Source organism: Leucopleurus acutus (genome assembly GCF_964270905.1).
Source record: "Leucopleurus acutus genome assembly, chromosome: 5".
NCBI lineage: Eukaryota > Metazoa > Chordata > Mammalia > Artiodactyla > Delphinidae > Leucopleurus > Leucopleurus acutus.
The window spans coordinates 80,451,850-80,583,606 of record NC_139147.1 but is presented as its reverse complement, the minus strand read 5'-3'; the positions used below and the strand labels follow the sequence as shown (position 1 = coordinate 80,583,606).

General features: G+C 44.7%; 2 protein-coding genes and 1 pseudogene across 7 annotated transcripts; 1 reads left to right on the top strand and 2 right to left on the bottom strand.

Annotated features, from left to right (window-relative positions):
* Positions 1-32,403: 32,403 nt before the first annotated feature.
* On the top strand, positions 32,404-35,005 carry RTP1 (receptor transporter protein 1; the record flags this gene model as incomplete). The annotated part of the gene is given in 3 exon segments (XM_082839520.1): positions 32,404-32,421; positions 32,425-32,675; positions 34,486-35,005. Coding segments are annotated over 3 exon segments (789 nt in total).
* Positions 35,006-39,228: 4,223 nt separating this feature from the next.
* On the bottom strand, positions 39,229-40,648 carry LOC309961929 (elongation factor 1-alpha 1-like; annotated as a pseudogene). The gene has a single exon. The product of its transcript is annotated as an elongation factor 1-alpha 1-like (transcript).
* Positions 40,649-43,272: 2,624 nt separating this feature from the next.
* On the bottom strand, positions 43,273-110,262 carry MASP1 (MBL associated serine protease 1). Of its 5 annotated transcripts, XM_082839996.1 has the most exons (17): positions 110,082-110,262; positions 103,985-104,216; positions 84,473-84,650; positions 82,708-82,839; positions 80,333-80,529; positions 77,807-77,954; positions 76,350-76,468; positions 75,303-75,381; positions 68,773-68,910; positions 67,906-67,980; positions 58,568-58,705; positions 55,305-55,418; positions 54,249-54,434; positions 52,374-52,441; positions 50,278-50,377; positions 46,553-46,634; positions 43,273-43,319 (listed from the first exon to the last, which is right to left on the bottom strand). In XM_082839996.1, the coding sequence occupies exons 1-16, from the start codon at positions 110,084-110,086 to the stop codon at positions 46,600-46,602; spliced, it is 1,944 nt and encodes a 647-aa protein (XP_082696122.1). In that variant the 5' UTR covers positions 110,087-110,262; the 3' UTR covers positions 43,273-43,319; positions 46,553-46,599. The 5 variants fall into 5 exon arrangements, with proteins under 5 accessions (XP_082696122.1, XP_082696121.1, XP_082696124.1 ...); XM_082839995.1 differs by lacking the exons at positions 43,273-43,319; positions 46,553-46,634 and adding an exon at positions 48,676-49,815; XM_082839998.1 differs by lacking the exons at positions 43,273-43,319; positions 46,553-46,634; positions 50,278-50,377; positions 52,374-52,441 and adding an exon at positions 63,504-64,383 and having other exon boundaries at positions 54,301-54,434.
* Positions 110,263-131,757: the final 21,495 nt, after the last annotated feature.

Below are 131,757 nucleotides of genomic sequence, written 5' to 3'. Positions count from 1 at the left end.
ACCGCTGTGGCCTCTCCCACTGTGGAGCACAGGCTCTGGATGCGCAGGCTCAGCGGGCATGGCTTATGGGCCCAGCCGCTCTGCGGCACGTGGGATCTTCCTGGACCGGGCCATGAATCCGTGTCCCCTGCATCGGCAGGCAGACTCTCAACCACTGCGCCCCCAGGGAAGCCCTCTAAGAACGATTTTTGATTTGAGTACTCTTTTTAGAGTTTTCTGTTCTTGTTTCATGTATGCAATATCTCTTTTTTTTTTTTCCAGAGGGCAATGATGATAGTTTTGAGTCATTTTTCTCTGCTTCTTGCATTGTCTTTCTTTCTTCAGTTCCATTTTTTTTCCTTTGGTCTACTTTTGTGGCTTTCACATTATATTCTTCCTTCAAATGTCTTGTGACCTTTGGCTGCCTTTTCAATTTAAGAGAGGCACTAAATGCTGATTGGAAGTGTATTGGTGGGGCTTGTAGGCTGGTGGGACTCACTGTAGGGTAGCTGGATAGCAAAAGAAGCAGCCTTTTTTTTGTGGGGGGGGATTACCCCCATCATGTCAGTATTTGTAGGCTACTCAGTCTACCTACAGAGGAGACCTCCCAAGTCCTGCCTGGGGAGGGAGATAACAACACACTTGATTTTCAACATTTTGGAGGCCAAGAGAGAAAAGAAGGCACTTTAACAAGTAGGTTTTTCTCTAATCTTCCTGTTTTGAGTGTGTTGACTCATTTTTACTCTTAGCCATTTCTGGTCCTTCTGCCTCAGTCTACCCACTTCATCATTTTCTGAAAGTAAACTTCTTGTTTGTATGGCTATCTGGCTGCTTGAAGTGAAAGAGGAAATCTGGGATTCTAACTACTCTTCAAACAAGCTTTCAGCCAATTCTTTTGAGGTTTAGCCTCACCCAGAACCCCTGTCCTCAAAGATACCAGAGGCTTATAATTCCCCAAATTCTGGGTTTTGACACCTTATTTATTGCAGTGCTTTTCAAACTTAGCATGTATAAAAATCACCTGAAGAGGCGGTTGAACCACAGATATCTGGACACCCCCTCCCAGAGATTGTTATTCACTAGGTCTGTGGTGGGCCAGAGTATCTGCAGTACTAGCAAGCTTCCAGGTGATGCTGATGCCTCAGGTGAGTGATGCATTCTGCTTTTACCTGCAGTCACTTCACTTCCAGTTTTCTGACTACTAATGATTTACTTTGTTAAAATACTCATACAACCAATTCTATTTTCCAAAATTGTTTTAAATTCTCCTGATGTCTGTAGTCTCACTTTCCATTCTGTCTGTCCTAATTAATTTGAATTAAAAAATTCTTTAATCTTGTCTTTATGTGGTGTGGGAAGGGAGTGGAAATAAAGGCAAGCATTTAGGTTGCTGCCATTTCTAACCAGAAGTCTAATTTGATTAAATGTAAGTTTGGGGCAAATCCTGAGAGTGACCTTATTTTTAAGGTTGGAAATAGTATAATTGTAATATAAACTTGTCCAGCACTGGCTTAAATAAAATGGAGTTTATTTTCCTCACATAAGTCAGAAATGTCAGTATAAGCAACCATCGAATGCTTTTGACCTTTTTCTCCTGATTGCAAGTTGGCTGCTAGTTCCTGACCAATACAGAGGGTGGATCTCAAGGAATGAGAACCAGAGACTGTTAGGTTCAACGGTGTCTCCTGAAGAGGAGATTCTTCCCCCCCCGACAGTTTGGGGGGACTGCAGTATCAGTTTAATAAAGGAACCACTTCTCCAACAATCATCTTTGGGAGTTATCAGGGCAGCTGTGGTTTACCTGCTTCTGTCCTGGCACTCTACTGCGGGGCATTGCTCTATCTGCCAACCACAGGCTCTGCTGAAACTCGTTCTGTTCATTTCACTGAATTCTGCTGTTCACGATTCTGCATTGTCACTTTTCAGCTGCATACCGTCCTCATTGCTGGACCCTTTTGCTACTTGCTTTCTTTTGGACACTACTATCTTTTCTCAGGAACCACCATCTCCCATAAGGTACCACCTTGTCCCACTGGGCATTGCTGATACTCTCCTGGGTACCACAGCTTCCACTTGGATTGGTGATCATGACGCAGTGCTATCCTGTGCCAAAGCTCCATGGCATTCCATGGGGGAGAACACCCTTCTTCTTTGTGTTTTATATTTGGTCACTGGGCACTGCAACCATGATGCTGTGCCTCAGTGTTCAACACAATGATTAGTGAACTGGTGCTTTTATTTTCATTCCACCTTCCACTTCATCTCCATCCCCCAAAACATATGACAAACCACTCAGCAGTGAGTTATACTCAGAATGGTCCCTCTCCATATGATATTACTGGGTAAGCAAGTCATTCTGTCCAAACTTTCCCCCCATTTTCCATGCTCACTGCTTTTAATGCGCTACTTTAGCCAATTCACCATTTATCCAGATAGATTTTGATATCAAACCCCCATTTTTAGTTCATCAAGGCAGTGGACTCCCGAGAGATCCCTTTGGAGGAAATAACGCTCAGGTGTGCAGCAGGACGGGCGTAAGGGAATTGGTTGGTTGATGCATTCATTTATCCATCCTACCTACGTCTACTGTACCTTGAGGCAAATTTCTTTATCTAATGTGATAAATACTGACCCCTCACTAACTTTTAAAATTTCAATCTGCTGAAGGTAGCCATGGGCTGAGATCGCTAGTGCCCCAGCAGTATAGTGTTATGGTTGTGACAACCAGAGTTTATTGCTTGGGAATAAGGTGCTGAAATTAGGTGAAGCTTGAAGAAGTCAGGCTGGGCTCAAGAGGGTTTTCATTAAATCCTCAAAGGTGACAGAGGGTTGTGAGCTCTTCAACCCTCAGCACGTCTCTGTGAGCCTCCTCCTGCCCCGTCACTCATTACAGCTCACATCTCATCCAGGAGCGTCAGGCTAGCAGCTCACATCCTGTGAGGTCCAAGGAATAATACAGGTCTCACTGCTGAGCAGAAGCTGTTCACCTGAGCTGCCTGGGTGTCACCAAGGTGAAGTTCTTTGCTCCTTCTTTCTCCTTCCTCTACCTTGATCCATTTCCACTATTTTTCTGTCTTTTTAAACTTATTTCTTTGCTTCTTTGTCTCTCTCTTGCCTGTATTTCTCTTTCCTTATGTCTATCTTCTTTGCTTCTAAGAATTCTGTATCTTCCCTTCTCTGCCTTTGTTCACTTCATTTGAACACATTATAAGCATGCTACGTGCCAGGGCATGTGTTAGGTGGTGGGTATAATAAAGGCGAGTAAAACAAGATCCTTGTTTTCCTGAAACTTAGTTCATTGTTGGCATTGTAACCATAACCCACAAGATAAAAAGAATCATTAAGTGCCTATGGTACTTCAGAAAACCACAAAGTGACCCTTGGGGTCGGAGGAGAGAGGAATTGTGACTGGGAGAATCAGGGAACGTTTTGGAAAAGGTGGCATTTGAATTAGGCTCTAAAAAATGGATTTTCTTTAACAGGAGGAGCTGGAGAGGAGCAATGAAATTCTGTTGATGATGACTTTAAAGCTGATCTGTAGACCCTAGGCACTGGATTTAAAAAGTCTTAGTGAATAGAAAAACTTGAGATCTCTGAAATGGAATAGGTGGACAGAATGAGGCAGGGGTGAAGTACAAGGGGGTTCTCTGGGCTTATGACTTGAAGTAAGGAATCTGCAGGTGCTTGCTGCTTCCCTTGCTGGTGAGGTCGTGGCTTGTCTATAAGCCCTCTGAGCTTCCAGCTGCCTCCTAGGCTTGAACACACAGCCCTGGGGCTGGCATGTGAATGGTGGGGCTGACCTGCAACACTCCAAGGACCATGCGAGTCCCGGGGTGGACACCTTCCAAGGGCTTTGTCACTTGATTTGCATCACATCCCTCTGCATCTTCCCTTTAACTGAGATGCCAGGGAGATGCCACAGGAGAGGGTGGAGGTTTATCTGGAATTGTTGGATGGGAGGGGGCAACAATTTTCAAGGGCACTTTTTCAACTGTACTTGCACCCTGACCCTGGAAAATACTAAGTGAGAATGAAAGGTGGTTAGAACCTAATAGCACCTGTTCACCATCATCCATCAAGTGCAAACCTTTAAAACAACAACAAAGCAATAAACCCGGAAAATATCATTCCTGAAAGAGTCTACTGGGGGTCAACTTCACAAACTGCTTGAGCTCGGATGGGTTTTAAAGAAGTGCCCTAATCACATTACACTTTCATTTTTGTGTGGGGAAAACTGAGAATAATATCACATGGTGTGTACAGTAGTTCTGAAAATACAAGTCTCCTAACACCTAATTCTCTGCTCATCTCATGAACCCCTTGGTTTTTGTCGGAATCACGTAAGAGGAAACATACTGTAATTATTAAAAGCCTGGGCTTCAGAGTCAGACCAACCTGGGTAACATTTTGGTGCTGTGTGGTTTTGGTCAAGTTCTCTTTGAGCCTAGGTTTCCTCATCCTTTAAGTGGATATAACTATGGGATCTACTACCTTGGTATTATATCAGGGTTAAATGAGATAATGCATGTGAAGAGTCTGCACATAGCTACTCAACAAAACTCATCAAGGATCATTAAGTTATACAGATTATTACATTTTTGCATTGAGTACCTTATCCCTCAAGAATTATTTTATACCTTTACATTGTTTCATAACTATGTTTACAGTGATTACCTCCACTGTGTACCACAACTTCCTTTCTATCACATCTTTCCTTTCTCCTTTGCTGGATTCCAACCAACCCCTCCCCGCCAAACCCTGCCAGGACCTGCCCTTACCCCTAGCTCTCCTGCTCCATTTGGTGGATTTTTGCAGATGCTGGCAGGGCTCTTACCCACTTTTCTCTCAGGCCCTCTTTTCACACACAACTAGTTGGGCAAGACGTTTCTCAAGCTCACCTTTTCTGCATCATTCCCTGAAAAAATGTCTTCAAGTTTCTGGTTCACTGATGATACTGTTCCTTGTGGTCCAGGGCTGTTACAGATGATTACTCAATATTTATATTCTTTGCTCTGTTTTTATGAAGTTTGGGTGGAAGGGGTACTAAGAGTATGGACTCCAGAAAGCATCTTGGCAAGGATACCTTGGCAGATCCCCAGCCCCTGTGTGTCAGCCCCAGGGGATGGAGGATGGGTTTGTTTCTCACAGTTCTGATTCCAACAGAAGCCCTACTCCCTGCTCAGGGAAGCATGTCCCCCTCACACAAAAGTCTGGATGGCCCTGGAGAGCACAGAGGCTGTATTCCTCCGGGAGCACCTATGCCGTCATTCCTTGGCCAATCTGCCCGTGCATGACTCGGGCCAAAGTTTGAATTTTAGCTAGACTAATTATTAGATTCCTCTAGGAGAAAGGTCTCTCAAAACAAATCAAAGTTGGGATTCAGATCCCCAGAGTTGTGCCTTTAGATAAATACCCTATGTGGGGAAGGTACAATTTGGCCAGGAGAAAGAGGCAGAGTTAGAGAAGAAGTAAAAATGGCATTTTTTACTGATCATTTTTACTGATAACACTTGGAATTTTTCCAAACCATAGCAACCTTTGTGGCTGAGAAAGCGAGCAGTGATAAGGTGCTGAGGAGGGTGTGAAAATTAATAATGAAGACCTTAACTAAAACCAGAGTCAGGAAGACCTGGAGAGGGAGCTCTCATGCCCTACCACTTGTCCTCAATTACAGACCCCAACAGGAAGTTACATCTTCAGCAGGAAGTGACATTACTTTACTACCCTGGCAGGAGGGAGGAAGATTTTCTTCTCACCTAGCAACAATCCCAGCCAATGGAAAACACCAGAGCTCAGCCAATGAGGAGCCACCATTACCCTGAACTCTTCCTTCCTTCCAATGAACTTTCACTTTTCTCTTGCTGATAGTTCCTTGTCCCACCTTCCTTTCTAGAAACAGTCTTTCATTTTGTATAACTCCTCAGAGTATCTCTCCACTTGCCAGATGAGATGCTGAGTCACTTAATAAGGCCATTTTAGATCTCCAAGTTTACTCAGTTGAATTTTTTTTTTTTAACAAGGGTAACTAAAGTTTCTGCTTAACTGATCAACTGACCTGCTTATGGCATAATTTTTTTTTCTAACATCTTTATTGGAGTATAATTGCTTTACAATGGTGTGTTAGTTTCTGCTTTACAACAAAGTGAATCAGCTATACATATACATATATCCCCATATCTCTTCCCTCTTGCGTCTCCCTCCTCCCATCCTCTCCATCCCACCCCTCTAGGTGGTCACAAAGCACGAAGCTGATCTCCCTGTGCTATGCGGCTGCTTCCCACTAGCTATCTATTCTAAATTTCGTAGTGTATATATGACCATGCCACTCTCCCACCCTGTCCCAGCTTACCCTTCCCCCTCCCCATGTCCTCAAGTCCATTCTCTAGTAGGTCTGCATCTCTATTCCTGTCCTGCCTCTAGGTTCTTCATGACCTTTTTTTTTTTTTTTAGATTCCATATATATGTGTTAGCACACAGTATTTGTTTTTCTCTTTCTGACTTACTTCAATCTGTATGACAGACTCTAGGTCCATCCACCTCACTACAAATAACTCAATTTCATTTCTTTTTATGGCTGAGTAATATTCCATTGTACATACGTGCCACATCTTCTTTATCCATTCATCTCTCAATGGACGCTTAGGTTGCTTTTATGGCATCATTTTGAGTGAACATCTTTCTCTGAGCAACAGGGTAGATTGTGCCCTAGACTGTCTCACCTGTTTCCCCAACATGGAGACCATGGATGTCTCTAGGGCATTAGCAGTATGTCCGGCAGGTTCACTGAAGCCCAGGATTCTTGCCAAGTAACCAGGGGTGCAGGGATGGTGGAGGAGGAGAGGAATGGAAGTTAGACTAAATCTGAAAGCTGGCAAAGAGAGAGAGAACAGGGTTTACATAAACGCCTCTCATAAGATGGGCAGTTGTGAAGTCTTGAGTCCATCCCTCTGATGGACATTGAGGATCATCATCCCTGCTTGGGCCCCAGCCCTGCCTTTCACAGCCCTGTCTGTCCACAGATCTACAGGTAAAAAATTCTCTCCTGACATCGAATGTCTCTTGGTATCTTTCTTTTCCACCATCATATTCTAGTTGCAGCCTACTACAAGACTGAGGTCTCAGGGATGACTGCCCAACTCCTCACCTGGCCAAGGGCAATTCCCCTTGTTCTTCTGGATTTGCTATTTGATATTTCTTCCCAGGAACTCTGTTTTCCTCTTTTACACTCTCTCTGTCTTCAACCCTCTTCACCTCTTTCTGTTTTTCCCTTCATCTTTTCTCCCTCCTTTCTTTTTTTTTCCCCCCTCTCCTACTGACCTTTGTTACTAGCTCTCCCTCATACTACTTCCTTTAAAAGTTTCTTTCTGGACTTTCCTGGTTCTTTTCTCTTTCTCTCTTTTTATCCCCTCTCTCAGTGTCTCTCTTCTTCTATAACTTCAAGCTTTTCTTTGCTACTTTATTTCTTAATCTGTTTCTTTCTACCTGTCTCTGTGTTTCTCTCTTCCTGCTCACATTCTTAACCTCTTTCTTTCCTTTTCCTTTTGCTGAAAAAAACCCTAATGTGCAATGTACACATAGGTACAAAGAAGGGCACAAACCATTAATGTAAAGTTTAGCAAGTAATTATATATTGGGCACCTATGTAACTTCTGCAAAGGTGAAAAATAGATTGATTCTAGGATGCATAGCCTCCAGTATGTACCGTCCTGACCATGAGCACCTGTCTTCACAAGCCTCACTGTTGTGACTATCATTTCCTTGATTTTCTTTATAGTTTGACCACCTATGTATGCCTTCTAAACAATGTAGCGTTAGTTTTGCATATTTTTGAATGTTATGCACATGGAGTCATACCATGTATATTCTTGCATGTCTTGCTTCTTTCACATTAGGTTTGTAAGATTTATCAGTGTTGCTGCTTGTAGCTACAGTTCATTCATTTTCATTGCTGCCTATTACTCATTGGATGGACATACTGAAATTTATCCAACTATCTGACATCAAATTGTAGTTATCAGGATACTTGTTTTGCCTTTAAAAATAAGAGCTGGAATTGCTGCCCTCTGGTGTCTTTCAACAACTATAACAACAACATTGCATATATCCTCTCTTACTCCTTACAAGCAAACAAAGAGCTCCAAAAACCATAAAGAGTTTCACCCGGCCAGCTTGCTCAAATTACACCTGGGGGCTGAGGAGACCACACCTTTAAGCTGCAAAGAGATCCACTGACGGAGAGGCTTTTGTTACCACCAGCACCAAGCTCAGTGCTGACTCTATTGAGGTTTGAGTCACCACGACTGAAAAGGATTTGGCATAAATAGATTGGCCAGATATCGTTGGGAGGTGCTCAGGCATCTAAAAGAATGTTTTTCAAAAAGGTATCTTTTACAGTGTTATTAACTCAGATACCAAGTCTTACTCTGAAAGCAGGCTGGGGAAATTCATTTCAACAGGTATTTTATTCTTTCATTTACCTGATGTTCACTGAGTGCCAGACATTGATCTAGGCTCTAGAATAAAAAACTAAACAAAAACAGTAAACAGGCACATAACTATGAAATAGTTATTTTATCACCAGTTAGTGATAAGTATTAAAAAGAAAACAAATTAATGGTAAAGAAATAGAGGGTAACGGGCTGATTCTTGGAAAGCCACTCAGAGAAGGTGACATGCAGAAATGTGAGGGATGTAACAGAGCAAGCCGTGTGAGGGTCCAGGGCAAGAGCGTAAGTAAAGGGAACTGTAAAGGCAAACGCGTTGAGGAGGGAAAGAACTAGTTATGCTTGCAGAATAGTGAGAAGGTCAGTTTGATGAAAGCAGAGGAGGGAGGTTGAGATTAGCAGGAGATGAGGTGGAGAGATAGGTAGGACATTGTAGGTGTAGTGGTAAGAAAATTGGATTTTACTCTGAGAGTGATGGAAATCCACTGGAGAGTTTAAGCAGGGAGTGATATGACTTAATTTACGTTTTGAAATCATCACTCTGGCTGCTGGGCAGAAAATTGATTCTAAGGGGATAAAAGTGGAAGCAGGGTGGTAAAAAAGAAAACTATTACAAAAATCCTGGCCAGAAATGGGATAGCTTTGGACTAGGTGAAATGGTGGATATTGTGAGAAGTGGTCATATTTAGGGTGTATTTTGAACGCAGACCCCACAGGACATGCTGATGAACTGGATGTGGGGAACGAGGGCAACAGGAGTTCAGGATGACTCCCAGTTTGGGCTCAGCTGGTAGTGGAGGGGTGGAGATCAGAGTGGTCATGGGGAGAGACACAACTAAAGTTCTACTGGGGTGCATTAACTTTGAGATGCTTACTACACACCCAAGGGGACATGTCCAGTAGACAGGTGGTACGTGAGTCTTGGATTGAGATTAGGGCCAGAGGTATACATGTGGGAGTCATCAATGGAATAAATGGGACTGAATGAGATTACATAAGGAGTGAGAGTAGAAGAAAAGAGCGCTGAGGACTAAACTCTGGGGCACTCAACATTTAGACAGCTGGAAGAGAGGTGAGGCCAGCAAAGGAAACTGAGCAGGAATGGGCAGTGAGGAAGAAGGGAAAGCAAGAGAGTTTAGTAATCCAGAAGCCAATTTTTAAAACTAGTTTAAAAAGGAAAGTAATACGTTGCCCTCCCCCACCCCCCAAAATGCTATTGAGATAAAACGAGAATTGAGAATTGACACCTGGTTTTTCTGAGAGGGAAGTGATTGATGACTTTGGCAAGGATGAGCTTAGTAGGGGTGATGGGCTGGAAGCTTGGTTGGGAAGAATTGACTTAAGCCCAGAAAAGGGAGATGTAGAGATTTGGAATGACGACATTCAAGATGTTCTTAAGAAATGCAATCTATGCTTATAAGAAGCGGAGCTTACTAAAGATTAATGAATATTTCAGAAGGCGTCTGTGTCTTTTGAATTTATATCTGCTACACTCTAGGTAGGCAAAGAAAAAAAAAGTTAAAAAAAAAGTCTCCATGGTTTGCTGGCAGAAAAACCACTGAAAGGTTTTAAAGAAATCTTCTCTTTTGCATCTAAGTGGCTTAAAAGTTAAGTGGAAACACAAAGTCACCCTAGATTATGCATCACTAGAAGACAGAGTACTAACCAGATATGTGACATCGTCTGCTCAGGTGATGGCTTGGCTCAGGAAGGTGTACCAACTAATGGCTGTGATTCTGCATACAATCTCCTTTAAAACACAAAATTGATAACCTTATAGATTTGTTTCATCTTATTTTTCTATTCTTAATTTTTCTTTTGACTTTGTTCTCCACAACTTTATTTTTGTGCTTTCTTAATTCCATAACACTTTTTCTCAACTTAAAAGGAACTACGTTGTGACTATCTGGAAAAATAGGGGGTTATAGCTATATCCTTAATCTCAACATTGACAAGAGAAATTTTACTGTGCCTTTATTGATCAAAGTATTTTAACATCCCGTTTCTTACTGTTAGAATCTAGCAGTAGTCTGCTTTGTAACTTTGTAACGTCATTTTCTTTTTTTTTTTGGAATTTTTGAATTCTATTTTATTTATTTTTTATACAGCAGGTTATTATTTATGCATTGTATACATATTAGTGTATATATGTCAATCCCAATCTCCCAATTCATACCACCACCACCACCCTGACACTTTTTTGACATTTTTCTTTGACCACATTTTCTCACCTACTTAATGTAATTTTTTACTGCTTAATTGTTGCATTATTTATTTTTAAAAACTGCTTTAATATTTTTTTGGAATAAGGGAAGTAATAATTTCTTAGCTGACCCATGTAGTTATTGAAATGTCTGTAGCACTTCCCTAAGGAGGGAGCGAGTAACTCTGGAACACAAGGAGAGAGGAAGGCATAACAAACCCTCTACTGACCCCACCGCTGAACTACAAACCTCAGCCCTGGGAGGAAATCTGTAGCCTGGAGAATTTTGGTCCTGCAGCCAGATGATATAAAGGCCCAACAGATATCTCTTGGGGTATATCAAAAGGAGAGGTTTTGTGGCTATGGAGCAAAGATTGGAGATAAAAGAGAAGGACTTGACTGTGGCCCAGCCAGTTGTGAAGACTGTTGTGTACATCGTCAGGTTCTTTCTAAGCATCCTTCCATTCCCTCTTCGGTAGCAGTCATGCTGTTTGAGCAGGATTGACATCTCTTATCTCCCATAGCTCCAGAGCTGGGCCATGATTGGGCCAAACAAAAGTTTACACCACTGAAATTCCCAGTGGTATAATTTCAGCCCCTTTGCAGAGTGATTGGATCATGTAGGTGACTGCCCTTAGTTGGTCTAATCAAAGTGGGGGCCAGGACCATTATTCTAAGATGGGGGAAAGAAGCTTTTTTTCTTCCACTGGATGTGAAAAAAGAAACATATATTGTCTGGTTCATGCTGGCAGGCATCTTGCAACTACCAGGGCAGCCAGACTTTTTCAGTTCCTGCCCCAAAAGATAGAACAGAAAGATGAAAGGGAAAAAGCAAAATAAAATGGATTTCAATGATTCTGTTGAGCCACTTGGTCAAGCCTTCTTGAAACTCAACCTACCCCTGGTTGAAGGTACCTAAAAGATTGACTTTTAAGTAAATTCCTTTAATTGCTTATACTATATTGAGTAATAGAATTTCTATTACTTGAAATAATGTAGAAGCCTCTATAAATCTCGCCCCCCGCCAACATTGCCCTGCCTCCAAAAGAGCAAAAGATTGATTCTAGAAGCAGAGGCAGGGCTGAATGTCCAGTTGGTGGGTAACAGGGGCCCAGCTACAGGACACAGATTGAAAGTTGCTGAGCAACTGAAGAGCAGAGGGGCCATGTCTGGAAACCATGAAAGAGGGAGTCCTCAGTGTTTGGAGGGGGAGGGAAGTTCTCAGAAAGCCTGGCTGACATCAGAAAGGGCCTGGCTGTAGTCTTTGGAAAGCAGACAGAGTCTACCCAAGCTTCTCACTCCTGTTTCCACCCTCCAGAGCCCCCAGTCCACTACAGAGGATAGGAAAGCTCTGGGTCGATTCTATGCGGGAAGATATATCAAAGCTCCAACCTCTCAACGGCCAATGACAGGTGAACTCCGGAACTGAGAATGGGAAAAAGTGGACAAGGGAGGCAACATCAGGGCGTCCAACTTAGGGAGTTGGAGTAGGCTTGTGTTACTCTTCTCTCCAACCCTCTTTCCTACTCCCTCAGGAAGCATCCCTGATCCTGACTCATGGGGAATGCTGCTGAGGCTTTTTCATAACTTGGGACTTGGCAAAATATTGGATGCCCTTTGACTCTCTCTTCAGCCTCTTTTACCTTGTTCAGCATTTCTCACCCTCCTGTCTTCATTCTCCCTCAAGCCCTCTCCTTCCAGAATCGTCTTCGTTTTGTGTAAAGAGTGCTGTGCTCAGAGTCAGGTGATCTAGGGTCTGAATCTTAGTTCTGCCTTGTAGTAGCTCTGTGACCTCGGTTAGGTGCTTGGTGCCACCAGTTTCCTCATTTAAGGAAAAATGCCAGGATGCCAGTTTCCTCACCTAAGGAAAAACTGGGGGAAGGGAAGAGCACGGTCAAAGCCATGCTGTGGATTTAGAGGTCATGTTCAGGAAGTGGAGTTTGGACCTGGCTGACCTGTCCAGCATTTCTTGGAAACATCATCAATCATCCTTAAGTAAATATACCTTTGCTTCCAAATTACTGTCATGTTTCTTAGTGACACTAATGTTTTCTCTGAGTCGAGTCTTTGTATGCACGGTGTACTTCTCCAGGTTAGTGTTCATCATGACTTTTTATTATACTTCTGTTTCAGCCACCCTGAAGGATGACTGTTTCTTCCCTTTATCACTCAGGAAACTTTGTAACTTTTATATACACCACACAGCCTCTAATTTAGATCAGACTATTTCAAATATACTATCTAAGTTTGGTGAAATTTTGTCCACTTAGATTTGAATTCTGTAGTATCTCTTAAGAGACAGGATTTTAATTGTATTTTTAAAGACAGAAAATATGGCTGGACACATTACTCTGGGTATAGATCATGTTCAACGTAAAACTGGGCTTAGTTTGGAAACCGCTGAGAAATCAATAGCTCAGAGCATGTGAGCCCTTGAGGAGGCTTCTTAATAACTTGGTCCTCATTTTTTCATTCAGAGAGTATTACGAAGGGACAACTCCCAGCTCTGCAGAGACTTCCCAAAGGGAAGATCAGAGAGCCACCCTTGGTCCAGAACATTTCAGAGAAAACAGAGTGCAAGCGTGGGTGATACGCCTACGCTGCTTCTCTGGCCTGAGCTCTAGCTGTTTCTGAGAGTCACGGTCTAACAGAACTAAGAGAGCTCGATTGTGAAGGGAAGCGTGGCCCGGGAGGTCAGTCGGCCCCAGGGAAGCCTTCCTGGGTTTGTTTTGAATGTGTTGTTGAGGACGGTGCTTTTCATGGCACTTCTCAGCGGCTCTCTAATGAAGACCCATAGGGGAGGTTTTACTTAGGACTCAGCGGCGAGGATGGTGCTCTACTGGAATATCTGGTTTGTTTTTGCTGTCTAGACACTGAGAACCTTCCCACTCTTCCTATTTCCTTTTTACATTGTTGGCTACAAACATTGAGCCAGATTTGTGGCCACACCTGTAACACGTGTGTAGGAGTACATGGAATTCATTTGTGCACCAACTCCAGTCCTGAATCCTTCTTACAGTTTATTCTCTTTTATCCCCTGTTTTGTTTTTACTGATTTGAAAATGTTTTAGTATGAAATTTCCAAACACACTTAAGAGTAGAGAGAATAGTATAATAAGCTTCCACATGTCCATCCCCCAGACTAAAGTTATCAAGATTTTGCCACATTTGCATTATTGGCTCATGCCTGGGGAATTTTGAAGCAAGACCCAAGTACCTTGTCATTTCAAGCTTAAATACTTCAGTATGCATCTCTAAAAATTTTGGATTCAATCTATAATCAAATTTCTCATGTTATCTCGAATATGTTTAATAGTCTATTTAATTCAATCAGTATCCAAAGAAGGTCCACGTATCACACTTGGTTGTACATCTCAATTCTCTTTTAATTTATAATAGTTACCCCTTCCTCACTTTTCCTTTGCCATTTATTTATTTGGGAAAAAAAAAAGCATGTGTCTTGTAAGATTTCCCACATTTTGGACTTTGCTGATAGCATCTTTTAGTAATGTTTGAGATATTCCCCCATACCCTACATTTCATCTACACTATCTCGAGGCCTGATCAGATTCAGATTTAATTTTTGACATGATTAGTGTGGCACAATTCCTCTAGCATTACATGAAGAGGCACATAACACCTGGTTGTCTTTCTTTTTGTGGCTGATTCACCCTGTTCCCTTTTTCCCTGATAGGCAAGAACTTTCTTTGGTTATTTATTATTCCATTTATTTTTAATATATGCAAATATTTATCTCTAATTCTTAGACCAAAGAGTATACCCTGGAGATTATAACAGTCTATAGAGACAATCCTAATTCCTTTGTTTAGCTCCATAGTTCTCCATCGGGTGGATGTTCCATATTTATTCACCTAGCACCCTACTAGTAAGCATTTAGTTTCTTTTCAATATTTGGCTACTAAAAATAATGTTGCAATGAATAACTTTTTGCGTATACCATTTTCTATGTTTGCCATTATATTTTAGGCCTAGATTTCTAAACTTCTGATTACTGGGTTGAAGGGAAATGCATATATTATTCTGTTATATATTTTTGGCTATTTTAAAATATAGAAAATATTGTAATATTTTGTGCATCTTTGATGCTATTTTAAACTTTTTTTCAAGAACTTGGGGGCATAAATTAATTTTTATTTTCATTATTATAATAATAGTTTTTGAGGCAATAAATAAATTTATGATTGTATGTATATCTATCATTTATAGGCATAATTTTCTGTTGTGAAAATTGATATTAACCAGGGATTATCCATATACTTCCCTCTCCCCCCCAGTCCACCAAAGCCAACACCATAACTACCAGGTCAACCTTTCCCTACTCCCCCAGATCTCCCCATCCCTTGCACTCTAAACTTGGCATTGCCAGTCCAGTTTCTATACTTTTGTGAGGATGGATCAAGAAGGATTTTATGGCAGAAAGAAATGACCTAGGGAGAAAAGTAGAGGGATGGACATAAGAAAACTGAGGCTATAGAGGCTGGAGATGGGCAATGTGGTGGAAAGATGGGGGTAGCAAACGAGAGGTGCTAGAGGACACAAAAGATTAAGTGGAAGGGACGAAATAGGAATATGAGAAGTGTTGCTAAAGTTTGTGAACTTGACCACTTTGTCTCCTTTTGGAAAAGCAAGTGAATAAAATTCTTCTATAATTTCTTGTTTGGCTCTCGTAATATGCATCTTGAACACAATGCCATGTAGAGATGGACGTTTATGGACTATAGCACCAAGCCTTCATAATGTAAACACCTAATGTGTTTACAGATAACACTAGATTGAGATTAAGGTTGGCTGTCGGTGTGAAATCAGTTATGTATGAATTAATATATATGGACCAGCTATGTACTAATTGAAACCCATCCACATACTTGCAATGTAGGTACGTCTCTTTCTAATTATGAACAGACCTATAAAGCAAGGCTGAGTCCTACCAGACACCAGATGTCCACTTACACCCTAATGCTTGAATCCAGTTTTTCTGGAATGAAACTATATGAATCACTGGTAAAATTTCTAAAAAAGAAGAAAAAACCATAGCAACAGAAAACAAAGGCTGACTCTAAGCACAGCCAGTGTATTAGCTAAACGGGATAGGCCAGGTTGTCAAAATGTTGGCAAGTGTGGCTGTCATCTAAAAAGCACCTGAAGTCAGGCTGTTCGTGATCAATGCCCGAGGAGCTGTCACATCTGCCCTGCACAGGATTCCTTCATGGAAAATAAGGCTTCTGGGCCTGTCCCTGATGGCCTTGAGGGCTGACTGGAACCCGTTCCCTGAGGGTAGCATTCTTGTAATCCTCTATTTAGTTGATCTCCATTTGTGGAAAACCTGGGGCCCGAATTCAGGATTCTTTCTTCCAGAGAGTTTAGTGTTTTGTTTTGTTTTTTGTTTTGTCTTTATTGGAGTATAATTGCTCTACAATGGTGTGTTAGTTTCTGCTGTACAACAGAGTGAATCAGCTATATGCATACATATATCCCCATATCCGCTCCCTCTTGAGCCTCCCTCCCACCCTCCTTATCCCACCCCTCTAGGTCGTCACAAAGTACCGAGCTGATCTCCCTGTGCTATGCAGCAGTTTCCCACTAGCTATCTATTTTACATTTGGTAGCGTGTATATGTCAATGTTACACTCTCACTTCGTCCCAGCTTCCCCTTCTCCCCCTGTATCCTCAAGCCCGTTCTCTATGTCTGCATCTTTATTCTTGCCCTGCCACTAGGTTCATCAGTACAGTTTTTTTTAGATTCCATATTGTGCGTTAGCATAAGGTATTTGTTTTTCTCTTTCTGACTTACTTCACTCTGTATGACAGACTCTAGGTCCATCCACCTCACTACAAATAACTCAATTTCGTTCCTTTTTATGGCTGAGTAATATTCCATTGTATATATGTGCCACATCTTCTTTATCCATTCATCTGTTGATGGATATTTAGGTTGCTTCCATGTCCTAGTTATTGTAAACAGTGCTGCAATGAACAATGAGGTACATGTATGTTTTTGAATTATGGTTTTCTCAGGGTATATGTCCAGTACTGGGATTGCTGGGTCATATGGTAGTTCTATTTTTAGTTTAAAAAAAAAAACTAAAAAAGAGAGTTTAGTTTTTAAACTACTATTTGCAGCAGGCTGGGGAAGTCACAGATCTGCGATTGCTTTAGCCTCTTCCCTTGTCCCAAGCTTCATCTGGGAACCTGGGTTCATTCTGCTTTACTTTTGCTCAAAGTTTAGCTCTGGATTATTGCACTGATTGGCATTTACCCTGAAGGCAACTCTCCCTTTTTCTGCCTACCACTAGTTTCAGCTCAATGTTTTAAAAGTGAATGTAAAATTTCCATGTATTTATCTCATTCAGGCTCCCAAGCACTCTGTGAGGTAGGAACCATTATCCCATCCCCACCTCCCGCCCTAAATCAGCCGAGTGAGGAAACAAGCTTTAGAGGATATAAACGTTTCCAAAGTTACACTCGTAGTAAGTGGCACAGCCTCGATTTCAGCCTTGTCTCTTTGACTACAAAATGCATGCTCTTAACCACTGCGCTTCGGACCAACTCCTCCTGGGGTGCACTATGACCATGGCCTTCAAACAGCCACTCTGCTGTTTCTCTTCATGTCAATCCACCCTTCATGCTGCCCACCAACTGTCCGTTTTAGAACATGGCTAAGACAGCACCAGTCTAACCATCCTTGATATGCCATCTCCATATTTCCCACCAAAGTGTACAAAAACCCACAAAAGACACAACTGCAAAAGCACTGGGAATTGAGGATGGTGATGGACTATTTGCTAGTGTCTGGGAAATTTACCACTAAGTGAGACGTGGAGGGGCTTAAAATGACAAACTTTTCACTTTGACCTGTGAAACAGTACAGCAGGACTAGCCATGATGATGCTGGAAAGCAGATTTGACACTCCCCTCCCACAGTTCCTCTCTCCAGGCCATAACAACCCTTCATCTCTAAGTCATAACATCCACTGGACAGCAATTCCCTGGGTGGGAGGGAAACAGAGGAAGTGTCTGTGTTAGTTTCTTCCTGGCACAAAATATAAAATCAACCAGATGTAGAAGCAGAGCCTCGGGGGCAGTGCACTCCGGGGCTTTGTTTCCTGAGACACCACTGCCCTGTCCCTCCCTCCCCACACATGCCTTTCTTGTGCCAATAGAAGCAATAGATGGGGAGAATTGGAAAAAAATTGGGTATAGGGCCAGGTGGGAAGGAACTCAACGGATCTAGGCAGGAGGAGGGGGGTAAGTTACCAGGTTTTGTTGAAGGAGGCACTCAAGCCAGCCAGTAAGGGACAGGCTTCTATGTTGCTTCGGAGAAGGAAAAAGAAAAAGATTTTAGAGGGATATGCTATGGGAAATGGGAAATGGATGGGTGAAAAGAAAGTTTAGGACATGTTGCTTAGTGTTATACAATGTAATTCCCCATCTGGCACCTCTGTGAGAAATGTCAATAAAAATATAAATTATTTTCCACTGCCTTTTTGGATTGTGCTTCTTTTGGTTGTAGTGCTGTTGAATGAATGACCGTTAAGGGGGTCCAAAGTTATCTCCCCTTCACAGTCAGACAAATGGGCAGTGGAAGAATTGAAAGATTCCTTCTTAGTCTGAATGAGTCACTCCTGATGCCTGTCTGTCTATAGGACAATCACCTCCCTCCAGGGTGTGACCTGAATGAGGGGAACCCAGGCAGGCATGGAAAGAGGGCATTTATGTCACCTGTTTGCTGCAAAACGTTGAGCCTTCATGGATCTTCTTTCAAATTTGAGCAAATAGGCAAACAAATGAACAAACCCCAAATCAAGCCAAATAAAAATGAAAACACAATCCAAATGGAATCTATAAACACAATTAAGCCACACAAAAGCATAGTAATACTCTACAGTTGCAAAGGAAGTACAAATTTAAGAGAAGTTACTATAGGAAGCAAAAGCATGCTTTAGAGCAATCTGCTTTCCTTCTTTTTCCTCCAACTCTGTTTCTTTCCTCCTGTGGCTCCCTTGTTTCTCCCAGTCTTTCACTGCTCCATAATCTTTCTCTTCTCTTTACCCCCCTCCACAGGTCCTCTCTCCTCTTCTTCCTCTCTGCATCTCATTTTCCCTATTTTCTGGTCATCCTTTTGAGTTTCCATAGCCCTTGCTAAGGACGACATGGTGGGCATCTTTAAATCTTCCCCTCATTCTCCATCCTGTGTCATAGGAGGCGTGTTGGGATCTGAACTTCCAGGTCCTCTCAGTCCCTGAGCCACCTGGGATGGGGGAAATCTCTCTTCCTGTGGCTCCCTCCTTGCAGAGCTTAAGTTCATGTCTTACATCAGATTCCCTTAGCTCTATGTTCACTTGTTGAGGCTTGTTAAGGAAGCCAAGATGCATCAGGTGTGTGGCAGTGATGATGCCCTATGTAGAGTCCAAGCGTGCCTTGGATTGAGTTTCCTGGAAACAGGCTCAGAGACAGAGAGTTGCGTGCAGAGTTTATTGGGAAGTGCTCTCGGGAGTTACACCTGTAGGGAGGTGAGGAAGGCAGAATTGGATAGACAAGAAAGGAACATGTGATATGGTTGCAACTGAGCCTCAGTCTACCCTATGGGGGCCTCTGGAAGTGAGATAGCCCTTTGAAGTTGTCTCAAATCAGGCCAGGGGGAGGGACAGGTCTTTGGATCCTTGAATCAGCTAGTCATTGGCCTTTGGGAGCCTACTGTGAAGGGCAATTCCCAGTAAGCCATCAGCATTTCCAGTATTCCTAGTTGAGGGACGGGAGCATCGGCAGAGAGTTGGGAATTTGGGTGGAGAGCTGGAGTGATAACCTGGGGACAGATACAATATGGCTGTTTTATCTTCACCCACCCAATACACTCCTTCTTCTGCAGCCACAGTGATGAATGAGACAGAGGGTAATCAGACGTGGGTTTGGTCTTCATTCAAGGTACAAAGTGATAATGACCAAAATAACAAAGGAGTAAGAAAAAGACCAAGAAAGGGAGATATCATCTTTGGGGGATGATGTGGGAAGGTTCCCTGGGGGAGGCAGCATTGAACTGGGCCTGAGAAATAGGCCAGATTTTGATAGGTAGAGATGAGGGGTAGGTAGCAAGAATGTAGGCAGGGAGTTATCTGGAAGCACTTTAAGTCTTTGCAGGTCTTCAAGCCCCAGATGATTGTGAATAAAGAAGACCTAATTTCTCAAAGTAAGTGTCCTTTAAAGACATTTACTTTGGATAAAGCATAGAGTGGATAGAATGGAATGGAAGAGAAGCCCACGGGACCTTGACCTGGAGATGTTTTCATATATCAACACCTCGAAGATATCAGGAAGCTACAGGTGTGGAGGTGTTCCCCAAAGACTTTTAGCATCTTGAATTTAATAGAAGTTTATTTACAGAGCCATTTTCTGAGGCTTGAGTCTTGAAGTGAGGGTTGGGAAAGCTCCAAGAATGATAACTGTTGCTGCCTTTAAATATCTGAAGGGTGCCATGAAGTGGCGGGGGAGTGGGTATCAATGCGCGTTCAGAAGGCAAACCTAAGATCACTATATGGGTGAAACAGGAAAACAGATGGTTCAGCTCATTGAAAGAAAGAGTTTAATGGAAGACAGTGCTTTTTCAAAATTAGGCAGGTTATGAAGTAGTGAGTTGACTATAGGATGAGGTATTCAAGAAGAAGATAGAAACAAGATTAGAGAGAAGATTCTTTGGAATTGGCAGTTGACCTAGATGAACTTTAAAGCCCATTCCAGCTCAGAGGTGATATAATAATGGCTAACATTTATTCAACATTTACTATGTACCAAATACTATTCCAAGCACTGTGAACATATTACCTCATTTATTCCTCACAAGTTTATAAAGTGGGCACTATTATTCTGCTCATTTTATAGACAGAAAATTGAGACTAGGGAGATCAAGTCATTTAGCCAATTGTCACACAGCTAGGAAGAGGTGATGCTGAGATTTGAATGCAGACAGGCTGACTCCAGAATCTGGTCTTCATCTCTTGTGGGACTGGGATGTCAGAACCTGTGGCATCATTGCCCAGCCCACGTGATGCAGAAACAGTCAGTAGTCAGAGCCCAGAACAACAGTGATAGACTCTGATGTGTTAGCAAATGTCCCCTCCACTTGGTGAGTTACTTAGCTCAGTAATCTATAAAATGTCTACAAATAATGTTACCCAAGGGACACATCACTGCTTCTTACCTCAGGCAGGAATGAGATAATCAAGTCCTTGACAGTCTCTAAGCGATGGGTTACTCAGCAAGTGGAGAGTAAGTTTGCAATGTGTTTCTTTGCTTCTCTTGTGAGGTTAGAAGGGGACCAAGAATGTGTGTCCTAGTTTTCCTATCGGAGTGGAGGTCCTTGAGGGCACGAAGTGTAGACATATTTCTTGGGGCCCAGCAGATCCCTTCTTGCCTCTTGCGAGTCAGCCTGGATTCCCAGACAAGAGCACTGAGCCCATGTGGTTCTGGCAGACACAGCCATGCCCTTAAGGGGCTTGTGAACTATTAGAATTGCTGTCACAGTCACAGCTCGCTCACACTCAAAATAACATGGCAAGTGTAACAGAGGTACCAGAAAGGGTCTGCAGTGGCTTAGAAGACAGCGAGCATATTCTCACAGGGAACAGTGGAGAATCTTCCCAGTGCAGGCAGGATTTTAACTCATTCATTCATTCAACACCAACTTTCTTAGATGCTGTACTTTACATGTCAGTGAAAGTCAGAGGAGGAACTTGTTCTCAGAGAGCTCCTCTTTTCTTGGGGAAGACAGATCATCCTGCCATTACCCAGCACAGCGGTTAAGAGGCTGTGATGGCGCTGCCATCAGACTCTTAAAATCTCCTCTTCACCACCTGCTGGCCAAGTGACTCAGGGCAAGATGTTGAACCATTTCAGGGCTTATTTGAGTCATCCATGAAGGGCAGAAAAACAAGAGCTTACTTTACAGGGCTGATGTGAGAGTAAAATGTAAACCTTTAGCAGGGTGCCTGCTTGGCATACAGTAAGTGCTCGGTAAATGCTAGCAATCCTTATAAATGTTGCAGTAGGGAAAATGTGGGCTGTGACGGAGAACATAGGAACGCCCGCCCCTGCCGCAGTATAGGGGAACAAGCGTACCAGGCTAGGTAAGACGGTGCTCTATGAGAACAAGGCATTTCAGACAGAAGAAACAGCAAGAACAAAAGAGGAGGGGGGATTCCAGGTCCTGTTCTGGGAAGAGAGGCATCGGCCAGGTGGGTTGAGCAGGGATAATGCGGTGGGAGCTGTGTCTGGTGAGTTAGATAGAGAGTAGGTCATGGGTGAACCTGAGTGCCACGCTGAGTAATTAACCCCGGGATGTGGCCCTCAAGTGTGAGGCGGGGGATGATTTCCATACTTGTACATCCTTCTTTTGTAGACTCTGCTGAATTTGCTTGGAATCAGAAAAAACCTGGAAGATATACCAATTCAGGTAAAGATATAACCTTGAGCTGTCTGGATGACGGGGTGCTTATTTCATAACTTTGGTTATTCAAAAATTTGAGGGGTTTTCTAAATAACCATCAGTCCTTATTTCTTCAGAAAATATTTCATAAAGAAAAATTTTGGCACAGCCCTATCCATTCATTGGGAATATAGGAAGTAGCTCCTTACATACGTTTCTGAGTATCTGGTGGGGGCGGGGATGGTATGAAGAGGGAAATCCTGCCTTTGCCAAAGCTATAGGTGCTTCATATAATTGTGGGCCCATAAACTGTTAGCACAAAGAAGAAACTTATAGACATGTGGTATAGTTCTACCAGTTTTAAGGTCACAGAAATGTAGGACCAGGAGACCAGCTTCTCTGGGTCACACAGCAAGTCAGTGACGGAATGCAGACCCCTTATTTTTCTCTGCTCTCGTTCATTCCACAGTTCTTGCTAATTCTCTCTCTCTCGTAGTTTCTGAGAGTTTATGTATGTAGACACGTACTGAGTATCATATTTACACCTAAGACAGGCCTTATAGAAATGCAGGGGTAGGTGGTACCACATAGTCAGACCAGATGCCAGTTGCTTCCAGAAGCACGGGTCACAGATGTTTAAAGTGTAATTCAGTCAAACAATGGCAAAGAGTCCAAATAAAATATATAGTAAAGGTATTACTTAAATCGAAAAGGCTATGGATGCCAAAGTCTTAACACTAGTCAGGCCCAAGTGGCCTGGGCGATGCCCAGGTCACTGTGACCCATGAGCTTACTCTGGTGCAGACTTGGCTGGTTCTGGGCTGAGTCGTTCATCTGTTTGAGTCTTCTGGACCTGTTTCCCATGGGTACTCAGAAAAGGGGCTTCAGGCTCTCTGGTCTTCTGTCTGGTGTGAAAGCCATCTTCCTTCTGGCGGGGCTTGTCAGAGCTCCTAGGGCAGGTCTTGGCTCCTGGAAGCTCACAGAGGAGAACTGCAGCTTCTGGAGCTGGTGCCCCAGAAAGCTGGCAGGAAGGCTGGCCTCACACCTGCCTTGTGGGCCAGTCTCCCAGTCCCGGTCCATTGCCTCAGGCTTCCCTTTCCTACTTCTCTTCCTATCTGTGTCTGGTACTAAACATCCTGCCACCCAACTATTCTAGATGCTGGGGATCCCTGTGGTCTTTTATTTTGATCAAGACTATAAAATTCATCTGAACACTGGTCTGAGAGAGTAAAGAATAATTTGTCTTTGTGGCCCACAGCCATGTTACATTACCTACATGCTAGAGCATCTAGCATATAAGAGTTACTCAATGGATGGATGTTGAATGAAGGGAACTTTAAATTTTATGGTTCACCAAGACTGTTTAACTCCTTTAACAGAAAAGTCTTTTGGCCTGAGAAGCTAGGCCTCTGGATAACAGAACTGCTAATTACCTGCATGTTATGTATACACCATGTATTTCAAACATAGACATTCGTTGGTGAGTGCATCTGAGGCTACAAGAGGAACATGTTTAGACTATTTTTGTACATATTAGGTTGTCATTATAGTGATAGGAAGATGTATGGAAAAATTCAGACCACAAAGGCTTAAACTAGACGCCTGCAGTTACAAGTTACAAGAAGCATGGGTTCATGGTTTCAAAGCAAAATATTTGAAGAGGACGATGAGCAAAAGAAAAAATGCTTATTTACTTTCTATTATGGAAACGTTCGACATAAGAAAGTAGAGAGAATGGTATAATAAATGCACATGTACCCACAGAGTCAAAAATGATCAACTCGTGGTTAATCATGTTTCATCTATACCGCCACCCATAATATTTTGAAGGAAATCTCAAATACTATGTTAAAGAAAATGTTTTAGAATGGCAGAAGCCTGCTGATTGTTGAAGCTGGGTGATGGGAACGTGGAGTTCCATCTTTTGTTGTTGCTGTTCACTTTTATATGTCTTGAAAGTTTCCGAGATACACCGATGGAAAACTAGGAACTGTTCTGCTTTTGCCATTACAGAAAATTATGTCAGAGAATAGAATAACTAATACTCTTTCCCCTAAAGTTGTGTTTCAGCTCCAATATAAGGTATTCTTAATAAAAGCTTTCAAGTTTAAAGAATAAAAAAAAGCAGTGGTGCTCTGACAACATAGATTTTTACAAATTATTTAAATAGAGGCTTCCAGCAGAAAAACTATAACACATTTTCCCCCCCTCTAAAAGTAGTTAATTTATCGACTGCTTACTGTGGGCTAGGACTTTGTTAAGCGCTCCTCATTGGACAATGAATTGAGGTTTCGGGGAGTGAGAGGTTGGCATACAGCCAAGAAGAGCTTTCCAACAGCCAGAGCTTAGCTAGATCTGCTGCCTCTGGAGACAGTGTGCTCCATGGCACTGGGGGTGTTCATGTCAGGCAGGGTGACTGCGTGACAGTCAATGGGCTTCTGTGATTACTCGGACTTCAGTAGTAACCCTAATCCTGGATCACTGGGTCTGTCTGAAGACAGACGGTGAATGGCCTCCTCACTCTGGGTGAAGAGTTGCCTTCACACTAAATTAAAAACTGATCATCTTATGTCTGTGTAAAGCCTCACATGTGATAAATCAGAGTAACTGGTACATCTGATCAGGGTTGGACTAGATAAACTCCCAGACCTCTTCCACTCCTTGACTCTGTTCTATATACACTTCTGTCTTTTCAGGTCATGTGGTAGAGGCTGAGCCAAAGTAATTGAAAGTAACTGTGATCCAGGATTATTCTGTGGCTGCTGTGAAATACACATTCGCTGTCCAGAGCAGTTTCCCATCGCTTCCAAAAGAGAGAACCATATTTTCTCTTTTCATGGCTTTTCTTGGAAAGGTCATGTTTGGAGGGAGGATAGTATGTGGTATGATGGAATTTTCTTTCTCCTCCATTCCCTCCATTCCTTCTTCCTTTACCTTGCTGAGTAGAGGATCTTTGATATAAGAGAATGAAGGGACAGAAACCTTGCTAGTGAATCAAAGTTATGCAATGGTAAGTAGTCACTATTAGTAGGAGGAACATTTATTTGCCTGTAGATGCTTCATGCTAAAGACTGAATCAGGGCCCTGAAGAGAAAGCAGAAGAGGAGAAGACAGATGGGAGATCAGATTCTATGGCCATACCACCCTGAAAGTGCCTGATCTCATCGGAAGGGAGATCAGGGAGAGAAGGGAAAGTTCTAGACATGCAACCTAGATGGATTTTCAGTTGACTGATGGGTAACTTCATGGAAAAGTAAAAGAAAGTTGTACCCTGTCCTCTGATAGTGCCCTGGAGGATAGTGGCACATAGGACTCACAAAATTGAGCAATAGCTTAGAAGAGAAGCTCAGTGGTGGTAGTGAGGGCAGGAGGGGAAGGAGAGGAAAGGATTCCTATACATCGTGATAGGGCAGGCAGGGGTGGGTGGTAGTAGTGGGCTGAGTATTTGCGACGGTTTCCTTTACTGGGTTTCAAGGTGAGCAGCCCTACTGTCCCCTTCTGGTTATGTTTTGAGGTTGGGCTTACTGGATTTAGTTTACTATTTGCTTTGCTTCTCTGATCTTTAGTTTCCTTTTTTGCAAAATAATGTCAACCTCTACTTACATCATAGAATTTGACATAGCTTTTTCAAGACACTAAGCTTTGGAGGATAAGAACAAATGATTGGGCACTTTGGTGGACAGTCTGCAAAGGTGGCCTCTACCAATTCCTGTCTTCCCTGTAGGTATATGCCACTTCCCCAACAAGAGGTGGAGTTTATTATAAGCTTTTGCACAGAAAAGGAAACCATAAACAAAACGAAAAGACAACCACAGAATGGGAGAAAATACTTGCAAACAGTATGACCAACAAGGGCTTAATTTTCAAAATATACGTATAGCTCATACAGCTCAGTATCAAAAAAACAAGCAACCCAATCAAAATATGGGCAGAACACCTAAATAGACATTTCTCCAAAGAAGATATACAGATAGCCAACAGGCACATGAAAAAATGCTCAACATTGCTAACTATTAGAGGAATGAAAATCAAAACTACAATGAGTTATTACCTCACACCCGTCAGAATGGCCATCATCAAAAAGTCTACAAATAATAAATGCTGGAGAGGTTATGGAGAAAAAGGAACCCTCCTACACTGTTGGTGGGAATGTAAATCGGTGCAGCCACTATGGAGAACAGTATGGAGGTTCCTTAAAAATCTAAAAATAGAGTTGCCATATGATCCAGCAATCCCACTTCTGGGCATATATCTGGAAAAAATGAAAACTCTAATTTGAAAAGATACATGCACCCCAATGTTCATAGCAGCACTATTTAGAATAGCCAAGAAATGGAAGCAACCTAAGTGTCCATCAACAGATGAATGGATAAAGAAGATGTGCTATATATATATATATATATATATATATATATATATATATATATATATATATACACAATGGAGTATTACTCAGCCATAAAAGAGAATGAAATAATGCCAGCATTATTGGCATTATTTGAAGCAACATGGATGGACCTAGAGATTATCATACTAAGTGAAGTAAATCAGAGAAAGACAAATATCATATGATATCACTTATATGTGGAATCTAAAAAAATGATACAAATGAAATTATTTACAAAACAGAAACAGACTCACAGAATAGAAAACAAATTTATGGTTACCAAAGGGAAGAGCAGGGATGGGGGAGGGATAATTTAGGAGTTTGGGATTGACAGATACACACTACTATATATAAAACAGATAAACAACAAAAACCTACTGTATAGCACAGGGAACTATATTTAATATCTTGTAATAACCTATAATGGAAAATAATCTGAAAAAGAATGTGCATATATATATGTATATATATGTATATATACATATATATACACATATATATTATATATATATAACTGAATCACTTTGCTGTACCCCTGAAATAACACAACATTGTAAATCAACTATACTTCAATTTAAAAAAAAAGGTGGAGTTTATTTTCCAGCTCCTTAACTCTGGCCCTGTGATTGCTTTGATCAATAGAACATGATGGGAGTGATGTTCCAGGATTTCTGACCCAGCCCTAAGTGGACTGATGGCTTCCATTTCCTTCCTCTTGGAATGCTCCTTCTTGGAAACCATCCACCATGCAGTGAGGCAGCCTAAGCAGTTGAGGAATACCATAATAGTGAATAAGGCGTTTTGAAAGTCCACAAATGACGGAGCATTGTGAAGAAGGAAGGGAAACCTAAATCCATAATAATTTTCTATTCCAGTGAGAACAAAGTTCTGTCCATTTCCATTTCCTTGATGGAAATGGTCCGATAAAATCAAACTGCTACCAGGTTGTTGGCTGGTTCCCCATGGAATCATGTCCCATTCAAGGGGTCACTGTTGATCTCTGCTATTGTCATTTGGACACTCAGCAGTGAACTTAGAGAATAGCTTATTTGCCACTGTGATATTCTGTGTAGCATTGCTTCTGACCAGGAACTGATTTTAAAGCAAATGAAATCTGGCAATGGGTTCATACTCATGGAATTCATTTGTTTTACTGTATCTCCCATCACTCTGAAGCAGCTGGCCCCAATGAACAGTGGGGAGCTCAGTTATGGAGCCGTCTAGGTGACAGCACCTTGCAGGGCTGGGGTATTGTTCTCCAGGATGTGGCGTATACTCTGAATTAGCAACCAAGGTTTGATGCTGTCTTCCTCAGCTCCACGAATTCAGAGGTGGAAAAGCTCCCTCAAAATCACCTCTGATGGTAGTGATTTTACTTTTTTTTTTTTATTCTTTGCTTCCTATCCCCGACAACTTTGGACTCTGCTGGTTTAGAGGTCTTGGTTCCCAAGCGAGGAATGTTTCCACCAAGGAAGAAAACAATGGTTTCATTAAATTGGAAGTTGAGACTCTACTACCTGGGCTCTTTATACCAGTAAATCAACAGATCACGGAGGGGCTTACTGTTTGGGTTCAGCAAAGGTAGGTCTTTCTGGGAAGGAAAATTCTTTGTTGTGGAACTGTCAGGTACATTTAGATCCTAGGTCTCCAGGCACTGTGTGCCAGCAGATACTTCTAGTCATTGATCCAACCCCCAAACATACCCTTCCTTCCCAAATGCCCTTTAGGGATATGGAATTGACCCTGGTTGAGAATCACTTGTCACTAGTGCATTGTTTCAACAGTGACAATGTTTATTTTTTATAACATTTTGATAAGCAATAATAGAATAATAAACTTTATAAACTATTTCTTATTGAGCCAAATAACAAATTAGAGGCATGGTTTTCTTTCTTTTCTCTCTTTTTTCCCCTATCACTCTATTTTCTAGTTGGGGATTTAGTTTTAAACCATTTTATGGATTTAAATTGTGGTCACAAACTCTAAGAAACTAGCCAAGGTGAGGTCATTGGCCTTAAAGATGTCTAGATTTGAGACAGGCTGGGACCTGGGACCCTTTGCTGTAGTGCTTGCACCTGGACAAATGTCTCCTCAAGCAACAAAATATGAAGAAACTATAAGGGACTAAAAATAACTGCGCACATGCACAGTTGGGGCAAATTATGAACAACAAGATACAAAAAGACTAAAAACCCAACTGCCACTTCTGAGGAGTCCAGAGTGAAAGCTGCGTACTGTGCATGCCCCCTGCACTCAACACCACCAAAGGGGTGGGCAAAACACCTAAGTCCCCCCTCTGGCCCGACCCCTGGACCCACCCCTACCCTTGCCCCATATAAGGGACCAGCTCGCTGCCCCCCTCAGGGAGTGAGCAAGGGAACCCGTTACTTGTTTTCACTCCCTCCTGCTGCAGCACAAGTCCCAGTAAAGCCTTGCCTGAATTTCTCATTTGTCCTCTTATCAATTTCTATTGATTAAAGAGTCTAAGAACACTGTCAATAACCAATTGGCAATCTCTAAATTGTGGATATCATGACATCAGAGTTCATTTGACTGAGAGCAAGTTGCAATACCACAGGGTTATTTGTCTTGATAGAAATAAGATTTTATTAGAGAAAACATTCTGCTATACAGAAGGATGTATTACATTGCTCTCTGCATAGTAAGCTCAGGTTCTAAATTAAACTTAATTTGTGCCAATGGGATTGCATCAGCTGGTTATGCACACACATGTGCGCACACGCAGGCGCGCACACACACACACACACACGTACCTCTGGTGATTCTTACCTTCTGTGTTCTTGTTTTTCATCATAATGTTTACTGTAGCAACGACCGCAAAATATTCCTAGAGAATCTGTTCCTGGTGTTGGGTAATACACTTTGGCTCCAGGGCAAGTTCTAAAAGCTTCTATCAGCTTTTCATACTTTCTGGAATCGTCCTCAGTTTCCATTCTCTCCTTGGCCTGTGGCTGCAATGTGAGACAGCTCCCATCACACCTCTGAGACTGGTTAAGTCAGTTTACTTCTCTGAGTATTGATTGCCTTAATTCAGAAGCAAGAATACTGACTTGAAGGATAAAAAGTTTAATGAACTTTAAAATCCCTTCTAGTGTGAACGTTCAGTGGCTCCGATTCATTTTCTGTCCTTACTGTGTCCAGTACAAAGCCAGTGGAGTGACACCTCCACAGAGGTCTTCAACTATGTAGCAGCCCCCAAGGAGACAGACCCTGACTCCAGGCACTACCTGCAGTGCCTCATTAGAAGCATCCCTCTTCCATCCAGTGGCCTCCATCTGCCCTCCTGCCCTCCAAGGATTCAGGTTTCTAAGTATAAAGCTCTTTGAATTCATATGTGGCTACAGCCAGAGGGGACCTCAGCCTTGCCATCTGGTCTAATTCTTCATCGAACAAATGAACAAACTGAGGCCAAGAGAAATGACTTGTCCATGGTCACAAAGCCAGCCAGTAGCAGGGCTGGGATGTATATTGACATATCCTGCCTTCCAGTTCAGTGTTCTCTCCACTGAACCTGGGTGCCTGTCGTCAAATGATTACGGCTTCACAGGAATGGTGCTCCTAGAGATGGCTTTCTGCACTGTATTTCCTTTGGGAAGATTTCAAGCTGAATTTCTCTTTCAGCTCTAAAATCTTTACACTGGGTATCAGGGGTCTGTGGACACTTGCTCCATGAAGCTCAGCAGAAAAGGAGGCGTGTGACAACAGGGAACCTGGGGGGTTAAATACACTCGCTTCTCTATCCAGGGTCTATGGCCTCAGGCTGGCCTACTGAACTATTTGCCGAAAGGACATGAATTTCAATTCTCTGAGTCTGGAATGACCATATCCAGTGATGAGAAGGTAGAAAGACACATTTATTTAGCAAATGTTTTGTTTTGATGTTCTGTGCTGAGCAGTGTAGTGATTAAGCTGGGGCTTTGGAAACAATCATTTAGGCTCAAATCCCAGTTCCATTCATTATTAGCTGTTGAATCTTGGGCAAGTTATCTAATCTCTCTGCTTTATCTTACGTATTTGCAAAATGGAGCTGCTGCTGATATTACCTATGTATAGAGATTATTATTAAGATGAACTCAATTAATATGTATAAAGCACTTAGAAAAATGCCTGATACATAGTAAGTGCTATACAGTGATCGCTGTTACTATGCAAATTAAAAATATATTCACATAAAACATCAACATACATTTTGAAGTGATACATATTAAATATATTAGAATAGCTACCTATGAGGATATAAGAGCATTCCAAAAAAAAAAAAAAGAAAAAAACTCATGCAAGTAATTCCAGAGGTCCTGCTTTTAACTAGAGACACTGCCTCTTTTTTTATCCCATTGCCAATCTGAATAAACTGAGGCTAAAATAAAGGATGCTAAGGCATGAAGCATTCATGCAGAGGCAGCAGGAGAACCTGGAAGACAGTCTCCAGAATCAGACGGGAGATTTAGGCCCTTCTTTTTCATCCCTAAACTTCAGAATCTGTAGGCTGTCTACGAGTTAATACTGTTTGAAGAGCCTGCTCAGGTTCCGCTAGCCGCACCAAGCTTCTGCAGGGAGTGGAGTCAAGAGTGTGTTTTCCAGCTGCAGGAAGCGTCATCTCTGATGCCTGAAATGCAGGTCCATGAGCTTCAGCAGTAAGTTTTACTCAAATAGGAAGCAAGAGTGTAACTGTGAGAGACTGAAAAAAATGAAGGCTCCCAAATAGAAGGTTGCCTAAATAAATTATGCCCAACCATACGACAGCATATAGGCAGCCTCCAAGCTGGAATAATATTAATGACCTGGACCTAGAAAATGATCTAGAAAAGTATTTGTGATATATTGTTATTTAAAAAAAAATAGATCACAGTGTACTATGTAGAATGTGTGTGTATATATACACATACATGCATACGCACATATATATATACACACATACATGTACAGAAAATAGCAGGCAGGGTGTGTACATCATAATATTAACAGTGACTATCTTGAGCATGGGTATTAAGAAGAGTCTTACTTTTGCCTTATTTTACCTATATTTTCCAAGTTTTCTATAATAAACCTGTATGACTTTTATAAAGGAAAAATAATTTAAAAATAGCTAAAGGGGCACCAGTAGTAAAGGTTGTTTTTCCTATGGATATCATGTTCCTCTTCTATAATCAAGTTGAAAATGATCTTTTCTATTCCTTCCAGGCTGATGCAATGGCTCCCACCTTTGTGCACAGGTGGCTGCTCTTATCCATGGCCGTCACAGCATGGATCCTATTGCATTCTGGTTACTGGGTACATACCCAGTTACAACCGTCCGGCATATATAGAGCCTGGCACATGGGTATGTTTGACACAAATGCATTAATGAATTGGTAGGGGCTCAATAGCTTGGATTTGGCTACAAGCTCTGCCATTTATAAGCTAGGTGAGTCCCAGTCTCCTGATCTGTACAGTGGCAATAACAATTGTGGGTCAAGAGACCTCCAGTAGTTTTCGTAAATGGCAAAGTGCTGGTCACAAGATGGGTGAGGGTGCAGAAAGAGGGTTTATTATTATTGCTGCATCTATTAACAGGTCTACATCTTCCCATCCCTTATTTCTCTTTGGCTCCCTAAGGCATCATGGTTACCATAGCAGCCAGATGATGCTGATGATACCTCCAGGGGCAGCAAGGTAAAGCTGAGCCAGTTCCCAGGTCCTCGTGCATGCCCTTGGCAGGCCAGAGTGAGACGGTCTGCAGCTCAGCCTCCTTTCAGGCCCCCCACCCTGTCTAGGGTCACTTAGATCCACAAACCCTGCCTCTTCAGCCTCAGTTTGGGGGCCCTGAAACACCCCTTCAGAGGCTCCCTCCTTCCCAACCTCTGTCTCTTGACTCCCTGCCTGGTTGCCGTGGAAACAGGTTCCACTGCGGACAAAGGAGGGAGCTGGGTCCTGCTTCCTCCCGGTCCTACTGATGAGGATTTTTAGACCGTAGAGACTGCGCTGCCCTGCCTTGCACCTGCCCTCACTTCCCGTGTTCTCACTCAAGTGGAGATTGCCCTCCCTTGCCACTGACGAGACCATGTGTAAAAGTGTGACCACAGATGAATGGAAGAAAATCTTCTACGAGAAGATGGAGGCGGCAAAGCCAGCTGACAGCTGGGACCTCATCATCGATCCCAACCTCAAGCACAATGTGCTAGCCCCAGGCTGGAAGCAGTACCTGGAGTTGCATGCCTCAGGCAGGTGAGTAGCCCAGGAAGTAGGACCCCTGCAGGCAGCCCCTGGGACACCTTCCAAGAAAAGACAGAAACATGGGGAACCCAGGTGCTAGGGGTCAGTCTCACTGTTGGCCCAGTGCAGACTGGGAGGCAGAGAAAGAGTAGCTATTGGGAGTTGGGACACCTAAGTTTGATTCCAGCTCTTCCGCTGAGCACCTGGTAACTTTCCCTCTCTGAGTCATAGTCTCCCCTTCTGGAAAAAGGGGTGGAATATATTTATTAGTTCTAAACACTGGTATTTTACATACTTTTATATTTTAATAACCTCTTAACACAATTGAAAGCCAAGAGAAGGGGGGGCTTGTGGGTCAAGAGGCCTATGTTCTGGTCCTGGAACAGTTCAGTTTCAATTGATTTGATTCAGCTTGACTTAATATAAAATATTGAACACCTGAGGTGTGCTGGAAACTAGCTCTACTCTTTATGACCTTTGAGAAATTCAGTTTCCTTCTTGGACCTCACTTTCGCCACTTGTGGAAGGAGGGGTTAGCATAGATCCTTGCCTCTTGGTTCATGGACCAGCAGCAGTAGTATCACCTGGAACTTGTTAAAGATGCAGAATCTTCGGCCCCATTCTAGACCTGCTGGATCGGAATCTGCATTTCAGCAAGGTCCCTAGGTGATTCATATGCACAATAATGTCTGAGATGACTTTCCAGCACTCTTGTCCGTGGGTGGATTATGTAAAGACTTACCTCTGGGACATAAGATTCGGAGGTTGAATGGTGCAGCCTGGGGGTCAGAAGCAAGGCCTTCCTTCCTTCCCTAGTTCAATTTATTCAATTCAAGAAACATCTACTGGGTACCTGTTAGGTGTTGGATACTGGCTCTGCCTCTAACTCACTGTGTATACAGCTTTCTTACTCTCTTTGCCTCAGAGTAAAACAAAGGGTTAATTAGGAGATTTCTAAGCTCCCTCTAGTTTTGACATTTTCCATTCCAAGTTTTGTAGTCTAGTTTGGGAGAGGGGAAACAGTCCCCAAAGGGTGTGAGTAAACGAGAAGAAATGAGAATGGAAATGTGGAGTCCCTTAACCAGCTGATGGGAGGGATGCAAAGGACCGGACACTCGCTGTCAGGGCCCAGGAGCTTCTCAGACACCTGAAAGGCTTGTGGGGCTGAGTGGGGAGGGCTTGTGCATCCTCCCGACCTGGCTGATGACCTGAGAACCCCAGCTGGCCCCAGTTAGCTCACTCTGGGCGTGAACTGCCTCCACTTCCAGGCCTTCAGACACATTAACCCTGGCACCGGCCCAGAGGCTGAGAATTGACAACGGTGTCATTTTCTCTGGATTTGGGTCTAGCCAGTTCATAGTCAGTGTTGACAGGTAAGAGTGTGTGGATGGAGCTTGTGTTTTCCCTGTGGTGCGGGCCATCCCTGCTATCAGACTCAAAGGATATTTGAGCAGGAAGGACTCTTAGTGCAACGTGCACGTTTTACAGATGAGGAAAGGTGCCCAGAGCCAAAGGCCCAAAGGCAAGGCCTGAAGGGCATTGAAATGGAGGGCACTGAGGCTTCTGCAGAGCACAGAGGGGGGCCCAGTGATGGCAGAGCGCTGCTGGATGCCAGCTGCCTCCTGAGGCGCCTACTCTGCTCCTAGCAGAGCACACAAGGGGGCGGGCTGGGAAGCCACCTGGGGAAAGCTAGTGAACCCAGGGGGCCGTAAACACAACACCTCTACCTCCAGGCTCTGCCTACTGCCCCTTACCTCGTTCCTGGATCTGTTTCCACCTCCTCCACTCCGTCCTCTCCTCCTGCCTCTCCTCGTCTCCACAGGTTCCACTGCTCCTGGTGCTGGCACACCTGGCAGTCGCCCCACGTGGTCATCCTCTTCCACATGTACCTGGACCGCGCCCAGCAGGCAGGCTCGGTGCGCATGCGCGTCTTCAAGCAGCTGTGCTACAAGTGCGGCACGGCGCGGCTGGACGAGTCGAGCATGCTGGAGGAGAACATCGAGAGCCTGGTGGACAACCTCATCACCAGCCTGCGCGAGCAGTGCTATGAGGAGAGAAACGGCCAGTACCGCATCCACATGGCCAGCCGCCAAGACAACCGGCGGCACCGCGGAGAGTTCTGCGAGGCCTGCCAGGAGGGCATCGTGCACTGGAAGCCCAGCGAGAAGCTGCTGGAGGAGGAGGCGACAACCTACACCTTCTCCCGGGCTCCCAGCCCCACCAAGCCACAGGCCGAGGCGGGTTCTGGCTGCAATTTCTGCTCCATCCCCTGGTGCTTGTTTTGGGCCACGGTCCTGTTGCTGATCATCTACCTGCAGTTCTCCTTCCACAGCTCCGTCTAAGATTCCCTTGTTGGGCCCAGGCAGATGCTAGGGGCCCAAGGCCTGAGAGGCCAGCCAACTGGTGGGAGGGGTGAAGAGAGACCTGGGTTGGGAGTGGGGATAAGTTCTAGAGCCGGTGCCACCACTGACTCAGTGGGGACCCAGGACAAATCACCCTGCTTTTCTTTCTATAAAAGTAAGGGTTTGGGCTAGATCATTGGCTTTTCAAAGTGAGGCCCAGGACCCCAACGTTCTGCATAGGTGCCTCGGGGCTTTTGGATTTGGAAGGGGTGAGTGAGTGCGTTTCCCATCATGGTCAAACCGCCCATCCCCAACTCCTACCTCCTCCTCTAGAGCGGCTCCATGTTAGATGGAGTTTATTTAAGAGTTTTGTATGAAAAAGGTCCAACTGCGTTTATAAAGTTTGAAAATTACAGGGCTAGGTGTGATCTCAAGGGGCCTTTCCACAGCAATGAGCTCCTCCTTGCGTTCTCATTAACCCCAGCCCTACCCTTCATTATTGCCCACATCCAGAGCTGCAGCCTTACATTAGCCTCTGCCTGGTGTATGGGTCTCATCCATAGCTCTATCTCCATGCACACAGCAGAGGTTCCTCTCGAAGGGAGAGAGGTGGAGGCACTAGGCTGCCCCTTTGTCCCTGGGTACGCGGGGTCCCTTGTTTCTGTTTTCCACACTCCCAGTTTCCGGCTTCCCTCCACTCAGGGTGGATTCTGGGGCCTGTCTGGTGCCCAGATGGTGCTTGGGGTGGAGTCCCATAGAGCTAGGCTTCCCACCCACTGCACGTGAACCATCAGAGAATTTAGGAGAGGTTCAGAAGGTAGGATGTTAGAAGCAAAGCACAAAATCCCTAGGAAACAGATATAATGATTCTCCATTATAATGAAGAGTCCTCAGAGTTCAGGGACCGAGTCGGACTGATTCTCAGTGGTTCTGATGGTCAGAGTACCGGAAGAGGGGCCTGGCTTCTTGAGCTATTTGCTGAAACCCTCGTTGAGAGGCTTTCTCATATGGGCCAGGCATGGGCCCACTCACCAAAGATCAGCGGTCCACCTAGAACCACAGGGATGGGGGCCCATTAGTAAGAGAGGGAGCATGAAAGATGGGAAGTGTTTTGCCCTAGAGAAGTGCATAGATAGGTGGGAGAATCCTAATCGCCTTCAAATGGGATGCCATATGGTGTAGAAAGGGAGGAGAGGAGACTTTCTGATGGGAGGGGTACAGACTGTGATTTGGGGAAGGGAGGCAGAAAGCAGGAAGTGGGACGCTACCCTGTACCTTTGAGGGTCCTCGTCCACCCCACCTTTGTTAATAACTTGACTCCTTCTCCTTCCCCCACTGCTCCCCTTTCTAATGGGAAGTCACCACCCACCATCTGTAGTGGTGGAGGGAGGAGGGCCACTTATATGAAGACAGGGTACTTTAATAAAGATGGGATTTCTTCAATCAGGCTTAGTAGTCATTACTGTGTGCTTGGGATTCACCAGTGTCCCTGATCTGTAATGGGCTGTTGGACACCCCTCCCATCCCCTCTCTCCCCTTTCTGGGGTCCCCATATAAAGCTTGATCTAGCTCCAGCTTCAAGGTCTGGGCCAACCGTGTACATAGTCAGGAGGGATTCAGGCAGCCCTTGGTCAGCCATCCAGGGGACTCAGCATAAGATAGTCTTACTCTTGCCCTTGCTCTGGTTCTAGTAACTGCCTGGTGACTTCCTTTGCTTCACATACACAAGTATTCATTCCTTTATCCAGGAGGCGTATCCTGAGTGCCTTCTCTCTGGCAAGGCCTGATTTGGGTGCTGGGATCCAGTAAGCACTAAGGGGTAGGCCGTGTCTCTCAGAGATCTCTGCTTACTGCAGATATTCTCAGCCTTGGCTGTACTTCAGAAATCCTGGGGAGCCTTTAAAGAAATATCAGTGCCCAGCCACCACCTGAGACCAGCAGAATCAGAATTGCTGGGTGTGGGGCCTGAGCATCTGAAATTAGAATAAGACCCCCAGGTGATCCACCTGAGCTGCCTGGTGTAAGGCCTCCTAACTGAGGAATAGGCTTCCTTCTGCACCCAGGCTTATAATAATGAGCCCAGAGATCTTCCTTGATGACCTGCTGTGGATTCTCTAGGACTTGGGCACAGCTTCCCCACTCACTCCCTGGGGACTTGACCCTCCCTCAAACCTCCGTGCTCCTGCCTGACCACCTGCTGCATGGCTTTATCCTGCTCTGAGAATCTCCAATTTTGAGCTCTGCCACCCTAGCCAGATGCTTATCAAGCTTGGTTGTAATTACTTGTCTATAGCTATACTCCCTGCTAGAGTGTGATCACGGCTCGGAAGCGACTTACTCCAGTCCCCACTGCCAGGTAGTGGTAGAGCAAGGGTCCAACCCTTGACTGGGTTTACTCCGGAACACTTTCCTAAATCATTAGGCCTCTTCCTGCTCTGTAGGAAGATGTCTACCATCTACAAACACCTCCTCCGTCTCCCTTATTGTCCCTCATACTTGCTAGGCTTACTCACAGCTTAGCCCTTGTCTTGGCAAAGACTTCTCTAGGGCAGTTCTTTCTTTGCACACATGGCCACATGCCACATGATGACCTTGTTAGATGTACCCTAGGTTTTATAAATAAACTCCTCAGGGACATTCCAGGATCCCAAGCCTCTCCCACTGGTGCTTCTGTGCATTGGTCTTGATGTTCGAGCCAGGAGGAGACCTACAGGCACTTGAATTGGTGTTCCAGAGGCTGCAATCCTTAGCGTAGGGTCAGCAAGAAGTGCTGCCTTGATCACTTCCTTCAAACTCAGCAGGATGGAGGAACAGCCCAATGGGAGAACGCTTCTTGGGGCTCAGGAGTCCTGCAAACCCAGAAGATCACCAACTAAGGATGATTTGCTGTGAGACAGATTAGAGACGTCTCGATTGAGTGCCCTTATTTTATGGAGAAAAAACTGAAGTACCAGAGAAAGTACGAAAGTTGAGCCGCACTGTACAGCATAGAGTAAGGCAAGATCATGAAATCTGGGGTTAAGAAAGACTTGAGTCCTAGTTCTGCTACTTACTAGCTGTATGGCCTTAGGAAAATTAGTTAAGCTCCTTGAGCCCCAGTTTTCCTCCTTGTTGAAATGGGAATAATCAATCTGCCACGGAGGGCTATTGTAAGGAATAAATAATACACTATCTGCGACATTCCAGATACAAAGCCCATATTCATTGTCTTCTTTCTGATGAGCTTGAATGCTCATCCTCTTCTTTCTTCTCCTTTTCCTTTCAATTGGCAGCCTCCCCTTTGAGACCTGAAGGGCTTTCTCTTTGTGATTTCAGTTCTGTTGGTAAATACTTTAGGAAAAACATGGAAGGCAAGGGTTAACCTCCCAGCCCAAGAGTTAGAACTAGTTTATTTTAATATATGTAGCATCGTTTCTTTTCTTCTCCTCATATATCTTGCAAAGCAATGACTTCATTTTCCCAGCAGCATGGTAGCCACTCTTCATTCTTCAAAGATAGCTATTTAAAAAATCTCCCCAAACAGAAAACATCAGTGATTTCTGGGCTCCATTCCCATTGGCTGAAATATCCCAGAAGGAATTTAGTTCTTTTCCAAGTCCCATTCTGGTTCTCTGCAGGACTCCCAGCTAAGAATTTCCTTTGGGATCACTTTCTGCATTGCGTGGGTACTGCCACGTGCATCAGGGAAGTGAAATCTGCCTGCTGTATGGCTCTTTTGTGACAGGGCCTTGTGAGGGCTGGTGGGTTGGCAGTTGTGGTATAGAAATCTCATTGGCCTGAGGGCTGGAAACCTGGGTTTCAGCCCTGGCTTAGCCAATATCCAGGCATGTAGGTTGATGATCTTGGATGATCTAGTCTTTCCCGTCCCCTGGGTCTCAGTTTCTTCATTTGTAAAGCAAAGAGGTAAGGTGAACTGAAGGCTCCCTGCTAGCTCTGACGTTGCTCAAAAACTGCTGCTTAGACTTTTTTTTTTTCTCATTAAACTTTTTTAATAGGTCTCAAATTCTGTGACATATTTTTGGTCAAGTTGTTTCCATTAAAAAGTACTGATTTTCAAAACTAATACCTTAAAACTGCCACACACAAAACAAATGGTCCACAAAACATCCTCCTTCCTTCTGAAGGTTTTGCCATGCACTGTTATCATTAACCAGTCTTTTGCTATTAAACTTAAATGGCCAATCGAGACAAACTGTCCTGAGACCATTCTTCCACCACTGATTAAGACTGGGGTGGCAGGTATTGGGGATAATATTCATTTAGCCTTCTGAGCTTTCTGGGCAGACTTGGTGACCTTGCCAGCTCCAGCTGTCTTTTGTCCACTGCTTTGATGACACTCATAGAAACCGTCTGTCTCATGTCACGAACAGCAAAATGGCCCAGAGGAGGATAGTCAGAGAAGCTCTCAACACACATGGGTTTCCCAGGAACCATATCAATAATGACAGCATCACCAGATTTCAAGAGTTTGGGGCCAACTTCCAGCTTTTTCCCAGAACGACGATCAATCTTCTCCTTCAGCTCAGCAAACTTGCAGGTAATGAGAGCTGTGTGACAATCCAGCACAGGTGCATAGCCAGCACTGCTTTGGCCTGGATGGTTCAAGATAATCACCTGAGCTGTGAAGCCAGCTGCTTCCATCGGTGGGTCATTTTTGCTGTCACCAGCCACACTGCCAAAGTGAACATCTTTGACAGACACATTCTTGACATTGAAGCCCACATTGTCCCCAGGAAGGGCTTCACTCAAAGCCTCATGGTGCATTTCAACAGACTTCACTTCAGTTATCACATTGACTGGGGCAAAGGTGACCACCATGCCAGGGTTGAGAACACCAGTCTCCACTCGACCCACAGGGACAGTGCCAATACCACCAATTTTGTAGATGTCCTGGAGGGGCAAACGCTAGGGCTTGTCAGTTGGGCGAGTTGGTGGCAGGATGCAATCCAGAGCTTCAAGCAGTGTGGTTCCTCTGCCGTTGCCATCTTTTCAGGTGACTTTCCATCCCTTGAGCCACGGCATGTTAGCACTTGGCTCCAGCACGTTTTCACTGTTCCAGCCAGAAACTGGCACAAATGCTACTGTGTCGGGGTTGTAGCCAATTTTCTTAATGGAGGCGCTGACTTCCTTAACCATTTCCTCGTATCTCTTCTGGCTGTAGGGTGGCTCAGTGGAATCCATTTTGTTAACTCCAACATTTAGTTGTTTCACACCCAGAGTGTAGACCAGAAGGGCATGCTCACAGGTCTGTCCATTCTTGGAAATACCGGCTTCAAATTCACCAACACCAGCGGCAACAATCATGACGGCACAATTAGCCTGGGATGTGCCTGTAATCATGTTTTTGATGAAGCCTCTGTGTCCTGGGGCATCAATGATGGTCACATAGTACTTGCTGGTCTCGAATTTCCATAGGGAGATATCAATGGTGATACCATGCTTGCGTTCATCTTTCAGTTTGTCCAAGACCCAGGCATACTTGAAGGAGCCCTTTCCTATCTCGGCAGCCTCCTTCTCGAACTTTTCAATGGTTCTCTTGTTGATCCCACAACATTGGTAGGTCAGATGGCCAGTAGTGGTAGACTTCCCCAAATCTACGTGTCCAATGACAACGATGTTGGTGTGGGTCTTCTCCTTTCCCATTTTTGCTTAGGTTTAGTGGTGGTTTTCACGACACCTGGGTCCTGGAGGCAAACCCATTGCGAAAAAGCTGCTAAGTCTTATTTTGTCCTTGGGCATTTGGGATAGTGCCCTGACCCTGACCCCTCTAATAGGCCATCTAGTTGTTACACCAAGATTTCAGTCTGCCTAGGTCAGCTTGGGGTTGGACCTTCTTATCTGAATGTCCATAGCATCTTCCTTTCCTTTCCTTTCTGGAGCAAATTGATTTATGCATCTTACTCTGACTCAACCTCTCTCTAAAGGTATTCACATTTTGAAAGGCAGTTACCTTGAGAGGTGTCACCTTATACAAGGACTTGGGTGGTAGTGTTGGAATATCAGTCTGTGTCTTATCCCTTCACTTCTAAGCCCAATAATTTTTCACTCCCATCTTAATAAGCTTACAGTATTATTTTGAGGACATAATAAGATATTCCCTATTTTCAAGATTTATTCACTCAACAAATGTTTATTGAGTACATATTATGTGCCAGGCATTGTTCTAGGCACTAGAGATACAGTGGAGAGCAAAGTGACTAAATCACTGACCTTATGGATAGTAGAAAAACTAGACAGCAAACAATATAAGTAAGCTGTGTGGTATACTAGATAGTGTTAAGTACTAAGGAGAAGAATAAAGTGGGCAAGGGGGACAGGAAGGGCAGGAGATGGAGTTAGTTACAATTTTAGATTAGGTAGCTAGGGAAGGTCTCACTAAGAAGGTGACATTTGAAAAAAGATGAAGGAACTGAGCAAGGCAAAGGGCATGTGCAAAAGCCCTGAGGTAGGAGCAGCCTGGAATGTTGAACCATGAGGAGGCCAACGCGGCTAGAATGCAGTTCAGGCTTACTAAGTCATTACTAAGTGGGGATGGGGGTCAGAGCATATAAGCCATGGGTCGTCAGGACATTGGTTGTTGATTTAAATGAGACAAGAAGCCATTGGAGGGTTTGAGCAGTGGGGTGATGTAATCCAATTTAGTGTCACTGTGTTGAGAATGTCCACAGAGGGACAAGAATGAAAGAGGAAAGATTAGCTAGGAGGCTCCTGCGACAATCCAGCAAAGGGGGGGATAGTGCCTGTTCCTGGGTGGGGACCTGTACCAGGGTGGTAGCAACTGGGATTGAATCTGGCTGTATTTTAAAGTAAGGCTGAGGGGGTTTGTTGATGACTCAGATGTGTGGTGTGCGAGAAAGAGGAATCAAACACGCCCCAGGATTTTTGGCCAGGTCACCTGGAAGAGTGGAGTTACCGCTTTCTGAGATGGGGTTGGCTGTGTAAGGAACAGACATGGGGGCCGTAACAGGAGCTTGGTTGTGGACACGTGAAGTCTGAGATGCTTTTTGGGCATCCTGTTAGACACTGAACACGAGAAATGCCAAGGCAGTTGAATATTCATACCTGTGGTTCAGAGGAGAGGACCAAGCTGGAGATGCAAGTGATGTCATTAGCATTTCGATGATGTTAAATGTCATGAGATTAGATGAGATTACTCAGGGAGTGAGGGTACAGAGTACAGACAGCAGGGCCAGGACTGAGCCCTGGGGCTATCCATGTATAGAGGTTGGAAAGAAGGAGAAACTCGAGGGGGACTGTGGAAACTGAGCACAGAGAGCATGATCCACTGAGCATTCAGCACCATCAGGCAGCAGAGCTGGGGCTGGAGCCCGCGTCTTCAGGGTCAGGTTTCAGAACTCTTTCCATGCACCCAAAGCACCTTCTCTCTCACGGCACCAACTTACTCCTTGAATTGGAATCCTGTCCATGTCCCCTGCGTCCCCTGTTGTTTCATCAGGTCTGGGCAGGACGTGGATTCGTATCTTGTTTGCTTTGTTTTGTTCTGTATGTTTAAAGTATTTCATAATGATGAAATACACTGAAATAAAAAGACTTAATGGGAGGCCTAGACCGCCAATATGGATTTGGGCCTTGGACAGGCAAACTCAGAGCAAAGCGAGCTGTTGTTGGAATTGTTTAAAGGAAGGATTCTGTTGTCTGGGATCCTGTTGGCAAGTCTGGGCCACATGGGAGTGGATTCAATAAGCTGGATAGTCCCAGGAGATGGGCAAGATGGAACAATGTCACAGGATAAACAGCTGAATGGGAGGTGAGAGTCCTCACTTCTAAAATAGGTGAGCATCCTCTAAGACCTTGGGTCTGGACTGCATCTACGCTGTACCCTTTGGGTCCCCGGGGCTTGCTGTGTTTGGTGCTGACCTGTTGGCATGTTACTTTGCAGAGACTTCCCCTGGGACTGGAGGATATTGGAGGGTAAGATATGTTCCCACCCACACTAATCTGTTCATCATCCTGCGCGCTCGCCCTGGGCAACATCCAGGCTCGACACATCTTCCCCTGTCTTAACACTGTCTCGTCCTAATGCCCCACTTCTCAGAGAGGCCTCCCTAGGAGCCTTTGCCTAAATATTAGCAGGGTCCCGGCTCTTTTTCCTGTGATCAGAAGCTCACTGCTGGGAATTGAGCCTGTGTTTTTTGCATACAAAAGACATTTTCCTTATCTTCTTGAAAAAAGGCCAACACATACCAGACGCAGGAGGTGGTCACAAAGGCCCTGTTTGTCTCTTTCCCTCAAGTTCAGAGAATGCCCTGGCTTCCTTTCTGGAGACAGCACCGGTGCCAGAAAGTCCAGGGACCTGAAAACAGTTACTGCCTTCAGGTTTTGGTCCCTGCCCTTTTCCCCCTCTACTCTCCACTAATTCACCCTCAAATGTGAACAGAGGTTTGAATCTCTTCAAAGTGGCTCTTCTAGGCCCAGCCCTAGGTTCTCAGAGCCCCTGGAAGCCGATTCTTACCCTCCCTCTCCTCGGGCCTGCCCTTGTTCAGGACCAGAGGGTGCCTCACTTGTTGTTGGGAAGCCATATGGAGTCTCCCTACCTTTAGGCTCTTCTCCCGCAGTTTACTCTCTGCACTAAAGCCTGATTTGAAAAGTAAAGCTCATCACGTCTCTCCTTGGTCTAAAACCCTCAAATGTCTCCCCATTCCCAAAACCACGCTGAGCATCCCAGGTCAGTACTTCCTGATGCTGTTCTTTTTTCTCCCAATTTCTCTGGCTCTCCAGGGACACCAAGTCTCTCAGTTTCCCCTAAACACCCTATCATACCCCTGCTTCCTCACATGCTATTGCCCATGCCTGGGATGCTTTCCCCTTCTTCAGTTTACCACTGCAAAGTAAAAGAGCACTGTTCTTGCCAGGAAGACACTAATGCAGAAATGGCTTAGCGACGGTGTTGCTGCTGAGTCGCAGAGAACTCCTGGATCTAGGGCTAGAGCAGCAGGGTGTCTGCCTCTCCTCCGCCTCCCACCAGAAGCATGACCTGGGTCAAAAAACCCAAGCTTGGGAAATAAAGGCTCCCAGCATTCTTCAGGGGTCTCACACGAGCAGGACAGCCTGGAAACGTGCATCTCAAACTGGGTGCACGTTAGAATCACCTGGGGGAATTTTAACTCCCACCCCCCAAGCCCCCAGGGCTCAGCCTTACTCCAGACTGATTATATCTGAGTCTCTGGAGGGTGTGAACCAGACATCAGTGTATCTTTAAGGTGGTTAAAAAATTTTAAACCGGGAGTTTCCTGTGTGCTGCCTAGTTCAAGAACCACTGGTATAGAACCAGTGGAGCGAGAGCCTGGGCTCCAGAGTCCATCAGAACTGGTTTCAAATCCCAGTGCCCCTAATCTCCTAGCTGCAAGATCTCAGGTCACATTGTTTTAAATACAAACTTTTAATTTTAGAATACTTTTAGATTTTTAGAAGAGTTGTGAAGATGATAGAGAAAGTTCCCATATACGCTTCACCAGTTTCCCCTGTTATTAACATCCCACGTTAGTATGGTGCATTTGTCACAATTAATAAACCAGTATTGATATATTATTCTTAACCGTTCAGATTTCCTTCGTTTTTACCTAATGTCCTTTCTCTGTCCCAGGATGTCATCTAAAGATGTCTTCTTAGGCTCTGTATTAGTTTCCATGAAGGGCTGCCATAACAAAGCACCTCCAACTGGGTGGCGTAAAACAACAGAAATGTGTTGGCTCACAGTTGGCAGGGCTGTGCCCTCTCTGCAGCCTGTAGGGGATACTCCTTCCTTGTCTGTTCCTAGCTTCTGCTAGAACGCCATTCCTTGGCTTGCCGCTGTGGGATTTCAATCTCAGCCCCCATCGTCACATTGTGTTCTGCCCTCATGTGTCTGTTTCTCTGTGTCTCATCTTCTCTTAAGGACACCAGTCATCACCTACTCCAGTATGACCTTGTTTTAACTAATTACATCTGCAAGGCCCCTATTTCCAAATAAGGTCCTGTTGGGAGGTACTGAGGGTTAGGACCTCAGCATATCTTTTGGGGGATACAGTTCAACCTATTACAGGCTCCTCTCGGCTGAGACAGTTTCTCAGACTTTCTTTGTTTTTGACGATCTCCAAAGTTCTGAGGAGTGTTGGTCAAGTATTGTGTAAAATATCCCACAATTGGGAGTTTTCTGATACGTTTCTCAGGATTAGAGTGGGCTTATGAGATCTGGGGAGGTGGAACACAGAGGTACAGCAACATTTTCATCACAGCATATCAAGGTCACAAACTATCAGTGTGACTCACCTCTGTTGGTATTAACTGTGCTCATGTGGCTGAGGCAATGTTTTGTCAGGTTTCTCCTCTATAAAGTGGCTCTCCCCTCACCCCATTTCCATACTGTACTCTTTAGAAAGAGGTCACTATATGCAGCCCACACTTAAGGGATGGGGAGTAATGTTCTACCTCCTTTACGGCAAAGTATTTACATAAATTATTTTTTAGTCTCCTCTATTTTTTTATTCAATTATTTATTCATATAAGTATATATTTACGGGTATTTATTTTATACTTTGAGTTATAATCGAATAATATTTTGCTGCTCAAATTATACCAGCTTTTACCACTGGAGCTCTTCCTGTCGGTTCCTGTGTCACACACGCCCATCATTGTGTGACTTACTTAATTTCTGGTACCAGATACTTTTGTATCATCTTGTATATTTCCTGCCCTGGTCCTAGAATCAGCCATGTCTTCAAGGAGCCCTTATTTCTTTTATTGCAGAACAGTATTAGAAACAAAAATCTGGACAATACGTGTGCTCATTGCTACTGGGGTGTTGTTGTGTCTAGGTAGAGCCACATTTTTAACCTCACCGTGCTTCAGTTTGCTCAGTTGTAAAATGGGGATAATAATAGTACTTTGGTCATAGGTTATTTTGAGGACTAAATTAGAGAATTGTGTAAGAGCTTAGTGTGGTCTCAATCATACGGTAAATACTCAAAAGTATTTTAGTGATTATCTCCCATAGACCTTTTTATTTTGAGCTAATTTAGTTTCCAAAGTTCTTTCCTATATGCTAATTCATCTGATTCAACAACCCTCAGACAGAGGTAAGGCAAAGATTTTTCTGCCAGTTTATAGATGGAGAACTTAAGTGGATAAAGAAGTCAACATATGCTTGCATGAGAACCTAAGTCTCTTGATTTCATGCCCCACACTAGACCCAGATTGGCCACCGTCTCTGCTGCATGAGGGGTATGGATTTTCCTTCCATGATTGTTGCCTACCTTTACTTGAAGGACTTCTTAGTGTTGCTGGTTCTTTGATTCCTGCCACCTGGGAATAAGGTTAACTCGTGGCAGAAGGAAAGTACATACTCCAATTCAGAGCAGGCCGCGCATAGACCTGGCGTCATATTTTCTGAACCAAACAATTGAACACATGATCCGAAAAAAAATGGTTTTTCTATTCTAGGTGCGGGCGACAATCCAGAAGTACAATTTGGATATTGAAAGACTGGCATCCTGGGATATTTTGATAACTTACAGGAACAATAGAACAAGGTATTTAATCAGAACTGACCTGAAAAGCCTAAGAAGTGCTTTTGTATCGATAATTTGATCTTCCCATCAATCTCCCTCTCTCTCTTCATGGTTCAGGGATCCTAATTGGATACAGAGAAATGTTGATAAACGAAAACACAACTCACCAGAACTATCAGTACATGAAAAACATACAAGCCAAACAGGATGCTTTGACTCAAAACAGATGTTTATTGGAAGGAATGTGTAGTTACAGCTACACATGTAGAGCAACAGCTTCTGTTGCTAATGAAATCGGGCATGATCATTATTGCTGATAACAACATTCATGGCACGGAATCATAGCTTTAGATATGCTAAGTATATTCCGGGAGGTGGATTTTGGTTGTATAGAAGAGACCTTTCTAAGAGCACGTTTTGAGGTTGAAATTGGCTATGTTTGGAGGTAGTGAGTTTCCCATCTTTAGATATATTCAAGAACGAGGTCATAGAGTTAGACAATATGGTCCTAACAGACACTCCAACCCTCTGCTTCTATGACTCTGTGAGACAGTTGGTTTTCTTGGACCTTAGCATCAGTGCGGGGGCTGGTACATCTGGTAAATGTTTGTAGATCAAGGGTAAGCCCAAGTCCAGCAGCACATCTAGATATCCCTTAGAATCAGGATGAAATTGCAATTGGGGGAATAAACAGGATAAACTGGGTCCAGCCAGAATTTGTACACAAATTCCGAGGCTGCTTCAAGTCTCAGAGTTGTCTGATTTTAAGGAGAAAGTTTCTTTTAGATGTTGGCTCTGGTCCTGGAGTCAGAGCACTGGTCTGCTGGACATGTCCTTTTTTTTTTTTTTTTTTTTTGCAGTATGCGGGCCTCTCACTGTTGTGGCCTCTCCCGTTGCGGAGCACAGGCTCCGGATGTGCAGCCTCAGCGGCCATGGCTCACGGGCTCAGCTGCTCCGCGGCATGTGGGATCTTCCCGGATCGGGGCACGAATCCGTGTCCCCTGCATCAGCAGGCGGAGGACATGTCCCTTTTGTGAGGGAAGAGAGTGTAATCTGAGGAAAGCCTGAGTGGACATGGACTCTTGTTGTCCTTCTACCTGGAAGGCCTCCCTCTGTCTTACCTGTGGAAATGCCCACCCTCTTCAAGGCTCAGCTCCAACACCATCTCCTCTGGGATGTCTTCCTGACGCCCCCTCCTCCAACGTCTCCATACTAGAATGGCCTTTCTTTCACCTCTGTGCTATTCTGACACATAGCACTTGGTGGGGTTCATTCTGTTCATGATAGACACTTGTGTATGTGTCAGCTCTTCCTGTAGGAGCTCCTGGAAGGTATGAATCATGTTCCCCTCATCTTGGTGGTCCGCATAGCAGTCAGCATAACCTGGCACGTGGGGGCACCCAGGCAGCGCTGTGAAATTGGAAGGCATGGTGTTTGGAATGCCTTAGGGTAGTTCCAAAACTTTGCATTGCAATTCTTCTCTGGTGTCTGAAGTAGAGCTCCAGTTTGCTTGACAAATGTCTGGTGAGATTGAGTATGATTGCCATCTTCCATTTACAGAATAAACAGCAGGGCACAGAGAGGTAGAATGACTTGCTCAGAGAATCAAAAGCAGGCTGTGAGCTTAGGGCTTAGTGTCCATAAGTTCTCATTCCTCAGTATCATCTTCTTTCAGCAAGAGACCGTGAACTACTCCAGCAGCTGCAGTGCAGGTTGAGAAACGAAATCTCCCATGAAGACCAAATTTGATAGAACAGAAGCCAGGGACTTGGGGCTTCTGATCCCTTGAAGGGCTTAAATCTCAGAGCTCTGGAGGGAAGGAGGTCCCTGGAAGCTTCCTGAGAGAGGAGGTGGCTCTTGGAGAGGAGAGGCATCCTGCTTGGGAAGCACTTATGACCCTGCAGGGCTGGGGTGTTCAGGGTGAAGAACAGGGGTGAGGAATCAGGGGAATGGTGGCTTGGGGTCAGCTGTGGACACAGAGAGGGAGACTGCAGGGGCCTGAGTCTAGCCTCCCAGGGCCTACCTTGTGCAACTCAGGTTCCCAGGAAGAAAAGGAGGCCGGTGCCTAGAACAGAGGCTCTGCTTAGGAATAAGGAAAGGCCCCTTGGCTAGCACTTCGCCAGGGCTATGTCCTTGGGAACTAGGGTGTGGTGCACAGGGGTGGGTGTTGCAGTAGCAGCAGTGTTTGGTCTGCAACAAAGCTCTATTGAACCTAAGGCAATTTTTGCCTTTCGGTTATTTTGGCTTTAACTCATCTCTTCAGGGAGAAATGGCTTCATTGGATCCTAGATTGTCAGAGCTGGGAGGGTCCTTTGGGATGAGGGGAAGGGAGTTGCATAGAGTCACAGGGAGCTGCGGGCAGAGTTGGTTCTAGAACCTGGTGTCTGACTTCCTAATTCACCATTCCCAGTCTCCCCACCCTGTGAGAGTGCCTGCTTCTCTCAGGCACTCTCACAGTTTGGTATCCAGCTCATGGTCATAAGTGCATCACTATGGGACATGCCATAGACTAAGAACATTGTCTCTTTTACCTTTTTATGGGGGGGGTGGGGATTGGGAATGGGAAATGCGTGGTAGCAAAGAAGCATGGAGCATTCGGGGGCAGGTGAAGGAGATGGTCAAGGTTGAGGGGAGCGGTGCACACTGGTCAGCCCTAAGGCCCAGCCAGGATTCTTAAGAGAATGTAATGTGCCTGGTAGACACACCAGCCTTCTGCTAAGTCATATTTATTGAGCACTTAGTTTATGCCTGCACTGTGCTACACTGTGCTACGTGCTATATGTATATTAACTAAATTTGATCCTCATCAGACTTTTATGAGGTAGGTAAGGTATGCCATTTCCATAATATGGACAAAGAAACTGAGGCTTAAAGACGTGAAGTCACCTGCCCAGTGTTACAAAGCTAGTAGGTGATACAACCTGGATTCTGACCACCCTGCTACTCTGCTTCTTTAAAGAGAGTGAGAAGGGGGCTGAGATGCTCCCTTTATTGGCTAGTAATAGATGGGCCGAATGAGGTGCGTGTAGGGCAAGGGGCATCTTGCATCAGATAACCATCCTCTGCTGCTGACTGACCATGGACAGGTGAGGAAGAAGGTGAGGAACCGAATTCAATTCCTCATCCCGGTGACCCTCTGTATCCAGTCCTTGTTGTGGAAGGTGTAGGAATACACTCCGTAACGGTCCTTCTTTCCACAGTCCACACCCCAGGACACCGTGCCCACTAGGTACCATTGGCCTCTCTCTATATCCAAGGTCACCATGGGCCCTCCAGAGTCACCCGCACAGGCATCCTTCCCACCTAGAGGAAGAAGTGAGGCAGGTTAAAGCGTCTCCTTCCCTAGCCCCAAATCCAGAGAAGCCTCCTTCTCTCCACAACTGCCTTGTAGTTCAGAGAATCGGGCACCAGGGGGCGCAGTAGACCATTGGACCCAGACCTGAATTCTGAGCTGTTGTAGGTCAGACCTCCTCAGACCTCAGTGATTTTAGAAAGTGCAAGTTAGGACTCTCTCATTTCACAAGGGAAAAGCTGGGCTGGGAGAAGGGAATTATGGAAGTTCCTTACTTAGCCCCCCTTCTCTCCGATGCAGCTTCTTCAGTGGAATCCTTCCTCTCATGACCGTCCTCCCTCTCCCCCGCCTCGCTCCTGCCTGTCCGCCGCTGCTCAACCTGCCAGCTGCAAGGTCTCCAGTCCTTCCACTGCCAGGCTCAGCTCCCCTCCCTGGCTGGTGGTGCCCTGTTGTACGCCGGCCTCCTGACTTACCTTCCTTCTCCCCAGCACAGATCATGTCTCTGGTCACTTTCTTCTTCAGTGGGGTATAGGCCTCCTGGCAGATGCGGTGGTCAACAACTGGGATTTCGATCTGGAACACAAGGCCACTGTTGGTCCCCACCCCTGGCTGAGGAGCCCTGCTGCTCTGACACCCCTAGAGCTGACTCATCCCCATCCCCTTCCTGGATGAGCCTGGGTCTGCCTTAGACCTGGCCTCAGAAACTACCTATGGTACAAGTGAAGGAACACTGAATGCAGAATCAGGAGATCCATGTTCTGGTACAGTCTTAGTCATGAACTTGCTGTGTGACCTTGCGCAGGTCATTTGCCCTTTCTGGGCCTCAGTTTTCTCATCTGTAAAATGGAGATAGTAATACTTGCCTAGCACATGCATGATCTCAAATATGGCAGTGTATGCAAAACCGATGGGCAGTCTTCTCTTCCTCACTCTTACCATTACTGGTTGTGGGACCTGAGGCACGTAGCCTTCACCACTGTGTTCTCAGATCTCTGAGACTCTGTTTCCTTATCTGAATAATGGGAGTCACAATATTTGACATACTAATCGCATAGAGTTGTTGTGCGAAGAGGAGATGAATGAGCAGATATTCTGTAAACTACAAGCACTGCATAAATAGTAGGTGGTGTAGGGTTAGTGAGGCTCGCCTAGCAGCAAGCATTCACTTACGTTCTCCCCCACCACAGCGTGAGCTTCCAGACACTCGGTCTGTATGTTGTCCATTTCTATCTCACATAGCTTGGAACATGGTCAGTACTCAGGAAATGTTATTGTGAATTGAGGTGATACACTGATACATAAAGTAAGGTATTGTGATTGTTACTGCCCTTGATTCAGCTCAGGGGTAAACGTTGGAATGGATGTCCAGAATAAAAAGAGGAAACCTATGAGTTTCCTTCAGCCAAACCAAGAACTGAATGGGTCACACTCCCCCCAAAAGCACAACTCCTGTTGGCCCTTGCTGGGAGGGGCCCAGAGGCATTCAGGTCTCTTTGGGGCCATGGCCTTCCCAGAGAAGTGGCAAGAGGAAGTCAGGCAGGGTGGTCGTGAGCACGTGTCCTCAGCAAACTGTTGAGTGCCTGACTGACCTCTATCCATCGCTCATGCATCATTTAAGTGTCACTTCCTCTGGGAAGCCCTTCTGTACCCCTGAGACAAGGTCAGAGCCCCTGCTGTACATTCTGGAGCATCTTGTACCTCTTCCTCATTCCATTGATCACATTGATAACTACTTTCTGTCTATCCCACTTGACTGTAAGCCCAAGGAGGCCAGGGGCCAGATCTGTGCTCTTACCTCCCAGCATACCTAGCAGTTAATACAATGTCTGGTACACAGGAAGCACCGAATAAACACTCTAGAGTTAACGACCGAAGGGCTAAATTGTTGTTGCCAATCCAGAATTTTAAAGTACGCTAGAATAATGCATGTTGAAGGGTTTAGAGACTAGCTGTGGCAGTCGTAGGAGCTGGTAATGTCCGAGCCAGGCAGCTCCTGGAGGACATCTAGTGTTGCCCCTGACCTTGCAGCTTGAGATACTACACTGCGGTCTAGAGAGGCAGGATGACTCGTTTAAGATCTCGCAGCAGGTTACTAGGAGCCATGGCTCCTTACTCCTGGTCCAGTGTTCTTTTCTGATATGACAAGAACGTAAACTTCTACATGCAACAGTCAAGTTCATTGCTGCAAGGACTGCAGCTCTCAAGGCCCACTCCTTGCCCCATTCTTGGTTACTCTGTTATGTGAACCTTCATGATGTGTATAGATGGATCACCTTTGGGGGAGTCCAAGACGGCTGTTTTCTGGAAGAATTTCCATAAATTGAGACTTTAATAAGCTACAGAAACATTAAGCAATGTTTAGAGACTAGAGCCCTATGACATGTAGAGCAAACAGATCAAACTAGTTGGGATTCAGTCTCATTTAACTTTGAAGGTGAGTTTGGGCCCCTGGTACCTCTCTCACCCACCCCCTGCCGAAGCCTCTAGCCCCCTAAGGGGCACTATGGTGCAGAAAGGTCCAATGTAGGGCAGAGGTGTCACCCTCTGAAGGGTATAAATTGAACTTCACCTCCATCAGGGTCTCCGGGAACCTTTGCAAGAACTGCTTCCCCCAGCCACTGACGATGACCATGGTCCCTGGAGGAGAGAAGACACAGTGAGAGAAGAGAGGCTGTCTGTGGGGTTTTCAGAGGGTGACATCTTGCAGCCCCATCATCCTCTGCCTGTGGAGGAAGGGCTGAGTTTGCCCCCTCAGAGAATGGCAGCATGGTGGGGGAGAAGACTGCTGGGTTGAAGGTTACCCACGACAGAGGTTTAGGCATTTGTTTCTATGAGACGTTAGCTGGTTTATTTGTTTAGTTGCCTGTTCTCTCCCACTCCCAACTAGCTTGGAACCTAGACTCCATGAGAGCAGTAATTTCATATATCTTATTCAGCGCTGTATCTCCACGCCTACAGCAGTGCTGACACATAGTAGATGCTCAATCAATAACTGAATAAATACAAAGTCCAGCTTAGCCCACAATACGCTATGTTCCCTCCCCTTCTGAGTCTCAGTTTCTCCATCCATAAAATGAAGAGGCTGGACTTGGTATTCTCTAAAACCCCTCCCAGCTCTGATATTCTAGAAGCCTATGAAGTTGGCAGATCTCAAGGCAGTGTGGAAATGGGTTGAGCACTGATAGAACACTTATCTCTTCCTTTGTAAAAGAGCCTGGATACTGAAAACAACATTGGGCTTTAAGTTGGAAGATCTGAATTCTATCCCCAGATCTACTTCTTACGAGCTGAATCTTGGCTAAGTCACTGTACCTTGCTGAGCCTGTTTTCTCATCTGGAAAACGGGACTACAATACCACCTCATAAGGCTTTTATAAGTAGTACATAAATTAATTAATGTAAATCAAGTGGCACATGGTAGACGCATGGCATCTGATGAATCAGAGCCATACCTGTGCCTTTCCTGTTGGCTTACTTCTCCCGAATACTTCTCAGATCCCATTCAGCCATTTTAAAAAATACCGTCTTTGAACTAAACGAGGTTATCTGTGACATGGCTCCACTGAATTTAGAACAGGATGGAACAAAAGCCAACTGCCCTGGGATGGACTCTCACTCTATGTTGGATATGTTTGATTATTATTTCACTTAAACATCACAACCACCCACGGGATATTATCCCCAGTGTAGAGGGAAGGGGCTTGAGGTTTGGCAACTTCCTCAAGGTCACCCAACTAGGAAATGGCAGCATGGGGATTTGAGCCTGTGCTGGTGATTAAGCTATTGCCTCTCAGCTCCAAACGTACCCTTCTATACTCTACCTTGTGATGCTGCAAATGAGACTCTGAAATGGCAGATCTGCTTTGTCAGGGGTGTTCCTGAAAATAGAGGGAACCTCCAGGAAGGCTTGCCATTCCTGTTGGCATCACCCTAGCAATGGTTCCTCACCCCAGCAGTGGCGGTTGGTCCCAGCTGTTCTCCCTAGCACCATCAGCACAGGGCCTCTTCTGCAGCGTCTGAGTTCCTGCTTCACAGACCCCTGTCAAGCTTCTAGGTTCTATGTCTCCAACTTCTTCTCTTTGTTCCTCCAGCCCCAGGAGTGGTGGTTTCTTCCTGCAAGTGCTATCTCTATTATCTCAGCATCCCCCTTTACCTCTCCAGTCCTCCAATACCCTGTATTAAATTCTCTCTGATATAATAACTGGTCTGGTTTCTGTTTTCCTATCTGGACCCTGACTCATATAGTGCTTGCAGTACTGATCAAGCCTGGCTGTTTACCTTGGAACCAGCTTTGACTCAGCTGTTTTAGGGGAGGCAGCTGAGGAATCACACAGACATGGTCAGCTGGCTCAGTTGGCACCAGAGCCCAACCAATGCTGGAGAAGAAGGCTCTGTGGAGGTACCAGGTGCTCTGCAGATGTGGAATCACAGGTGGGGGTGGTACCTTCCTGCGGTGGCCCCTGGGGCAGACAGATGGGCATCACGAAGTCATTCAGCACCGGGCTCTTCGACAGCTCCACCAGAGCCACGTCATTCTCAAACGTGTTGGGGTTATACAGGGGATGGAGGAAGATTTGTTTGACGTTGAGACTCTGTTCATTCTCATCTGACCGGTACCTCCAATGCTTGCCTGGGAAAGAAGAAGGCATGTGAGGTATGAGGGCAATGCAAGCTTAGAGGATAAGGTTGCACCTTGTTCCCTGTCAGCCCCTGTCCCATTCAGCCCATGTTTCCAGCCTTAACCCTTATACTGCCCTTCATCTACCTTTTTCAAGGCATCCCATCCTACCTGCCCTTCTCCACATATTCTCATGGCTCTGACCTCTGTCTTTCTTCATGACCTGATCCCATTGCCTTATAATACTCATTCCAGTGCCCATTGCCATATGTTCAAGCCTTTCTTGCCTGGGTCATGTGTTGCCTCCTTCCATGAAACCTCTCAGAGTCTTGAGTTAGATTCTTCAATTAGGAATCTCTTCCCTACGAACTCCCATGTCCTTTATCTGTTCCTCTCCTATAGAACTTACTGCTTCCTACTTTATATTCGAGGTCTCTGTGCTCACATTCTATTCCTTTATTAGACTCTAAGTCCCTGTGGGCAGGAACTTGTGTAGTTATATGCTGGCATAGTGTCAGGACATAAATATGCACTGAACTAAACTGAATCAGCCGGTGGTCTTGATTTTACAAAGGAGAGGGGAAGCTTGGATGGTTTGTGTATGATCCACTTGAAGCCACGGATTCACAGAAGCCTGAAGCACTTTTGGAAATTATCCAGATGAGGCTCTTTATTGTAAAAACTGAGGCTTCACCTTCAGTGACCTGCTCATGGTCCCACCACCTGAGAATCACAGCCTTGGGCTTAGATGCAGGTCCCTGCCCTCCAGTCGTGACTCGTCCTTCATCCCAGGCACCTTCCCTGATGATATAGTGAGTGAGTGGACACACCCCATCCCCAGAACCGCAGCTGGCTGCAGGAATCACCTTGCTCCGCACTCACCCACGATGATTTTGAAGGCAGAGGGGCTGAGCAGGTCCAAGCCATGTAGGGTTGCGTCCTCTGAGTCCAGCGATTGGTGAAGGCAGTGAGCCGCGGTCACAATCCATCTGGAGTCTGAGAACAGAATTGTGCACACACACTGTCCTCACGGCCCCATCCTGCTGCCCACAGCCTCAAGCGGAGGGCTTTCAGACCCCTCCTCTCCATGGCACCCCTCTCCCTTGCGTTTCACAGCCTCAAGGCAGAAACGCATATGATCCTGATCTGAAAACGGGGAGTTGAATCTGAGATTTCATCTGCCTTCTCCAACCTAGGCCCAAACTGAATGTTTTAAAGCTGATTTCGGGTCTCCCTTAAACCCATGGGGTTGGCGAGCTCCGGACAGCCCAAGGTGTGCACAAGAAACTTCGTGCTCACTGGCTGCCCCTCCGGCCTTGCTGCTCACGCCGTGGTCCCTGGACCAGTAGCCTCAGCCTCCCCTGGGAGCTTCCTGGAAATGCAGACTCTGAGGCCCCACCATACATCTACTGAATCAGAATCTGCATTCAGTAGTAAAATCTGAGGGTTTTAATAAGATCTCCAAGTAATTTGTACGCATATTAAAGTTTGGAAAGCACTGTTGTACGTGGTTCTTCTCAACTTTGGGTGCACATTTAGAATCACCTGGGGAATTAAAAACAAACAAGCAAACAAATCCCCCAAAATAGTACCTGGGCCTGAAGCCAGAGCATCTATGTCATGGGAGTGAGGCACAGGTACAAATACACTTTAGAAGTGCCCCCAGATGATTCTACTGCCATCAGGGCTGAGAACCGCGGCTCTGATCCAAACCTCTCATTTTATAGACATGGATTCTGAGGCCTGGAGGAGAGCGAGGATGTCTAGGGCAACTCTGCAGGTTGGTGGCAGGGCCAGGGCCAGACCCTGGGTGTCCTGATGGTCAGCTGAGCACATCTCTTGCATCTTGGCTGTCTTTTTCCCTTGATGGACAGGTCCCTGCCCTTTGCTCAGTATGGGGTCAGGCTTCGGTTCATCCTTAAGGTGGAACAGATGACAAACCCATAAATAGCTGAGGCCAGAGACATGCTGGGTTGAGCCAAGCAGAAAGAAAGGCAACAGGGCTTTGGGATGGGGTATCGGGGCCAAGTACAGAGTCCAGGGCAGAGTCCCTTTCTGGAGCAGGTCCCGGGCTCCACTTGGCCCTCTCAGGAGCAGCTATGTTCCCTGGCTACTGGCTTCTGGATAGAGCTCCGCACAGGCCACCCTCTTCTCCCTGGTGGCATTTTTGATCCCTGTCCACAGCCAGGGGCTGTTGACTAATTTTCCAGGTAGGTAAAGTGGGATGAGGTACCCAGATTAGGGAGCCTGCCTTGGAGCGGGGCTCTGGGCCATTTAGATGAACCTGGGGTATGCAGTGGTGAGTCCAAAGACATGGCTTTGCCTCGCAGCTCTGCAAATACTGAGTCCCTGAGCCAGAACTGAGGCTTTAGGGTGGGCACTGAGCGGGAGCTTTCTGTCTGTCCCTCAGCTCCTTCCCTGCTTCCTCTGCCCTCTCCTGTCTTTCCCTCTCTCTACAAAACTAGACAACAGAGGAGGAGGGAGATTCTAGAGGAGGAGAGAGATTCTAGATGAGGAGAGCTGTCGGGAGGGCTGAGTAAGTCAGATCTTGTAGCTTGGCTGAGGGTAGAGAAGTGGGAATAAACACGCAGTGGACACAAGTGAGTGCTGAACGTCATTGAACTTAAACACTCAAGGCTTCAGAAAACTAATCTAACTCTTAAAACCGTGGGCAGTAATCCATCTATTTACTTACATTCTAAAAAAACCAGAAATGTCTTTGCTCCCTTCTGCTCTCCCTGCCGGCTCCTCCCCTCTCTTTGCTTCTCTTCTGATGCGTCCTTTTCTGGGTCCTCCCTGCTTTTCTATGCCTTTCACAATTCCCTCTCTCTCTCTCTCTCTCTGTCTCATCTCATGCCCCACCAGTTTCTCTTCCTCCGGTTGTATTTGTTTCATTTTCCCCTTAATTTCTCTTCACTTCCCTCTCTAGTTCTCTCCTATGCCCTCCGTCTCTTTCTCTCTCTTTGTCCTTGTCCTTCTAAGCCCTCTCTGTCTCTCTGCCCCTTCTCATTCTTGGTCCTCTCCCCTGCCTGCTCCCCACTGGGCTCCCCTTTAACCTGTGCTCACTCTCTGTGCCCCTTTGGGAGGCTCCATAGGGGAGACCACTCATCTTTGTGTTTGTAGGAATATAAGGATCAAACCCTCTGCTGGGTTACCATTTCACACACCTCGGGGATGTCCAGACTGCAGTCTCACCAGAGCCTGCACCTCCCCTCGGGGATCCCAGTCGGGGAGCTGTCCTCACCTGAGTGTACCCTGGAGGAGGAGGGTGGGTCAGCGCGAGGCGAGACCGGCAGCCCCAGAGCTGCCCAGGCAGAAGTGGACCCATCCATGCCTTCTTCCTCTGTGATAGGGTTAGAGGGACTCTAGATTGCTATTAATTTTTATTATGATGTCAGAGCTGGGATGGACCTTAGGTCATTTGGACTAAACTGGCAGGAAGAGCCATCAGTCATTTCTTCCCTGCCTTTGCTCCCACTGCCAATCACATTCAGTCCATTACAAAATTCTCACAATCTTATTTCTCAATGGCTTTGAATCGGCCTGGTTTCTATTCCTCAGCCCCTGTCCTTTTTCTGAGGCTAATGACTTCCCTCCCCACTATTGCACTATAGCTGCCTCACTGGACTCTTGGCTTCCAGATTCACCCTTCTTTCAATCCATGCTGTCTCAGGAGAGAACTTTCCAGAACATGCTTATAAACCTGGAGCAGCATTCAAGAAAAGATCTAAATTCCCAAGCATAGCATTCAAGGCTTTGTAAATCTCCCTTCTCTGACTCCTCTAGTGTGGGTTTCCTGGTTCCCCCTGGTCCCATGGCGCTGGCACACCCTCACTTTGAGCCGCATGTAAGTGCCTTGTGTTGTAATCCATGTTTACGGGTCTGACTCCCTCACCCTTCTCAGTGCCAGAGAATGACCAGGGCTCGGGCAGTGTTGTTGGCTGAAGGAGCCAGCTAGAACAGAACACGTGTCTCCTGGCTCCAGCTAAGGTTTCTTTCTGCCACTTTGTACTTCTGGGTCCCGCTACTACTGTGGAAGATTCTCAGTGAAGAAATCTTGTCAGTCTCAGGAAGAGGGTCAGGTCCCTTTCCTTCTACCCTAACCTCTAATCCTGGGTCCCCCAGCCCTTCCACCTTCAACTTACCTAAAAGGGAGCCCCCGCAGAAAGGCTGCCCATTCGGGTGTGACAGCATGGCAATCCATGGGGTGGTGCCCTTCTGGGCTGGGCGTCCACTGAAGATCCTGGCCATCAGATTCCGGGAGAACTTGGGGATCCCACACACTGCAGCCAAGGGAGGGAGGACAGATCACACTCTGGGCTCCATCTTGCCCTTTGCCAGAGCTACTAGCACATCACCCTCTGTTAGGAACATCTGTTATTTTTGATATCCCAGCATCCATTGCTCCTTTCAGTAACAGCACCCCAATTTTCCTCTGGGGCCCACTCTTCCCCCATTTCTTGTCCATATAGCCTGAGTTGCAGTGATCTTACCTCTGGTTCTAGGGGTAGGAATGTGACCCAGACCTGACTAATGAAAGCCTCTTATACTCTGGTCACAGCGATTGCTCAGAGATGGGAATGTAACCCTGGCCAGGCCAATGAAAGCCTGCCTTGGGAATTTTGCTAGGAGGTCCTTCTCTGCTGGGTTGCTAAGCTGCTGGCTAAAAGCCCAGATTTGCCAGAGATCACTTCATGGAATGTTTGTCGAAAAACTTGCTACTAATGGAAAAACCAAACCAAACCAAACCAAAAAACATCCTCCTCTCCATCTGCTCCCTCTGTAAACTTTCTTCTCTTCAGAACAAATTCTGGGCTTCCAAACTTTTGGGGACCTGGCTTTGAGGATTCGCACCCCTCTCCTCTGTCTTGCATCTCTCCTTTGTCTATGCCTCCAAAACATGATCAAGACCTCTCATCCTAAAAATCAAATTTCCATTTTCCCTGATTCTCACTCATTCCACAGTCTCTCCCTCCCCTCTCTTCCATAGTCAAGCTTCTGGAAAGAGGAGATGACACCCAGTATCTGCATCCTTCCCTGTCCTTTGGAGGTGGATGCCACGCTCCACACAAACTTGGACATAAAGTGGCCATTTGAATATTTAATAGATCTGTAATCATGGATGGACACAGAACGACTCTGGGCCCACAGCTGGAACTTCAAAGATGATATTTACATGTATAGGAGAACACTATTTCTGAAATTTTATCTCACGTACTCTTCAGCTTTAGGAAATCTCCTAGCCTTGTGGCTGCTGGAGGTTTTTAGGTTTCAAGGAAGCAAAACCTGGAGAACTGAGCATATAAACCAAGAGAAGGGAGGATGTAAGGGCAGTGTGCTATCTCAGGAAAGAGATAAAAACCTAGGAGAAGGCTGAAGAGAGAAAGAGGAGGAGGGAGGGTGTGGGAGGGAGCGGGAAAGAGAGAGAGAGAAGAGGGAAAGAAGAAGGAGGAGAAAGAGGTGGTGGAGGAGGAAGAGGAGGAGGATAAAGGACGAGGAGGATAAAGTAAGAGGGAGGAAGGGTTAAGGACTTCAACATGAGCGCGGGCCTGCTCCCTGGATCCTCTCTCAGAGTTGACAGTAGAGACCGGGTCCCAGCACCCGGGAAAGTCCAGCCTGGAAGCGTCCTCTGGACTGTCCTGGGTCATTTGCACTGTTGATCACTTTATCTTTCTTGACACTTTCCCTCCTTGGCTTCTGAAGCTCCTCTCTTCCTGTGTTTCTGATTCCTCTTCCTTGTCTCTTTCTTGGGGTTTCTCTTCTTCTCTCCATGCCGTCAATGCTCGTGTTTCCCTTTTTGAGTCCTCAGCCCCCTTTTCTTTTCTCTTCCAATAGATAATGCCATCTCCTCCCATGCCATCATACTATTTAGACCCTGATGAATTTCAGATCAGTGTCTCTAATCTGCCCTTTCCTCTGAACTGATCCTGAAGTCTCCAGCTGGACTGCACATAAACTCCTCAAGCACAGAAAACCCAAGTCCTGGTCTCCACCCTTCACCACCCATCTGTCTCCCCTTTGTTATTCCAGATGTCTGTCAATGTCTGCACGGACTGCATCCTCGTTGCCTCCCTCTTCTTCAACACCCGTATTTAATCAGCCACTAAACTGGTAAAAAAAAAGTCACCAGAAGAAGCAGAGAGTAATGTCACAATGTGCTCTCCATGCAACCTCGTGACACCTGTGTCTCAATATCTCACAACATAAAGTCCAAATATCTAGAGGAAAGTAAAACTCTGAAATGTAATAGAATACAAGACATGATAATCTTCGAAATCAGCTACATATAAAGTATAAGGCATAATGTAAGATTCTTTTAGCTCTCAATAGTGTAAAAAGCATGACAGTTTCATTATGATACAAACCCCAAACAAAGGCAAACCAGGAGTACCTTGTATGGGGAGCTCTCACTAACAGATTAGCTTGTGTTACTCCACATCTCTGTGTCTGCACTATTCACACGATGCCTCTACACCAAGCCCTGCCCAATACACTACTTAGATGTTTTCAAACTCCCTCACGCCCACATCTGCAGTGTCACACCCTAGGTCCGGGGGGTTTTCACCACCTCTCTCCAGAATGGTTGTTGTAATTTCCCAACCGCTCTCTCTAGCTTGGTCCTTCCCCGACCCCTCCACTTTTCACAGCATATTGCTCACGCTCTAACCTGCTGATTCAGAATTTCCCATGGGTGAGACCCAGGAATCTGCATTCCTAACAAGCACTCCAGGTGATTCTGATATACCCCAAACTAGAGCATCACTGGTTACAGGACAGAGCACATAGAATAACACAGAATGACCTTCGAGACTCTGTCCACCTTCCCCTCATCCCCTCTGCCCCCACTCTACTCAGGGCACACTTTTCTGCTTCATCTTTGTCCCCTCTCCCCTTGTCTCCCATCTCCCAGTACGTTCTTTGTAACCTCTCTGCAAATGTATCCAGATCCTCTTCAGCTGTATGAACCTCCCCCTCCTTAAGTTCCCATAATACTGCAATCTCCACTCCTCTAATGACGTTAATTCCCTTCGCCTTTGTGAGACCTAGGTGCACACGGTCTTGCCTTGCGTGCTCATTTGAGCTCTTTGAACTCAAGGAATTAAACGGCAGGCACTTCCGTGATGGAATGGGCAGCCTTCGAGAGGACACATGTCCATAACCGACTCCATTCCTCAACACCCTTTCTTGGATGATGTCCAGGTGACAAAAATTGTACTGTTTCTGCAATGGGAGAGATTTTGGCTTCATGAGGGGCCAGGTTTTCTTCAAAAAGTCAAAACAGGGCTTCCCTGGTGGCGCAGTGGTTGAGAGTCCACCTGCCGATGCAGGGGACATGGGTGCGTGCCCTGGTTCGGGAAGATCCCACGTGCTGCGGAGCAGCTGGGCCCGTGAGCCATGGCCGCTGAGCCTGCGCGTCCGGAGCCTGTGCTCCGCAACGGGAGAGGCCACAACAGTGAGAGGCCCGCGTACGGCAAAAAAAAAAAAAAAAAAAAAAGTCAGAACAAACGAACATCAACAATAACCAAACCCCAAAACAAAGGCTGTTGGTTATCCACAGAGGGTTTATTTCCACTTTAGTCCCCTGACGGGAGAAACAGAGTGCAGAGGAAACTTACAGAGGAGTGAAGCTTGTGATATAAAATAAACAGAATATAGTATCCTCTACATGCACTGTTCATACACATGGGAGTGTGCTTCAGGACCCGACTGGAAAAGCGGATGCTTCCCAACTGCTCTCTTGGAATCCCTCTCAGGGCTTCTTCTTTCTCTGATGGGGAGTCCCCAGGAGAGCGAGCCTGGGGAGAAGGAAGATGATCAGCCCTGTGAGGGCCAGGGAGAGGCTGCTGGCATTGGAAGCACCGAACGCCGGAGCTGGAAGGACCCTGAGGGGGATCTGATGCCTTCCTTTTACAGATGGGGAAACTGAGGCCCAGCGGGGGGCAGAGCTGGGGCTAGAACCCAGGACTCTGGGCTCTCCCTCTCTTCTCACTGTCTTTCACGGGCAAGTCCCTGCTTCTCTGGAAGCTGGAGGACTGGATCCCTCTCAACATCCAGCTGGGTGTGTTCTCTGTAGAGCTCAGACCACAGACACGTGGGGCAGTCTGGTGGGACTGGGTCACTCCTATGCCCTGAGCCCTCCTTCTCCTGTTTCCCTGTCCAGAGGCACAGCGAGCATGGTGTGAGCCTTCTCTCTCTCCAAACAATCCAGTTGAGTCTCCACACCTGAGGCTGAGGCTGTTCAGATGACACATTTCAAGGCTGGAAGGTTGCTTCGTGCTCGTCTGGAGTGCCAGGTGTGGACACCCGTGTGGTCAGCTGGTATTCGGGAGTGACGTGTGGGTCCAAATGATGTGCTCTGAGTGGTTGGTGGGAATTTAACGGGCTTGGGCAGCCTCCCACTGCTCTTCTCCTCCCCCCAGCCACCACAGAGCTTCCCAACTTTCTCTTTGTCCTTTGAAATTCCTTTAACAGGGAACAGAAGGGATAAGGCTTGGACTGCAAGAGGTTTTGGGAGAGAAAACCCAGGGACAAAAGTACTACAAGGCATTACACTTGGAGAGAGGGGCCTCAGGCTGTCATCCCTGTCTCCCCAAACCTGAGGAGTTTTCGGCCAGAATGTACCCAGAGGGCGAAGCTGGGAGAACACAAGGACTTAGCTCACGGCAAGGAAACATTTTCTAACAGTCAGGTCCAAGCTCAGTTACGCCAAGAGTGAGAGCAGGGCCACTGGGTTTGACAAATGACTAGCAGTGAACGAGGCCCCTGGGGTGAGTACTCGGGAGAGGAGTGGGGGGTACTGGCCCCAGTCTAGCTCCCTCACTGTACTGTGGGGAGAAGGAGGCCTGGAGAGGGGAGGGGACTCGCCCAGGGCCAGCGACCCAGGCCTCCTGTGTAGGGCCTTTTCCCTGTACCACACTGCTGCCTCTCAGGGTCCCAGGGGCTGTCTTGGGAGGGTGGGAGCAGCGTGGTCCATCCCACTGGTCACGTGAGTAACATGGAGTGTGCCGTCTTTGGGAGTGTGTGGTGCAGCCTCGCTCGGGCTGGCCAGGGCAGGCGCCCTGAGGATGTAACGCAGCTCACCGCTCCACCTGGAGCTCCCCCAGGCCCCGCGGGGAGCCTATCTGCTCCCACACCCAGTCCACGTAGTTGGAGACCTTGGTGTAGACCCCATACACCTGCTTGCTGCCACATTCCTCGGGGCCCCCCCAGGACACCAGGCCTTGGGCCACCCAGCGCTGGCTCGAGTCGTCGAGGATGACAAAGGCGCCGCCGCTGTCCCCCAGGCACGTGTCCTTGCCACCCTCGTAGTAGCCGGCACAGAACATGTTCTCTGTGACGCTGTAGTTGCCTGACCGGGACTCGTAGCTAGTCTTGCACTCGGCGTGCGGCACCACGGGTAACTTGACGTACTGCAGGACGTCTGACAAGGTCCGCGTGCCACTGCTGATGATCTCATCCACCGTCACGTTAGGATTGGAGATGCCCCAACCAGCTACCAGCCCCAGCATGTGGGGCGCCGGGCCTTCGGGCTCGGGTCGCGGCAGGCAGACGGGCATGATATGAGGCCCCAGGGGCACGGGCTCCCGCAGCTGCACCAGAGCGATGTCGTGGTTGTAGTTCTGGATGTCGAAGTCTGGGTGGAGCACCACTCGGGCGGCCGAGCTGTTGACAGCCCCCGATTTGTCCCGCACGTCATGCAGGCCCAGGTAGACGGTGACGTGCTCCTTGGAGACCGGTGTCACCGTGTTGTCTCTGCGCTGGGAGCGCAGCACGTGGGCTGCCGTGAGGATCCAGGACTCAGAGAGCAGGGCCCCGCTCCCAAACCACTTGTCATTGGGCACCCTTGAGGTGTCCTCCACCACGATCAGGGCCTGCCACGGGAAGAGGCCAGGCTCAGCATTCCGGCCCCCGATGATCCGCTTAACCAGGTTTGGCAGGGAGCGTGAGGGCTGGCCACATGCTGCAAGGAGAAGGAGGGAGCAGGGACAAGGGACAGAGACACGTCAGGTCAGCCAGGTGGAGGACCTCTGAGAGAAATGCACGTCTCACCCACTGTAGATTATGCCACCACGGCCCCTACTCTGCATCACAGAGCCATGCTAGCCTGGGAAAGCTGTGAGTGCGCTCATCTTTGGCCTAAGTCTTTCTAGTCTGGCCCGTCTGTAGTTGGACCCTCTGTAGCCACGGCTGTCTATGGACCAGACCTTTTTATATGTGGGCCTTCACCATCCTGTACCATTCCAGCCAAGATCACTTGTGGCCTGGATCATCTTTAGCCAGGACTATCTCTAGCAGTGGTCACTTTGCCCCTTTCTTCCCTAGAAAGGCATCTCAGAACCCAGACGTGGTCCATGCCGTAGGTACTTAGAAAACTTCTGAAAACCACAGATCAATGGCTTTGAGAGATGGAAGGAAATTAAAATACTGTCTAGCAAGTCACAGCAAACACTGGACTGGGAACTGAGACACCTGGGGCCTTGAACTGGCTTTTCTCTCCTCTGTCCTGTGTGACTCTGGGTTAGGATATTTCCTTCTCTGGATTTCAATTTTTGATCTGCTAAATGAGGCAGTTGGTCAAGATGATCTCCAAGGATCCTTTAAATTCCAAATTCCTTTGATTTTTATTTCATCTGCCCTGGTCACCCCCATTTTATAGGTGAGTAGAACTCTCCAGAGGTTAAATGACTAGCCCAAGGTCACATTGCTATTAAGTTGAGTAGCAGGGGCTTAACTAGATTCTAAGATAAATGTCTTGTCCTTGTGTCCCACAGTGCCTCATTACATATAAAGAACCTTTTCTTCTCTGGACTCAAGGACACATGATGTGAAGGGATGCCCAGGGCATCCAAGGTTAGGGAAAGGTGGCATAATCTACAAGCAATGATGCATAGGCTCTGCTCTACCCATCATTGCACCTGGGAACCCCGCAGTACCTTCAGGGAAAGAAGAAAGGTCTGATCAAACTTCGTTCTACCGAGTTGTACCCCGAGCATGCACATGCACCACCAGCCTCCTGTAGCCAAACGCCTTTGGCCCACGAGCAGAGGGTCTTCAGAACCAGCCCCCCGCTGCCTAAGAACAAGCTCCCAAGGGCCCCTCCAAGCAGGGTGCTTGGGTCTGGGGGCTAAGCCTGGTGTGAGCGTGGACCTCCTCTGGGTTGCGAATTGCCGGGCTACACCCCTTGGCCCGCAATACTTTCAGCAGTCCTTTAAAGACCAAGGAGTATCTGAGTTTTCTTGGCAACTCTGAGAGGTCAGGCTTCCAGCAACCTAATGCTTTTCAGATGCTCTTCTTCTGGACGCCAAATGCTTCTTACGTGATCCCGAGGCACCCTGCTGCGCACCCCAGGCCAGACGTGAGGTGGTTTTCGCTAATTGTCTGTGGCAGGCCTTTCGGAGCTGAAGGCCAGACTCCCGATTATAAGCGGCAGCCTACCAAGTGGCTTCTCCAGGCAGGTCTGCGACTGGCTCTGCAGAACAGCGCACTGAGCGCTCATAGGCCCTCATCTGGTGAGGGACGCTTCTGTGGCTCAGTCCACGTCACAGCAAAGCCGGCACTGAATGGTGCCTTTTTCCCACGAAGGTGCCAGTGGCATACTCCGGGTCACAGAGTGTCTGAGCGGGGGAAGCTTGGAGAACAGCTCACTTACAGATGGAAAACTTGAGGTTCAAAGAAGGCAAGTGACACACTCAAAGTTATTGGTGGCAGAGCCAGAAATGGAGCCTGTTTCTTTGGACACTGGCTTCATTTTTTCCCACTAAAGTCTGTTTTTCTTCTTGATATGCTCTTGTCCTTTCAAGAGGTTGAATGACGCAGCAAGCCTTTGAGAGTGCTCATTGAAATGGGGCCATTCTTTTAGGCTGCTACCGTTCTCCATCCAGTCTTTCCTGAGGCAAAGGATTCACCTTGAAATACTAGAGCTGCAGCTGTGCTGAAGTCAGATTTGGGCTCTAGAAGACTGGAGGTACTGAGGGAGGGCCCTAAAAACAGAAATGTGATATTCGAGAATTCGGGGTTCATGAGGATGGCAGAGACAAGAATGGCTCAGCATTGCTGGTGTTGACATCAAAAGTCTTGGGTCCATCTTCCAGTTCTGCCTCTAACTTTCTGTAGGTAACCCTGGATGAATCATTACACCTCCCTGATCCTTAGTTTTCTCATGTGTCAAATAAGGGGCAAATAATATTTTCTTAACAGTTTCCTTGGAAAGGTGGGATATTATGATGCCAGATGAAATGGCTTTCTCCATTCTGGCTTGCCTTTGGGTTCAATCTTGGTGTTTTAGTGGGGGAGAATTTAGAATTTTCTGGCCTGGCTCAATGATACACGATGTTCTGCTCGATACCAGGTGTTAAAAGAATTTCGTAACTCATTGCAAGATGCTTTGTATGAATCTAGAGGACGATGACCATTAAGAGTCATAGAATGTCAGGGATCACCTGGTACTTCTCCTTCACTTCTGAGGTACGAAATCCTAGCCCCAGAGACGTGAGGTTACCTACCAAAGCTTGCAATTAGGAAAAGACAACAGTGGGACCAAGACCCGGGCCCATGACTCCCAGCTCAGTGCCTCCTCCCCTTCTAGACACCGCAACACGGCTGCCTGGGATGGAAGCCACCTGCAGTGCCGTCTTCGGTCCACCTAGTATTTTAGCAAAATGGGGGTTTGGCCTCCAGTTTGCCACAGCTCCACCATTCCCCATCTTCTCTGAGGCTTCTCCAGCCGTGGCCCTTGGGTGTGCTCCTGGCTAAGCCTAACTGAGATGATGGGGGTCAGCAGAGTGTGGATGGGTTGGCCTTTCCCCTGTTTCAGCTCCTCACGAATTCTTTGTGTTCTTTCTTAGACTTAAAGCCCTCTTAAGTGAAGTCTTCCTAACCAGTCCCCATCCCTTTACTCCCAGACAACTACATGCAGGAATTTCCTCCTTCTCTGGGAACTCGTAGCAGCTGCGATGGCCAGGGACATTTCCTATTAGCACAACGTTCTTTGTTCATTTTGAAGTGGGGTCAGCAGACAGGCTTGGGGGAGGCAGCAGTCACTAAGACTTGAACGCATTGCTCTTTGGAAGGGCTTGTTGCTCTGTCCTATGGTCATTTGGTATTTGTCTGATTTCCACCTCCTCTGAAACACAGTGAGTGCTTGAGGGCGAGGTGTCTACTTTCTCACTTTTCCTGGTGCACAGCCAGGGCAAACACCAACTCTGTGGGATGAAAAACCTGGTGGGAAGGGTGCAGAACTGCAGAGAGGAGAGGCAAGCAGGCTCCTGGTGTGACAGCACAGGTTGAACATAGAGGCTGGCTGGTTTGAGAAGATGTGAGGCTAGGCTTTTCTGACCTTTGCCCTTCTGACGTTATCTCTTAAAAATCAGTCGAAGGAAGCATCGTGACCTCCCCACCCCTTACTCCATCAGCAGCCAGAGCGCCTGTGGCCCGAGGGCCTGGCATGGGAGACCCTGAGGCAGAGAACTTGAGGGGGAGGTACCTGGCAGGCAGGTGGGCTGGCTTCTCCCCAGGACTTCATTCATCCAGACTCCTTGGGCAGAACACGTATATACATCTGGGAGAGGGAGAAAAGGTTGAAGAAGAAGGAGAACATAGGTGATTTATAGCACATGGAAAATAGATCTGCGTTTTTAACTCCTCTGTTGTGGATCATCGCAAGCCTTCCAAAGTCTTTCTGCTGCCGTTCTCTCTGAACCAGTCCTGTCTGCAACTTGAAACATCTTTCTAAACTGGGAATCGTTTCATCTCTGCTCAAAATCACAATAGCTCCCCACTGGCCTCAAAAATAAACAGGATGCTCTTCAGTATGGTGTCCAAGGCTCTGAGCAATCTGACTCCTGCCTGTCGGGGCCCCGCCCAGCCCCTGGGAGGCACCTCTCATCATTAGTCACACAGCTCTCTGTGACGCACTTCCTCTGCCCCCGCTTCTCCACTTAACAAACCCTTTCATAAACCACACTTGTGCCCACCATCTCATGAGACTTACGCTGGCTCTGTGAGCGCTATCACTATTCCCTTTCTGGAAGGAGGACTTGGAGGCTTTGAGAAATTAGGAGAATTTTCTTAGTGCTAGTCTGTGGTGGAAGCAGAACTGACTGGCCTTCACATCTCCTTGAGGGTTCCTTCTCTGCCAGAGGCTGTATGTCTGTGTGGTTACGGGGATGTCATGCAGCTTAACTTGGGGTGCAGGCCTGAGGCAGGGAGAGGTGAGGCATGTCTCCAAGGGTTTCTCTTCCCAATTCCTCCCAAACCGTGGCCAACAGACTGGCTGTTTCAGCCCCCAGCCTAACCCTGAGACCCAGACCGTGTGAGGACGGAGTGCGCTGGTTTAGCGTGGAAGGCTCACCTGTGATACTGTGCAGCATCTTGTAGTAGGGCTGCTGGCAGGAGTATCTGATCTCAGATTTGTATGTGGTAAGGTTGTTTCTGGTGGAAAATGTGACCAGTCCGTTTTCCAGCTCTGCCGGGGCTCCACAGTCCACAACTGAGAGAGAAGAGAGTGAGACCCCTCAATTACCCCTTCCTCTTCTTCTTGGGGCCATCTGGTGCGTGTCTCATACGATGCGCGGCTTGTACACTGCACACACCTCCAGAGAGCAACGTTATAGTCTATGCACATGGTGGCCCTGCATTTGCGGTGTCTCCCATCTATGACTGCTGTGTGGTCCACTCACCTGGCCTGGTGTCAATTCCAGGGCAGGGGCAGGTCTGCTGAGACTCAAGGAGATCCCAGTCTTCTCCCCACCAGGGCCCTTTCCTTGACTTTCAGTTCTATTGTGCAATCCTCTTCTGTCCAAGCATGAAGCCCATGTCTCAGTGAGAAAATTCTGGCTCACATGAACCAAAGAACCTTCAGTTCTTCCAGACCCAACCACATGCTGAGTAAGAGCAATTATTGTGCTCACTTTGGAGCTTGGCATAAAAAAGTACAAACAAAAAGAAACCCAGCTCCTGCATGAGTACACAGCCGCACCCTGCTGGCTCTCTGCAGGCACAGAAGGCAGAAGGGGGGTCAGGAGGGACCAACTTTTCATCTTCACCTACTCATTTTCTCTGGTTGTTGGTGGCTGGACATTGGGGCTGGCTGTAGGGCAAGACCAAAGATGCCTGCTCCTCAGAGGTGATCTTAGGAGAGCTTGCCAGTCCAGCCAAGTCGAGTGTGCCAGGAGCCAGGTCAGGGGCTGAGGACCCAATTTGTCAATGTCTCTTCAGGGGCCTTTGTTAGAAGATGGTGCTCATGTCTAAGGAAATCCTAATCTTAGTTCAAACAGCCTCTGCCAGAACTGAAGAATCCCAGAGGACTCAGAACTTCGCAGGTGGAAAGGAACCTGAAGTCAGGCAACCTAGAACATCATCTTTACTTACAGATGAGCCCAGGGGGGAGACTTGACTGGTCTAAGGTCACATAGTGAATTACAGTCAGAGAACCACACCTGACCTTAAACTCAGTGTTTTTTTAAGTAAACCAGACTCACAGTTCTTAGGACCTGTTTTCTAGTGAAAACGGCCTGTATCAATATTAGCTGGGTAATGGTGGACACTAGCTATCCATCTTCTGATAATTTCCGAGGATCATATTCTAAAGCCAGAGTTTCCCTCCTCCTGAATTTCACCTGGTCACCTCGGGAAACAGAGACAGGGGCAATTTAGCCCTGAGACGCATTCAGAAATTGTGATTTTTAACTTTAGGACTCCAAATTTATATTTTTGATTGAACAGAGAGTTATCTAACTGAAAATACAGATGATTCTAAGACCCTTCAGGGTGGAGGAGAGGGATGAAGCATGGGAGTAAAAGCAGGTAGGTACCTCCTATCTACAAGGAAGGCAAACGCCAAGAGAACTGGTTAGTGTTGTTTCCTGGCCTCCAATCCCCCTGGACAAATCGCTCCCATTTGTTTTGATCTCCCAAAGGTAGAGACACCCTTCTACTCTGAGGAGAAAGCATGTAAGGGTCAGCACTATGATAACAAGAGGCAATAATATTTACTATCTAAAGCTATAAACAATTTTAAAAGAATTTTCCTGCAGAGTCTCTAAGCAGATTTTTCTTCCTTTTTTAAGAAATACCATTGATTAGTGCCTGGATCTTTGTATTACTCTTGAGTCCCTTAACTTCGGTCTAGCAATTTATTTTGCCCAAATTATCCTCAAGACCTAATACCTAGTTCTGGGTGGAGGATTCCAGAGTCAGTCATAGACATGGCTAGGTGGTCAGGCCGTTGAGAGCCTGTACGCAGCCAGCACTGGTGCAGAGAGATTGTCTGGACGGAGAGCCTGCTTTCACTTTACTCCAGAGAAGTAACTTTGCCCACTGATGAAGCTGGTTTTACAACCAGACACAGGGGGTGACAGATAGTGGAAAACAGAGGGTCATTTCAGCTTGGGTATAGCGAGTGGGGAAGAGGTGAACCTTCTCCCCAAGTCTACACTGGCAGGCGAAGAGCCATGCGTCTCTGGGACCTAGAGACAGCTTCCCGTTCGGAAGGCCCTTTGAGTTCTGCCTGCCACAGTCCAAGATGCTAGATCCAGACCCTGCTTCCTCAGTTAGTCCATCTTCTTTGCTTGGGAAAGGGTCTCATCATCTTCTCTAAAGTGTGTCTGGCCACTTCCACACTCTGGGATCAAAACGCTCTTTCTTTCCCCTTTCCTTTGGCCTCCCATTCTCATCAGTCTCTGGGTTGGGTTGTGCCACCCACACCCTGTCTCCACTGTCACTCTTCCTGCCATTTACTTTCCTTCAGACATGTCTTTCTTGCCCTGCCGCCCTGAGGATACACTGACACAGTCTTGGGGCTTCCTAGGGAACCACACACAATCAGCTCACCTGGCCCTCAGGTCCCAGGGATGCCCCTGACCCAACCCACCCCACTTTCATCTTCGTCCCTCCTGCCGCACCCTTGCATTCCAGTGTCACACACCCCTCACTGTGCTGCTGCTTTCCCTACACAGGAAACCCTGTGGTTCATGCTCTGGCCACCCTCCAGGCCTTGATCGAACATCGCTGCTTCTTGAAAGGCTTTTCTCATTCTTCTAATTGGATAGGGCTGCTTCCTCATTTCTCCTTGCATGGCCCTTTATTCACTGCTCTCTGAGGCATGTATCTTAAGTTGCCTGGTATTGCAATTATTTGGTTTTATATCATATCTTCCGTCTAAATTACGATCCCCTCTCTCACACTGAGTACAAGACCTGTTATACTTTGTGGTCTTAAAAATATTGATCCCACTGATGCTTCTCTTTAGTGATTGCCCCATCTCCTCTCTCAAGGGTGCCCTTGACCTAGGATGGCGCTGCAGTCTCCGGACCATTCATTGTCCGACTTTGCAGGATTCTACCTTCATCAAGAGGCCATTCAATCAGCAAATAGACTGAGCAGTCACAATGTAATGCAGGGGTGCTCTGATATGTCTACCCAGATTTTGTTCAGGCTGAAGCAGAGATTCCCACCCTCCACAGCCCTTTCTTTATCATTATTTATGACCCACTGATGTCCCATGGCACCAGAGCTGAGGACTGCTGCTTTCAAGCGTGATGCCTATCTTTTGAACAACTTTAATTAGGGAATTTTCAGAAATGCAAACTTTGTAAACCCCAGAGGAAAGATCTTCTGATGATGGAATTTCAGCCCTGTGTTAGGTACAGGTGGAAGAGAAACTCTTGGGCATGAGAATAGGTCTAGGTTTCCTAAAAATCCATGCTATATGAGTTACTGTTAGTTTCACCTACTCATGGTTGCTAAGAAAGTAGCAATGGGGACAAATATTAAAGTCATAAAGTCACAGGCATTTTGGCCCATTTAAACTTGAAGTGTGGAGTGGAAATCAGGGCCCACTTTGACCTGGTCTACCTAAGACCATGTGAATGTCTCTAGAATGAAAGCCATTTTTCCTTTGATAAAGAGTATAGTCCACATAGAAGTGCTAAAACAAAATCCCCCATTATCTTTTCAGCATAATGTTTGTATGATGGGTGAACCCTCAAAAGGAGAGTTGTTATATACGACGTGGTTTCAACTGCTTAGGCCTGTGTTGCCTTGTTCAGCATCCATTCTAATCCGCACTGAAATGGGAAATGGAGTGTTGGCAGGATGGGGAGGGATGGAGGAGCTCTGGGACCCAGGGGTCTTGTGAGTGGTCCATTCCTGGATGTCTGCACTGTGTGGGGTCCCGCCATTCACTCTGCCACTTGCTCTGACTCAGGTTCGCTCTCCACATCCATTTCCGTTTCTGCCACCATGATGAAGATCAAAGAGGGGTCAGGAGGTAAAGAGAAAGGAAGCAGAGAAAAGGAGGGAGAGAGAGAAAGAAGAGAAAGAAAAATTAGCAAGCAAAGCAGAAACAGTTGCTGCAGGAAATACAGAAATCACTCCACCAGAATCGATTAAGAATGCATAGTGTAGGTACAGCCAGTGTGAAGGACAGCTTGGGATTGTGGAATGCGTACCATTCTGAGAATTTGCACAGTCATAAATCCTGGCTCATGGCAATGATAACATTCTGCCCGTGCAGCAAGCTTTGCATTCATCTGGTCCAAACCCTCATTTGGCAGATGGAATCAGAGTACAGCAGGACTTGTTTGGGGTCACCCAGCAAGGTGGACGCAGGGCCAGAACCACAGCCCAGAATTCCCACTTCCTGTTTTGGTGCAAGTCTCTTCACTGCACACACACACTTCTGTCTGTTCCCAACTGCTTTCCCCACAGTCCCTGGGGACTCACAACTTCTCAGTCTTTTTTGTCTTTTTTGCATCTCCCCTAGGACCCAGCACATGCCTGGGACAAAAGTACTCAATAAATACCTACTCAGTGAACAAGCAGAGATGCCGGGTATGTCTGAGTGGGGAGTCTAATAGTCCTGATTCAGGCTATGCTGGGAGAACCAGGCCATATTAGGGAGGAAAAATTCCTCTTTTCTTTAGTACAAAATGACAGCATACCTTTGTATACTAGCATACGTCACATAAAAGAGCACCAGCAGATACATTAGTGCCTTACTCTATCAATACTTCTGTGACAATAAAAAGTGTGTGTTTCGGGCTTCCCTGGTGGCGCAGTGGTTGAGAGTCTGCCTGCCGATGCAGGGGACATGGGTTCGTGCCCTGGTCTGGGAGGATCCCAGGTGCCGCGGAGCAGCTGGGCCCGTGAGTCACGGCCGCTGAGCCTGCGCGTCCGGAGCTTGTGCTCCGCAACAGGAGAGGCCACAACAGCGAGAGGCCCGCGTACCACAAAAAAAAGAAAAAAAAAAAGTGTGTGTTTCATCAGGGACAAAAAATTACTACTGTTTCCTACTTTCCAAGAGTATGAATGAGAGAAACCAAACCTCTTCCTACGAGGGGGTTGGGTAGGAGAAAGAAACAAGCTTCTACAGAGCTTTTTCTTATTCCTGGTGCTCCATGGGTGTGATACGTACATTAACTCAGTCCTCAGAACGATCAAGAATGCAGGAAACTCAGGCCAAATGAGTCTCCGTCAAGTGTTCATGCATATTTAACTGGTGGGGTCTGGATTTGAATCTAGAAATTCCTGTCTCCAAAGCAACACCCTGTCCTCTCTACCCCTCATCCTCTGCCTCGTCCTTCAGACCGCCTCCTTGCCCTGTTCTGCAAAGTGCTTCACACAGAACTTAGTCACAGCACCACACACGAGCCACGTGTTGCAGGAGGTGGCAGATGTGTCTGTTGGCATTTAGTTCTTCAATGCCTGGGCCTTGTCTTTTCCATCTGAATTCCCTGTGGACCTCTGCACAGGCATCCAGTAAGTGTCTGTGGAGACTTTCTGTTGCAGCCATAAAGTGCACCCATTTCCCACACTGGGCTGACTCCAGCCTCATCATCATATAGAAAAGAAAATTGAAAACAAGCACTTTCTGCTCCAAAATTATGCCTGGGATTTGCCTCAGGGGAGCCCCACCCTGACAGTGTCCCCCTGGGGCAGTGGGAGTGGCTCCACCTGCCTACTGGACCCAAGCCATTTATTAGAAGGGAAGAGGACAACACTCTAAAGTTTATATGAGGTCATGAAATGGGCTGGGCAGGACCCACCCTAATTCTCAACTCCTCACCTCTCCATTCGAACATATATTCTACTTCCCTCCCTCCCTCTTTTCTCTTCCCTTTCTGTCGCCAGGCCTCCTCTCATCACTGTTGCCACAGATAAGTTTTCTAAAATTGTGGTCCTTACACGTCTTGCACTGAAACCACCCGGTTAGGGATAGAGGGCGTGGTGGCCGGTGATTTGTATTTTTACAAGCTCACTAGGTGATTTATAGGGATGACATTATTTCCGAACCAGTGGGATATATTCTAGAGCTAATCCAAAATCTTTACAGCTGAGGTGAAGGATCTTGTCCCTGGTCACAGCGTGGCTTAGGAGCAGAGCCAAGGCAAGAACTCTGGGTCCCAAGAACCAGTGCAGAACTGGACCCCCTGCTTCACTGTGTTGACCGCACAGCCCTTCCTGCACAGCCCCAGCTCATGAGCTGTCCCAGGAGACAGTGGAGATAGCTGATGGCCACGTAAAGGCTGGCAAGGTCACTGGGCTCTGGGCACCAGTGCCAAAATAGTTTCCTGAATTAGCAATCGCCAGAGCTAGTTTCGAACCTGGAAACAAGCTATTCCTTTAGCAAATCTGGCAACCTGCCTGCAGGCAGAGGTAAAATTAGCATTTAGAAAACAAGGTCCTTTCGGAATTCTAACATCTTATTGCTGAAAGAAACATTAATAAACTTTCGTCCAACCCCGATGTGCCTGTGGAATTCCTGCCCTAACCTGCTCAGACTGTACCTGCCAGCTTTCCCCCCTTGTGTGGGCTCTGCTCAGACCCCACCAGTGCTGGGGAGCTCATGAGCCTTAGAATCAACCGATTGTGTTTTCTTACTTTTACAGGTGGGAATCTTGTTACTCCACGTCCCATCCTTCAGACACTCGATCTGGAACGTGTCCATCTCCACATTATCCTGGGAAGAAACATGAAGGAGGTATGGGAAGAAGGAGGAACGGTGGGGTCTGTGGTTTTTCCCAGTGAAAGCAGCTCGAACAGCAAAGGTGGCTGCCCTCCCCTGAGCTTTCCCAACCGTGGGCCTCCAAGGGCTTGAAGCTAAGGGGAAGACAGATGCTGAATTCGTATCCCCCCGCTCTTACTCTGGAGACAGGCCAGGACTGTGTGCAAGAAGGGGTCCAGGAGGCTGCCTCTGAAGGGAAACCTGGACCTGTGACTCCTTCAGAGCAGCGGCTCTCAAACCTGAGTGAGCGGCAGCAACCCTGAGCCCCCGAGGGCTTTTGCACAGGTCGCTGGGCCCTTCTGAATCAGTAGGTCTGGCCTGGGGACCACAGCTTTGCATTTCTAACAAGTGATGTGCTGATGTCGTGGGGTCCTCACTTGGATGATCGTTCCCTGAGGGCAGCGGCCCACTAGCTTGGCTCACATCAGACTCACCTGGGCAACTTAACAGAGAACAGTCCCTGGGACCCCCCCGCCCCAGAGATTCTGCTTGAATTGATCTCAGGTGGGGTTGGGAGGTGATTTTTGTTTTTGTTGTTGTTTTTAAGTTAACCATGGGGTTCCTAGGAGAACGACTGTTTCAGAGAGCAAGCAATGCCTACCTGCCACCTTCGAAATCTCTACTTCTATCCCAGGTCCCCCCCCAAAAGCCTGACAAACTTTGTTAATGTTGTTTGTACTGGTTATCGGGCTGCATGGATTTGATTTGCTCTGACTTTTGTGTCACCTTCAGAAATGAGAGTCTGGGACACACACTTTGAATTTTTACAAGACTGGAATCTCTGATGCATTTTGGAGGTTTATGGAGAAGGTAGGAAATACTGTGGTGGGACCAGGACAAGCTCTAGAAGCCCACCTGCCCTGGGAGGCTCTGGAGAATTTCTCTGGCCTGGATGACCTCCCTCCCCCGGCAGGACCCTGTACCTTCAGCACTTTGTGGCCTGTGTCACAGCTGATGAGCACCTGGTCTTTGAAAAAGTACTTGGCTTGCAAGGGCTCGATATTCCCATGGACAGGAGGCTGCAGCTTGGGGCACTCATTCCCTGGTGGGGAACAATGAAAGGAGAAGGTGAGAAAACAAAGAAAAGTCTGGTCACGAGAGGCCATTCCTTAGAATGCAAGGCCTGATGAAGGTGGAAAAGCCACACAAAAACCATACCCCCAGGCTGTGGGGGCCTGGACCTACCAGGCCCTGAAGAAGGCTTACTTTGGAAACTTGAGCAGGTCACTTTCCAACATGGACCTCTATTTCCTCATTTGTAAAATGAAGTGGTTGGCCAGATGATTTCATCAAAACTCAGGGTTGGAAAAGATATTAAATGTCACTGAGTGCAACTCCTGTCTAATGTTCCCTTTACATCTTCTATAGTAGACCTCAGACATCTATTTGCATTCCTACAGGGACAGGGAGCTCGATACCTCCCAACCTGTATCTTTCATACTAGACTCCTCTGATTAAAGGAACAGAATTTTCATATTCAACTGAAATTTATACCCTTGTAATTTTTACTCAGTGGGCATAGTTTGCTCTTTTGGGTCACGCACGATGACCCCACTCTTTCTTCCCAAGACCATTCTTCAAAGTGTTAGAGAGACTGTGATTATATGCCCCTGAGCCCTCTCTTCAAAAGGCTAAATTGGATAGGATTCCTCCCTCCTGGACAAACTCTCCTTTGTTAATATCCTCTTCCTGCCTCTCCCCACAAGCAGGCACTAAATGTGATGATGCAGGCAAGTCCAGGATAGTCTCTGAACTGGGTTAGTCACACACAGCTGTGGTCTTGTCACTGATGTCTACCCACTTCTTCCTCGAGCTACTGCAGGCCCGTTGGATCAAATACCTCCAGCAGGGTATGGACCAGGACTGAGTGCCTTGAGGTACTGGGGAATGAGGCTTGTGGGCTTTGTCAGTCTGGGGGACACATGGAGGCAGACGGCCATGGTGAACCATTTTGAGCTACAGACTCTCACCCAAATTCCTGCCCCAGACGTGAGGAGGGCTGGCACTGGAGGGGTCCTCCCCACGCCCAGTGAATCACAGCGTGAAGGGGTGAAGTTCAGGAAACAGTTTTTTTTTTCTTTTTAAACTTCCTCATGTGATTCTGAAGTGCAGCCAGTTTTGAAATCTACATCTAGTCCAAACCCACCATCATTGCTGGTGCCCATTTTACAGATGGGAAACTTGCGCCCATTTTACAGATGGGAAACTGAGTCAGTAAAGAGAATTTGCCTCGGTCCCAAGCTGCTCACTGGCAGAGCTGGGAGTTCTGCCACATCCCAGGAGGAGCCCCAGGCCTGCTCCCCCTCACCACGTGGCCACTGCCCCATGAGGGCTGAGCATGGGAGCCAAGTGTGACCCAGGAGGGGAGAGGCCGTGTTACCTGTTGCCCTGTACAACAGCCTCCAGCCCCGGTTCTCGCCTGAGTTGTCACTGCGGAACAGGATCTGAACGCTGTGGCTCTGGGTATTGATGGGTTCTGGGGCTTTCTCTCCACAGAAGGGCCCCAGAACTTTTGGACCGGTTTTAATCTGTGAGGGGCAAGACAGAGAAAAAGCAGGGTCACACCTGAGTGGCAGAGGCTGCTGCAGGGATTGTCTCTACACTGCACCCGGGGTTTTCTGGAAGCTTCAATGTGAGCCCATGGTGTTCACTCACATTTTTAGTGGGCATTACCATTCACCAAAGGGCTCCATCTCCACTCTCCCATTTACAATTTACAATGACCCTGGAAGTGGACAAGGCAGGCTGATAACCCTCTGCTCATGGATGAATCTATTACGGCTCAGAAAGGAGAAGAGCCCTGTCCAGGTGCACGGGACAGAAAAGGCCTCTGTTCTCAAAGACCCTGCAGCCTAGTCGGGGCAGACTAATGGATAATAAACAAAATAATTACGGGCTTTGGTAAGCATTATAAAAATAATCAGGATGATGTATATATATAATATAAATATATGCTATATGTAGTAAAATCTATGTAGTTTGTATAATTCATCATTAATATAATAGATAATAACTTCAAATAGGAAGTCAGGGAAGGCCTCTTTGAGGAGGTGACATTGGATTTGAAACATGTAGGATGAGAAGGAGCTTCTCATTGGAAGAGGAGGGAAGAATACTTTCCAGGCAGCGAAAACAACTTATATGAAGGTTGAGGCCAAAGGTGGGAAAGAGCCTGGCAAGTATCAAGAACAGGAAGGATTTGCATTTCTCTAATGATTAGTGATGTTGAGCATCCTTTCATGTGTTTGTTGGCAGTCTGTACAGACAATAGATGCTGGAGAGGTTGTGGAGAAAAGGGAACCCTCCTGCACTGTCTGTGGGAATGTAAATTGATACAGCCACTATGGAGTACAGCATGGACGTTCCTTAAAAAACTAAAAATAGAACTACCATACGACCCAGCAATCCCACTACTGGGCATATACCCTGAGAAAACCATAATTCAAAAAGAGTCATGTACCACAATGTTCATTGCAGCTGTATTTACAATAGCCAGGACATGGAAGCAACCTAAGTGTCCATCGACAGATGAATGGATAAAGAAGATGTGGCACATATATACAATGGAATATTACTCAGCCATAAAAGAAACGAAATTGAGTTATTTGTAGTGAGGCGGATGGACCTAGAGTCTGTCACACAGAGGGGAGTAAGTCAGAAAGAGAAAAATAAATACCGTATGCTAACACATATATACGGAATCTTAAAAAAAAAAATGGTTCTGAAGAACCTAGGGGCAGGACAGGAATAAAGACGCAGATTAGAGAATGGACTTGAGGCCACGGGGAGGGGGAAGGGTAAGCTGGGATGAAGTGAGAGAGTGGCATGGTCATATATATACTACCAAATGTAAAACCGATAGCTAGTGGGAAGTAGCCACATAGCACAGGGAGATCAGCTCGGTGCTTTGTGACCACCTAGAGGGGTGGGATAGGGAGGGTGGGAGGGAGACGCAAGAGGGAGAAGGTATGGGGATATATATATACATATAGCTGATTCACTTTGTTATACAGCAGAAACTAACACACCGTTGTAAAGCAATTATACCCCAATAAAGATGTAAAAAAAAAAATTAAAAATAAATAAATAAATAAAAGAACGGGAAGGAAGCCAGTGGGGCTGGAACAGAGGGAATGCCCTGGCTTGAGGTTGGAAAGGCAGACAAGGGCCATATTGTGTTGAGGAATTTATGTTTACTCCAAATACAATCTTGATGTAACCTGGCTTTCATAGAGTTTACCCTGGATTCTATGAGAGAGCAGACCGTGTAGAGCAAGAGTGGAAGCCAGCAAACCCGCCAGGTAGCTTTGCAGTTGACCAGAAGAGAGCAGGGTTTACACTCAGATGGAGGCATCGGGGATGGAGAGACGGGAAGACGCACTCTGGGCTGGTCCGGATTTCCCAGCTCCCAGGCCCGGTCCTGCCTATGCCTTCAACTCTTTCTCCTTCTACCTCTGAGGACCAGCACTCTTTAACCCTCATTTGACGAATTCTATAATCCTGGGTACATCTTCATCTTGTCAGCCTTACTGTGGCAAGGGGGCAAAGTGACGCCCCAAGAAGTTACGTGCCTGGATAAGGCTCATGCATAGCTCCCAAGATGTGCTGTGTGGTAGACAGAGTTCTAAGACGGTCCCCATGACCTTCACCCTGGTGTTACTTCATGATGATGTTATGTTACCTGGCAGAAGGGATTTTGCAGGTGGGCAAAGGGCTAGTTTGGGAACAGGGCAGATCCCTAGACTGGATCCAATTAAGCTGGTAGATGTTATTTTAAATAATTATTTTTAGGAAGAAACCTGCTTGGCCCCCTCTCCTGGAAGAAGGGAGGGCCAAGAATGTCAATTTTCCCAATTCATCCAAGATTTTCCAGCATTCCCAGGGCTTATGCCCACTGTCTTCTTACCTTGATGTAGTCATAGGGGCAGGACACCTCAGGATGGTCCTCAATGTCGAAAATGTCCTCAAACTGCAGGGTGATCATGAAACCCTCCTCCAGCTCAATGGTGTAGATGCATTCGGAGCTCTTAGGGTAAGGGCTGGGGAAGTCGGGGCTGGTGATCACGCCAGTCCTCTGCGTGAAGAGGTTGTCACTGCACTCCACTGTGGGAAACACACCGGAGCAAAGTGGCACACCACACCCATGGCCACAGCAACCCCTTTCTTATTGGCTACTGTACAATTTTCCCAGTGGTCCTGAGACGCAAGTGGGGAAGGAGTCATTATCCCCATTTTACAGATGGAGAAGCTGCAGTTTAGTGAGGGGAAGTGATTTAACCAAGGTCACACACCCAGTAATTTGCAGAGTCAATACTCAAAGGCAGTGAGTGTGATAAACTTTCTTGGCAAATTCTCTGGTCTTTGTCGGGGGCTGGAGGGGTCTGAGATGGAGTGGTCTGGTAGAAACTCTGGTCTTCTTTTGTCCTGCTCTCCCCTCAGCCCAGGACTCCCCGGGGTCTCTGCTCAAAGCCTTCCTGGATCCCTCATATAACACAGGACCTTCACACGTACCCTCACTCTCTGGCCCTGGTCTTGCTTTTGTTTCTCTTCATGCTGCTGACCACTGCTTGCCAGTATGAAATATATTTGTCAGTGGATTTTCCTGTCTCCACTAGACTGTAAGTTCCCTGAGCTCAGGGATTCTGCTCTGTTCCTCACCACAGCTGCAACCCAGCACCCAGGGTCCTGGATCCTGGCCATGGCTGAGCCCTGCCAAGGCCCTGTTGTTTGCCACTGAACCATTGTCCTTGGGCTGACCCATCCTGGATCTGGCACGACAATTCTTCCTAAGCCTTGGTTTATCCTGCTTATTTGTAAACGAGAAAACTGTGGCCAGAAAGGGGGCATGACTAACCTGAAGTCCCACAGCTATGAGCTGCAGAACAAGGTTTAGAGTGGTTTCTGAATCCCGAAGCTTTCATTTTCTACACCAACCACTTTTATGGGGAGAATATCGCCCCTAAGGGGGCCAAAATTGGTTCTTTGGGAGTGGCAGTTGTTACTCTTTTTATGCATAATACACAGATAGACATACAGTGCATAAGCATATATACAGTATGTCCGTGGTATTAAAATTTCATGGGTGAGGCAATTAGGAAGAGAATGTTTAAAAAGGCTCCTGGGGGCAGAAGTGAAAATGAAAAACAGGATTGGGAAACATTGCTCATTCTTAGCCCCTCTGTACTCAGCACATAGTAGATACTCAATAAATACTTACTGAATGAAAACCATGGAAAATACAACCCTGTTCAAGAAAACTCCTGTTATGTGCCTGCTTTGTACTGATGGGTCCTATAGGGTTTTATTTGGAAGTAAGTAGACGTTTTTGAAGGAGAAAGGAAAAAAAATTCTTGTTTCCAGCCTTTCCCTCCTCCAATGATCCCTCACTCAGCTTCCAAGTGATCTTTCTAAAACGCAGATCCTTACCCTGAAGTCATACTAATCTACTGGCAATTCCCCAAGCATTCCAAATTCTGTCATGCTTCTGTATGTTTGCAGAAGCTGTTCTCTCTGCCTGGAGCGCCCTCCTTTCCTTGTTATTTCTCCTTCATCAAGGGCACCATCTCTGAGAAGTGCTTGCTCACTTCTCTGTGCAGACTCAGGTCTGATGGTACCATGTCCACACTTCTTTTACAGCACTTACTACATTTTACCATTTTCCTATGTGGCTATTACCTGCTAGCCAGGAGGTCCTCATGGAAAGTGGCCGAGTCCTCCTATTTCTCCACCCCTGCCTCAGCCTGGAGACTGTGGCAGAGAAGGCACACTGATGAGAGGTGAAAGCAAAGGGAGCTAGAAGGAATGGGACGTTTTCTTGCCACCTCTGTCTTTGCCTCTCTCTTCCCTCTTCTCTCCCTTGCACTGAGGTTCTCTCTATCAACAGAGGAACTTGAGGGGCCATGAAAGAGCAGGAAAAAAGGACCTGGTGGGTGAAGCCTAGTTTATGGTTCAGGACTGGGAAACCTGGGTTTTCCCTTGACTTGGCCAGTTACTTACAGTAGAAGAGGAAATAGGGACTAAGGAGCAGAAATTCCTGCTGCCCAGGAAGAAAGATGGACTAGAGGCTAGGGCTTCTGAAATGTGGTCCTCTGAGAACCTGAACCCGACTTCCAGGCTGGTGGGCATGTCAGCATCTTTATCCCTGTGGTATCTGAGGCACAGCTCTCTGATTTCATTTTAAATCATCCCTACTGCACATCTGTCCTTCCTCTGAGCCTCCCCTAATCTTATCAGAAAATATGGCGCATAATGGTGATGCACAGAATCATCGCTGGGCCCCACCTCGGCAGGTCCTGTTGTCTGTGTGGAGGATGTAGCCGAAGCGGCAGGAGCAGTAGTAGCCGCCAATGTAGTTATGGCAGTAGTGGTCACAGGACAGCTCCTCGTCTTCCCGCTCCATGCACTCGTCCACATCTGCGGGGCAGGTAGAGCCTCTCAGTCAACCAGTTCATGTGTGATGGTGAAGACAGCAGCCAACATTTACAGAGCACTCAGTATGGGCCGCTGATTGTGTTGGGAGGTTCCTGCATCCCTCATTTAAGCCTCACTGAAGGCCCATAAGTAGCCACTATCTCCATTTACAAATGAAGAGACGTACCCAAGATCACAGAGAGCCTGGTTGAAACCCAGGCAACCTGACTCCTGGTGGTGCCACTGTTCTCTAACAGTTGTGATAATAGTAAGCAGGACCATTATGATCCCCTTTCTATAGATGATGAAGCTGAGACTTAGAACCATTAAAGAACTTACTCCGAGTCACACCAAGAGTTAAGTGGTGGAGTCAGCATTCAAATCAAGGTGGGTTGGCCCTAGAATCCGGGCTCTTAACCTCTCCTCCATGCTGCTTCTCTCTTTCTAAGTCCCTATGGGGGTCAAGCCCTATCCTAGGCGTTGGAAATATAAGGATAAAAAGATGTATGTTCTCAACCCAGTTTAAAAATTGGAACATGTATTTCTTCCCAAAAGATACAGGAATGGCCACGAAGCACATGAAAAGATGCTCAGCATCACTAGGCACCAGGGAAATGCAAATTAAAACCATAATGAAGTACCACTACATACCCCACGGAGTGGTTAAACATTTTTCAATTGATAACATCAAATGTTGGTGAGGATAAGGAGCAGCCAGAACTCTCATACGTTGGTGGAGAGATACAAAATGGTGCAAACACTTTGGAAAAAGTTTGACAATTTCTTATAGAACAAAACATACACCTACCCTATGACTCAGCAATTCTGCTCCTAGATCTATACCCTGCAGAAGTGAAAACATGTTTGCAAAATGGCTTGTACAAAAAGGTTCATAGAAATTTTATTGAGAGCCAAAATATGGATAGAACCCAGGTGTCCAACAATAGGAGAATGGATAAATAGATTGCAGTATATTCATACAATGGAAAATTACTCTGCTAGGAAAAGAAACAATTACTGATGCATTGCAACAACATGAATGAATATCAAAAACTTTATGCTGAGTAAAAAAATCTTCACCTCACAAAATATATTCTGTATGTGTTCATTTATATGTAGTTTTGGAAGTGGCAAAGCTAATCTATGGTGGGAAAAAAATCAGGACAGTTGTGGCCTCTAAAGGAGGTGGGAGTGGGTTGCAACTGGGAAGGAGTACAAGGGAACTTTTTGGGTTAGTGATAAAGCTCAACATCTTTTTAGGGGTTTGTGTTAGACACAAATATAAATTTTTGAAAATTTAAATGTACTTAAGATTTGTGCATTTCACTGAATGTAAATTTTACATTAAAAGGAAAAAATGTGAATAGATTAGATAAACAATATACATGCTAAAGTATTCAGGAAGAAGAGTACTGATGTCTGCAATTTATTTTGAAATGCATCAAAAAAGATGAATTAATGGATAGAGGATAGATAGGTGGATAGATAAGTGATAGAGCAAATGCAGGAAGACATTACTGGTAGAATCTATGTGGTGAGTATAAGGTGTTCATTTTAAAGAAGAGAGCACAAGGCACTTTTAATCTTGATAGAGAAAGGGAGACCCGGGGATGAGCCACCCACTTCTCTGACTTACCCACAGCCATGTAGTGGGCCTCAAAGCCTGTGAATCGCTCCTCGTTGGAGAAATCTGAACGGAAAGTGATAGACATGAAGGAGCCAGGGGAGAGGACCACTTCCTGGCCAGGGGTCTGTTCTGTGTCTGTGGTCTCCCTGCCACAGAAGGTTGCCAGCACCTGCTCCTCAGTTTCTACCTTTAGGGTCAAAGAGAAAGGGAACAAGATGAGCACCTTCCCAAATTAGCTCTTCTCTGCTGGTCTCCAGGAGAAAGGACAGAGGGGCTGCCCACAAGTAGACCAGGCAGCCTGGAAAAGCCAGAGAAAGGGGTTTAGGGATTCTGGGATTTGAGGAAAGACACATTACAGGTTAAGTCAATGTGGCCGTCCAGCCACTGTTTCACTCGTTTTGTTTAGGTCCATCAAAAGTAGCTTGGCATTTGTCATTCCTGTTGAGAACAAAATGGCTTATTTGTTAAAAATAGCTCAATGTTAAAATAAATAAATTTTAACATTGGATAATAGAATAAATAAGAGCTAGATAATCTCACAGATTCTATATGCAACAGGAACTTACATTTCCAGGAAAAGAAAGTTTATACACAATATAAGTCATTCATTGAACATTCAGTGTGTGCCTGCCACAGAGCAAAGCATGGGGTGGGGATGATGGGAGATGAGTAAGACACAGAGCTGTCACGGGGAGGCAGTGTTCAGGGGGAGAAAAACAGAGACAGAGCTATCATACAGTGTGACAAGTGTCTCATTGAGGATGCACTCAGAAGGAGGTGAAGGATCTCACTCTGCAAGAGAGTGAGACTTTAATTAATTAATTACTTGATTACTTAATTAATTACTTATTGATATATCTGAGTTTTATTTATAAAATGATACAATATCTGTATCAGAAGTGGAAGTTTTAAAAAAATTGCATATGCTTTTCATTATTTTTATTGAAGTATAGTTGCTTAATAATGTGTTATTTTCAGGTGTACAACAAAGTGATTCAGTTATACATATGTATGCATCTATTCTTTTTCAGATTCTTTTCTTCATAGATGTATCTTCAGTGCATGGTGCAGGACCTAGAACGTAGCAGTTACCCAATAAATATTTGTCATTAAGAACTAAAAGTGCAAGACATATTCTGAGAACAATGAGATGCCAGGGAGTCTGTGGGGATTGTAGGAGGAGATATATTTGGAGGAATAAGTTGAAACTAGATTACAGTTGACCTTGAATGACATAATAACAAGTGACTCAATTCTGTGAGTAAAGGGAAGACGTAATCAGAACTGTATTTAATAGGTAGTCTTAATAATACAGAAACTACTGGAGTCACCCAGAAATAGGTGCATTTGTGTTAAGACTCAGATGCAAATATTGCCTATTTGCTAAAGAATTCCTACTTTGCAAGAGTCTGAGGCCCTGGGTAAATTCAGAGACCCAAGGAGAGATTCTAAACTGATTGCCTAAGGCAGAATTTATGTGTTTGGTTTGGGAAGCACAGTGTTGTAGCTGGTTGGTATATTTATTTGACTACCAATACTTGGCCTACCTACCACTCTATCATTTACACCTACCGCGATCCTTTTAAAGTAGTGTTTCTGTTTGCCACCTCTAGATTGGTATTTTAACCAAGATGCATGAGAAAAATCTCTGACCAAGAATGATTTCTGCTGCCTTTCAAAGTCATTAAAGAAAGTTCTCAAAGGCTGCCTATCTCTAGTAGCTTCTCATGAATTCATTATTTTGTTCATTAGTTTAGTATGTCAGAAGTATCTTAACATTTGACACTTCTGTTTTGAAACTAATGATTTATTTATTTAAAATAAGTGGGAGTTTTAAAGAAAAACAATTTGCCCTGGCAACAAAACACAAGGACAATTAATCACTAACTTTGGGAACTGAAGTGTAAACAGAAAATGAGATCATAGCTTTGCTATTTTTTCCTCTTCTCTGCAGATACTAGCCCAACTCACACCAGCCTTATTGCTATAGAACGTGCCTATCTGCACACAGTTGAAATGTCACTTCCTTGAACATCACAGCTGTTTTGCTGTTTTGCTGATCTGAGTTTTCCAGGTAGCTGAAGTTTTTACCTAGCTATGACTAGAAAAATTTTTTCCGGGGTAGCGGGGTATAATGCTTTTTAAAGTGCTTTATTCAAATCCCTGCTTTCTCAGGTAAAACATGCTAATCCTTCTTGGTGATCCAGGGACATTGTTATGAACATCAACTATCTTAGGGATATTGAGTTATGTAAAGTTGCTTGCCCTGCTTTGAAGGTCCCCAGACTATTATGCCTTTGCAATTCTTACGTCTTCTTTATGTAATGTTTTATTCACTGTTTTAAAATCAGTTTATTAGCTGAAATATGTTGTAAAATAGAAACCAGTTAAGCTGCTATCATTAGAACTTAATAAAAATAAGACAAAGTAGATTTAGAGTGAGGGCCTGGGAGAAGGCTTCTTCTATGAGTAACTGCATGAGCTGGAATGCACTATCTTGGTGACCTCTGCTTTGGAGTGTATGGACCTGGCATTTAGAGGTCCTGAGTATTCCTGAGGACCATACTCAGAGGTCCTGAGTATTCCTGACTCCACCATAAACTGTTATGTGGCTGACTCCTGTAGTTATCCAACTGGTAAACTAGGGGTTTCAACTTGCTGAGCTCTACACTCTCTTCCAGTCCTGACATACTAGTATTCTAACAAGTCATCATATCCATACATTAAATAAACCAACTAGAGGATGGTGAGCAGGAATTTCAGCACACAGATTGCTTCCTGCTGAAGAACTTGATGAACTTGTTTGTGGTCTATAACCATGTGATACAGAATCAATTACTAATGAAGAGTCATGCCTTGAGCATTAACACTTCCAGGCACAGCAGCCTCCTTCCTAACTCGGTATTCCCAAGGTCTCTGGGGTTCCATAGTACCTGTAGCATGGACACTTTCAAGTGAAATCAGCCAGAGATAATTTGGATTAGGGAGAGACCTAATGAAAGTCTGTGATAAACAACCTCCCTCCTTGTAACTTCCAGGCTTAAGGACCGTTTATGATGGCAGGTAAACGATCATCACCTGCAGGGCCTCACTATTCCAGAGGACAGGTAAGCACGCCCCAGCTGAGACCCATGGGGAAATCTGAGCCAGATATACCTTTAGAAGCAGGGAAGAAAAGGCCCCAGGGCCCTGGGAATTCAGCCTGCAGCTCCGAATAGAGTCCTGGAATATCAGAGCGTGGAAGGAGGGACCCTTAAGAGCTGTTTCTATCCCCATCCTTCTAGAGGAAACTGAGGTCCAGAGAGGGGCGGTGACTTGCTCAAGAGTAGAGAGATAATCATGATTCCCTGATACTTGTTTTGTTTTTGGAACTGTTTTGACCCTGGAGAAAGGAATCCACCAACCCAGAGAGTGCAAGGCAAAAGACATAGGCACTTTGCCAAACAACTTTTCTGGCTCAAGGGCCTCTTGAAACTTTATCTTGGGTGCATGGACTGTCTCCCAGAGAGGATGTGGCTCAGTGACAGCTCCGGCCATAACCTAAATAGACGGGGTCACTGGCCCTACTTAATATCTTCAGCCCTTGCTATGATTGTAAGAATCTACAAAAACCATTGACTTCTGAGTACAGATGGAGGATTGAGCTCTGGCTTCTGTTCAGACTACCCCATTTCTAGGGTCATCGTATTAACATGATGGAGGGAAATACCTTATCAAATGAAAATACAAAATTCGTAATATTAGAGAACCATCTGGCTGGGGATCACAGACTCTTCATTTTTCTACTTCTTATGGGCAGCCATGTCCTTTCAGACTATTGTGATTTAGGGCACCAACACATGGATGCATGTCCTCAATTTGCTTTCTTTCAACTCAACTCAGCAAATATTTATATAGCAAGTTCTGTCTGCATTATAATGTGAAGGATGTCAAAAATTACTTATTTGTTGCACGTGCTTAATAAGGAAGTCCCCTGCCTCTCGGAATGTAAAATTTAGTAGGAGAATAAGTACTCAAATGTGTATGTGTTAGGGAATCACCAGATTGTAGTTATTGCAATGAAAGCTAAGAAGCCCCTGGGCTTATAAGATGGGAAAATATTGCATCCAGCTGAGAGGAATCAGAGAACGCTTAAGAAGAAGAGAATGTTCTTTGATCTGGGGACTGAAAGGTGAGTAGAATTTAGGCAGGTAGAAATAGTAGGTGGAGGGTTTGGGGGGCAGAGGGGAGGACATCCAGGCAGAGGGAATAGCAAAGTCCCAGGGGCATTAGGAGTCTCAACTGCCCCTCCCTTCCCACCACCACCTAGGAAAGGGGTTCTGTTGATGTAGGAAAGGGGTTCTATTGAGGACAGGGAACAGGGGAGAGAGATCTAAGGAAAAGAAGCCAGAGCCTGTTTTCTATGAATTTTCTACCTTAGTAGAGACAGCACAAACCTCCTAGGCAAAGCTAAGGCAGAGCAGCAGAAAACTTGGTCAAATTTCTGTGGGAGGACAGCTATGGCTGCTTTCCACATGTCCATAAGGTTACCTCACCAGAGCTTAACAAATACACTGACAGCCACCCAATGAGAAACTTGAAGCCCAGATGATTTAAATGAATCAAGCAAGGTCATGATCTAGTGAGTGGTGGCTTCAGGTTCACAATGCAGCATCCTGACTCCCTAGTCAATAATGCTCATGCTCCTTTAAGACAGGAGGCAAACAAAAAATGCTGTCCTCTACTATATGATATCACTTATATATGGAATCTAAAAAATAATGTGAACTAGTGAATATAACAGAAAAGAAACAGACTCACAGATACAGAGAACAAACTAGTGGTTACCAGTGGGGGAGGGGGCAACAAAGGAGTAGGGGATTAAGAGGTACAAACTATTATGTATAAATAAATAAGCTACAAGGATATATGTACAGCACAGGGAATATAGCCAATATTTTACAATAACTAAATGGATTTTAACCTTTAAAAATTGTGAATCACTGTGTTGTACACCTGTAACTTATATGATATTGTACATCAACTATACCTCAATTTAAAAAAAAAGAGGCCGTCCTATAAGCCCAAATGCCTGAGAGCTCTGCTAGTCCATGTTCCCAAGCTTCATCCTGGAGCCCCACTGACATCTTCTCTGGGCCCTTGAAGAGCTTTTCAGATTTAATTTAGGCATTCAGGGAGTGTGCTGAATTGTCCTGCTGTCAATTTAGTTAACCTCGGAACCATGTTCCCCAGAATCTCCTTCTCTCTCTAGTTCCAGGTTACTGTTGGCCAAAACAGGAACTTGTGTGGGTTTGGAAGGCAATAGTCCTTACTCTCTGGAGGTTGTTTTATGATCAGATACAGAGATGGACAGATGTAGATGTGCCAATAGGTTCTAATTGTCTTCACTCTCCTCCTCTCTGCATACAGCTCTTCTTTCCTGCTTCTGGCTCTGATGACTAAGAGTGGCCCAGGCCCACCAGAGGCTTGCAGGTGTCCCCACAGGCGTAGTAGCTTCTCAGAGCCAACAGCTTCTCATAGACTTCTCTCCATGAGCTCCCTCTTCATGACCCAACTTTGGCTTCTTCAATAGGCTTGAATTCTCAGCTTTCTCTGAAGATACCAATATTTCCACCCATGCCAGGGCTTCACGAAAATGGATAAGTGAACTGTCTGTGGTCCTCCAACTCTCTGTCTAGGAGAAGCTGGGATCTTCACTTTCCTAGCCTCTCCTATAATTACATGAGTTCTAATGCCCATAAATAGCTTTTATCTCATAATACTCACAGAGGCTCTGCTTTTCTGACTGAACTCTGACTGATACAGCCTGGAGCCACAGAAATGACCTCAGGCAAATCCAGCAAAAGGACCATCCTGCCAAGTCTAGCCTAAACTTCTGACCACAGAATCAATAAAATGGATATTGTTTTGGCTACTAAATTTTGGAGTGGTTTGTTACACAGCACTAGACATGTTATAGGGAGTAAGGAAGTAATCTGGGATAAAGAGAGACACTGACCTTTGTGAACTGAAATTTTGAGAATTACAGTCTCATGCCGTCTTAGGGCCTTGAAATTTACCTCATTTAACCTCTTATTTTTCTACCACACCCTTGAAAAATTCACACCACCTTCTCACAATCAGTTGCAGAGATGAAAAACTCACTACCTTCCAAGATAGATGAGGCCATTTTGGATTATCTTTGGCTTAGAAAGTTCTTCCCTGGCCCCATAACTGGGAATATAATTGAGGGGAAGATATTCCAATTGTGGAAAAAACTTATGAACAATGATGTTTCTAGCAGTTATATATAATAATAGAAAACTGGAAACAATGTAAATACCCAATTCTAGGGGAACTGTTGCATTAGCATTAGCTTAGTTAAGCAGCTATTAATTATTGCATTAATGGAGAATTTTCAGTGATCTGGAAACATTCTTAGTAGGTTATACTAAGTGAAAAAGCAGGACAAATTGTATATTCAATGTAATTATAACTATGTTGAAAGTATACATTGAAAATAAAAGGTGGAAGGAATTAGAGCAAACAACAATGGCTAGTGAGATGATAGGTAATTTTTCTTTTTCCTGTTTTTCTATTTTAAAAGTATTTTAAAAAGAAATTTGGGCCCACAGCTACTTCCCTCTAGCTTCTACCCAATGGCATAAAATCAGTTGGTTCAGGTCAACCAACAAAGGGAGCACACAGGTGGGGCAGCTGAACCAGCCTGGAAGTTCAGGGTTGGTTTCCAGTCTCTCCATCTCTTATAACCACCTGAGTCTTCCCTTCCTCATGGTCATGTATGGAGACCCCCTCATCACTATTTCACTTCCTTCTCTCATTTTTTTCTAGCCCTTGGGTCCCAACAAAGCTGAAAAAGAGGTGAAAATTTTTGATTTAATTCCACACAAACAATACGGTGAAAAATAAAATTCTGAGAAAACAATCAAGAAACTCGGAACAACTAAAATTCACATATGGCAGGGAGGGTCTCATGTCAGGGAACAGTTTTTGTGATTGTCAAGTCCAAGAGGGACCCAGAGGATGGGGTGTAAGTGGAGGTATGAGGGGAGATAGAAGACATCCTTGGTGTGAAATTCCTGAAGACTTTAGGGGAAAGAAGAGGAGAGGGAGAGAGGGGGCATGGAGGATTGAACATTTAAGAATGTTTGTGATAAGAACATCTCTGCCCTTTTTTGGTTCTCAAGAGAGTGAGTCAAATTGTGAATTGCTTTCAATTGTGTAAGTTTTCTGTTTTTTTGGATGTAACCCCTTACTGAGACTGGATCATGTGGGACCTCATCTTTATATAAGTTGCACATGAGTCTTCACCAATTAGTATATGTTAGGAAAATTATTTAAATTCTCTATGTTTTAGGTTAAATTGTATTCCCTAAAAGATATGTTCAAGTCCTAACTCTTGGACTTGATTTTATATGGAAATAGTTCTTTGCCTATGAAATTATGTTAAGATGACATCATACTGGATTAGGGTGGACCCTAACCCAATGACTGGTGTCCTTATAAGAAATGGGAAACTTGGACACAGAGACATACACAGAGGGAAGTGTGAAGACAGAGGCAGAGACTGGAGATATGTGGCCGTAGCCAGGAATGCCAAGGACTGGCAAACAACCACCAGGCAGCTAGAAGAGGCAAAGAAGGATCCTTCCCTAGAGCCTTCAGAGGAAGCATGGCCCCACCAACACCTTGATTTCAGACTTCTGGCCTCCAGAACTGTGACAGAAGAAGCTGCTGTTATAAACCACCAGGTTAATGGCAATCTGTTATGGCAGCCCTAGGAATTGAATACACTCTGTATATAGGTTTTTCTCATTTGTAAAATAGTGAAAATAATAGTATTTATAAATCATAGGACTTTGTGAATATGACATGAGTTAATATATGTAAAATATTCAGAAAGTTACCTGAAATATAGTCAGCACTCAGTAAATCAGTGAGAAAAACAGGACCACTGAGATTCAGCCAACCTTTCTGGACTCCCAGCTAAGTGGGGCATGGGTAATTTCACATATTCAAAGAAGAATTAAGAGACTGAAATCGTCCCTAGATATTCTCTTGTTTCCTGGTTCCACTCTTTCATTCCTAATCTCACTGGGGTCATCAGCACAGACATCTCTTTTTATGAGTCCCCCCAGATCCCAGGCTGATGGGGCAGGCAGGGAACCCAGGGAGACCTTGCAACCTGGCCTCCTCATTTGGCAGGTGGCATCTTAGGTCCCTTTGGCTCTCTGAACTTTACAAGTCTCCTATCAGTCCTGGGTGGTGGGTGACATGGAAAAGATATTATCCTAATTTTATAAGAGAGGACCAGAGTAATTTAAGGGATCTCTGAAAGCTTCCATCCACAAGAGAATAGTAGCAAGTCCAGGAATCCCTTTACTTTCCTGTGTGTCAAAGGATTTCTCTAGGTGTGTGAATTTAGGCCAGTGATTCAGTGACAGCCCTGGGCCCAGGACCCCTGATTCACAAGTGAGTGCTCTGTGCTCCTGTGGTCGCCTTCACCGCAAGTCTGTCACCCTCCAGGGACTGGGCCAGGGGTTAACAGCTCAAACTGCTACTTTATCCAGGTGCCCAAACTGCAGTTAAATATCATGAGAAGGAGCAAAGTAAAGGTACCAGATGCCAGACAAGAACCTGGGTCTAGAAAAAAAAGGAGATGTGTGTGTGTGTGTGTGTGTGTGTGTGTGTGTGTGTGTGTGTTTGTGTGTGTGTGTGTGTGTATGTGTGTGTGTGTATTGCATTTCAGAAGCTCTTGAAAGCCATGTAAGTAAAAATAGCACAGCTAGTGGGGTTAAGACTCAAGTTGGCCACATTTGTGAGGGGCTGCAGGTTGTTGCTTCAGTCCTGGATCAAGTCGTTTGGCCATAAAATAATAATGATGATAATAATAATAATAACAATAATAATAATAATTGTAGTAGTAGTGGTAGTAATAGTAATAATTCCCACTCCCCCCCCCCCATGTGGAATTTCCAGTTGACAAGGTGTTTTCACCTTCTTTATTTGTTTCTGACGGCTGTCTTGTAATGATTGCACTTCAGGTAGACACTGTGATTCCCCGACCAGAGAGGTGACATGAATTTCCAAGGTCACATAGCCTAGGAGTAGCTGACCTGAGATAAAAATCCAGATGTTCTGACTTCCAGCCTTGTTCAGTAACTGGAATTACAAGACCATAGAAGGTCTGAGATAGAAAGGACATTAAAGGCTACCTATCATTTTCCTCTCTTAGATGGGGAAACTGAGGCTCAGAGAAGTGAAGTAACTGGTTGAAAGTCACATGGCCAGATAATGGCAGAGCTACCATCAGGGCCCAGATATACTGACAGTCCCAGCAAAGTGTTCTTATACATTTGTTAGTCGGAGTAAAAACCTCCTAACAGAGCTGGGTAAGCCCCTAGGAAGGTATGTATCGTGTACATGCAAATGCTAGACGCCATTAACAGTGTGAGGACCTGAGACCCAGCTGGCAGGTGTTAGAGTCCCCGAATCCCTCTGCTACCAGGAGGATTGCCCAGTCGCTAGGAGGGCTCCGGGCAGAAAAGGAGACGGTCTCTAGGCAGCAGAGCACGGGGAGAAGAAAGAGCTGGTTGGGGAGGGGTGGCCGTGAGCTTGGGAAGCAAGCATCCCGCAGGTGGGAAACTGGAGGCGCCTGGCATCTCAGTGCGGCAGGGCTGGGGGGGCGTGGGTGGGAGCGTCTGGGAATCATGGCTGGGAAGGGGGGCCAGGAAGGGCTTTACTCTCATTGGCCCGTGAATGGCTTAAACTCCCCATCCACCCCTTCTGTGACTTCAGAGCCAGGCCCATTCACATGCAAATACCCTCTGGGACCGGGAAGCTGAGCCCCAGAAGGTTCAGGACAGGAAAATAGCCTGGGGACAGGCAAAAACAAAGCCTTGTTGTGTTCTTCTCCTGCAGAGGCAGCCTGGCTCCAGGTCGGTCACAGTCAGCACTGGGGTGAAAGCAGTGATTAAGTAAGTGCTGAGCGGAGAGAAGGGACCCACCACGGGCCAGCGTCTCCAGGCACTTTCCAGGAATGTGCAAGCCGGTATGTCCCTCCGCCACTGCCCAGGACCCTGCCCTCCCCAGCCCGAATGCACATCCTCAAATCTTGGAAAATTTTCAAGAGAGCTAGAATAGGGACCAAAAGACCTGGCTTCTGGTTACCGCCCTGCCACTCACATGTGTCACTTTAACCTCCCCAGGCACTGGTGCCCTGGAGCTGGCTCTTACCAACTTACAGGGGCCAGTTGTCAACTTTTCAGGGATTTTTGCAATGCTGTCGTTAAACATAGCCATCGTGAAAAACTGTTTCATAAATTTACAATTAAATAAATTATATTAAAAAGAAATAAATTATATAAAAACTCATCATCTCCTAACTATTCTATCATTTTACTATTATCTCAGCACTCGAGTTTACTAATGTCTAGAATATCTGAGTGGTGAATAGAGAGCTACCGAGGTATCTCTTCTCTGCCCTCCCAACCCACCCCCCAGTCCAGACCAGGTTGTTGATCATTGATAAGTGCACCACTGGTTCAGCCTCAGTTTTCACAAACATACTCGGTGGACCTTAATTCTATCCTCTAAGAGTCAGGAGGTCAAATGACACCTGGGTGGGAAAGCAGCTTGTAAAGTCTGCCACTGCCTGTGCGCATTAGGCAGGGACCCTATTTCCCAGGCCCCCTGGTGATGGGGCTCCCACCTGCACCTCTGTCTTCATCTCCCATCCCTGTCCCTCCTGCTCCAGCCACACTGCCAACCTTGCTCCTCTTCAAACACACCAGGCACATTCCCACTAAGGTCTTGGCTGTTCTTTCTGGTTGGGATGCTTTTCCCCAGAGAGCTACATGGCTGACTTTCTCAACTTCTTCAAGTCTTTGCTCAAATGTCACCCTTTCAACAAGGACCACCTTGATCAACATGTTTCAGTGGTAACATGCACCCCACCTCACGTGGACCCTCTTTACCCTGCTCTGTTTCACTTCCTTGCCTGTCACCTTACTACTCATTATATAATTAACCTGTGGATTGTGTCTAGTGTTTATTGTCTGTTCCCCCCAGTGTCATGGAAGCACCCAGCCGACCGGCATTTCTGTCTTGATTACCACTGTACCCCAAGCTCTAGCAAATGGTGGGCATTCCATGAATATTTGTTGAATAAATGAATGCCTCCCCTTCCTTACTTTTTCTTCTATGAGCACATCAAAGCAAACTCAAGCCCTGCTTTTCACTAAGGTGTGTCTGAGAGTGGCCTGTGTACACATAAGCACACAGATTGCACACCGGGGCACCTATTCCCCAGGGCACTCCCACCTCACACTCACCCACACTTGCCCACATTCTCTGCCCCAGCGCTGGGAACCTTCCTTCTGTTTTCCATCACCCCAGAGCCTGTGCTGTTTGTACTTCCTTCATAAAATAAGCTTTTGTCACGCTTTTTCTGAAGCTCATTTTCACTTCCTGATTCTTCTGAATCAGCTAGAATGGATTTGGAAACCTGGTATCTCTAGAGTGAAGAATTCCACTAGGGAGTACAATTGAAATTCATGAGAAATATTTACCCATTCCTCTTTTCCTTCAGGGGCAAGGCCTCCTGTCTACTCCCAGAGAATGAACAGAGCTTCGGCAGTAGTTGAAGGTCGAGGGCACGTTCAGAGTAAACACAGAGCACTGCACCGAAATTAGGAGTCCGGGTTCAGAGGAGTCAGTCTTTGAGCAGGGCCATGGGAGGGACTTATCTGTCAATTACATAGCAGGATGAAGACTGACCCAACGAGGCCTGGGAAGGGAGCATCAGGGCTGGAAGGGCTTAGAGAGGCCAGCCAGTCCAATTTCCTCATTGGGCAGATGGAGAAACTGAGGCCCAGAGCAGACAAGTGACTTGCCCAATGTCTCAACAGGAGTCAGTGGCTGATCTCTAGACCAGAGCCCTTTCCTTTATGCTTACCGCCAGGAGACTTCTGCTTTTTCCTGTTCTGCCCCCAGCGCTGTGCTCACTACTAGAAATAAACACAGACATAGGCCCTGAACTCCTGGGGCTGACAGTCTAGTGCGATGTCCTTGAGTTCACCATTAGACATGTGTACCACAAACAGATAAATTGAGCACTTTCCCAACCTTCATAGCTCAGACTCCAATTTTTATTTATTTATTTATTTTTTTGGTACGCGGGCCTCTCACTGTTGTGGCCTCTCCCGTTGCGGAGCACAGGCTCCGGACGCGCAGGCTCAGCGGCCATGGCTCACGGGCCCAGCCGCTCCGCGGCATCTGGGATCTTCCCGGACCGGGGCACGAACCCGTGTCCCCTGCATCGGCAGGCGGACTCTCAACCACTGTGCCACCAGGGAAGCCTGTTCAGACTCCATTTTTATAAATTTTTTTTTTCTCCCAATGTCAGAATAAAAGAGAAAGTTCTTCAACAAAATCTAGACAACACAGGAACCCTCAAGGTCCTTCAGTTTTACAAGATTTTACTAAATTTCTCTTATAGCCAGGAAGCATATCAAAATCCTGAAATCCCTACCAGGATAAAACTTGTTCTGAGAAGGGCCAAATGGAGAAACACAATCATGACTTAGGGGTAAGAAGAACAAGGATTGAAACCTGGCTTTGCTCTAAAGTCCTGGACCACAAATGCTCTTAAGCTCTTGATGCTCAGTATCCTTTCCTGTAAATTAGATGTAGTAATCCCGGCTCTCCCTAGTCCATGAGAATCAAAGGAGGCAATACATCAGAAAGTGCCACAAACTTGTGTCACGACAAATGAATACACAGGAGAAATAAACAGCCTCTTGCATTTGATTAGTCCTTTCAGAGTACTTTTCCATAAATTGCCTGAAAAACTGAGTGATATGTGCAAGGTCATAGGCAGCCAGTTAGTGGTAAAGTCAGAGCAGATGAGAAAACGGACACTCATTGAGCATCTGGTGATACCAGCAAGCACTTTAGTGCTCACACCCTTGCCATCATTACCACTCTAATAATGCTTACTGAACTAATTACATAGGTGTTGGGCATATGTCAATACAGCATTTACCTCACTTGACATTCACAATAAGCCCAAGAGCTAGGCATTACTGTTATCCCTATTTTACAATAAACAGTGGAAGCAGGACCTGACTCTAGGTCTGAGTGGCTCTAGAGGCTGAACTCCAAACCATTGAACATGTTTGCCTTTTGCAGTACTGATTTCACTCATAGCCATCATTTCATTTAAACTCTTGCATAAACTGCAAGGAAGGTACTGTATCATTGAGTCTTTTTTTTTTTTTTTTTTTGGTACCAATCACAAAACCGATGCTTAGGGAGATCAAGAAGTTTAGGAAATTACACTGTTAAATTCCTCTTTACCCTTCAAGACTTATCTCAGACATTAATTATTTCCAAAGCTTTTCTTGAACACCCAGAAATGATCACTCTACAACTTATATACTGCCCCATACTCTTGTGTTACTCTGCCCAGTTTTAGCTTATTAATTATGTACTTGTCTTATGACACACTATGAAATCATGAGTTCTTGGAGGGCAGGTACTGCCTTACTCATCTTCATGGGGCCTGTCTTTGGTGCAGTGTCCAACTTATGGTAGATTTTCAATAAAATTCTCAGACTTCATTCCATAGACAGTGGAGAACAATTGAAAGGTTTTGAGAGTTGCACAATCAAAGCAATGTTTAAGAAGATCTCTCTGTACACATGTAGAGGGTGGACCGGTTGGGGAGAGACCCACAGCTGGCAGACATTTAGGATGGTATTGCAATAAACTAGGCGAGAGGAATAAGAACTGGAACTAAAGAGCTAAAGTGGAGAGAATGGAAGAAATGTTTAATGTATCAAGAATATAAGAGGAGAAAAGTGGTGTTATGTCATATGAGCATTTAACAGATGCCAGTTGAGCTATATGCACTCAATAAAAGAAGGGGAAAGAGAGAAAGAGAAAAAAGCCAAATGCAGGTTTTTATTATCTCCTTTTCCAATGAACAGATACCATGAAGTGAACTTGACAATAAGATGTGTGAATCTGCTGCTCCCTTGGTGGTTCTGGTTTCTGAGTACCTTTTTCAGTAACTATAGCTCCAGGGCTCATTTCTCAGCACAAGTCAAACTACTTCATCTGATGCTCAACTAAAGGAACTATATAATTTGTTGCATTTCTGGGAAAAAAAGTCTCTTCTGGACATTCTAAAAGACAGTGCTCTACTATATTTAAGAGAGTAAGTTTGACTATAGACAGTATTAGCCTTACATTACACTTAAAAACCTAGGCATCCATAAGATGGGGGACTCCACTGTCACTTAATATTTTTAAAAGAAGAAAAGAAAAGACTGAGAGTTTTGAGATATAAATTCTGGTCCCCGTGTGACCTTGGCCAATGAATTGCCCTTTCCAGGGCTTCAGCATGATGATCATGAAGTTGAATCATGATTCCTGAGGTCTTAGATACATAGAATATCAGGGCTAGGTGGACCTTAGAGAACATCTGGTTCAACTCCCTGTATCTGAGACAGGAGGAAAGAGTCCACTCTAGAAGCAATCACTTGCCCAGGGTTACTTAGTTAGTAGAGAATGGCCACAAGAATCTAGGCCTCCAGTTTCCTGGCCAGTGTCTGTGCTCTGCCCCTCGCCTACAGCATTAACCAGCTGTGATTCATATGTCTCATCTGTGCACTGTAGGAATCCACACATTGCAGCCACATTCCAAGGAAGCAAATCCTGTCGTGCAGATGTGCATGTGCCTTGAAGACCAAAGACTGCGGGAAGTCAGGCTGGAGAGGAATTTTCATAAAATGAGAGCATCCAGACCACAGCCTTGGGGTCCTGCCCTTCCTCAAGCTGCTGATGTGCAGTGTCAGCAATTCCGTCATCATCACCCTGATGGGCCAGGGTGGGAAGGGCAGTCTGTGGACTGGGGCTGGGCTGAAAGGATTCCTGTGAACTGGACTGTCCTTTAAACCCACTCCCAGGCCTGCCAGGGGAATTCAGTCACAGAATGAAAGAGGCTCAAAACAGGGGATATTATCCCATCAGACGGAAATGAGTGATATTCCAAGTTCCTTGGAAAAGGACAGCACTGGCATGATATATTTACAAGTTTTCTTCAAATGACATGTCACTAAGGCAACTCCAGCAGACTATAGTCTCTTACTGGAGTGCTTATGGCCACGGAACTTCAAGAAGAGGCCGCTGTGACATATTATTACCGTTCTCTGGCATTATCCTAACTAGGATAATGAGGGTTTGGGGGGTCATCTGGAAAGCTCTGGCAAGGAGAATGAAGATTAAAATTCTGGAATTTAAGGGACCTTAGGGATCATCTCATTCTACTCCTCATGGAACAGATGAAAAGACAGAATTTTGTAGCGGGGTATTGACTTATCCAAGGGTGGCATGGCTGGCATGCTTATGCTTCATTCAGATGAAAAGGGAAGAGCCTCCTTCTCATTCATAACCAGGAAAGCCACATATTCTGGGGGTGGAAGGTTAGGGAGAGAACACAATTAGGAAAAGTCAACGGGTTTCGACTATATGTTGAAGGCGTCTGGGTTTTAGGGTTCACAGGTGAGAGTACTAGTCTTGTCCCTGAATTGGGAACTTAAGGAGTATTCAAGCTGTAATTCCTGCAAGGTGTGACCTTCAGGGGGACCAAGAAGGTTGAGTGAGCAGAGTGAGCTTCTGAGCCACCTTCAACCCTAGCAGCCTCACTTCTGTTTCCTATATCAGGACTACTAGAAGATTTTTAAGAAGAAAATGTCCACTAGGGAGAAAATATTTGAAAAACAACAATAACAGCAATGACATGTGACTAGGTGGGTCTCCAGAGGGCCCCTGTGGCCTGACATCCTATGAGTTCTTGAGTCCAGGAGGGGAACTCTGCCGGGCACATGTGGGCAAGGACACAGGGCCTGTCTCCACATGAGCACTAGTCATCAGCTGACCAGGGTGCAGCGTCCTGTGAAGGAAGGCCTGCTCAGGCCCCATGGCTGCTAGAACCTCTGCAGGGAGGCCAATGCTAGTGCTGGGATGGCATTCTGGAAGGAAGTGAGCTGTGCAAGCCCAAGCAAAGTAATACCTCTCTGTCCAATATGCTAATCTCTTCTTCTAAAGGAACTGGAAAAATGTATTGGAATCAGAGAAGCAAGGACTGTCGGGCACTTCAGGTAGGCAGCTCAGTCTCTGTGTTGCCTCACACAGACTGTTTCTTTGCTATGCTCAGAGGTCATAAGTCTAATTTTGGAGCAGAGAGAGTGCTAAAAGATTGTCTTTTCTACTCCAGATCATTTGGGAGTTAGTGGCAGATCTGGGACTAGAACAGGCATTTCCTGAATCCCAGTCAAGAAACCAGGATGATGCTGCCCTTCCAGAGGGCCTAGTCCCATCTCCTTGGGCTTTCAGGAAGGTATCTCACCATAGAAACCATCAATCAATTTCCAAAATATTCTCCAACCAGAAAGGCCAAACTTTGGGTAGAACTTCCAGTGCCCTTAATTCAGTGTCGGAAGAGGTCTTCACAGTCTATTGTTGCCCTTGAAAAGTATCATTTTTTTCCGCTACAAAGTGTAGCTGATGTCAACTCTTTAATCTGCCTTGCCAGCAGACTCAATTTATTTGGGGGCAAAGGAATGAGTTAAATCCTCTATTGTGTGTTTATCATCTCGATAAAGGAGTCCTAACAAGGTCAAACCTGGCATCCATATAAATAAGAGGAAAACCTGTGAGAAATGATTGAATATGAATTGAGAGTGAATTCTTAGGGTGGAGGCAGGGAGGAATAATGAAAATAAGTCATTGTCACAGCTAAAGAAAAAAATTCTAATTTCTGTGGTCTTGAGGCCTCAGCTACTAATAAAGGCAAGTGTTTCCGCTGGCAAAATTTCTAGATGATTGACATATTTGAAAGTAGAGAAAAAAGCAGTTAGGAAGTTCACATCTAGCCTTGTCTAAATCTATGGAATTTACTCTTCTATTAAGTCACTGTTTGGTCATTTTCCTTCTGCTAAGTTCACTCTCCAACCTAAATATTTGAGAATACCATGGTTGTACGGTGAGCATCAGCTAGGGGAATGGGCTGGGGGATTCTGCTAACCTAATGTCCCCTACCCATAATGCATCTGGGATCCTGGAGTTTGGTTCTGCCAGAGGCTAGATTATGTCCTAGAAGACATAACTAACCTGTTTGTTAGAAATTTCAATTTAGGATGATAAACACTTAGGATCTTGGTGAATACTCTCTGCTTGATCTTTGCGAGAAGTTGACTGAGAAGTTGACTCCATTTTCAATGAATTTATAGAAACTGTCTGTCAATCTAGATTACCAAGCCACATCATCTCTTAGAGCAGCCAGTTTTACCTTTTCTCATTCTTTTTGTCAATCTTTTATTGTCATTACTCTTTTTCATCTTGTGCAATTGCTATTTTTCTAGGCTCATCTCTCTTTTTAAGGGACTAGATTTTTGTGTCCTTCAATTCTCACAGTTTCTAGCACAGGGCATTCAAAGATGGGCAGCATCACACAAAGAGAGCAATGGTTCTCAAATGGAGAGATTTTGCTCCCCTGGGGATATTGATAACTGCTGGAGACATTTTTGGTTGTCACAACTGGAGTGGGAGTGCTATTGGCATCTAGTGAGTAGAAGCCAGGGATGCTGCTGAAGACCCTACCATTCGCAAAACAGCTTTCTTCAGCAAGTAATTGTCTGGCTCAAAATGTCAATAGTGTTAAAATTGAAAAACTGTCACGGAGCACCAATTTTAGAACATTTTCAGTCACAGAAAATGTGCTTTAAATGGGATACTTGATGCATATCCAACATATATAATTAGCCACACCCACCATTTAAAATGAGTTAATCAGGGTAGGGGTTCACAGCCCCACTTACCAGGCCTCCGCCCCACCCCATCCCACTGTTCTTTTCAGTCCCTGCAGTATCCTAGGGCTCAGTGTAGTACAGCTTGTGAGCAGTTTGGTGGAGCCAAAAGAACATGGTATTGAAAGTCACAAGACATGGGTTTGGAAGCCTGATCCATCACTTACTAGCTATACAACGTTGGGTGAGTTGCTTCACCTTCTTGGGGTTGTTTCTTTGTCTGTAAATGGGACAGTAGTACCTGTCTCATAGGATTGTTTTAAAGGTTGAATGAGATTTTAAGCGTAAATCACCTTGTCAACTCACTTCTTTGCTGTTGATCAAATATTCTGGTAAACACAAGGTTAACTCTTGTTGAATTACAGGCTGTGGAAAAATGAGACTATACTAATACCAAAAATATAGAAAGCCTACTCTAGGGTGGTTTGATGAGAACTTCTTCCAGGAAACCAGAGAGAGTTTATAAAGTAGGTTCTTAGGTCTTCACATCTTTTTGAACCAGATACAACCTTAATAAGTGTAAATACAAGGTTAACTCTTGTTGAATTACAGGCTGTGGAAAAATGAGACTATACCAATACCAAAAATATAGAAAGCCTACTCTAGGGTGGTTTGATGAGAACTTCTTCCAGGAAACCAGAGAGAGTTTATAAAGTAGGTTCTTAGGTCTTCACATCTTTTTGAACCAGATACAACCTTAATAAGTGTAAATACAAGGTTAACTCTTGTTGAATTACAGGCTGTGGAAAAATGAGACTATACTAATATCAAAAATATAGAAAGCCTACTCTAGGGTGGTTTGATGAGAACTTCTTCCAGGAAACCAGAGAGAGTTTATAAAGTAGGTTCTTAGGTCTTCACATCTTTTTGAACCAGATACAACCTTAATAAGTGTCATCTCTCAGAAGTACTTTAACCTTTCTTAGCTCCACTTTTAAAAGAGAACAGCTCCCCACCCATGGCATTGTTTGTGGGCTCTCCTTAAATTCTGGGAAATGTTGTTTTGATGTTGTAATCATTTTCTGCTCCTCTTCCATTTGTCTTTGACATCCATCTGTGTAGTGACCCCCCACTGTTGCCCATACTCTTTGTTGATAAAATCCAAACTCTTTAGCATCATATTCAAGGCCCTTCAGAATCTCATCCCAATCCAACCTTCCAACTTCACCTCCTACTCTCCGCTGCGGCATACGCTACACTTCCCAAACACTTGATCATTACCTAGGGAACAGGGCAACGCTTTCTAATGTCTCAGCTTTGGATATAATGCTAGCTTACTCTGATTAATGCTGACTCTGGGGTATCTGCCCTTTTCTGCTTGTTGAATTAAAGGTGACATTGGAGCAGAGGTTAGTGGAAACGTTAAAGACTTTGAGATCAGAAAGGAAAAGGCAAGGCTGTGTTTGGCTGAGTCACACTTTGCCAGTTTCAGTTTCCCTCAAGGTCTTTTCTAGGTCTTCCTACTCAGCCTGCACCTAGCATGCCACCCCCAACCCTCCTTCATAATGTTATAACATTGTAATGTCTCCCTCACTGGACTGCCAGCCTGGGTGGTAAACACAGCATCTAATTCATCTAAGCTCCTCTAACTCCCAGCAGATTCTCCCATAGAGAACCTGGCCCAGTTAGGGAACATTAGGGGTCTCACCTTCACATAGTCGTATTCACAAAGGTAAGAGGATTCCAAGTTGAAGTGCATGAAGTAAAGCTTGATCCGAAATCCCTCTGGGACAGTGATATTCCACGTCACCTCTGAATCACTTGGATAAGAGTCTGGATAGCCAGGTGACTGAATCTGGCCAAACATATTGTTAAGCTCCACTATGTGGGCCAAAGCCTTCAACAAGGAGAAGCACAGAGCATGAGAGAGAAGGAGCCACCTGAAAGACATGAATGGATTCACTTACATTCACAGACACTGGTCCTTGCCATTTAGCTAAATCAACAGCCAGGAGAACAAGTTCCCAGCATGTCTCTGCCACTGACCTGCTGTAATTACTTCGTCCTTATGGGTCTTGCTTACCCAGCCTATAATACTGGAGGGCGGTAACTTGATTTTAAAGGTTGCTTCCAGTTGTGCTCTTTTTAAAGATTTGATAATAGTATTAAACTTTCCCAGAAAATACCATATTTGGGACTCTGAGGCATATCATTTTTTGGTTGAAAATATAAATTTCATAGTTAGGTAAAAGCTGGTATCATTTCTTTAGCTTAGCTTCATTTAAGAATCATAAACTCTTGATTCAATTTTCTAAAAAGTAAGTAATAGTAACATGGTAATATTGAGATAAGACTTATACTCAATGATGGGATCTGTAGTACCTAAAACAAATTTAACAAAATCAATCAAGAAATGCAAAATTTTGAATTAAGAAGGAATGAGCAAAACAAGGTTTTTCCTTTTGGCAAGTGTTTTTTATAAAAGGATCAAAAACATACAGTTTATTTCCAGCTGCAGGAATGAGAGATGATGGACTGTGAAAAGAGTTGCATAAGGGGCACGGGAAATTCAACAAAACTTGCAGAATACACCCAAAGTGGCTGATGCAATAATGAGGCAGAATGTCCAAGGCTTGTCAAAAACCTAATGGTTGGGCTTCCCTGGTGGCGCAGTGGTTGAGAGTCCGCCTGCCGATGCAGGGGACACGGGATCGTGCCCCGGTCCGGGAAGATCCCACATGCCGCGGAGCGGCTAGGCCCGTGAGCCATGGCCGCTGAGCCTGCACATCCGGAGCCTGTGCTCCGCAACGGGAGAGGCCACAGCAGTGAGAGGCCCGCGTACCGCAAAAAAACAAAAACAAACAAACAAAAAACCTAATGGTCAGTACACAGGACAACCAAGACAACAACTACTAGATTGCTCCCCCTGTGAGACTCAAGGACCTTGAACTCAAACATCCCAATCCTGGCTCATCGACTTCTCCCTTAAATACTGTATGTTCTGCTTCCTATGTCTTGGGAACCCCTCTGCTTCTCTCCAGCCAATTAATTTAAATGTTCTTATCTGGACTGTTGCTATTTCATCCTAACTGATCTCCCTGGCTACCACTTCATACCATTCAGCAATCTTCCGCCAAATTTGATTTTCTAAAACACAGATGTGTCCACACTGCTCCACTGTGCCTGCAGGGCAAAGCATCTGCTACCGGGATGGCTGATAAGCCCTTTTTGATCTAGTGCTGATTTACCTGTCCAACTTCATCTCATAGCAGCCATGCCGAGGCAGATCATTCTGGGAGCATGCCATGCCCATCCAGGCCTTGGTCCCATTGCACATGCCCTGCTCATTCCTCACCTGGTTGTCTTATTTATCCTCCACCATCCAGCTCAAAGCTTCCCAAGATACCACAGAGTATCCTTCACTCCAGATTCCAGCTCCCTGTACATGCTTCCAATTAGAGCACTGCTTTAGGCACAGTCCCTGAAGTTGGGTGTATTTGGGTTCAAATCCCAGTTCTCTTACTTACTGGCTGTGAAATCTTGGGTAATTAGTCTCTGAGCTCAGGTTTCCTCAAATGTAAAATGAAGATTATAATCTCTAATTTACAGAGCTCACATGAACATTGGAGATGATGTATGTGAAAGACCTAATATAAAGCCTGGTATATAAGAGATGATGAATGAATGAACGAATGAATGAACGAAAGCATGAAAGTGGGGCCAGAGTCTTATATAGCCTAAAAAGTAACTTCTGGGAAATTATACCAGCGTCTTAAGATTAAGATACAATTTGGCTAATCAGGAAGTTGTTTCTCCCCAAGCTGCCCCACGCTGCTCGGTAAACAGATGCACATATGTTTATATATGCACACATATGAATTTTTGAGTGTGTAAACACAATGAGATAACTACAATGAGATTATCTAGCTGTCATATAATATTTACATAAAAGGTAAATACGTAAGTGCAAAATGGCCTACAAGGGTGTCAGTAGGATATTAACAGTAGTTATCTCTGAAGTGGTAATATGAGTGTTTTTAATTTTACTTTTGTGTATATGAAATGTTCAGATGTGTCTAGAAGGGCCTAGTGCTATTTTTTCAATTAAAAAAAATAGTTATTTAAATTTTTTCCAAGGCCCCTGCAATAGCAACATGTGAGATGCAACTAAGGAAACAAAATGTTTTAATCCAATTGCCAGGGTCAATATTTTTATAAACCAATCTGTGGAGGAGAGAGAAGGGGAGGCACAGGTCCAAGCTCTCTCGTGAACTAGTAGGAAAGCTTGAGTCTAGAAACCCTGGCTTGCAGGGCTCAGGCAGCCCCACTTTCAAGTGAGGAAATATACTGATGGTACCCGGGCTAGGAGTTCTGGTTCAGTTCCGCTTGGGGAGGGGAGAGCACTGGTCTTAGGTTGGAATAGCTGGATTCAAGTCCAGACTTTGACTTTATTTATCTGACCCATCTTGGGGAAGTCACATAAGGTCTCCCTCTCAGTTTCTTCATTCTTTAATTGGTGACAATAATGACATCCCCCGGGGCTGCTATCAGAATAAAGGACGATTGGAAAATAAGTACTTTGTTAACTGTCCAGCCCTAGGCAAACATTAGTTATGATTACTCCATCATGCTGCTTCCCGAAAAGCAGGGGTTAGGAATGAGCTTTGGATCCCCCAGCTGGACCTCCCTGCAATAGCGACACCCAGATTATGTAAGGCTGAAAGGTCAACTTTCTCCATATCTGCTTTTTCCAGACCACATGGAGGAGACTCTGAGCTTCCTAATGCTGCTTCTGTCAAGGGCTGGCCCAGGCTAACGGCTCCATCTATCCTCAGAGGCCTAGGACCATGTGTAGTAGGCAACTGGTCATCGTGGGAGGAAGGCCTGTGAAGCTTTCTGTTCTATTTTGTTTGCATCTCAAAACAGTTTTAAACATATGAAACAAATCTCTCTTTTCACATAATAAGCCTGAGCATATGCTTGCTTGCTTGCTTTCAGGGCTGCAAATTAAAGAATGTAAGTGGCAGCTTTCATTTCCCATCACGCTCTGAATGTTTTTGGCTTCTTATCCACCAGGCACCGGCTGTACAAATTCTGACACCTGCTATCTATTCTCCAACTAATCAAAAAGTTTAATTACATTTGCTTGAAATGTCAAAAGTAATATATAATGCCAGGATTTCCTAAGCTCTACTGTAGGAGCAAGCTCTCAGGAATGCCTTAAAAAATGCCGGCATATATCCATGGTTGTGGAATGAGTAGCACTTTCTATCCTTTCCATTCACTCCTCACTTCAACCTACACTACACCCAGACTGTTTTGGGGTAGAAGAGTTGAAATGGACTACATAGATCCCTTTGACAACACCCGTACTTGACAGATGACGAAAAGGATACCCCAAGAGGTGACATGTCATGCCCAATACCATATGGTGAATTAGCTTCAACAGAAGAAGGGAATAACAAAAGCTCACAGAGGATGCTGGGTCCATGCCCATATCATGCCCAGGCATCTGGCCAAAGCAATTAATCCTGTGAAAAATAATTTAAAAACCCGTAGCTTTATGTGAAAATTAAAAAAAAAAAAATAATACCAAAGCTCCTCCCCCGCAGATTTTAGTTTAATTGGTCTGGAGTGAGGCCTGGTCATTGACATTTTTTTTTTTTTTTTTTTGCGGTACACGGGCCTCTCACTGTTGTGGCCTCTCCCGTTGCGGAGCACAGGCTCCGGACGCGCAGGCTCAGCTGCTCCGCGGCATGTGGGATCTTCCCGGACCGGGGCACGAACCCGTGTCCCCTGCATCGGCAGGCGGACTCTCAACCACTGCACCACCAGGGAAGCCCTGACGTTTTTTAAAGCACCACAGATGCTTCTAATGTGCAGCTAGGATTGAGAGCCGCTGGTGTAGAATAATATACTTGGTTGACAGTCTGGCAAAATACAGTAGAAAAACATCCTGAACTTGGAGCCTAAAGATCCAAATTTGGGTCTGGGCTTTTTCAAGATCATCAGTGTGGCTCTGGGCAAGTTGCTAAACTCTTTTATCCTCACTTCTCCATAAATCCTACCTCATCCAAAATCTGAAGACCAGATGAGACAGTGCCTATGAAAGGGCTTTGCAAACTCTGAACTGTTGTGTCTATGTGAGGGAAGACCTTTTATAGACTTCTAGTGGAGCACTTTTCCAGTAGTAGTTTTGCTATTGAACAACTGAATTCAATTCAGCTAATATTTATTGCATGCCTAATAGGAAACAGACATTATGCTAGGTACTAGGCATACAAAGATGAACATGCCATAGATCCTATTCCTTAAGGAACACTCAGTCTTGGAAGAGGAGGTGGACATTTCAACAAAGAGGTATTAAGAAAGGTAGCTCCCAAGGACAGAGATATCACAAAGGAGAAGATGCTGACTCTGGGGATACTGGGCAGGGAAGAGGAGGTGATGTATGAGCCAGCTTGAACAATCGGGTTCTCTAGAAATAGGAGAAATAAGAGGGAGAGCTATTCTGGCTTAAGGGATCAGCAAACACCAAGATACAGAACTGATCGTCGGCCTTGTAGTTTGTTATGGCTGGGGCACTGGGTGGTAGGGTGAGATTTGAATAGTGGACAGATCAATCAAATTGTCATTCCATGTAGATGGGCATAAATCTCCTCTCTTTTAGGAGAAAGGAAAATGAAGTTAGATAGCAGATTTAACATTACAATGGATTTAGAAAGAAGAGAATGATTGGATTAACCGTAAAGACCTGATTATCTCTCTAAACCACAGGTAATCTGAGTTCAAAGAGTTAACATAGCCTGAAGCCCCTCATTGGCCCCAGACCCTGAAAAGTTGCTAGGTGACTTTGCAGAAGAGAAACAAATAGAAACCCTTTTCCAATTGAGAAGAAAATTAACGGGAAAAGATGTTTAGAGGCAACACATCTGCAGAGTGTTTTTTTTTTCTTTTTTGTATTTTTAACAGTATTAACACTTATAAGTAGTAAAAGTAATTATGGTGGTCGGATTTTGACACTTGGAGAGAAAAACTTACAAGAAATGTCTGGTAACAAGCATCAAATAACTCTAAGTCTAGGCTGAGGAATGGGGAATATTGAAGAGCTTGGAAACAATTAGAATTTAAAGTCCTAGTTTCAGAACTCCAAAGACTTTTTTTTTTTTTTTTAATTTCAATTTGTAATATTCCTTTAAGAGCCATTTGGTGCAATTCATAGCCTGATTCACGCCACTGGCGGCCTCTGATTTCAGTAAGAAATGCAGAAATTTATAGTGGAATGTAAAACGGGGACAGGTTTTTAGTTTTCTAAATTGAGGTTTTAAACTAGCAAACTTCTGAAGGTTTAAGAAGCCACATAGCTGAGCTACGGGAATCTGGTTTCTTTTCCGGTCAGAACAAATAAACACACAAACACATATCTAACTCACAAAGTGTTGGAAGAGATAAAGCAATGCTCTTTACAAAGGAGGAAAACAAAAACTCAGCCTTGTGGGCAACAGAAGAAAAGTCACATTGGCCAGCAGACAGCACCCTACGCTGGCAGAGGGAGAAATCTGAGTTCCAGCGGCGTCAGGGGCATTTGCACACAGCCTCCCGTTTCAAGTTGCATGTCTCCGGAGTCCCAGGGAAGGCCCCAGCCTGTCTCCCTTCTCAGAGCCCCAGGGAGTGATGAAAAGCCCCTGAACCAGCCACAGGACTCGCAGGTGAGTCGGCCCAGAGACAAGGTCAGACCTTCCAGGGCTACTTGGCACCTGGTCCCTGGAAGGACCCCCTGTGCCCACTCCTGCCCTGGCACTCACCTCATTTTCCTGCCTTGGGTGCTCCTGGCTGCCTGGTCCCCCCGGCCTGACTTGTCTGCGAGCTCGTCCCCGGTGTGGTGTCAGCGATGCCTTATCTTTGTTCTGAGGTCCCTGTGTGTCTCTGGAATTGGCTGGCATTCTCCATTCAGGTCACGCCTTCCCCTGCCTGCAACAGATCCCCTCTCCCCCTCTCTCCCTCTGCCTTTTCCTCTCTCTCTCCTCTCTGACTTGCTCGTACACAAACTCAGAGGAACCTGACAGAACAGAATCTGTCTTCTTCCTTAAAAGATCTGCTTCTCCAGGTCCCTCCTTCATCCCATACGGCTGCTTCCAGCTCCTGAGAGAGAATAACTGAGCAGCTCAAATAGGTATTTGTATCACCATGTGTGTGTGTGTGTGTGTATGTGTGTGGATATATGTGTGTATATGTGTGTGTATGTGTGTGGATATGTGTGTGGATGTGTGTGTATGTGTGTGTGTGTGTGTGTGTGTGTTTGTGTGTAAAGGGTGGAGGGGGACAAAGTCTGATCTCTCTGTCTCCCTTGCCAGATGGCTATAGTTTCCTGCTCGTGTTCAGGACACTGGCAAAGGACACCAATTAAACAGGATGATCAACTAAGAGGGCAATTCTAACATCTACACTAGGCAAGAAAATAGAACCAAATCCCAAAGCTTGTCTGTCTGCAAACAACTACAGGCTTTCCTGTGAACAGAGCGGCTGGCCCGGTATGTGAGGGGAGCAGTCAGTCCTGCAGTTGGTTAGTTGTTCTTCGTCACTTAAAAGCAAGGCTTGTGCTGTTTACCAACTCAGAGCATTCAGAGGCCTGATACAGCCCGGGGAGGACCCACTACAGACAGAAAGCCCCGCATCCCATGGCTGTAGAGAGATCTGGGCCTGTAAAGGTGGCTAGACCTGGAGTTTGTGGAGAAAAGCAGCATCAGATATAAGCCAAGCTGAATAAGAAGAAAATTCCTTTCTTCTTCACAACAATGACCACCAGTCCTGAATAGGGAGAGAGACATCTGGGTGTAAAAAGTAGATTTTACTGAGAACCTTTTCTGTGTTAGGCACATGGCTAGGTGCAAACATCATCTCAATTACTCCCACAAACCTGTGAGGATCATACTATTATACTCATTTTACAAATAAGAAAACTGAAGCATAGAGAGGTACACAATCTGCCTGGATTATCCAGCCCTTTATTACTCCTTACTGCTACCACGGCAAACGCAAACAGTTAACATTTACTGAGCACTGTGTGTCAGGTACTGCTCTAGTAATGTATTGATTGCTTTCGATCATCTTTACATTTTGTGTATCTGGGTAGTAATATTATCCCCATTTTCCCGATGAGGAAACTGCCCAGAGAGTTTAAGTAAGTTACCCAAGATCACATAGCTAGAAAGTGATAGGGGAAGAATTTGAGTTCTTACCCACAATATTGTACTGCTTCTCACTAGAATATTATAGTACATATGGCATTTCAAATACACACCACATTCACAAAGAAACTCAATTTGGGGCATTTTGAAAAGAGCAATTAGACTCAGCCTCAGAGTTGGCTATAATCTTCCCTTTCTATCCAAGCTGGCTGTGCACTTTGGCCCCAATTGTTAACATCTCTGATCCTGTTTTCTCATCTGGAAAATGGGGGTTGCTTTGAGACTTAAAGGAAATTATCCTTGCCATTTTTTTAGCTGTTCAGTGTACCCAAGAGAGGGCTCCCACCCATTCTAACCAAGGTGGCAAACACATGCATTCTCCACCCTCTGATAACATTGCTTTAGCACATTTGGGGGAACAATGCCTTGCATCTTGCTGAAATTCTCCTGGCTCCATTTTCTCTCCAGTTTCTCTATTTTATCACTTTTAAAGGTCAGCTTTGATAATCTGGGCATTATTAAGAGGCTGTGTTTGATAATGTGAGTGCAAGTATATGAGATGAGAGAATATGTGTGAACCTAGGCACCATTCTGGCTAAACAGCCTAAAAATTTCTGTGTTAGGCAGGATAGAAAAAATCCCTTTAAAAGTCCCATTAAGAAGACTCACAGCCTCCTCAAACATCAAATAACTCTCACACAACATTTTAATGATTTAAGTGCAAATGAATCAGAAACACATGGACTACATTTCTCTTGGAATATACAAGGGTTTTAAAACCAAGGGATAAAGAACTTGGCACGAAGCATCCTGCACCATGCAGAGGGCCCTGCCCACTAAAGACATTCCCTCCATCAACACTGCAGCTGAGCTGACCCTCTCCTAATTTAGGGCACATCCAGGGAAATGCAGTCATTTGTTCTGGGCACAGAGGGGAGAGCTTGGGAGGGAAAGCCATCAGCTTCTCCTTGCAAAGTGTCATAGAGTAACTGAGCCTCCTGGAATAATTTCCTGGCCATGTTTCTTTAAGGCTGCCAGTGCTCAATGGGAGGCATTTGAAATACGTTCTGAGCCAAAGTTCTGCCAATATACAGCAGAGCTGATATGTGCTTCCCTGGGAGTTAGCCAAGGCTCAGATGGAATCTGCATGATAACGGGAACTATGTGGCTCAGGACTGATCTGGGTGGGATTCAGAGCTGTTTCCCATCGTGTTGGGCTGCATTGGTGATACCTTCCTGACCTCTTGATAAAAACTTCCTGGGGTGTCATGAATAGATCACAGGGAGTGGGAGGAATGGAAAAGACAGTGGTTTAGGAATAGACTCAACATGAGTAGGCTAACTCATGGGACCTTGGGCAAGTCACCTACTTTCTCTCCTGGAGGAGGGGAAGGAGTGACACCAGTTTGCTCCGCTGTAAAATCAGGGGAGAGGAGTCCATTGAGATCATGGAGTGAGGACTAGGAAATTGCAGTGGAGGTGGGGAGGTGAATTGCTAATGATCTGTAAAGAGAGTCAAGGAGTCCTGAGTGACCTCCTAATCTTGACACATGTTTTATCTGTGGTCACAATAGCATTACATTACTCAGGATTCAATCATAGGTATTCAGAAAGATAATTTTTAAGAAGGTTCAACTTGTTTTTTAAAATGTTGATGAAAAGGTTAACATATGAGTATAAGGAACTAACAGTATGTCAATTAGAATCATAGAAGTGTAGAATGACGGATGTGGGCTCAACATCTCGTTTATAGTCAGGGAAAGGGATCAGAAAGCTACTACTAAGAAAGTAAATACTACAGCACTCCTACAACTAGAACTGGGCTTGGTTTACATGTTCTACCAAAGTATTTATTACATGCAACTCCTGAGCCCAGACTTTCTGGAATTCCATGAATGCGCTGGAAAATGTAAAATATTTGGGCAATGAGTTTTTGTTGGCAAAGTGTGAAATCCAGGCTTCCTATAGAGTATATGAGAACTGATAAATAGCCCCAAAGATTACACCTTAGAATTAAATTTTAGGTTATTCAACACATTGGCTGACAGTATGCTGGAAACCCTGGCTTCAGAACCTATCGGATCATCAGAATAATATGGGAAATTAAAACAAAAAAACAAAAAAACCAGTGCCTGAGCTTCATCTCAGAAGATTCAAATTCAATGAATCTCGGGTGGGGCTCCTGAATCTGTAATTTTAAAAGCTCCCATGGACGATTTTGTCATTTTGGGTACTTATAATGGTGCGTCTTATAATTAATGGCATCTTAGATTTGATGATACAGTCTTAGTATCTGCCAGATACCTTCATATACATCATTACATGTAATATTTACATGTGTTTAAAGGTGAGGACACTGAAGTTCAGAGAAACTAAGTGTGTCAGCAAGAGGATGATGGACATCTAGAGCCCAGGACTCCTGACCCTAAATCCAGGGCTCTTTCATCTGCAGCCCCTTGATCCTGCCTGTGGACTTTGAGCACCCATGAGCCATGCTGTCGTGTGACTGCAAGATTTCAGGGAAGGGATATACAATTTACATTCAAAAAATAAATTATTAAGCTCTCTTATGGGCTAAATTGCACCCCTTCAAGGTTCACATATCAAAACCGAGACAGGAACTTTAAAGAGGTCTAAGTTAAGAGGAGGTTATTAGCGTGGGCCCTAATCCAATATGACTGATATCTTTATAAGAGGAGGAGATTAAGATAGGGACAATCAGAGGAAAGACTATGTGAGGAGACAGCAAGAAGGTGGCCGCCTGTGACCCAAGGAGATGAGGCCTCAGAATAACAACCTCGATCTTGAACGTCCTTAAAATACCTGCCAATACCTTGGGCTTGAACTTCTAGTCTCCTAAACTGTCAGAAAATGCACTTCTGCTGTTTAAGCTACCTAGTCTGTGGTACTTTGTTATGGCAGCCCTAGCAAACTAATACAGGCTCTCTTACAGAAGTTCTCCCAAAGCGTGAGCGCATACCACCATGGTGTCAAGCTGATTTCAAGCACCGCAGGCACAGAATTAACAAATACTGGGTCAGTTAAGGTTCCGTTTGGTAGGTAATAAGAGAAACCTTGACTAAAGCTGAAACAGAGTTTATTTTCCTCACTTAGCAAGAAGTGAGGCAGTAGGTGGGCCTGGGGACATTTTCTTTTTTTCTGTTCTGCCATTCTTAGGAGCTAGGCTATGTGTAAGGAAGAATCCAGGGGTTCTTAAGTACTTGAGATACTTGAGACATAGACCGTTTGTTATGAGCTGAATTATACCCCCACCCCAAATTCATATGTTGAAGCCTGAACTCCCACTATCTCAAAATATGACTGTATTTGAAGATAGGAGCTTTAAAAAGGTGATTAAGTTAAAATGGGGCTGTTAGAATGGGCCTAATCTAATTATAAAAAGAGGAGATTAGGATACAGACAACACAGAAAGCAGGGAGACCATGTGGGGATACAGTAGGAAGGTGGCCATCTGCAAGCCCAGGAGAGGGGTCTCAAAAGAAACCACCTAGACTTCTAGCCTCCAGAACTGTGAGAAAATAAATTTCTACTACTTGAGTAATCCAGTCTGTGGTATTTTGTTATGGCAGCCCTAGGAAGCTAACAGAGCATCCACATCTCCCTTACGTTTGCTCACCTAAATCCATTTGATACCAATTATTGTTGCTATTCACTCATATTAGGCCTCCCCTCCCACAGAAGTTCCTCAGATGCTAAGACTACACGGCCCAAGCAGATTCAGCCATAGGACAGGATTAATTAGGCCTTAAGAAGCAAATGGACAGCTGAGGTTAGACCATGTGAAAGGCAGGATTCAGATCAGGGGAGTCAGTGTTATCACTTCTCTAACTCCCTAATGCTGTTTCAGTGACCATGACTTTTCCACCCTCCTTCCAAACTCCCTTGCTCTTCTATCATTCTGGCACACACTACTCATCTCTACTACTGTCACCTTCCAATCTCTTGGTCCCCTCCTCTGTTCCTTTCATTAGGAACTTAGGCATGTGGCACCATGCTTACCTCTCCTTCCCAATTCCTCCTGACATCCTGACACTGGACCCTCATTGCTTGATCTCCTCACTTCAACGATGACTTCTTCCATTTCATTGTAACCATCTACTCTACTTAAAGCCACATCCACCTCTGAAATCTTAAACTTGTAACACCCCATTCTCTGACCACCATCTCTTACCTTTCTAAGTCTTTGACTCCTTCAATAACCCTAGACTTCAACCTCATCAAGACATCCAGTCCTCTGACACCACTCCATTTCCAGTCTATCAGATCCTCTTGGCTTTGTATCTTTTCTGAATCCCACAACCAATCACCAGCACTCCTGTGTGGATCCTTCTTTCTCTACCAGTTTCTTGACTCTCTTCTTACTTCAGAGGAATGATTCCTCATCTTTCTGGTGAATCACTGAGAATCTAATGAAAGCTAGATTCTCTGTCTGGAATACCCCCAATAAAGCCACGTAATTTACTCCCTCACTTCTTCAATTCTTTCTAAAAATGTCACCTTTTCAGTGAGGTCTTTCCTGGCCAATCTATTCTATTCTTTCTGTTCCCACCCAGCTTTGCTCTCCCCATATCCTGTTTTATTTGTCTTAATGGCAGTAATCACCAGCTAAGATGGTATTTATTTTAAGTTTTTATTGGTTTGTTGCTTGCTCCCCACCCCATTAGAATAACACAATCTCCAGGTGGACAAGTATTTTTATATTTTTTGTTTACTGCTCTATTCCCAGTACCAACAATAATGCCTTTGACTTGCACAAAGTAGGACCTTAATAAACATTTGTGGAATGAGCCATCTTCCAAGAAACATTTAAATAGGCACACATTCTTGAATTTTGGCATATAATTTCAGGGACTTGATGGCTCTTCTGAAGCCATGAAGCTCAGAAGCTCAATTTTTTTTTTTTTCACCCGTGTCCCCTGCATCGGCAGGTGGACTCTCAACCATCGCGCCACCAGGGAAGCCCCAGAAGCTCAATTTTAACCATTCTTCCTGAATATTTCTCATACATTCCACCACTGCAGTTTTAAATACCGTTACATACTGATCACTAGCAAATCTATTTCTTTAGTCTAAATGTCTTCCCATAGTTCCTCACCCTCAAATCAAATGTCTATTCTCGCCTCCATCTGAAAGTTCCACTGGGCCGAGGTCATTATTTTTCTATTCCTGACTTGCTCATTCTCTCATACCAACGATGTCTATGAACTACCATCAACTCAGAAATTCAAGCCAGATATTTGAGTGTCATCCCTGATTTATATTTTCCTTTTCTCCTCATATGCCATCAATCAATAACTCCTATTGTTTACATATAAGTATCTTTCAAATCCATCATTATGCATAACTTCAATTCCCCACTACCGCTGCATTAGTGACGCGATTCATTAGTTCTCACTGGATTATTTCAACAACTTCTCATTTGTTTCTTTGCCCTTAGTACCAATCTTATAAATATACAAGTCTCATTAATTGTCTCCCTTTGTCAAACCTTTCAGATCACTCCTTTGCTTACAGAATAAAATAAAAATACCTTAGAAGAGCATTTGAACTCTGAAGTTTAATGTTGACATGAGGTGCAGTGAAACTGAAGTAGCCTGCAGTGCTGAGCCAACATGTGGAGGACAGCTGCCCTGGAGAATGGCTTGGACCCACAGCAGACTTTGCATAAGTGAGAAAGAAACTACTGTGCAAAGCCACTGAGCTTTTAGTATTATTTGTTACTGCAGATAATTTAGCCTATTCTGACTGACACAATACTCTTATATGGGATTGCTCTTTCACCTCTATATTCTCTCCTACAACCAGCACACTTACATATACAGACTTTTATGTCTAGAACGGGTACCAAACTAGTTGCATATTCCAGATTTTATCATGATCTCTCATGTCTGTATGTACTGATATACTTGGTTCTCTTGGTCTTTAATGCTATTTTCTTCCTCATCTGTCTGTAGAATTTCCTCTTATCATATGAAATCTTGCTTAAACGTCAGCTTCTCTGGAAAATCTTCCCCAATCACTCAACACGGAAGTAAACCCTACCTTTGTTCCTTACACTTAAACTTTAAATTATAGTTTAAATTGCGTGTGTCAAATTATACAGCAAATTTTTGTCTACTTGGGTCATCCTTTCATCACAATAATTTGAGGGCCTGAACAATATCCTTTGTACCTTTGGCTCAGTAAATGTTTACTGAATACATAGATGTCTAAATAAATTTTTAAAAAGGCATCAAGACATGGGGCTTCCCTGGTGGCACAGTGGTTGAGAGTCCGCCTGCCGATGCAGGGGACATGGGTTCGTGCCCCGGTCCGGGAAGATCCCACATGCTGCAGAGCGGCTGGGCCTGTGAGTCATGGTCGCTGAGCCTGCGCGTCTGGAGCCTGTGTTCCGCAACAGGAGAGGCCACAGCAGTGAGAGGCCCGTGTACCGGAAAAAAAAAAAAGGCATCAAGACAGATAAACACGCAACTAAGTCTATAATTATAAATTGTGATGAATGCCATGTTGAAAGAGAGCAGAGTTCTATGAGAGAGGCTAATAGAAGGGCTTAATTTACACAGAGTGGTTAGCAAAGTCATGGTGAAGTGGTATCTAAGCTGAATAGGATAAGTACAAGTTCTCTAGTGAAGAGCTGGTGATTTCACAGTGATGGACTTTGCTACCTGGACTTCCACACATGTGGAAATTCCCCATTTTTATAACCCAGTTCATAGAAATAATAAAGATATAGAAATGAGATTAATAAATGAACAGCTGCACTCAGAATCAAGAAAAGGTATTTCCTGTGGGAAAATCTGCAAAAGGAGGGTGGTAGATGAGAAGCTATGGCAGTGAGTTTCCCACAGTGGGAACCCATCCTGACCATGTGGGAAGTCTTCACAGTCCCGCTGGAAAGCTGGGGGCTGACAGGGCTGTATGTGAAGTCACTGGGGAAGGAGTGAGAATCACCACCACAGAAAAATTGCCAAACAAGAATCAACAAATATTTTTCAAAGCCTGCATATGGAAAAGGGGTAATAAACTCAATAAGAAAAGGATTTCATGGAAGGAAATAGAGTTAATAGAACCATAAGAATAGGATTTTAAAATAAGCTGTTTCCATAAAGCTAAAGGAGGGGATATCATCTATGATACAAGAAGAGGAGAAAGATTTGAAACAAGAACAGGTTGAAACACAAAAAGAAGCAATTGGATAATTAACGAAATTAAAATAACAATTTTACATTTATTAAATATAATTTATTAAATATATTTTGAAATTAAAAATAAAATGCAATTGTAAGTATAAACAGCTGAATGGTCACAAATGAAGAATTAATAAACGATTTGGAAAATCAAGCTGAGGAATTCTCCCAGATAGAGATCAGAAGTATGAAAAAAATAAAGGGGGTATGGATTCAGAAGGTCCTACATATGTCTAATAGAATTTTCATTAAAAATGGAATAAAGAGGGCTTCCCTGGTGGAGCAGTGGTTGAGAGTCCGCCTGCCGATGCAGGGGACATGGGTTCGTGCCCCGGTCCAGGAAGATCCCACATGCCACGGAGTGGCTGGGCCTGTGAGCCACGGCCACTGCGCCTGCGCGTCTGGAGCCTGTACTCCGCAATAGGAGAGGCCACAGCAGTGAGAGGCCCGCGTACCACCAAAAAAAAAAAAAAAAAAAAAGGACTAAAGAGGGGGAACAGGAAGTAATCTTTGAAGAAATATTGGCCTCAGTTTTCTAAGAATTGAGAAAAGACAAGAATTCTCAGACTGAAAAGATCTACCAAGGCCCAAGTGAGATACTTACATAAAGTTAGATCTAGATTCCTTGCAGCAAAATTTCAGTGTACTAAGGATAAAATTAAAATCTTAAAAATTACCAAAGAGAAAGAATGAAATTAGATTATCATTCAGACATTCTCACCAGCCACCTGGAAACAAAAGGGAAATAGAGAATACCCACATGTACAAAAGGAAAATACTTTTAAACCTATCATTCTGTACTAGCTGAAGGATTATGTAAATGAAGCTGAAATAAAGACATTTTCAGACTCTAAAAAGCCTACCATTTGCTGGCCCTTTCAGAAAGAGTTACTGGATGATGTTGGAGCTGGTTAGTGTTGCTGAAATTGTAGAGAAATAACCACACTTGTACCATGCATGTGGGAATATAAAGTGGCCTGGCTACTTGAAGTACAATCTGGGGGTATTAATAAAATAAAAATTTGCATATCCTACAAACCAACAATCTTACCTCAAGATATCTGTCCTAGGGAAACATTCATTTGCAAACATGTTTATTGTAGCAAAAGTTGTCAAGGTGAAAAATGGGCATCAGTAAAGTAATGGCTAAATATAATATGGACATACTATGAAACACAGAGCACCGGTTAGAAGGGATGAGAAAGATCTTTATTCATCAACCTGGATTTATCTCCAAGATTTACTATTAAGTGAAAAGGGCAGGCTGAAGAATGACACGTGCATTAGGATACCATTTATTTAATGAAAAAGCAATAGGCTCAACCAGCAATACATATTTTGCACATACGATAGATATTTTGCATGTATTTTCCATATATCACTGAAAAAAGCATGGAAGGAAATATACCAAACACAACTAGTTATTTGTATGGAGGATGTGGTGAGAGGCTTTATTCATATTTGTAATAAGCAAAACCTTTAGTGTCTGGTCAGAGCTGTTTAGGCAGGGGATTTTAAGGATAAAAGAGGACTCTGGGAAATGCAAATCAAAACTGCAATGAGATATCATCTCACCCCTGTCAGAATGGCCATTATCAAACAATCTACAAACAATAAATGCTGGAGAGGGTGTGGAGAAAAGGGAACCTTCTTGCACTGTTGGTCGGAATGTAAATTGATACAGCCACTATGGAGAACAGTATGGAGGTTCCTTTAAAAACTAAAAATGGAACTACCATACAACCCAGCAATCCCACTACTGAGCATATACCCTGAGAAGCCATAATTCAAAAAGAGTCATGTACCACAATATTCATTGCAGCTCTACTTACAATAGCCAAGACATGGAAGCAACCTAAGTGTCCATCGACAGATGAATGGATAAAGAAGATGTGGCACATATATACAATGGAATATTACTCAGCCATAAAAAGAAATGAAATTGAGTTATTTGTAGTGAGGTGGATGGACCTAAAGTCTGTCATGCAGAGTGAAGTAAGTCAGAAAGAGGAAAACAAATACCATATGCTAACACATATATATGGAATCTAAAAAAAAAAAAAAAGGTCATGAAGAACCTAGGGGCAGGACAGGAATAAAGACGCAGACCTACTAGAGAATAGACTTGAGGACACAGGGAGGGGGAAGGGTAAGCTGGGACAAAGTGAGAGAGTGGCATGGACATATATACACTACCAAATGTAAAACCGATAGCTAGTGGGAAGCAGCCGCACAGCACAGGGAGATCAGCTCGGTGCTTTGTGACCACCTAGAGGGGTGGGATAGGGAGGGTGGGAGGGAGGGAGATGCAAGAGGGAAGAGATATGGGGATATATGTATAGCTGATTCACTTTGTTATAAAGCAGAAACTAACACACACACTAAATAAATAAATAAATAAATAAATAAAAATAAGACCGAGGAGAGAAATAAAAAAAAAAAAAAAAAAAGGAGGACTCTGGGTATTGTGAGGAAAATGGATTTGGAGGATAGGAGGCAGGGAGACCAGTTTGGAGGCTGTTGCAGTAGTTAGGACCATTAGGCACAGTAGGCACACAGCCTGGGGCCATGAAAATGTTTTAATTTTAATTCTTTTAAAATCAGAAAGAAAACTAAGATAATAATGAATATATAATAAAGAATCCATTTACTTTTATAGCAATGAAGCACTAAAATACAATTTCTATTTATTTATTTATTTTATGAATAAAGCCCAGATTAGGAGAGAGAATGCTTGGATGGATCAGAGTGGTAGCAAGTGAACATGGAGCCAAGAGGATAAAGACAAAATATATTTTGTAAGAAGAAAAGCCTGAACCTGGCCATAAATTGAGAGTGAGGAATTGAGGGAGAGAAAGACAGCAAAGATAACTCCCAGAATTCTGACTTAAGACGGTGTTGGTGCCATTTACTGAGATGGGGAAGAGAGGTGGAAGGTGAGCAGGGGTCAGGGTGTAAGGAGACTTGCATGCCGGACTAGATGTGGAAAATCTACTAGACAGGACAGGGATTCTCAACTCTGGATGGATGACAGAGTCACATGGGAGCTTGAAAAATTCAAAATTTTGCAACAACTCCCAGACCAGATCCCACCCAGAGTCTTGAAAGGGTTGAGGAACGCTGAATTTTTAGGCCACAGGGAGACAGAAAAGATTTTTAAACAGAGAATGACATGATCAGATAGCGTTTTTAAACAAATTCATATTTGAAAGCAGTATGGGAGCTGGAAACGAGTTGGCAAGAGATTGGAGGATAACCAGGAGCTACAATACCCAATGAACCCAGGCCCCGATTCTCAGGCCACTCCCGGGCTCAGAAAAGTTTAATGGAACCAAAGAAGTTTGGAAGAAAGCTGAAAAGACCTCCCAGCCACACCCAGTACAGAGCACAGATTGACTGAAGGCCAGGGACATTTGAAGCACGTGGGCCTTGGGGCCATCAACATTCTCTCTGGCCAAACCACAGTGCTAAGTTAAATGTTCAGTTGTCACAAGACAACAAACCTGAACCACAATTGCTTTTTAAAAGCAGGATTTTAAACCTGAAATACTTCACAAAAAAAGCATGTCAGGAAAGCTGGCTATCTTTGGGACAATTGTTTTAAAATGTGGGCCTCAAACTATTTTCAGCCCCCCGACGAAGGGGCTGAAGAGGGAAGGGGAACAGAGCTCTATGGACCTTCTGTCTTTACCCATATCTGACTGTGAATAAGGGTGACTCTTCTGGAGACATGGCCAGCAGACCCTGATAGTTGAGCAGGAGATCATGATACTCAACGCTTACACTCATCAGGACAGTGAGGGTTTTTGAGTAAGCTATGGCGACTCTTTGGGCCTGAGTTATTGTGTTTTGTTTTCCCCATAAGATGGGAGAAATGATAGCACTTTTTTTTACATATTGTTTCAAGGACACAGTTGTTCTTAAAGCCTTTTGAATGAGTAACACCTTTGAGAATCTAATGAAAGTTGATCTTCCCTGGAGTAAAGTATAAAATATACATGTATCTGGGTATTTATAGGACTGGTAATTAATCCTTGGTAATGTTATAAATCACCTGCAAAGCTCCTGGCCCTTTGTGGAGACTCAACTGATAGTAATTATTATTAATATAATTAGACAGTAAGGGTAGGAGGATCATGAAATGTATATGTAGAAAGTGGCCTTCAGGATGGGACTAAAAAGATGAGCAGGATTTCAATAGGCTGAAGGAAGAACAAGAGCTACAGTAATGGCAAAAAGTGAAGTGAGAATCAGTGATGGAGGGATTATGCCGAATGAGTAATAATACTGACCATTTGCTGAGCCCTAGCTATGTGCCAGACGTTACATGCATGATCTCAGTCAGTCTTCACAAGTGAGGTACTGTTAGCCCCACTTTAGAGATAAGGAAACTGAGAATTAGGGGGATCAAGAGGGAGGCAAGAGTAGAGGCAGGATCTTACCTTAGAAGTCTCTATTTCTGTTCTTTATGCAATTCTCTTTAATTTTGTGTATGTTCGAAAATTTCCATAATAATACATTTAAAAAGTCTCCCTCTCCCTACAATTTTTATACCACAGGATGGCTTAATGGGAAGCCATTAATGGGAAGTAATTTCTTCTAATTATTGAGTTATCTATATATGAGTCCATTATATATACAAGTCCATTATCAGATGCATGATTTGCAAATATTTTCCCCTAGTCCATGGTTTGTCTTTTCATTATCTTAATGTTTTTTGCAGAGGAAAAGTTTTTAATTTTGATGAAGTACAATTTATCAATGTTTTCTTCTATTTATCATGCTTTTGGTATTGTATCAAAGAAATCTTTTCTTAACCCAAGTGTCCACCATAATAAAATACCATATTCTGGGGGGTTTAAACAACAGACATTTATTTTTCACAGTTTGCAGGCTGGGAAGTCCAAGAGCAAGGAGCCAGCAGATTTGGTTTCTGGTGAGAGCCCTTTTCCTGGTTTGTAGACTGCCTTTATGTTGTGTCCTCACATGGGAGAAAGAGAGGGCGTCTCTTCTTATAAAGACACAAATCTAATCATTGGTCCCACCCTCATGATCTCATCTAAGCTTAATCACTTCCCAAAGGCTCCACCTCCAAATACTATCACATTGGGGGGTAGGGCTTCAACATATGAATTTTGGGGGATACAAACGTTCAGTCCATAACACCAAGGTCACAGTACTTTTTCCTGTATTTTCTTCTAGAAATTTTAGGTTTAGATTTACATTAGGTCTATGATCCTATGATTTACATTCAGGTCTATGATCCATATGGAGCTGATTTTCACATATGGCACAAGATATGAATTGAAGTTCATTTTTTTACATATAGATATCCAATTGTTCCAGTATCACTTGTTAAAAGGACTATCCTTTCCCCACTGATTTGCCTTTACATCTTTCTCAGTTGTCCTTATAAGTGTGGATTTATATCTGTTTTCTCAATCTGTTCCATTCATCTATTTGTCGATCTTTATGCCAATACTGCATTCTTAATTACAGTAGCTTTAGAAAAATTTTGAAATATGTAGTGTTAGTTCTCTAACATTGTTCTTTTTCAAAGTTGTTTTAGTAAGAGTTTGTCAATTTCTACCAGAAAGCCTGCTATGATTCTGATTGGGATTATGTTGAATCTATACATCAGTTTGGAGGAGAATTGACATCTTAAGAATATTGAGTGTTCATATTAAATGAACACAGTATATCTCTTCATTTATGTGTCTTTAAAAATTTCTCTCAGTAATGATTTGTTGTTTTCAGCAAATAGTTCTTGTCTACCTATTGTCATATTTATCTCTAAGTCTTTCATAAATTTTGATTTCATTGTATCTGACATTTTTATTATGATTTCTGATGGCTTAGTGCTAATATATAGAAATACAATTGATTTTGTAAATTGGTGTTGTCTCCTGCAACCTTGCTGAATTCATATTTTAGTTTTAATAGCTTGTTTTAAGATCTCATCAGATTTTCTGCATAGATGATCATATCATCAAAAGAATAAAGACAGTTTTACTTCTTCCTTTCTTTTCTTTTCCTTATTTTGTTGCACTGACTAGAACCAAAAGTACAATGTGGCATAGAAGTGGAGAGTGTGAACATAAATGTTTTATTCTTGATCTTATGGAGAAAGCATTCAGTCTTTCAACATTTAGTTGTTAACTGTAGGTTTTTTGTCGTTGTTCTTTATCAGACTGAGGAAGTTCCACTCTATTCCTAGTTTGCTGAGAATTTGTACCAGGAATAGCTGTTGGATTTTATCAATTGTTTTTTCTGCCTTTATTTGTTAATTTTTTTGGCCACGAGGCATGGCTTCTGGGATCTTAGTTGCTGACCAGGGATAGAGCCCCAGGCCCGGGAAATGGAAGCATGGAGTCCTAACCACTGGACGTCCAGGGAATTCCCTTTTCTGCCTTTATTGACATGATCATATGATTTTTCATTTTTCATTTGTTAATATTTAAAATGTAAATGTTAAAATTTTACCATATTAAAAATATGGTAAATTACATTGGTTTATTTTCTTGACTTTTCCAGAAAGTTAATCTTGCATTAACTCCACTTCGTCATGATATATTATCCTTTCTGTACATTGTTGAATTTAATTTGATAAAATTTTGTTAATAATTATTTTATATATGGTTTTGAGGGACACTGGTATGAAGTTTTCTTATAACATTTTTATCTGATTTTGGTATCAGGAAAACACTGGCCTCATAGAATGAGCTGAGAAGTATTTCCTTCTCTTCAATTTTCTAGAAGAGTTTATGTAGAATTGGTATTATTTCTTTCTTGTTTCTTAATACAGTGAAGTTATGTAGGCCTGAGTTCCCCCCCACCCCGTGGGAAGATTTTTAACTACAAATTCAATTTCTTTAATAGATAAAAGGCTATACAAGTTATCTGTTTCATCTTGAGTAAACTTTTGTGTTTTTCAAGGAATTTGTCCATTTTATCTATGTTGTCAACTTTATGGATATAACATTGTTCATCGTAGTATTCCTTTATTGTACTTTTAGTATTTGTAAAATCTTTAGTAATGTCACTTCCTTTATTCCAGAATTTGGTATTTGTGTCTTCTCTCTTTTTGTGCTGACCAGTTTATATAGAAGTTTGTCAACTTTATTACCTCCTCAAAGAGGCTGCTCTTGATTTCACTGATTTTTTTCCAACATATCTGTGTTGGGTATTTTGTGGATTTATTCCCAAATCTTTAGTATTTCCTTTCTTCTGTTTACTTTAAGTTTAATTTTGGTTTGATCTTTAGTGCTATAAATTTCCCCATAAGTTCTGCTTCAGCAGCATCCCACACATACCTATATGCTGTGTTTTTTGTTTGTTTGTTTTTTTGCGGTACACAGGCCTCTCACTGTTGTGGCCTCTCCCGTTGCGGAGCACAGGCTCCGGACACGCAGGCTCAGCAGCCATGGCTCACGGGCCCAGCCGCTCTGTGGCATGTGGGATCTTCCCAGACCGGAGCACGAACCCGTGTCCCCTGCATTGGCAGGCGGACTCTCAACCACTGCGCCACCAGGGAAGCCCATATATGCTGTGTTTTTGTTTTTACTCATTTAACTTTTTATTTTTTGACTTCTGGTTATTTAAAAATGTGCTATTTGGTTTCCAAATATTTGGTAATTTTCCAGAAATTATTGTTATTGATTTCAAATTTAATTCCATTTTGGTCAGAGAACCTACTTTGTATGACTTGAATCATTTTAAATTTACTGAGCTTTGTTATAAAGCAGAAACTAAAACACCATTGTAAAGCAATTATACCCCAATAAAGATGTTAAAAAAAATTTACTGAGATTGGTTTTAGCCCTGAAATATGATCTATCTTGGTAAATATTTCACATGCACTTAAAAGGCATGTATATTCTGCTGTGGTTGGAAGGAGTTGTCTTTAAATGACACGTTGGCTGATCATGTTATTTAAGTGGTCAGTATAGTTACTGATTTTCTTTCTGCCTGTTCTATCAACTATTTAGGGAGGAATGTTAAAATCTCTAACCATATTGTCAATTTTTCTACTTCTCATTGCAGTTCAGTCAGGTTTTGTTTTATATATTTTGGAGTTCTGTAATTAGATGTGTAAACTTAAGATTGTTATATCCTCTTTGTGAATTAATTCTTTTGTTTACCATTATGATCTTCTTTATCCCTGGTAATATTCTTTGTTCTGAAATCTACTTGTCTGACATTAATATAGCCGCTCCAACTTTCCTTTAATTAATGTTAGCATGGTATATCTTTTCCTACCTTTTTCCTTTTAATCAATTTCTATCTTTATATTTAAAATGCATTTCTTGTATGAAGCATATAGTTGGGTCTTGCTTCTTTATTTAATCTGAAAACCTCTGCCTTTCAATTTTGTCCAATTTAGACCATTTACATTTAATGTGATTATTATTTGGCTGAGTTTATCACACAGCTCTTTGTATCCTATTTGTCCCATTTGTTCTTTGTTTTCTTTGCCCTTTCAGATTAATTTAGGCTAGAATTAGTATATTTGTTTTTATTTCATTTTATCTACTTTGTTGGCTTATTAGCTATAATTCTTTGTTTTGTTATTTTACTGTTGCTTGGGGTTTTAACTTATTACAGTCTACTTTCGAATGACATTATACAACTTAATGTGTATTATAAGAACCTTAAATAATGTACTTCCACTTTCCCCTTCATGTCACTATATGATTGCTGTCATTAATTTTCCTTATACATGTGTCTTGAGCCCCTTGGTACATTGGTATTATTTTATTTAAACAGATAATTATCTGTAAAATAGATTTAAATAATTTTTAAAATCTTCTGTATTTACCCAGGTAGTTGCCATTTCTGGTGCTCTCATTTCTTTGTGTATATTCATATTTCCATTTGGTATTATTTTCCTTCTGCCTGAAGGAGTTCCTTTAATATTTCTTTTAGTGTGGGTCTGCTGGTATGAATTCTTTAAAACTACGTATCTGGAAAAGTCTTCACCTTGCCTTTGTTTTAAAAAAATATTCTCATGGAAGCAGAAGGGTCTATATTATTTTGAGTGTGACGAAAGGCATAATTAAGATGACAGTTCACATATATCAAGCACTTAGTTTATGCCAGCAACCTTCTGAGTTAAGCATTATTATTATTTGCATTATACAGACCTGGAGGCTGAGGATCAGAAAAATTTAAGTTTTCCAATGTCATACACCCAACAAGTGACAAATGACATTCACATTTCTCTAGAGTCTCTAATGTTAACCACAACATTCTGCTGTCTATCAAGAAAATAGAGGACATATAAGTACACACTCCAGGAAATGCCTCGTACTTATATTTCTGAGAAAAAAAATTAAGTCACTTGAAAGTCATTCCAGACTCTTTCTGGGACAATGGTCTTAACTGGAAACTCCTGGAGCCCTGTGAAACCATACAACTCCTCAGAGACCTGCTTATAGAGAATATAATCAGCAAAGCTCCACAACACAGCTGGTTGGTCAAGGCCACCCAAAGTCATTCCCAGAGCCTGAGAAATGGCTCTATAAAATTAGCAGCTGGGGGTTGGGGTGGGTGTTGGTTCTAAGGGAGCATTTCCCAGTGGATGGCTATACACACTCATATGAAAAGAGGGCTGCATTGATAGTGCTGGGTAGGGTGTCATGCTCTTTTCTCAAATGTTCTGTGGAAGTAGCATGGACAAAACAAAGAGCACTGGGTCTGCACCCATGCTACCTGGATGGATGGATTTAGCATTAAGAACTCGAGCGTCCTATGTTACTTGCCTGGTCCCGTTTCCTCATCTGTAACAAGAGGACATGAGTGGTCATTCAGCCTACCATTTGGTGCTGTAAAAATGAGAAGGATTATTATTTTTGTTCTTATTTTTATGAATGTTTCAGGATTCTGCACAGGGATACAATGAAAACGTTTTATATCACACACTGAAAAATGAAATATACCAAAAAAGCTGCACCAAGTTAGAATTTGGAACAGAAATTATTTATAAAATAGGCAATGCTACTGGGCATGTTTTGGTCTTCAATTAAATTCTTTTCAAACTCTGGCTCCACAGTGTAATGGTTTTGGAATTAGTAATAATAAAACACTAGTTACACTGGTGAGTAATGGTTTTATTTAAACAGGATGAAATGTTAACCCAGTGGTGCCCAGAACCAAATGTAAGACCTCTAAGTGGCTATCCCGTGAATGTCAGAGGCCAGGGTCATTGCTATTAACCTTTCGGTGGGGGGGCTGAGATACACACAGCCCAGCTACCTGCATTTCACCTCATCATTTCACCTCGATGTTTTATCTGTGCCTCAAAATTCTTTTGGGAGCACTCAATATTGACTTTTTTTTTTTTTTTTTACTGGCAGAGACACTGGGGCTCAGAAAGATTGACTTGGTCAAAGTCTCACCGCCTGTAGGGGGTGCAGAGCCGAAGAGGTCATGACAGTGCAGAGAGCACAGTTTGACTGTGACATGACAGGCGTCGGCTGGGGTGGGTACCTGCATAACTGAGAAACAGTTACTATGTGAGAACGGGGATAATACCTACTTCGTGGAGACTAAAATGTGCTTACTCAGGCCCTGGCACTTACTTAAATATTTAATAAAAGTTGGCTATTCTTCTCCTTCTTCATCTCCCACCTAACTTTCCACTAGAGCACACAGGCGTCTTGACAAATACAGCCACAGGCAAGCTTCTACTTACGCAGTCCCCCAACCACCAGGAACACACCCCCAACAAACCTGTCTGAAATGGACTCCATTCCACTCCCCTTCCAGCTTGTGAGTCCTGGGCTTTGGAGATGTTCCCGCACTGCTCCCTTTCCCTCCCTTTGCCCTGGCAGTCAACACTTCAGCTTGGGCCTGTGCTCACCTGGCTCTGGAGACTTCCCAGGGGTGGGAGGGAGGGGTGCAGGGGTGGGGGCAGTGCTTCATTTCAGGTGGGAAGGGAGAAAAAAGAAGAAAAGCTGGAGAAACCCCTCTCCTGGGGGTGGGGGGCAGCCCCTGCCCTGATCTCCTATCAGACCCTGTCCCATCTGTGAGGCCTGCATCTCCTTCTCCTCCTTGGCTTCAGGCCCTAGGGCCAAGCTCCCTGGCAAGTCTGCTTTTCCTCTGGAACATGGGGCCTCTAGCTCTCCTCTGGGTTTGCAGGGAACCCCTGCTAGCAGCAGTATCACCTGAGAACTTGCTGGAGACCCACATTCTCTGAAGTCTGGCACCAGGCCTAATGAACGGGAACTCCAGGGGCAGGCCCCAGCAATCTGCGTTTTAAGAAGCTCCCCAGGTAATTCTGATGTACCCAAAGTGTGAAAACCACTGTTCTAGGGAAACAATGCAAAAGGAAGCTGAGGACCTGAGTATTCAGCTCTGCTTCTTGACAAGCACAGTGAGAGCCCCCCAAGTTGTGGTTAAAGGCAATGTGTTAGTTCCAGTCACAGATGGTGGGCAGGGGGAGGGGGATGAGGAGGGGAGGGGGAGGGGGAGAAGGAAGGAGTGGGGAGGAGGATGGGGGTGGGTACAGGGAGATGGCTGGACAGAGGAATGCAGACGGAGTGGGGAGTGGGAGATGGACAGGGAGGGGTTTGTGGAGGTGGATGGGGGAAGGGGGAGGAGCTCAGAGACTGAGCTCTGTTCTGTGGGAAAGGAAGGGGCAAGGGGTAGAAATCCTACACTTACTGAGTACTTCCTACTAAGCAGGTACCTGGCATCCACTGTTTCCTTTCACTTTTAATTTAAATTTTTTTTAAAAAAGTAAATGTTATTTATCCCTGCATTACGGATGGAGACTCTGAGAGGGTGGGCTGGGAAAGGGTAAAGAGAATAGGGTGAGAGTGATACCAATATAGGACCATAAATGTATGACCATAGATAGGATAGGACATTATTGTCTTGTGGAACACCTGCACTATACAGATGGGGAAACTGAGGGCCAGGGAGGAGAAAGGACTTGCCCAGGATCACACAGAAAGTCAGTGTCTACTAATTCCTAACCCCGTGCTCTGTCCCCAACCCTTTAAAATGCAAGAAAATCAAAAGCATTTTCTTGCATTTTAAAGCTTGTTTTCAAAGTTTATTTTGAATTAATTTCAGATTTACAGAAAAGTTGGAAGAAAGTATAGATATCCTTAAGTCCCTCACTGCTTTTCCCCTAAAGGTAACATCTTACATATGTGCAGTATAGTAATCAAAAAGTTTTGGGGGAGTTAATTACACTTTTTACTTTGAAGTAATTGTAGATTTACATTCAGTTATAGGAAATAATACAGAGCATCCTGTGCATCCTTTATGGAGTTTCCCCCAATGGAAACATTTTGTCCAGAACTTTTATGCCTGTATGTTTTTGTTTTACCCTTCAGATTCATCCTCCTCACTCAGAAGAAAGTTCTCAGATCTCTTCTGAAGAGACAGAAAAGACAGGATATAAAAATAAAAATGGAAAGGGTTTTCTCAGCAGGAAGGATGGGCATCTGCTCTTCCTGGACCCACTATTTCTTCTCCAGGGACCGCCCAGGCCTTCCAACAAAAACCTCTGGGTCTAAGCTTCTGCAGGTGCCATCCAAAGATACCTGCGCGGGCAGCAGGGGAGCATTGGCAGTGTTCCAAGAACTTAAAACCTCGTGAAACCTTGCGCTTGGGAGGAATCTTGGATATCAGCCACCCAATTCTTCATTTGATGCTTGAGTCGCTATCAACCTCTGCTGGGAACTCACCCCTATTCAAAAGCTTTGATAACTTGGAGTGCTAGAAAGTCCTTTCACTGGACTTGAGAGCAGGACTGTGATTTCTTGTTTGCTGTGATATTCCTACTCCCCCCACCCGCCCCCCACAACAGTGCTCAATAAATACTAGTTGAATGGATGGATGAATGAATGAACTAGTGAGCAGATCTTCTGCCCAGTTTGTGTGGTTGCTGTGAAGGAGGGCATCAGGGTCTGCCTGGGACGCTGCCAGTGTGACTCAGCACAGCCTGTGCCTTGCTGAGGGCAGATGTCCTTGGAACTGGAGGTGGATGGGAGAGTTCCCGGCCAAGAGGTCCCTGGGGTGGGGAGACGAGTCTTTCCAGTGTTCCGAGTGCCAGGGCCGGGTAGCAGCCTTAC

Bases quoted from the DNA above. Each gene is read 5' to 3' on its own strand.
- MASP1 (XM_082839998.1), bottom strand. The intron at 84,651-103,984 runs GTGAGACCCCTA...TTGACCCTAAAG, and splicing joins GTGAATACGACTATGTGAAG to GTAGAAACTGAGGAGCAGGT. The intron at 67,981-68,772 runs GTGAGCCTTCCA...TCCCTCTCCCAG, and splicing joins GATGCTGCACAGTATCACAG to ATGTATATACGTGTTCTGCC.